General features: G+C 38.7%; 1 protein-coding gene across 1 annotated transcript; it reads right to left on the bottom strand.

The window, feature by feature from the left end:
- Positions 1 to 60,714: 60,714 nt before the first annotated feature.
- Positions 60,715 to 135,650, bottom strand: MAGED1 (MAGE family member D1). Its single transcript, XM_079727451.1, has 13 exons — positions 135,611 to 135,650; positions 66,798 to 66,871; positions 65,358 to 66,086; positions 64,026 to 64,694; positions 63,830 to 63,893; positions 63,534 to 63,613; positions 63,214 to 63,305; positions 62,908 to 62,987; positions 62,774 to 62,816; positions 62,437 to 62,499; positions 61,750 to 61,864; positions 61,130 to 61,515; positions 60,715 to 60,919 (listed from the first exon to the last, which is right to left on the bottom strand). Exons 2-12 carry the CDS (start codon positions 66,840 to 66,842, stop codon positions 61,138 to 61,140), a joined length of 2,358 nt encoding a protein of 785 aa, XP_079583577.1. The 5' UTR covers positions 66,843 to 66,871; positions 135,611 to 135,650; the 3' UTR covers positions 60,715 to 60,919; positions 61,130 to 61,137.
- Positions 135,651 to 144,179: the final 8,529 nt, after the last annotated feature.

The raw sequence follows: 144,179 nt of genomic DNA, 5'->3' as shown, positions 1-144,179 counted from the left end.
ACATACACTATCGAATGTAAAATATTTGGCTGGTGGGAAGCAGCAGCATAGCACAGGGAGATCAGCTCGGTGCTTTGCAATGACCTAGAGGAGTGGGATAGGGAGGATGGGAGGCTCAACAGGGAGGGGATATGGGGACATGTGTATGCATATGGCTGATTCACTTTGCTGTGCAACAGAAACTAACACAGTATTGTGAAGCAACTATACTCCAATAAAGATCTGTTTTTAAAAAATAAGCACTTATATAAATACTCAGAAATATGGGAGAAACTGGCCAGAATGAATATTGGGTTCACGTGATCTGGGAAATATTCAGTATTGAATTAATCTCTGGTATTAAATTTAGCCTAAGCTTGTTGATTTAATTAATACAGACATGTCTTTAGAGTCATCAACTTTAAGTATAATACTTTTATTGTACCTAGGTTTACTAGAAATCAAATGACTTTATTATTCCTGTTACAAAGATTGTCAGCAAGAAAAGAATGATACGATGAAATTTTAAGTAAGTAAAATAGAGGTAAATGACATAAGAGCTTTTAGGGAAACTCTTTAGGAATAATTATGCTTGGGGAATGTCTATCTAAAATAGTCTCTCCGGATTTTAGTAACTTGAAACTTTAGAGTTTTGCTAAATTAAGCTAAATGATGGGAATCCACTGAATATCCAGATCATTTCCAAATAGGATACTGGAACATTAATTACTGAACATAGGCTTTCTTTTACAGAGAAGATATTTAGGACTATTAATGTTTTGTGCCATACTAAGACATTATGCAGGGAAAACAAGAAGCGTGTTTTCAGTAAAAGAATGTATGAGGAATGGAAATGCATTTTGCTAAAGGGGAGAAAAAGGGTGGTTTTATAGTAGAGTTGGTAGTTTCTGAATGGAAAAGAAAGTGAGGGACAGAATAATATAGATATGGAAAGTTATGGAAGGTTTGTGGAGGAGGAAAACAGAGAAGAGTTTTATGCATGGGCAGGATTGGCTAAAATTAGGTTGAATTTAATTAAGTAAATAAATCTCATTATTAAGAGTAGGCTGATGCAAACCTGGAGTTTGTTTTTCTCTCTCTGCTGGGAAAACAGCCTCCTTAAAATATGGAGCTGCTTTTGGTAGTAGATTGTGTGATGCTCTTCACCTTTAAGTGATTTATTACAACCTTTGAGATCTTTTATTGTCACATTGATTAAGTGAATGGGTATTATTTCACAGTGACCTGATATTATTTGACCAGGTGTTTTAAAACTTTTTGATATTTTTTACAAACTTTCCAAAGATCAAATTCTGAGTGAAGTTCATTTGACCTCTAGCTAACTTTGAGGTTTTCCAAAGGGTACACGGAACACCTCAAAATATTTGTTTTCTCTCCATCTCAGAGAGAGAAATATTAAACCAGTTAGGCTTATTTGTCATGTCATTATCAATACATGGGAAGCATTTTCAAATGAGTGGTGATAAAACTTAGGTTGTATCATATGGGTAAATGTTATTAATATAGATAGTCTAGAAATTATATGGAACTCCTAAAAATCTGGTATGTCCTGGTAAATTGTTATCAGTCATAATTCTAGTAATTATCTTAAATTGTTGTATGTCACATCAGTAACAAAATTTATTTGTCAATCACATTGTAATTGACAAAGGTCTTTAACCTTGCATTTTTAAGTCTTTTGTTATTTATAGACAGTTATTGTTGTACTCTGATGCTTTTTTCAAAAAATGCTTCATCTTCAAGAAGATTCATAGAAAGGACTTTTTTTTTTTTTTTTTTTTGCGGTATGCGGGCCTCTCACTGCTGTGGCCTCTCCCGTTGCGGAGCACAGGCTCCGGACGCGCAGGCCCAGCGGCCACGGCTCACGGGTCCAGCCGCTCCGCGGCATGTGGGATCCTCCCGGACCGGGGCACGAACCCACGTCCCCTGCATCGGCAGGCGGACTCTCAACCACTGCGCCACCAGGGAAGCCCCTTAAAATTTTTGTTTTCTGAATTTTTTTTCTTGAATCTGGAGTTTCCTTCCTTTTTTTTTTTTTTTTTTTTTTTTTTTTTTTAATGTGTGGTACGCAGGCCTGTCACTGTTGTGGCCTCTCCCGTTGCGGAGCACAGGCTCCAGACGCACAGGCTCAGCGGCCATGGCTCATGGGCCTAGCCGCTCCGCGGCATGTGGGATCTTCCTGGACGTGGGCACGAACCCGCATCCCCTAGCATCGGCAAGCGGACTCTCAACCACTGCGCCACCAGGGAAGCCCAGGACTTTTTGATAAGTATAGGTTTCTGATAACTCAGATCATACAGCTGAACTGTATAAGAAATTAAAGAATTCTAATGGAAAACCTGATAGCTTTATAAAACTGTTAACAGAAGATTAAGACCAAGGATTAGCCACATAGGACTGAGCAAACTGATGAGTATGGTTATAATTTTGGGGTTTTGTCTGAAATATTATTAGATTTTAATCTGTGTTTTCCAGATATAAGGAAACCTTTCCCCTGCAGCTAATTATGACTTGTAGGAATTTGGTAAATTATACCTTTGTAAGTAAAATTGAGCATTTATTTTTTCTTTTTACCTGATCCCTCCAGAGTTTGGAAACTCTTAGGTTTCCCGTTGCTTTATCAGGTAAATAAGGAAGGCCACCTCCTAACATGTGCAAGAATCTAAAGGTGTTTTGGGGGCCACAAGAAGAGGGGAATTCACCCAAACCTAGAGATATCACAGGTGGAATCTGTGACACACCCTTGGCGTGGCCTTCCTGGGCTTGAGAGGTCTTAAAAGTTCAATCTGAGATTCCTTATGAAGGGTTCCAGCACAGACAATTTAAAAGAGCCTATGTGATCAATTAACCAGATTTATTTTGCAAACAAATTAGTCTTAATTTGGTTATATTTGGTAGAAACTAGTGTAATTTTAGACAGAAAAAGATTATGTTTCTGTGGATATAAATTCTAGTTTTGTTAATTGAGGTCTGTATTTACTGCCTAATACTTCCCAGATAGGTCCTTGTTGTTATGCTATTATTGTAAAATTTAATTAAATTATTAAAGGGACATTCTAAGTTTGTTTCTGAAGTTTATCACAGTAATCTATCTTTAGATGAAGATCAGATTCGCCATGACCTGCAACCAGGAGCTTATGCGTACTGGAAACAACATCAAATAAAGGACTTTTTACAGACACGTTGGAAGGGACCATATCAGGCCTCACCTGGATGGACTGCAACTCCTGCTTCTGACACCCTACTATGACTAAATAAGGTCAGCACTACCAGAGTGGGACAAGAAAACAACAAACATCTGAAGTAGACAGATGACCCAAGATACTGGACCAGGCTTATATACTGATTACTTTGACAATTTGCTCACATTTTTGCTTATGAACCAAATGTATTGCTTCCTTGGGCTCAAACATTTCCAAGTTTCAAAAATCAATCCAATTGCTGGGTTTGTGGCCAATTACCTATGTCCAGTACTCCCAGGTTACCTTGGTAGATTTTTCCTCTCCAAGGAGAAATCTCTTAGGAAATTTATTTTAAAAGAAAGAAACTTTAGCAGTGTGCAAGCTAATGTTACCACCAATATCACAAAGTGAGACCCCCTTACCCGGCCAATTAATGATGCCTGCTCTGAACCTATTCATAAATACTTCCTTTTCGCTAAATGTTAAATATTGGGTAGCTCTTAATGGGGCCCAATGGATTTGTGCAAGAAATTTGTGGCCTTAGCTTCCCCCAGATTGGTTAGGGAGATGCACAATTGGTTTCCCTTGGGTCCAGGGTCACGTTTTTAAATTTTTATTTTATTTTATTTTTACCCTTTAAATATTGCTGAATCCAAGGTTAACACACCAAAATCAATACCAGTCTGTAGTAGGCTTAATAAGGGCCCCCAGTTATATCAGGTCCTAATCCCTGGAATCTAATAAAGGTTGCCTTATTGGAAAAAATGATCTTTGCAGATGCAATTAAGTTAAGGATCTTGTGATGAGGGGATGATCCTGAATTATCCAGGTGGATCTTTTTTTTTAATGTTTACTTTTTATTAATTTATTTTTCCTTATTAGTCATCCATTTTATACACATCAGTGTATACATGTCAATGCCAATCTCCCAATTCATCACACCACAACCCCCACCCCCGCCACTTTCCCCTCCTTGGTGTCCACATTTTTTCTCTACTTCTGTGTCTCAATTTCTACTCTGCAAACCAGTTCATCTGTACCATTTTCTAGGTTCCACATATATGCGTTAATATACGATATTTGTTTTTCTCTTTCTGACATACTTCACTCTGTATGACAGTCTCTAGATGTATCCACGTCTCTACAAGTGACTCAATTTCTTCCTTTGTATGGCGGAGTAATATTCCATTGTATATATGTACCACATCTTCTTTATCCATGCATCTGTCGATGGGCATTTAGGTTGCTTCCATGACCTGACTATTGCAAATAGTGCTGCAGTGAACGTCAGGGTACATGTGCCTTTTTGAATTATGGTTTTCTCTGGGTATATGCCCAGTAGTGGGATTGCTGGGTCATATGGTAATTCTATTTTTAGTTCTTTAAGGAACCTCCATACTGTTCTCCATAGTGGCTGTATCAATTTACATTCCCACCAACAGTGCAAGCGGGTTCCCTTTTCTCCACACCCTCTCCAGCATTTGTTGTTTGTAGATTTTCTGATGATGCCCATTCTAACTGGTGTGAGGTGATACCTCATTGTAGTTTTGATTTGCATTTCTCTAATAATTAGTGATGTTGAGCAGCTTTTTATATGCTTCTTGGCCATCTCTATGTCTTCTTTGGGAAAATGTCTATTTAGGTCTTCTGCCCATTTTTGGAATGGGTTGCTTGTTTTTTTAATATTGAGCTGCCTGAGCTGTGTATATATTCTGGAGATTAATCCTTCTGAGGGTTACCTTTTGTCTTGTTTATGGTTTCCTTTGCTGTGCAAAAGCTTTTAAGTTTCATTATGTCCCATTTGTTTATTTTTGTTTTTATTTCCATTACTCTAGGAAGTGGATCAAAAAATATCTTGCTGTGATTTATGTCAAAGAGTGTTCTTCCTATGTTTTCCTCTAAGAGTTTTATAGTGTCTGGTCTTACATTTAGGTCTCTAATCCATTTTGAGTTTATTTTTGTGTATGGTGTTAGGGAGTGTTCTAATTTCATTCCTTTCCATGTAGCTGTCCAGTTTTCCCAGCACCACTTATTGAAGAGACTGTCTTTTCTCCATTGTATATCCTTGCCTCCTTTGTCATAGATTAGTTGACCATAGGTGTGTGGGTTTATCTCTGGGCTTTCTATCCTGTTCCATTGATCTCTATTTCTGTTTTTGTGCCAGTACCATATTGTCTTGATTACTGTAGCTTTATAGTATAGTCTGGAGTCAGGAAGCCTGATTCCTCCAGCTCCATATTTTTCCCTCACTACTGCTTTGGCTATTTGGGGACTTTTGTGTCTCCATACAAATTTAAGATTTTTTGTCCTAGTTCTGTAAAAAAAATGCCATTGGTAGATTGATAGGGATTGCATTCAATCTGTAGATTGCTTTGGGTAGTAGAGTCATTTTCACAATGTTGATTCTTCCAATCCAAGAACATGGTATATCTCTCCATCTATTTGTATCATTTTTAATTTCTTTCATCAGTGTCTTATACTTTTTTGCATACAGGTCTTTTGTCTCCTTAGGTAGGTTTATTCCTTGGTATTTTATTCTTTTTGTTGCAATGGTAAATGGGAGGGTTTCCTTAATTTCTCTCTCGGATTTTTCATCATTAGTGTATAGGAATGCAAGAGATTCCTGTGCATTAATTTTGTATCCTGCTACTTTACCAAATTCATTGATTAGCTCTAGTAGTTTTCTGGTAGCATCTTTAGGATTCTCTATGTCTAGTATCACGTCATCTGCAAACAGTGACAGTTTTACTTCTTCTTTTCCAATTTTTATCCTTTTTATTTCTTTTTCTTCTCTGATTGCCGTGTCTAGGACTTCCAAAACTATGTTGAATAATAGTGGTGAGAGTGGACATCCTGTCTTGTTCCTGATCTTAGAGGAACTGCTTTCAGTTTTTCACCATTGAGAATGATGTTTGCTGTGGGTTTGTCATATATGGCCTTTATTATGTTGAAGTAACTTCCCTCTATGCCCACTTTCTGGAGAGTTTTTAACATAAATGAGTGTTGAATTTTGTCAAAAGCTTTTTCTTCATCTATTGAGATGAACATATGGTTTTTCTTCTTCAATTTGTTAATATCGTGTATCACATTGATTGATTTGCCTATATTGAAGAATCCTTGCATCTCTGGGGTAAATCCCACTTGATCATGGTGTATGATCCTTGTAATGTATTGTTGGATTCTGTTTGCTAGTATTTTGTTAAGTAGTTTTGCATCTATATTCATCAGTGATATTGGTCTGTAATTTTCTTTCTTTGTGACATCTTTTTCTGGTTTTGGTATCAGGGTGATTGTGGCCTCATAGAATGAGTTTGGGAGTGTTCCTCCCTCTGATATATTTTGGAAGAGTTTGAGAAGGATAGGTTTTACCTCTTCTCTAAATGTTTGATAGAATTCACCTGTGAAACCATCTGGTCCTGGGCTTTTGTTTGTTGGAAGATTTTTAATCACAGTTTCAATTTCATTACTTGTGATTTGTCTGTTTATATTTTCTATTTCTTCCTGGTTCGGTCTTGGAAGGTTATACCTTTCTAAGAATTTGTCCATTTCTTCCAGGTTGTCCATTTTATTGGCATAGAGTTGCTTGTAGTAGTCTCTTAGGATGCTCTGTGTTTGTGCTGTGTCTGTTGTAACTTGTTTTTCATTTCTAATTTTATTAATTTGAGTCCTCTCCCTCTTTTTCTTGATGAGTCTGGCTAATGGTTTATCAATTTTGTTTATCTTCTCAAAGAACCAGCTTTTAGTTTTATTGATCTTTGCTACTGTTTTCTTTGTTTCTATTTCATTTATTTCTGCTCTGATCTTTAAGATTTCTTTCCTTCTGCTAACTTTGGGTTTTGTTTATTCTTCTTTCTCTACTTCCTTTAGGTGTAACGTTAGATTTTTTATTTGAGATTTTTCTTGTTTCTTGAGGTAGGCTTGTATAACTCTAAACTTCCGTCTTAGAACTGCTTTTCCTGCATCCCATAGGTTTTGAATCATCGTGTTTTCATTGTCATTTGCTTCTAGGTATTTTTTAATTTATTCTTTGATTTCTTCAGTGATCTCTTGGTTATTTAGTAACGTATTGTTTAGCTTCCCTGTGTTTGTGTTTTTTATGTTTTTTCCCCTGTAATTGATTTCTAATCTCATAGCGTGTGGTAAGAAAAGATGCTTGATATGATTTCAATTTTCTTAAGTTTACTGAGGCTTGATTTGTGACCCAAGATGTGATCTACCCTGGAGAATGTTCTGTGCACACTTGAGAAGAAAGTGTAATCTCCTGTTTTTGGATGGAATGTCCTGTAAATATCAATTAGATCTATCTTGTCTATTGTGTCATTTAGACGTGTTTCCTTATTAATTTTCTGTTTGGATGATCTGTCCATTGGTGTAAGTGAGGTATAAATTCCCCCACTCTTATTGTATTACTGTCAATTTCCCCTTTAAGATCTGTTAGCAGTTGCCTTATGTATTGAGGTACTCCTATGATGGGTGCATATATATTTATAATTGTTATATCATCTTCTTGGATTGATCCCTTGATCATTATGTAGTGTCTTTCCTTGTCTCTTGTAACATTCTTTATTTTAAAGTCTATTTTATCTGATATGAGTATTGCTACTCCAGCTTTCTTTTCATTTCTCTTTGCATGGAATATCTTTTTCCATCCCCTCACTTTTAGTCTGTATGTGTCCCTAGGTCTGAGGTGGGTCTCTTGTAGACAGCATATATATGGGTCTTGTTTTTGTGTCCATTCAGCCAGTCTATGTCTTTTGGTTGGAGCATTTAATGCATTCACGTTTAAGGTAATTATCAATATATATGTTCCTATTTCCATTTTCTTAATTGTTTTTGGATTGGTTTTGTATGCCGTTTTATTCTCTTGTGTTTCCCACTTAGAGAAGTTCCTTTATCATTTGTTGTAGAGCTGGTTTGGTGTTGCTGAATTCTCTTAGCTTTTGCTTGTCTGTAAAGCTTTTGATTTCTCCATTGAATCTGAATGAGATCCTTGCTGTGTACAGTAATCTTGGTTGTAGGTTATTCCCTTTCATCACTTTAAGTATATCATGCCACTCCCTTATGGCTTGTAGAGTTTCTGCTGACAAATCAGCTGTTAACCTTATGGGCATTCCCTTATGTTATTTGTAATTTCTCCCTTGCTGCTTTCAATAATTTTTCTTTGTTTTTATTTTTTGCCAATTTGATTACTATGTGTCTTGGCATGTTTCTCCTTGGGTTTATCCTGTATGGGACTCACTGCACTTCTTGGACTTGGGTGACTATTTCCTTTCCCATGTTAGGGAGGTTTTCGACTATAATCTCTTCAAATATTTTCTTGGGTCCTTTCTCTCTCTCTTCTCCATCTTGGGCCTCTATTATGAGAATGTTGTTGCATTTAATGTTGTCCCAGATGTCTCTTAGGCTGTCTTCATTTCTTTTCATTCTGTTTTGTGTATTCTGTTCTGCAGCAGTGAATTCCACCATTCTGCCTTCCAGGTCACTTATCTGTTCTTCTGTCTCAGTTATTCTGTGATTGATTCCTTCTAGTGTATTTTTCTTTTCAGTTATTGTATTGTTCACCTCTGTTTGTTTGTTCTTTAATTCTTCTAGCTCTTTGTTAAACATTTCTTGCATCTTCTTGATCTTTGCCTCCATTCTTTTTCTGAGGTCTTGGATCATCTTCACTATCATTATTCTGAATTCTTTTTCTGGAAGATTGCCCATCTCCATGTCATTTAGTTGTTTTTCTGGGGTTTTATCTTGTTCCTTTTTCTGGTACATCGCCCTCTGCTTTTTCATCTTGCCTATCTTTCTTTGAAAGTGGATTTTTTTCCCACAGGCTGCAGGATTGTAGTTCTTCTTGCTTCTCCTGTCTGCTCTCTCCCCAAGGTCACTTTTTAGTGATCTTGGAAACAGCCCCTGCCAAACTGCCTTTATGTGGGCACCTTGGGTTTGATCAGTTTTCCAATGCTATGATCATTTGATCTCAATATCTGTTCCTCCACTTGGAAAAAAAGATTATTACTCACATAGAGGGTTTAACAAAATTCACTCAGCAAGATTTAAATGATAGTAAGCCAGTAGCTTGCACAATTCAGAAGTCTCCATGATGTGAAAACCATTCCTACAGAATCGTATGGCTCTCAATATTTTAACAGCTTCCCAAGGGGAACTTTGCTGTAATATGTACTTAATGTTATGTCTTTATACCTAATGAGTTTTCAAGTGTAATCAATCTTATGACCAATGAGAAGAGTCAAATTATTGTTCTGAACAATCCTTTTCCCAGTTTAGGGGAAATACTAGGAAAATTATTTGGTTTAGTAGGATCTTGGCTTAAGTCTTTGCTGATGACATTGTTGGTCCTACTAGCAATTTTAATTAGTTTTTGGAACTTTTAAGGTGATAGTTTCTTGCCTTTAGTGCTGTGTGTCACCTGCTTGTACTAAGATAATTATGTCTTAATGACTTGAAACTATAGATCAGATCTATAGCTCTCTAGAAGATAATGGGCACACACAATGCACATGCAAGGGAAATTGTCCTATGTATCTTACTGGATAACCTAGAATTGACTGTCAGTTCTTGCCAAGCATTTTGCTAATATAATCCACCCCAAAAGGGAGACCTTGGGTATTAGGACCCAGCATTGAGAGTCATGATGGTCCTAGAGGATGCAAGCAACCACCCTGGCATTGGGGCATCAAGTATTTGATTTCTTAATGCTTTCTATAGAAAGATTAATAATCAAAAGTGGGAAATCATGGAATAAAATTCATATTTTATGGAAAAACAAGAAAAATTTAAACATAAAAAAATTTCTCTGCCCTTTGGCCTCTTCTCTTCCCTCTACTGTGCTTTGTATATCTGCACTGTGCATCCACCAAACCTCCCCCATCAGCAGAAATATCTGCTCAACCATAAAAAGCAACATTCTCCAAACATCAACAAGATAACTGCTTAAAAGATTACATTCCTTCTTGATCTTGTAAGAGGTCACAATTACCCACCACTTTGTACTCGCAGATCTGGATTGTGTAAACTCTCAATAATACATCATTTAATGTACAACTCTCTGTCTCAAAAATACATACACAGTTGTGCTTTGACTTCTAATGGGCGGAAGAGTTTTCAGAGCTTTTTGAGAGGCTGTTCCCAAGTTATAACCCTCAATTTGGCTCAAATAAAATTATCCATTTCTTTCTTAGAGTGACTGATTAATTTTTTCATAAACATTGCTTAGTCCTAAACCCTGCCCAGAGCAGCACTACTTAGAGGGCTACCTTTCCTTCCTGACTCAAGAACAGCATCATTCTTCCCCACATGTTCCAGAGCAAATAACCATGGAGCACTGACAATTTAGCATAGACAAGCACCAAATTGTAGCAGCTGCAGGGAAGACAGAGCCATAAAATATAAGGCATGGCCCAGGACACTTAGGGGAGAAAGCATCAGTGACTTAGAGAAGGACAGGGAGTTCTGTGTTGCTGTGGGTGCCAAGTAAGAGGGGGTGGTGACTCTCAGGAGAATGGTGAGAGAGGTGGGGCTGCTAGCGCAGTTTGGTCAAAACATAGTGTTAAAAGTCACATGCCAAGGAGTTTTAACTTTATCCTGCAGGTAATCATTGAAAGAATTTTAACAGCAGTGTATTTTTACAAACCTCATGCTAATAGCAATTGTAGGGAATGGGCAAGAATGGTGGATGCCTCATCTCTCACATAGTGAGTAGCAAAAACTGCTGCATTTGTTATTGCTAAATTCTCTCTTAAGAATCTTTTGAATATTTCAGGATGAAGTATCCACTTCCCTTTCTGAGACACTGGGATGTTATCTAGACCTTTCTATTAGCAAAATACTCACACTGGTATTCTTAATTCATTAGATAAAAATAAATCTACTAAATAGGGAACTTACATTCAAGAGCCATGAACATGTTAGTTCTCTGGTGTACATAAATATTATCAACTATGGCAATTAAACACCAAGGCAATCTTGGTGCAAAGCTGTAAGATTGTGTTATATATTTCTTAAGTTAAATGTTGGTTATAATTCAGTATGAGCCAGTATTATTTTTTTACTGGAGTATAGTTGCTTTACAATGTTGTAAAGTTTAGTTAGTTAGTTTCTACTCTACAACGAAGTGAATCAACTATATGTATACATATATCCCCTTCCTCTTGGACCTCCCTCCCACTCCTCTCCATCCCACCCATCTAGGTCATCATAGAGCACTGAGCTGAGCTCCCTGTTGCTGTACAGCAGGTTCCCACTAGCTATTTTACACATGGTAGTGCATATATGTCAATCAATTAACACAGGATAATAAGAAGTCTTTTAGCCAAGATTTTCAGTATGCAGATAAACTGAAATGTAAAAGTGCCTCCCATTCTGAAACCACTTTACTGCGTCGAGCTTAGCTTCATCATGACATGTTCCATTCCTTTTCCTGAACATGTGTTAGGGAACACTTAGTTGATGATCATTCCACTAGGGCTGAATTTGAGTGATGGCACCATGTGATATGGGTGTGATCTCAGTGGTGGATTTATTTTGGGACACAGAGGAATGCAACTTTACCAGAGCCTATGGGAACAGAGAATTGATTTTCTAGTGGTGGGGAAACTGTTGTGTAACGGCAGTTTAGGGTGGATTATAGGGACTATACAGTAGACTCCACCTGCTCATGTGAAGGCATATTTGAAACCTGATCACCAAAGAAAATTTTATCTTATGATAAAATAAGCATATGATAAAATATGACTATATTAATAGCTGGTATCGGCCTGTAAGTGTGAGATTTTTGTTCAAGGGAAATATATATGTGAAAGTGGTAGTGATGCTGCAGGACAAAATTTAAAATATATAACAGTGATAGCTGAAATGCATTTCTCATTATGTGTTATCTATTTCAAGGCAGTTGTAAAATGTGAGGTACATAAAGCAATAATTAGTTAGCTATGTGGACATAGTTACTGAAGATGAGCTGATGTGTCTAATTTTCACTGTAATTAAGACAACTGAGAAAGAGCAGAAACTAGTAAGTTGGCCTGGGATATGTTTTGCCAGTTTGAACAACTTAAATGTCAAGGTCAAACTACTGAGAGATGAAATGATGTCCAAATAAGGACAATCTGCTTATTGTGAAAACAGTTTAAGAACAAGAAATCTGGAGGCCTTGACCAGTCTTCCTATCAACAGTCCTCCCACTCAGGTTATTGGTAGGCCTGTCTTTATATTACCATCAGCCCTAGGAAGGCGGAAGGGTACTGAAGACATCCTGATATGAACCCAGAAAATGAAAGCAGGTGACAAAAAGGCCAAATAGAATAGAATCACCAAAGGCATGAATGGGTAAGAAGCAGAAGAACAGGGAGGAAATAATGACTCTGCAAATCATTGAAACAACTAAGAATTGCAGAAACTTATGTTGTCTTTTTATACATGGGGTCCACCAGCCATATCTGCAAACACCAAGTGCTGGCCTCTGGATGAGAGCATGGCAACACCTGAAGGCATGTCTATTTGAATGGGTACCTGTGACATTTCAATGTGGGTTATGATTTTTGGGTGGATGTTTTCATGATCTGCAATAGAGTGTGAGGTTTCTAGTGAGAATCTGACTACATGAGGCTAGTATTTGCCCAGGGGACACAAGAATGCCTCACTCCCACCCTACATTGCCACTGTGCCCTCTCCCAGGCCTTTACCTACAGGAGACATACACACAAGAACCTGGAATATCAGTCACTAGGCCAGTTCCCAGTGCCCTTCAATGTAGAGCCTTCTGCACAGCTAGAAAATTAAGTAAGAACTCAAACCACATGATTCTTTCATTAAATCACATTTTATAACAGACTGTAGAGTAATGTGTGACAACTTTTAAAAGTAGCAACCAATACAAAATAGCATATAATATGTCAAACACTAAGAAAATTTGGTAAAGTGCAGCATGGATGAAATGTATGAATATAATGGAGTGTTAATTGTGTCTTCTGGACATCAATGCTGGAGCTGGGCAGAAAAGACAGGGATCAAAGAGGGCAGAATTAATCAAGAAAATCAGTGGGAAAAAGGGTAACTGCCTAGAAAGGGAACATAATATGCAGATAGGTAAATGAGCATGGCCAGTTCACAGGGGAGTTAAAAAAAAGAGTCTTCTGGTCGAATTGGGTTGAAGCACTGCACTGCTTGGGCTCACAAATGAAGCAGAATCTCTTTGGCTCTAATTCTGCATCTTACCACCATCTGCTCCCTAATGTACAAGGTTGACAGAGCCCCAAATCTCCAGTGAGAAGAAAGGAGGAGAGAGTGATGTGGCAGCACCCAGTCTTTGCTAGGAGGCACTGGCTCAGCTTACCTACTGCTTAGTATCACGAGAGAGAGAAGGGCATAGACATGTCCTCCATGTATAGGTGTCCCCTCACAGTGCAGGGTGATACTGCTCACAGTGCTCCGGAATCTAGCCCATCACATCAGTATTCGCTCTAAGCGAGGAGTGAGGAAAGGGCTTGAGAGAAGGGGAGTTTCCCTGAGCTAGGGAGCAGTTGTAAGAGAAATTCTCCCCAACCCAGGGACATAGATCACTAATGCTTGGATAGAAAATAATCCGATCATAAACATATTAGTATATGCATAAAAATTGATTGTGCTGTTAAAATTTCAAATGTACCAAACCTGGAAACTGTTAAAATGTGGATCTATTTACAAAAACAAATGTGAATTCTCAAAAGTAGAGACAAAGTGGGGCACTACATAATGATAAAGTGTCAATCACCTGGAAGAAATTGTGATCTTTAATATGTGTGTATCAAACAGAGCTTCAAAATATATGAAGGAAAAACTGATACAAATGAAAAGAGAAGTAGACAAATCCAAAAATATAAAACTTCAACAGCACACTCTCAGCAATTGATAAAACTATGAGACAGAATATCTGTAAGGATATAGAAGAACTGAATAATATAATCAACAAAAATAATGTAATTGATGTATATACAGAGAACTTTCCACTTAACAGCAGCAGAAAAAACATTCTTTTCAATTACCCGTGGAATTTTCAACAAGATAGCTCATACCTTGGAGACAAACCTCAGCAACATTAAAAGAATTGACCTTATACAGAGTATGTTCACCAACCATAAAGGAATAAAATAATAATCAATAAAAGAAAAAGCAACAGAAAATGTATGCACACTTAGAAATCAAACAATATACTTCTACATAATCTGTGGATCAAAGAAGTCTCAAAGGAAATTTTTTAAATACATAGAAGTAAAAGAAAATAAAAAATGCAGCATATCAACATTGTGTGGGATACAACTAAAGTGATGATGAGAGGGAAATTTATAGCACTAAACGCTTACATTAAAAAGAGTGAAGGTCTAAAATCAGTGACCAAAGTTTCTATTTCCAGAAACTACGAAAAGAAGAACAAATTTAACACAAATAAGTGGAAGGAAGGAAATAATAAAGAAGAAAGTAGAAAACAGTAACAGTGAAAAGAGGGAAATTATACAGAAAATCAATGCAACAAGAAGTTGATTCATTGAAAATATCAATAAAATTGACAAAACTTTAGCAAAACTGACACATATAAAAGGAGAGAAGATATAAATTTCTTATATCAAGAATAAAATTAGGGATAACACTATAGATCCTGCAAGCTTTATAAGGATAAGAGGGAATGTGACAACTTAACACTTACAAAATCCACAACTTAGAAGAAATAGATCAATTCCTCAAAACTACAAGATGTCAAAATTAAACAAAGATTACAGAGATATATAACTATTAAAGAACATTATTTGTAATGTAAAAGCTCCTGAAGAAGAAAACTATAAGCCCAGAGGGCTTCACATAAGAACATAACCAAATATTTAAACAATTAATATTGATTTTATACAATCTCTTACAGAAAATGGAAGAAACAGTTCCAAACTAATTTTATGAAGCCAGTATTACTCTGGTACTAAATTCAGGCAAAAATGGTACAAAAACAGAAAACTCTACATAAATAACTTTCATGAGAGTAGATGTAAAAATTTTCCATGAAATAGTAGCAAGTCAATTTCAGAGATGTATAAAGAGAATTCTACATTATAACCAAGTAAGATTTATCTCAAGTATGCAAGGTTAGTGCAGCATTCTGAAATCAATCAACAAAACCCATCATATCAAAAGCCTAAAGAAGATAGAGTGATGTCAGGAAGAAGATTAACTAAGAAGCTCTAAGCATTCAGTCTTCCACAGAAACACTGAGTAAACCAAAATATATGAACCACAATAACTTTGAGAACTCTAGGAACCAGGTGAGAAGCAGCAGCAACCAAACAAACATCTAAATAAGGAAAAGCCACAGTTAAGATGGTAAGAAATTTCATGACATTTTGTTCACTCTTGCCCCATCTCCTCCTTAGATCAGCACAGCATGGTCAGGAAGAAACTTCCCAATTCCCAATTCCTCCCTCAGGAGGGAAGGAAAAGAAGTGTAACTTACTTGCAGTGGTCTCTGTTCAGAGATGTCGAAGAGACTAGTTTTTGTGTCCTGTGACTCAGGGCACTAATATGTATTATGACATGGTTTGGATAGTAATTTGGGAGACAGAGAGCAGTGGTGTATGCAACAGAGCTCAGGGGACCTGCAGACCCACAGGCACCAGGGAGTAGATGTTACGAGCAGAGGAATACAATAGAAAACCAAGGCTTCTGATTCTGAAAAGAAGCAGGGGTGAGACTCTTAAGGAAATCAAGCCATTTAAAAGCAGCTGTATACACTGAGAACTGGAATAAAAGTAAAACATAAGCCAAGTGAAGAAACATATCAAAAAAGGCTTATCCCAGACTTCAGACTATACTACAAAGCTACAGTAATCAAGACAGTATGATACTGGCACAAAAACAGAAATAGAGATCAACGGAAGAGGATAGAAAGCCCAGAGAGATAAGCCCACGCACATATGGTCACCTTATCTTTGATAAAGGAGGCAAGAATATACAATGGAGAAAAGACAGCATCTTCAATAAGTGCTGCTGGGAAAACTGGACAGCTACATGTAAAAGAATGAAATTAGAACACTCCCTAACACCATACAAAAAAATAAACTCAAAATGGATTAAAGACCTAAGTGTAAGGCCAGACACTATCAAACTCTTGGAGGAAAATATAGGCAGAACACTCTATGACATAAATCACAGCAAGATCCTTTTTGACCCAATTCCTAGAGAAATGGATATAAAAAAAATAAACAAATGGGACCTAATGAAACTTAAAAGCTCTTGCACAGCAAAGGAAACCATAAACAAGACCAAAATACAACCTTCAGAATGGGAGAAAATATATGCAAATGAAGCAACTGACAAAGGATTAACCTCCAAAATTTACAAGCAGCTCATGCAGCTCAATATCTAAAAAACAAACAACCCATTCCAAAAATGGGCAGAAGACCTAAATAGACATTTCTCGAAAGAAGATATACAGATTGCCAACAAACACATGAAAGAATGCTCAGCATCATTAATCATTGGAGAAATGCAAATCAAAACTAATATAAGATATCATCTCACACCAGTCAGAATGGCCATCATCAAAAAATCTACAAACAATAAATCCTGAAGAGGGTGTGGAGAAAAGGGAACCCTCATACACTGTTGGTGGGAATGTAAACTGATACAGCCACTATGGAGAACAGTATGGACATTCCTTTAAAAACTAAAAATAGAACTACCATTCGACCCAGCAATCCCACTACTGGGCATATACCTTGAGAAAACCATAATTCAAAAAGAGTCATGTACCACAATGTTCATTGCAGCACTATTTACAATAGCCAGGGCATGGAAGCAACCTAAGGTGTCCATCGACAGATGAATGGATAAAGAAGATGTGGCACATATATACAATGGAATATTACTCAGCCATACAAAGAAACGAAATTGAGTTATTTGCAGTGAGGTGGATGGACCTAGAGTCTGTGATACAGCATGAAGTAAGTCAGAAAGAGAAAAACAAATACCGTATGCTAACACATATATATGGAATCTAAAAAAAAAAGGTCATGAAGAACCTAGGGTCAAGATGGGAATAAAGACACAGTCTTACTAGAGAATGGACCTGAGGACATGGGGAGGGGGAAAGGTAAGCTGGGACAAAGTGAGACAGTGATAGTGTAGACATATATACACTACCAAATGTAAAATAGATAGCTAGTGGGAAGCAGCTGGATAGCACAGGGAGATCAGCTCAGTGCTTTGTGACCAGCTAGAAGGGTGGGATATGGAAGGTGGAAGGGAGGGAGACTCAAGAGGCAAGAGATATGGGGACATATGTATATGTATAACTGATTCACTTTGTTATAAAGCATAAACTAACACACCATTGTAAAGCAATTATACTCCAATAAGAATGTTTAAGAAACAAAAAGGCTTAAAAGAACAATGAGCCTTTAAGATGGACTGGTCAGTGAAGCTCTTCCCCTCCACAAAGCTAGTTCATAAATGTTTGGAGCAGCGGCTATTTTTTCAAATGCCAAAATCTCAACAAAATATCACAAAGCATTCAAAGAAACGGAAAAAGTTGGCCCATTCAAAGGAACAAAGTCTCTAGAAATCAACCTAAAGAAATGCAGGCCTCTGACTTACTTGACAAAAAATTTAAAACAACTGTTTAAAATATACTCAATGAGGTAAAAGAGAACTCAGACAGATAACTAAACAAAATCAGGAAAATGACAGCAACAAAATGAGAATATCTATAAGGAGGTTAAAATTATTAAGAAGTATGAAACAGAAAATTTAAAAGGAAAAGAAGAATACAATAACTGTGTTGAAAAATCCACTAGAGGGGTTCAACAGCAGATTTCATCAGGTAGGAAAAAAAATCAGTGAAGACAGGTCATTTGAAACTATTGAGTCAGAAGAGCAAAAGAAAAAAGAGTGACGAAAAGCAAATAGAGCCTAAAAAACTTATAAGAAACTATTGAATGGATCAGTATATGCTTTATGTGAATCCCAGCAGGAGAAGAGAGAGAAAAAGGAGCTGAGAGCTTTTTAAAAAAAATAATTGGTTAAAAACTTTCCAAATCTCAGGAAGGAAAGGGATATCCAAATACAAGAAGCTAAGTGAACTCTAAGTAAGATAAACGCAAAAAGACCCAACTGAGGCATATTATAATTAAACAGTCAAAATTCAAAGACAAAGAGAGAATCTTAAAAACAGCAAAAAAAAACTGACTCATCACATACAATGAAGTCTCTGTAAGATTATCAATGGAAATCTCAGCAGAAGGCTTGCAGACTAGAAGGAAGTCAGTTAATACATTCAAAGTGCTGAAAGGAAAAAACTATCAACCAAGAATACTATATACAGCAAATCCATCCTTCAAAAATGAAGGACAAATTAAGGCTTTCTCACATAAACAAAAACTGAGGGAGTTCATTACCACTAGAAATGACCTACAAGAAATGCCGAAAGGAGTCCTTTAAAGTAGAAATGAAAGGAGGCTAGGCAGTAACCTGAAGCCATACAAAAATATAAAGTGCTCCATCAAGGATATATATATATTTATATACACACACACACAAATACAAAAATGCATATATATGCAAATATAAAAATCTGTAATGCTGTAATTTTGGTTCATAACTCCAGTATTAATTCTTTTATAAGATTTAAAAGATAAAAGTATAAAAAGCAACTATATATCTATGTTAATGGGTTCCCAACATGTACAGATGTAAATTTTGACATGAAAAACATAAAGTGGGGGTGGAGCTGTAAAGGAGTAGAGTTTTTTATACCACTGAAGTTAAGTTGTTATCAGTTTAAATAGATAGTTATAACTTTAAGATGTTTATATAAGCCCTACGGTAATCACAAAGAAAATATCTGTAGAATATACACAAACGGAAATGAAGGTAATGCAAGCATGTCAGTACAAAAACAGAAACTAGTCAAGTGGTTGCCAGGGTACAAAGGAGAGGGGGAATGGGAAATGACTGCTGATGGCTTTCTTTTTGGGATGATGAAAATATTTTGGAAAAGTTAGTGGTGATGAATACATAACTTTGTGAATATACTAAAAACTACTCAAATGTACACTATAAAATGATGAAATCTATTATATGTGAGTATAACTCAGTGAAATATATCTAAATCTGCAACTATCATATGACTCAGAAATTCCACTCTTGGGCATTTATCCAAGAGAATTGGAAATTTAGTATAATGCAAAAACCTGTACATGCATGTTCATAGAACCTTTATTCATAGTAGCTAAAAACTGGACATGACTCTGATGTCCTTCAATGGGTGAATGGGTAAACAAATGGTGGTACATCCATACCATGGAATACTACTCAGCAATAAAAATGAGCTAACAATTTATAAGCAATGTCATGCATGAATCTTAAAAGCATTATGCTGAAAGAAAAAAAAGCATTATGCTAAATTTTTTAAAAGCAAATCTAAAAATCTTACTTTATGAGCATCTACAGTCACCTCAAAATTAAAAGTTTAATTTAAAAAATTCACTGATACATATTTCTTTTCATGTGTGAAATGAAAGTATAGATTAATATGTGGATAGCTAGAGAGAAAGATAACTTGACAGAAATGAATTTGACAACAATAGGCTTATAGCCTACATAGCTTACATTCTATTTAGAATCAAATGTATTAAAGTAACATTTTAAGACTATAATAAAATAAATGGAAGTGAAACAAGAAAGAGAAGAACGTTGTTTAAATATTTTTTAACTTGGGAGATATTAGATCCTGAAAGAACCCTCTAATTTTTTAAAACAATAGATTTTCAGAAACATTATGGGTTTGGAGTCATTGGATATGAATTTGTATGCGAGCATTCAAAGTTTCTCAACTTATTGTGCATAAAAATCTTGGACTTGGGCTATAGAACATTGTGCATACTTTGACAGCATTTTGCACCTTCTGGTTTGCCCCTCTGATTATTGCTATTATATATTTAGACCAGTATTGAATAGCTCCCATCTGCTTTATTTGGGGCTACAACTCAGGTGGTATAACATTTTTAATTTATTTTATTTTTAAAATCGTCATACACTGAAATTGATCTCTTCCCTTTGTCCTATGAATTTTAAAACACGCACTCATTTATGTAACCACTGCCACAGTCAGAATAGAGAGAACCGTGCCATCATTTCCAAAACTCCCTTGTGCCATTTCTTCATAGCAGAATTTCTCAATCTTGGCACTATTGATATATTGGGCTGGATACTTCTTCGTTGTGGAGAGTTTTTCTGTGCACTGTAGGATGCTTAGAAGCATCCTTGGCCTATGCCCACGAGGTGCGAGTAACAGCCACCACCTCCCCCACGCACCTGGTTGTGACAATCAAAATTGTCTGGAGTCATTGCCAAATAAATGTTCCCTTGGGAGGAGAAAAATAATCTCCTGTAGTTATGTACCACTGCCTTATAGTCACACCCTCTCCCCAGTCCTTGTCCTGACAATAATCACAATGTGTTCTACATTACATTTATCGTTTTGAGAATATCATCTAAATAGAACAATATGTTATGTAACTCTTTGAGATTGACTTCTTTGACTAAGCATGCTTTTGAGATTCATCCAAGTTATCACATCTATCCATAGTTCACTCTTTTTACTGCCGAGGTATATTCCGTTTATTGGCTGTATCCAGATTTTTTTTTTTTTTTTTTTTTTTGCGGTACACGGGCCTCTCACTGTTGTGGCCTCTCCCGTTGTGGAGCACAGGCTCCGGATGCGCAGGCTCAGCGGCCATGGCTCACGGGCCTAGCCGCTCCACGGCATGTGGGATCTTCCCAGACTGGGGCATGAACCCGTGTCCCCTGCATCGGCAGGCGGACTCCCAACCACTACGCCACCAGGGAAGCCCGGCTTTATCCAGATTTTTAATCCATTTACCTGTTGAAGGACATTTGTCTGTTTTTCAGAATTGTGAAGATTTTGAATAGAGCAGGTGGAAACATTCATATACAGGTTTATGTTTAATTATAAATTTGTTTGTCAAGGGTAAATACCCACAACAGTGATTGCTGGGTCATATAGCAAATGTATGTTTAACTTTGTAAAAATCCTCCAAACCATACCCTAAATTGTTTTTACTACTTTGCATTCCTATCAGCAATGTATGAGATTTCCACTTGCTCCACAGTCTCTCTAGCACCTGGTAGTTTCATTAACTTAAAAAAATGTTTTTAGTTTGAAATAATTATAGATTCACAGGAAGTTGAAAAAATAGTACAGGTACTGTGTACCTCTTACCCAATTTCCCCAATTACATTTTACACACCCATGGTATAATAGAATACCAGGAAATTGACACATAAAATGTGTGTACAGTTATATGCCATTTTATCACATGTATAAATTCTTGTAACAACCATGGCAGTCGAGATACAAAACTATTCCATCACCACAGAAATCTCTATCATACAGTGTATGAGAGAACCATTTTCTCCACATCCTTGACATTCAGGCAAGTAGTAGTAGTTCATCACGGTTTGAATTTTCATTTACCTAACGATGTTGTACATCTTTTCACATTCTTATTTGTCTTTGTTGAAGTGTCTGTTCAAGTCTCTTGCCCATTTTCAAATGTTCTTGTTTGTTTTAGTATCGAATTTTGAGGGTTTAAAAAATATATTCTGGGGCTTCCCTGGTGGCGCAGTGTTTGAGAGTCTGCCTGCCGATGCAGGGGACACGGGTTCGTGCCCAGGTCCAGGAAGATCCCACATGCCGCGGAGCTGCTAGGCCCGTGAGCCATGGCCGCTGAGCCTGTGCGTCCGGAGCCTGTGCTCCGCAACAGGAGAGGCCACAACAGTGAGAGGCCTGCGTACTGCAAAAAAAAAAAAAAAAAAAAAAAAAAAAAAAAAATATATATATATATATATATATATATATATATATATTCTGGATACAAGCCCTTTGTTAAATATGTGATTTGTATATTTTCTCTCAGTCTGTAGCCTGTCTTTTAATTCTCTTAACAGTGACTTTTGCAAAGCAAATATTTAAAATTTTAATGAAATTCAATTTATCAAATGATGCTTTTGCTATTATATCTAGGAACTCTTTGCCTAATTCAAGCAACAATTTATTCTATGTTCTCTCCTTTTTATAATATTACATTGATATTTAGATTTATAATCTATATTAACCTAAATATTGAATAAGGTGAGTGGTTTAATTCAAGGTTCATTTTTTTTGCACATGGATGTCTAATTGCTCCAACAACATTTGTTCAAAATACTGTCCTCTCTTATTTATTTGTTTTGCACTGTTGTTAAAATCGAATGCCGGGGCTTCCCTGGTGACACAGTGGTTGAGAGTCCGCCTGCCGATGCAGGGGACATGGGTTCGTGCCCCGGTCCAGGAGGATCCCACATGCCGCAGAGTGGCTGGGCCTGTGAGCCATGGCCACTGAGCCTGCGCGTCCGGAGCCTGTGCTCCACAACGGGAGAAGCCGCAACAGTTAGAGGCCCGCGTACCGCAAAGACAAAACAAAACAAAACAAAAATCAAATGCCCATATTTGTGTGAATCTGTTTCTCAGTTTATCAAATCTCTATTCTGTTCCATTGGTCTATATGTCTATATATTTGCCAATACCACACTGTCTTTATTACTATACTAAGTGGTTCTTGATGAGAGATAATATTGCTCCTAAGAGACATTTAGCAATAGCTGGAGATATTTTGGTTGTCACAATTGGAGGTGGTGGTGGGGTTGCTAAATGTCAGTTGGCCTAAATGTCAATGGTACTGAGATTGAGAAACACTTCATAGTCATTCTTAAAATCAGATTGTCTTATTCCTCAAACTTTATTCTTTGTTCAAAATTATTTTTGATATTCTAATGCCTTTCCATATTAATTTAGAATCTGCTTGTCTATATCTACAAAATATCCTGCTGAGATTTTTATAGGAATTGCCTTAAACCTATAGACTGACATGAGAAGAAATGCTATCTTTATCATATTGAGTCATTGTTGGCATATAACTGTTCATAGTATTCTCTTATGAGTTTTTGTACCTCTGTAGTATCAGTTATTTCTTCTCTTTCCTTTCTTATTTTGTTTATTTGGGTGCTGTCTTTTCTTCTTGGTGATCCTGGCTAGAAGTTTGTTGATTTTGTTTATCCTTTCAAAAAAATACCTCTTGGCAGTTGGGGTGGTGGTGGTGTGATGAATTGGGAGATTGGGATTGACATATATACACTAATATGTATAAAATGGATAACTAATAAGAACCTGCTGTATAAAAAATTAATTATATTAAATTAAAAAATACCCTTAAATCCATTGTAGTTGAAGAACCCCTCCTGTTCAATATAAACCTTTGGAAATGTGTTGAAATTTCTCTAATAGACAAGTTGTTTGCAATTGTTATGTATATGCATCATGGAAGAATATGTGTTTTGCATTTGTTGGATGCAAGATTTAGAGACATCCATTAGTACAAAATTTAAAACAAATGTATAAAATGTTTATTAAAAATACCTCTTGGTTTCATCAATCTTTTCTATTTTTTAAATTTCTATTGTATTTATTTTCTCTCTGAGCTTTATTATTTCCTTCCTTCTGCTGACTTTGGGGTTTGTTTGTTCTTCTTTTTCTAATTCTTTTAGGTGGTAGTTTAGGCTTTTTATTTGAGATTTTTCTTGTTTCTTGAGGAAGGCCTATATCTCTGTGAACTTCCCTCTTAGAACTGCTTTTGCTGCATCCCAGAGATTTTGGAAAGTTGTGTTTCAATTTTCATTTGTCCTGAGGTACTTTCTGATTTCATCATTGACTGTTGGTTTTTTAGTAGCGTGTATTTTAGTCTCCACATGTTTGTTCTTTTCCCATTTTTCTTTCTGTAATTGATTTCTAGTTTTATACTGTCATGGTCAGAAATAATGCTTGATATAATTTCTATCCTCTTAAATTTGTTGAGGCTTCTTTTGAGACCTAGTATGTGATCTATCTCGGAGAACATTCCATGTGCATTTGAAAAGATTATGTATTCTGCCTTTTGTTTTTAGATGTAATGTCTTATAGATATAAATTAAGTCCAAATGGTCTATTGTATCATTTAAGACCATTGTTGCCTTATGGATTTTCTGTCTGGGCGATCTGTCCATTAGTGTCAGTGGGATGTTCAATTTTCCTACTATTATTGTATTATTGTCAGTTTCTCCCTTTACGTCTGTTAGTATTTGCTTTATATATTTAGGTGCTCCTGTATTGGGTGTGTATATGTTAACAAGTGTAATATTTTCTTCTTGTATTTATCCCTTTATCATTATATAATGCCCTTCTTTGTCTTTCATTATAGCCTTTGTTTTAAAGTCTATTTTGTCTGAGTATTGCTACCTCTGCTTCCTTGTCATTTGTTTGCATAAAATATGTTTTTCCATCCACTTTTAGTCTGTGTGTCTTTCACTTGAAGTGAGTCTCTTGTAGGCAGCATATTGAAGGGTCTTGTTTTCTTATCCAATCAGCCCACTCTATGTCTTTTCTTTTTTTTTTTTTTTTTTTTGCGGTTCGCGGGCCTCTCACCGCTGTGGCCTCTCCCGTTGCGGAGCACAGGCTCCGGACGCACAGGCTCAGCAGCCATGGCTCACGGGCCCAGCCGCTCCGCGGCATGTGGGATCCTCCCGGACCAGGGCACGAACCCGTGTCCCCTGCATCGGCAAGCGGTCTCTCAACCACTGCGCCACCAGGGAAGCCCCCACTCTATGTCTTTTGATCAGAGTATTTAGTCCACTGACATTTAAAGTAGTTATTGATAGTTATGTACGTATTGCTATTTTATTACTTGTTTTCCAGTTGTTTTTGTAGTTCCTCTCTGTTCACTTCTTCATCTTTTTCTCCTCCGATCGTGGTTTAATGCTTTTCTTTTGTAGTATTCTTGAGTTTCTTTCTTTGTGGTTATTGTGTATCTATTGTAAGTTTTTGATTTGTGGTTACCATGTAGTTCACATATGTTGACCCATAATTATAGGTACTTGCTTTAAACTGATAGCATTTAAGTTCACAGTCTAAAAGATCTACACTCTTTACTCCCCTCCACCACATTTTGTGTTTTTGATGTCATATTTTACATCTTCATGCTTATACCTTTACTTTTTGTTATAGTTATATTTACTTTTGCAATTTTTTTGTCTTTTAATCTATGTTCTGGTTTAAGTGATCTTCTATTCTTACTATATATTTGCCTTTCCTACTGGGATTTTCCCTTTTCTATAGATTCTTTTCCATTTAGAGAAGATCCTGCAATATTTATTTTAGGGTAGGTTTAGTATTGCTGAATTCTTTAATTGTTGCTTGTCTGAGAAGTTCTTTATCTCTCCTTCTATTCTAACTGATCATCTTGCTAGGTAGAGTATCCTAGGTTGCAAGTTTTTCCATTTCAGGACTTTGAATATATCATGCCACTCCCTTCTGGCCTGCAAAGTTTCTGCAGAGAAATCAGCTGATAGCCTTATGGGGATTCCCTTGTATATGACTCTTTGTTCTTCTCTTGCTACCTTCAGAACCTCTCTTTATCTTCAAATTTTGCCATTCTAATTATGATATGTCTTGGTGTAGGTTTGTTTTGGTTCACATTTTTTTTTTGGAACCCTCTGTGCTTCCTGTATCTGTTTCCTTCTTTAAGTTTGGGAAGTTTTCAGCCATAATTTCTTCAAATACATTTTTTTTGTGGTACATGGGCCTCTCACTGTTGTGGCCTCTCCTGTTGCAGAGCACAGGCTCCGGACGCACAGGCTCAGTGGCCATGGCTCACAGGCCCAGCTGCTCCGTGGCATGTGGGATCTTCCCAGACTGGGGCACGAACCCGTGTCTCCTGCATCAGCAGCTGGACCCTCAACCACTGCACCACCAGGGAAGCCCTCAAGTACATTTTTGATCCCCTTCTCTCTTCTCCTTTGGAACTGTTATGATTCAAATGTTGGCACATTTTATGTTATCCCATAGATGTCATATGTTGCTTTCATTTTTTTAAATTTGTCTTTCTGTCTGCTGTTCTGATTGGGTGATTTCCATTATTCTATCTTCCAGATCACTTATGCATTCTTCTGTGTCATTTAGTTTGCCATTCATTGCTTCTAGTGTGCTTTTTATCTCAGAAATTGAATTATCTATTTTTGATTGGGTCTTCTTTATAGTTTCTAGTTGTTTGTTAAAATGACCTGTGCTCAGATCAATTCTCTTTCTTAATTCACTTAGCATTTTTATTATCAGTGTTTTCAATTTATTGTCTGGTAGACAGATTATCTCTATTTCACTTTCAAGGATTTTCTCTTGCTCTTTAAATTGAGAGTAGTTCCTCTGACATTTTATTCTACTTAACTTTCTCTGTCTCTAAGAATTTAGCTGAAAGAGTTATCTATTGTGATCTTGAAGGGTTGTTCTTAGGTGGACATGTCCCTATGTAGACTGCATATGCTCAATGCCCCTGGTGTGAGGGATGGATTTGATGTGGACACCAGTCATGTCTTTCCTCAGCATGTCCTGGCCACCATCACTTTGGTAGGGGGTGTGGCTTTTGATGGAGGACCTAGAGTATGTGCAGGGTGTGAGGCAGGATTTCCTCTCTGCTCAGTGGCCATTACCACCCTGTCAGGGGCAGGGTTTTCTCCCAAATTGCTAGAGTGGAAGCATTGAGGATCAGGCTCAAACTGGCTCTGTTTCCCTTGTGTGTTTTTGCTTCTTCCTGCACTGTGGTCTTTGCTCCAAAGGAGGGGAATTCTTACTGAGGTCCGATGGTCTGCCTGTGTAGGCATCTGTAGCTATGCTCAGACACAGCTTTCTCCCCTGTTGTGGTCATTCTAGCTGTAGTGTTAGGTTGCGGCATGGAGTGGCCTTGACTGGAGCACTTGCTTGGCTGGGGCTGGGGAATGGGCATGGTGATTTTGGGAATTCAAGTGGCAGTCAGAAGTCTGGGCTGCTTCTGTAATGCTGTCTGAGCTAGTGCCAACAATGGCCACTGATGCCTCACTTGGACCACACCTTGGTCTCCCAGGTTACCTCTGTTCCTAGATTATTTTCCCAGGTCCTGGCCACAGTAGATTCAGTTCCAAATTATGGCATGGAGTGAGTTTGGATTGGGAAATGCAGTGAGGTGGCAGCCACTAGGACACACCTCTCTCCGTCCTGTCTGGTGGCAAGCCAGCACCTACACACTCCTCATAAGTGGAGTCTATGCATCTCCAGCTTTTCTACCTGTCCCAGTGATTCTACAAACAGCCAAGAGGGCTTGTCTCCTATGCATAGGTCCCCAGGACTGGGGCACCCAGTCTGTGGCTTAACCCACTCACTCTCCAGGGTGAGTGTCCACCTGTGCAATCTCCCTTTTCTTCTTAGTCCCCTCCCAGGGGCATAGGTCCTGACTCAATGCTTTTTTTTCATCCTACCCAATTATGTGTGTATCTTTCTTATAGCCTTGGTTGTATAAGAGTTATTTTTCCAGTTTCCAGTTAGTTTCTCATAAGAATTGTTACACATATAAATGTATTTTTGATGTGTTCATGGAGGGAGGTGAGTCCCACATCCTCTTACTCTGTCATCTTAATCCCCCTCTTAGTGTCCAGTTTTTAAGTCTGCAACTCAAATCACCTAGCTCTGAGAGCCAAAAGAGCTCAGCATTTATGAGTCTCATAGGATCATAGCGAAGAAAAAAGCAGTTGTTAAATGGGCATATGAACACATCCTGCAGCTATCGCCTCCCCAAACTCAGTGCAGATGGAGCAGGAAAAAAATGCCAATCTCCTAGTTTTTCCCTGGACGAGTTATGACTGAGTCTTTTCCCAGCTGCAGCCTGAGGATGCAGCTTCTTCTCAGCCTGTATCTGAGAGCTGACTGAGATCCTCCCTGAAGCCTGGAAGAGCTGGTGAGCATATCTGCTACCTTCTCTCTCCAGCTCATTCCAACAAAAGTAAGTCACTAGCTTTTTCCTGGAAGGAGCTTGTGCACACAGCAAGCATCCCAACTTTTATAGCTTCCACCCAATGGATGAGTCTTCCTAGCTTTGATAGACAATGGGTCTTGGCACTTGTTAGTGCCACAGGATGATATTAATCATATTAAACAAAGAATCCGTTTTTAAGTGGGTGCATAAGCACTTCCTGAAGCTCTATTCCCAGGCTCAACACAGAGGGAAGAGCAAAAGCACCCATTTCCCAAGTTCTCCCTGGAAGAAGTTTGACTGCATACTTTCCCAGCTGTTGCCTGAAAGTCTGGCTTCTAATCAGCCTGCATGTGAGAGCTGACTGTGATCCTCCCAGGAGCCATAAAGAGCTGGTGGCCATGTTCCCCACTTTCTCCCACTGGCTCACTCCAACAGTACAATCAAATATCCAGCTTCTTTTTGGAAGGAAGTTTTCCATAAATCTAGCACCCTAACTGTTATGGCTGCCACCTGGGGAATGAGCTCCCAAATTACTTAGTTCTGGGAGATGATGTGGCTTGGCATTCACGAATCCCCTAGGAATACACACAAAAAAGAGGTGGTTCTATAAGAGTGCATAAGCACTCCAATGTCTATTCCCTCTGGCTCAAGACTAAGTGAGTAGGTACAAACACCTAGTTCTTGGTTTCTCCCCGACAGAGGTCAAACTTCATATCTAAGTTTCTGACATTCCCACCTGCATCCTAAAAGTTGAACTTCTAATTAGTCTGCATCAGGAAGCTGAAGGCATTACCAAGCATTTGGGACACTGAAAGGTCTTGGTAATCTTAATCTACTGGGAGCCACTAAGAACAAAGATGGCAGCTTGGACAAACAGAAAGGTTTGAAAAGCAACCAGGAGCTCTGGCTGGGCTGACTGATGAAGTTCATCACCTACATGAGGCCAGTCTGTCAAAACTAGGAGATATCTCTGTTTCACCTAATGTGCAAAAACCAACAGTCAAGTAATATAAAGAAGTGTGAGAATAATTTCCAAACAAAAGAACAAGATAAATCTCCAGAAACCAACCTTAATGAAATGGAAATAAGCGATTTACTTGACAGAGAGTTCAAAATAATGGTCATAAATATACTCACCAGGTCAGGAGAACAATGCATGAACAAAGTGAGAATTTCAACAGAGAGAAAATATTTAAAAGTACCAAACAGAAATCATAGAGTTGAAAACAGTAACTAAACTGAAATTTCAGTTGAAGGATTCAACATCAGATTAGATCAAGTGGAAGAAAGGATCAGAGAACTAAAAGGCCAGGAGAAATCTTCCAATCAGAGGAGCAAAAAGAAAAAAGAATGAAAATAGTGAAGATAGTTTAAGGGACTTATGAGACACTATCAAGTGGATCAATATATGAATTATAAGTGTCTCAGAAGAGAAGAGAGAGAGAGAAAGGGTTATGAAGCTTATTCAAACCTGGGGAAAGAAACAAAAATCCAGATGCAGGAAACCCAAATGATAACAAAAATATAAATAAAAAGAGACCTGGGCTTCCCTGGTGGCGCAGTGATTGAGAGTCCGCCTGCCGATGCAGGGGACACGGGTTTGTGCCCCAGTCCGGGAAGATCCCACATGCCACGGAGCGGCTGGGCCCGTGAGCCATGGCCGCTGAGCCTGCGTGTCCGGAGCCTGTGCTCTGCAACGGGAGAGGCCACAACAGTGAGAGGCCCACGTACAGAAAAAAAAAAAAAAAATAGAGACCCATGCTGAGACATATTGAAATTGTCCAAAGTTAAAGACACAGGTAATCTTAGAAGCAACTAAAGAAAACTGACTTGTTATATACAAGGGAACCCCCTAAAGGACATCAGTGGATTTTTCAGCAGAAACCTTGTAGGTCAAAAGGGAGTATTGAAAGAAAAAGAAATGCCAAACAAGAATACGTTACCCGGCAAAGCTGTCTTTGGAATTCAAAAAGAGATAAAAATTTTGCCAAACAAAAGATGAAATAGTTCACCATAACTAGACCAGCCTTATAAGAAAGGATAAAGGGAGTTTTTCAAGCTGAAATGAAAGGAAGTTAATTAGTGTCATGAAAATATATGAAAGTATAAACTCACTGGTAAAGGTAGATGTATAGTGAAATTCAGAATACTCTAATATTCTAATGGTGGTGCGTAAATTAGTTATAACTGTAGTATAAAAGTTATAAGACAAAAGTATTCAATACAGGTTAATAATTTCTTAATGAATATACTATATTAAAGATGTAAATGCTGACATCAAATACAGAAAATGTGGGGAGGGAGAGTAAAATGTAGAACTTTAGGGTGTGTTCAAATTTAAGATTTTTGTTTTGTTTTTCTGGGTTTTTTTAAACATCTTTATTGGAGTATAATTGCTTTAAAATGGTGTGTTAATTTCTGCTTTATAACAAAGTGAATCAGCTATACATATACATATATTCCAATATCTCGTCCCTCTTGCATTTCCCTCCAACCCTCCTTATCCCACCCCTCTATGTGGTCACAAAGCCCAGAGCTGATCTCCCTGTGCTATCCAGCTGCTTCCCACTAGCCAGCTATTTTATATTTGGTAATACATATAAGTCCATGCTACTCTCTCACTTCGTCCCAGCTTAACCTTCCCCCTCCCCGTGTCCACATCCCATTCTCTAGGCCTGGGTCTTTATTCCTATCCCTCACCTAGGTTCTTCAGAAACTTTTTTTTTTTAAGATTCCATATATATGTGTCAGAATATGGTATTTGATTTTCTGTTTCTGACTTACTTCACTCTGTATGGCAAACCCTAGGTTCATCCACCTCATTACAAATAAATCAATTTCGTTTCTTTTTATGGCTGAGTAATATTCCATCATATATATGTGCCATATCTTCTTTATCCACTCATCTGTCAATGGACACATAGTTTGCTTCCATGTCCTGGCTATCGTAAATAGAGCTGCAGTGAACATTTTGGTACACGACTCCTTTTGAATTATGGTTTTCTCAAGGTATATGCCAAGTATGGGACTGCTGTGTCATATAGTAGTTCTATTTCTAGATTTTAAGGAACCTCCATACTGTTCTCCACAGTGGCTGTATCAATTTACATTCCCACCAACAGTGCAAGAGTGTTCCCTTTTCTCCACACCCTCTCCAGCATTTACTGTTTCTAGATTTTTTGGTGATGGCCATTCTGATGGGTGTGAGATGATATCTCATATTAGTTTTGATTTGCATTTCTCTAATGATTAATGATGCTGAGCATTCTTTCATGTGTTTGTTGGAAATGTGTATATCTTCTTTGGAGAAATGTCTATTTAGGTCTTCTGCCCATTTTTGGATTGGGTTGTTTCTATTTTTGATAGTGAGCTGCATGAGTTGCTTGTATGTTTTGGAGATTAATCCTTTGCCAGTTGCTTCATGTGCAAATAGTTTCTCCCATTCTGAGGGCTGTCTTTTGGTCTTGTTTATGGTTTCCTTTGCTATGCAAAAGTTTTGAAGTTTCATTAGGTCCCATTTGTTTATTTTTGTTTTTATTTCCATTTCTCTAGGAGGTGGGTGAAAAAGGATCTTGCTCTGATTTATGTTATAGAGTGTTCTGCCTATGTTTTCCTCTAATACTTTTATAGTGTCTGGCCTTACATTTATGTCTTTAATCCATTTTGAATTTATTTTTTGTATGGTGTTAGTGAGTGTTCTAATTTCATTCTTTTCCATATAGCTGTCCAGTTTTCCCAGCACCAAGTACTGAAGAGACCGTCTTTTCTCCATTGTATATTCTTGCCTCCTTTATCATACATAAGGTGACCATATGTGCGTGGGCTTATCTCTGGGCTTTGTATCCTGTTCCTTTGATCTATATTTCTGTTTTTGTGCCAGTACCATACTGTCTTGATTACTGTAGCTTTGTCGTATAGTCTGAAGTCCAGGAGCCTGATTCCTCCAGCTCCATTTCTCGTTCTCAAGATTGCTTTGGCTATTCAGAGACTTTTGTGTTTCCATACAAATTGTGAAATTTTTTGTTCTAGTTCTGTGAAAAATGTCATTGGTAGCTTTATAGGGATTGCATTGCATCCATAGATTGCTTTGGGTAGTATAGTCATTTTCACAATGTTGATTATTCCAATCCATGAGCATGGTAAGTCTCTCAATCTGTTTGTTTCATCTTTAATTTCTTTCATCAGTGTCTTATACTTTTCTGCATACAGGTATTTGGTCTCCTTAGGTAGGTTTATTCCTAGGTTTTTTATTCTTTTTGTTGAAATGGTAAATGGGAGTGTTTCCTTAACATCTGTTTCAGATTTTTAATCATTGGGCTATAGCAATGCAAGAGGTTTCTGTGCATTAATTTTGTATCCTGCAATTTTACCAAACTCATTGATTAGCTCTAGCAGTTTTCTGGTAGCATCTTTAGGATTCTCTGTGTATAGTATCATGACATACTCAAACAGTGACAGCTTTACTCCTTCTTTTCCGATTTGGATTACATTTATTTCTTTTTTTCTCTGATTGCTGCAGCTAATACTTCCAAGAGTATGTTGAATAATAGTGGTGAGAGTGCGCAATCTTGTCTTGTTCCTGATCTTAGTGGAAACGGTTTCAGTTTTTCACTGTTGAGAATGATGTGGTCTCTGGGTTTGTCATATATGGCCTTTATTATGTTGAGGTAAGTTCCCTGTATCCCTACTTCCTGGAGGTTTTTTTTTTTTTTTTTTTTTAATAAATCCGTGTTGAATATTGTCCAAAGCTTTTTCTGTATCTTTTGAGAAGATCATATGGTTTTTATCCTTCAATTTGTTAATATGGTGTATCATATTGATTGATTTGCGCTTATTGAAGATTCCTTGCATTCCTGGGATAAACCCCACGTGATCATGGTGCATAATCCTTTTAATGTGCTATTGGATTCTGTTTGCTAGTATTTTGTTGAGGATTTTTGCATCTATGTTCATCAGTGATATTGGTCTGTAATTTTCTTTCTTTGTGACATCTTTTTCTGGTTGTGGCATCAGGATGATGGAGGCCTTATAAAATGTGTTTGGGAGTGTTCCTCCCTCTGCTAGGTTTTGGAAGAGATTAAGAAGGATAGGTGTTAGCTCTTTTCTAAATGATTGAAAGAATTCACCTGTGAAGCCATCTGGTCCTGGGCTTTTGTTTGTTGGAAGATTTTAAATCACAGTCTCAATTTCAGTGCTTGTGATTGGTCTGTGTATTTTTTTTATTTCTTCCTGGTTCAGTCTCGGAAGGTTGTGCTTTTCTAAGAATTTGTCCATTTCTTACAGGTTGTCCATTTTCTGACATATAGCTGCTTGTAGTAAACTCTCGTGATCCTTTGTACTTCTGCAGTGTCAGTTGTTACATCTCCCTTTTCATTTCTACTACTATTGATTTGTGTCTCCTCCCTTTTTTTCCTGATGAGGCTGGTTAATGTTTTATCAATTTTGTTTATCTTCTTGAAGAATCACCTTTTAGTGTTACTGATCTTTGTTTCCTTCATTTTTTTTCATTTATTTCTGATCTGGTCTTTATGATTTCTTGCTTTCTCCTAACTTTGGTGTTTTTTTCTTCTTCTGTCTGTAATTGCTGTACGTGTAAGTTTCAGTTGTTTGTTTGAGATGTTTCTTGTGTCTTGAGGTAGGATTGTATTACAATAAACTTCCCTCTTAGAAGTGCTTCTGCTGCATCCCAAAGGTTTTGGGTCGTCGTATTTTCATTGTCTTTTATTTCTAGGTATTTTTTGATTTCTTCAGTGATCTCTTGGTTATTTTTTAAACATCTTTATTGGACTATAATTGCTTTACAGTGGTGTGTTAGTTTCTGCTTTATAATAAAGTGAATCAGTTATACATATACATATGTTCCCATATCTCTTCCCTCTTGTGTCTCCTTGCTTCCCACTCTTCCTATCCCACCCCTCTAGGTGGTCACAAACCACCAAGCTGATCTCCCGGTGGTATGTGGCTGTTTCGCACTAGCTATCTATGTTAGGTTTGGTAGTGTATATATGCCCATGCCACTATCACACTTTGTCACACCTTACCCTTCCCCCTCCTCATATCCTCAAGTCCATTCTCTAGTAGGTCTGTGTCTTTGTTCCCGTCTTACCCCTAGGTTCTTCATGACCTTTTTTTTTCTTAGATTCCATATATATGTGTTAGCATACAGTATTTGTTTTTCTCTTTCTGACTTACTTCACTCTGTATGACAGACTCTATGTCCATCCACCTCACTACAAATATCTCAATTTTGTTTCTTTTTTATGGCTGAGTAATACTCCATTGTATATATGTGCCACATCTTCTTTATCCATTCATACAATGATGGACAGTTAGGTTGCTTCCATGTCCTGGCTATTGTAAATAGAGCTGCAATGAACATTTTGGTAAATGACTCTTTTTGAATTATGGTTTTCCGAGAGTATATGCCCAGTAGTGGAATTGCTGGGTTGTATGCTAGTTCTATTTTTAGTTTTATAAGGAACCGCCATACTGTTCTCCATAGTGGCTGTATCAATTTACATTCCCCAAAACAGTGCAAGAGTGTCCCCTTTTCTCTACACCCTCTCCAGTATTTATTGTTTCTAGATTTTTTTACATCTTTATTGGAGTATAATTGTTTCAAAATGATGTGCTAGTTTCTGCTTTATAACAAAGTGAATCAGTTATACGTATACATATGTTCCCATATCTCTTCCCTCTTGCATCTCCCTCCCTCCCACCCTCCCTAATGGCCATTCTGACCGGTGTGAAATGATATCTCATTGTAGTTTTGATTTGCATTTCTCTAATGATTAATGATTTTGAGCATTCTTTCACATGTTTCTTGGCAATCTGTATATCTTCTTGGAGAAATGTCTATTTAGGTCATCTGTCCATTTTCAGATTAGGTTGTTTGTTTTTTTGTTATTGAGCTGCATGAGCTGCTTGTAAATCTTGGAGATTAATTCTTTGTGAGTTGCTTCATTTGCAAATATTTTCTCCCATTCTGAGGGTTGTCTTTTGGTCTTGTTTATGGTTTCCTTTGCTGTGCAAAAGCTTTTAAGTTTCATTAGGTCCCATTTGTTTATTTTTGTTTTTATTTCCATTTCTCTAGGAATTGTATCAAAAAGGATCTTGCTGTGATTTATGTCATAGAGTGTTCTGCCTATGTTTTCCTCTAAGAGTTTGATAGTTTCTTGCCTTACATTTCGGTCTTTAATCCATTTTAGCTTTATTTTTGTGTATGGTGTTAGGGAGTGTTCTAATTTCATACTTTTACATGTACCTGTCCAGTTTATGCAGCACCACATATTGAAGAGGCTGTCTTTTCTCTACTGTATATTCTTGATTCCTTTATCAAAGATAAGGTGATCAGGGCTTCCCTGGTGGTGCAGTGGTTGAGAGTCCGCCTGCCGATTCAGGGGACAAGGGTTTGTGCCCCGGTACAGGAGGATCCCTCATGCCACGGAGCAGCTGGGCCCATGAGCAATGGCCACTGAGCCTGCACATCCAGAGCCTGTGCTCCACAACGGGAGAGGCCACAACAGTGAGAGGCCCGTGTACTGCAAAAAAAAAAAAAAAAAAAAAAGATAAGGTGACCATATGTGCATGGGATTATCTCTGGGCTTTCCATCCTGTTACATTGATCTATATTTCTGTTTTTGTGCCAGTACCATACTGTCTTGATTACTGTAGCTTTGTAATATAGTCTGAAGTCAGGGAGCCTGATTCCTCCAGCTCCATTTTTCATTCTCAAGATTGCTTTGGCTATTCGGGGTCTTTTGTGTTTCCATACAAATTGTGAAATTTTTTGTTCTAGTTCTGTGAAATATGCCATTGGTAGTTTGATAGGGATTGCATTGAATCTGTAGATTGCTTTGGATAGCAGAGTCATTTTAACAATGTTGATTCTTCCAATCCAAGAACATAGTATATCTCTCCATCTATTTGTATCATCTTTAATTTGTTTCATCAGTGTCTTATACTTTTCTGCATACAGGTCGTTTGTCTCCTTAGATAGGTTTATTCCTAGATATTTTATTCTTTTTGTTGCAATGGTAAATGGGAGTATTTTCTTAATTTCACTTTCAGATTTTTCACCATAAATGTATAGGAATGCCAGAGATTTCTGTGCATTAATTTTGTATTCTGTTACTTTACCAAGTTCATGGATTAGCTCTAGTAGTTTTCTGGTAGCATCTTTAGGATTCTCTATGTAGAGTTTCATGTCATCTGAAAACAGTGACAATTTTACTTCTTCTTTTCTGATTGGGATTCATTTTATTTGTTTTTCTTCTCTGACTGCTGTGGCTGAAACTTCGAAAACTATGTTGAATAATATTGGTGAGATTGGGAACCTTTTCTTACTCCTGATCTTAGTGGAAATGGTTTCAATTTTTCACCATTGAGGACGATGTTGGCTGTGGGTTTGTCATATATGGCCTTTATTATGTTGAGGAAAGCTCCCTCTGTGCCTATTTTCTGGAGGGTTTTTATCATAAATGTGTGTTGAATTTTGTCAAAAGCTTTCTCTGCATCTATTGAGGTGATCATATGGTTTTTCTTCTTCAATTTGTTAATATGGTGTATCACGTTGATTGATTTGTTTATATTGACGAATCCTTGCATTCCTGGAATAAACCCTTCTTGATCATGGTGTATGATCCTTTTAATGTGCTGTTGGATTCTATGTGCTAGTATTTTGTTGAGGATTTTTGCATCTATGTTCATCAGTGATATTGGCCTGTAGATTTGTTTCTTTGTGACATCTTTGCCTGATTTTGGTGTCAGGGTGATGGTGGCCTCGTAGAATGAGTTTGGGAGCATTCCTCCTTCTGCTATATTTTGGAAGAGTTTGAGGAGGATAGGTGTTATCTCTTCTGTAAATGTTTGATAGAATTCGGCTGTGAAGCCACCTGGCCCTGGGCTTTTGTTTGTTTGAAGATTTTTAATCACAGTTTCAATTTTAGTGCTTTTGATTGGTCTATTCATATTTTCTATTTCTTCCTGATTCAGTCTCGGCAGGTTGTGCCTTTCTAAGAATTTGTCCATTTCTTCCATGTTGTCCATTTTATTGGCATAGTAGTGTTGCTTGTAGTAATCTCTCATGATCCTTTGAATTTCTGCAGTGTCAGTTGTTACTTCCTTTTCATTTCTAATTCTATTGATTTGATTCTTCTCTCTTTTTTTCTTGATGAGTCTGGCTAATGATTCATCATTTTTATTTATCTTCTCAAAGAACCAGCTTTTAGTTTTATTGATATTTGCTCTCATTTCTTTCATTTCTTTTTCATGTATTTCTGATCTGATCTTTATGATGTCTTTCCTTCTGATAACTTTGGGGTTTTTTGTTCTTCTTCCTCTAATTGCTTTAGGTGCAAGTTTAGGTTGTTTATTTGAGATGTTTCCTGTTTCTTAAGGTAGGATTGTATTGCTATAAACTTCCCTCTTAGAACTGCTTTTGCTGCATCCCATAGGTTTTGGGTCATTGTGTCTCCATTGTCATTTGTTTCTAAGTATTTTTTGATTTCCTCTTTCATTTCTTCAGTGACCACTTGGTTATTAAGTAGTGTATAGTTTAGCCTACATGTGTTTTTATATTTTACAGATATTTTCTTGTAGTTGATATCTAGTCTCATAGCATTGTATTTGGAAAAGATACCTGATATGATTTCAAATTTTTAAACATACCAAGGCTTGATTTGTGACCCAAGATGTGATATATCCTGGAGAATATCCATGAGCACTTGAGAAGAATGCATATTCTGTTGTTTTTGGATGGAATGTCCTATAAATATCAATTAAATCCATCTTGTTTAATGTATCTCTTAAATGCTGAATTCTCTTAGCTTTTGCTTGGCATCCAAGGTTTTAACTTCTCTGTCGAACCTGAATGAGATCCTTGCTGTGTAGAGTAATCTTGGTTGTAGCTTTTTCCCTTTCATCACTTTAAATATGTCCTGCTACTCCCTTCTGGCTTGCAGAGTTTCTGCTGAAAGATGAGCTGTTAAGCTTATGGGGATTCCCTTGTATGTTATTTTCTGTTTTTCTGTTTTTTAAAAAATATTTTTTGTTTTTTAAAAATTTTTGATAGTTTGATTAGTATGTGTCTTGGCTTGTTTCTCCTTGGATTTATCCTGCATGGGACTCTCTGTACTTCCTGGAGTTGATAGACTATTTCCTTTCACATGTGAGGGAAGTTTTCAACTATAACCTCTTCAAATATTTTCTCAGACCCTTTGTTTTTCTCTTCTTTTCCTGGTACCCCTATAATCCGAATGTTGGTGTGTTTAATATTGCTCCAGATGTCTCTGAGACTGTCCTCAATTATTTTCATTCTTTTTTCTTTATTCTTCCCTGTGGTAGTTATTTCCACTGTTTTATCTTCCATGTCACTTACCCGTTCTTCTGCCTCAGTTATTCTGCTATTGATTACTTTGAGAGAATTTTTAATTTCAGTTATTGTGTTGTTCATCATTGCTTCTTTGCGTTTTAGTTCTTCTAGGTCCTGGTTAAACATTTCTTGTATTTTCTCCATTCTATTTTGAAGATTTTGTATCATCTTTACTATCATTGCTCTGAATTCTTTTTCAGGTAGACTGCCTACTTCCTCTTCATTTGTTTGGTCTGGTGGGTTTTTACCTTGCTCCTTCATCTGCTGTGTGTTTCTCTGTCTTCTCATTTTGCTTAACTTACTGTGTTAACTTAGTATGACTTTAGACAACCTCTCTGCTAATGGGTGGGATTGTGTTCATATCTTGCTCATTGTTTGGCATGGGGCATCCAGTATTTGAGCTTGCTGGCCGTTGGGTGTAGCTGGGTTCTAGTGTTGAGATGGAGCTCTCTGGGAGAGCTCTCGCTAATTGATATTATGTGTGGCTGGGACATCTCTGGTGGGCCAATGTCCTGGACTCGGCTCTCCCACCTCCGAGTCTCAGGCCTGGCACCAGGCTGGAGCACCAAGACCCTGCCAGCCACCATTCTCAGAAGAAAAGACAGAAAGTAAAGGCAAAACTGTAACAATAAAATTTTAAAATTTTTAGAAAAGAAGAGAGTAACCAAACAAATAAACAAATCCACCAATGATAACAAGCACTAAAAACTAAACTAGAAAAATATAAAACTCAGAAACAAATCCGTTGCAGAAAGCAAACCCCAAGTCTACAGTTGCTCCCAAAGTCCACTGCTTCAATTTTTGAAACGTTCATTGTCTATTCAAGTATTCCCAGATGCAGGTTTTTTCACGTTGATTTCGGGGATTTTATCCACTGTTCCTGAGTCTGCATGGAGAAATATCCCTTTATCATCTTTGTTCACCCAGCTCCTGGGGTTCAGCTTCAATTTTGGCCCTGCCTGTGTATGTAGGTCCCCTTCAGGCATCTGTTCCACACCCAGACAGGAAGGGGTTAAGGCAGCATCTAATTAGGGCTTTCTTGCTCACTCAGGCTGTTCAGAGGGAGGGGTACAGTAGTCATAATTCAGATGCGGGGCAAGCCTGCGGTGATACAGGCCAGAGTGACATTGCCACAGCCTGAGGTGTGCCGTGTATTCTCCCAGGGAAATTGTCCCTGGATCTCGGGACCTGGGCAGCGGTGTGCTACACAGGCTCCTGGAGGGGGTGTGGGTAGTGACCTGTGCTTGCACACAGGGTTATTGGTGGCATTGGCAGCAGCATTAGCGTTTCATGCCTGTTTCTGTGATCTGAGCTCATAGCTGCAGCTCACGCCTGTCTCTGAAACTCACTTAGGCGGTGCTTTGTCTTCTGTGGGCACAAGTGGAAGGAATCCCTTTTCTTTGTGCACCCCAGAATAATGGTCTCTTGCCTCTACAGCAGGTCCAGACATTTTTTCGGACACCCTCCCAGCTAGTTGTGGCACACTGGCCCCCTTCAGGCTGTCTTCACACAGTGAACCCCAGTAGTCTCCCTGGGATCTGACTTCCAAAGCGTGAGCCTCAGCACCCATTGCCCACCCACCATGGTGGGTGAGCAGACAAGTGTCTCAGGTTGGTGAGTGCTGGTTGACCCTGATCCTCTGTGCAGGAATCTCTCAGCTTTGCCCTCTGCACCCCTGTTGCTGAGTCCCAGTGAGACTACTGTCGTTGGCTGTGTGATGACAGCCTGAAGGGGGCTAGTGTGCCACAACTACCTGGGAGGGAGTCCCAAGATCCAGGGACAACTTCCCTGGGGGAATACATGGCACACCTCAGGCTGTGGCAACGTCATGCCGGCCTCTGTCACCGCAGGCTTGCCCCACATTTCAATTATGACCACTGTACCCCTCCCTCTCCACAGCCTGATTGAGCAAGAGAATCCTAATTAGATGCTGCTTTAAACCCTTCCTGTCTGGGTGGGGAACAGATACCTGAAGGGGACCTACATGCAGAGGCAGGGCCAAAATCAAAGCTGAACCCCAGGAGCCGGGCGAACAAAGAAGAGAAAGATATATTTCTCTGTGAAGCCTCAGGAGCAGTGGATTAAATCTCCACAATCAACTTGATGAACCCTGCATCTGTGGAATAACTGAATAGACAAGGAATGTTTCAAAAATTGAAGCAGTGGACTTCAGGGGCAACTGTAGACTTGGGGCTTGCTTTCTGAGATGGATTTGTTTCTGAGTTTTACATTTATCTTAGTTTAGTTTTTAGTGCTTGTTATCATTGGTGGATTTGTTTATTGGTTTGGTTGCTCTCTTTTTAAAAAATTTTATTATTACTATTTTGCCATTTCTTTCTTCCTTTTCTTCTGAGACTGGTGGCTGGCAGGGTCTTGGTGCTCCAGCCAGGTGTCAGCCCTGAACCTTGGAAGTGGGAGAGCTGAGTCCAGGACATTGTACCACCAGAGACCTCCCCGCCACACATAATATCAATCGGTGACAGCTCTCCCAGAGATCTCCATCTCAACACTAAGACCCAGCTCCACCCAGCGGCCAACAAGTTCCAATGCTATAAACCCCATACCAAAAAACTAGCAAGATATGAACACAATCCCACCCATTAGTAGAGAGGCTGCCTAAGGTCATACTAAGTTCACAGACACCCCAAAACGCCACTGGACACGGCCTTGCCCACCAGAAAGACAAGATCCAGCCCCACCTACCAGAACACAGGCACCAGTCTCCTCCACCAGGAAGCCTACACAACCCACTGAACCAACCTAAGCCACTGGGTGCAGATGCCTAAAACAACGGGAACTACAAACCTTCAGCCTGTGAAAAGGAGGCCCCAAACACAGTAAGTTAAGCAAAATGAGAAGATAGAGAAACACACAGAGATGAAGGAGCAAGGTAAAAACCCACCAGGCCAAACAAATGAAGAGGAAATTGGAAGTCTACCTGAAAATAATTCAGAGTAATGGTAGTAAAGATGATCCAAAATCTTCGAAATAGAATGGAGAAAATACAAGAATCGATTAACCAGGACCTAGAAGAACTAAAGCGCAAACAAACGGTGATGAACAACACCATAAATAAAGTTAAAAATTCTCTAGAAGGAATCAATAGCAGAATAACTGAGGCAGAAGAACGGATAAGTTACATGTAAGAAAAATAGTGGAAATAACCACCTCAGAGCAGAATAAAGAAAAAAGAATGAAAAGAATTGAGGACAGTCTCTGAGATATCTGGGACCATATTAAACACCCCAACATTCGAATTATATATGTCCCAGAAGAAGAAGAGAAAAAGAAAGGGTCTGAGAAAATATTTGAAGAGGTTATAGTCGAAAACTTCCCTAACTTGGGAAAGGAAATAGTCTACCAAGTCCAGAAAGTGCAGAGAGTCTAATAGAACATAAATCCAAGGAGAAACACGCCAAGATACATATCAATCAAACTATCAAAAATTAAATACAAAGAAAAAATATTAAAAGCAGCAAGGGAAAAACAACAAATAATATACAAGGGAATCCCCATAAGGTTAACAGCTGATCTGTCAGCAGAAACTCTGCAAGCCAGAAGGGAGTGACAGGACATATTTAAAGTGATGAAAGGGAAAAAGGTACAACCAAGATTACTCTACCCAGGAAGGATCTCATTCAGATTCAACAGAGATATTAAAACCTTGGAAGACAAGCAAAAGCTAAGAGAATTCAGCATTTAAGAGATACATTAAACAAGATGGATTTAATTGATATTTATAGGACATTCCATCCAAAATCAACAGAATACACTTTCTTCTCAAGTGCTCATGGTACATTCTCCAGGATATATCACATCTTGGGTCACAAATCAAGCCTTGGTATATTTAAGAAAACTGAAATCATATCAAGTATCTTTTCCGACCCCAGCACTATGAGACTAGATGTCAATTACAGGAAGAAATCTGTAAAAAATACAAACACATTGAGGCTAAGCAATACATTACTTGCTAATCAAGAGATCACTGAAGAAATCAAAGAGGAAATCAAAAAATACCTAGAAACAAATGACAATGAAACCACGACAACCCAAAACCTATGGGATGCAGCAAAAGCAATTCTAAGAGGGAAGTATATAACAATAGAATCCTACATCGAGAAACAAGAAACATCTGAAATAAACAACCTAACGTTACATGTAAAACAATAAGAGAAAGAAGAACAAAAAACCCCCAAATTTAGGAGAAGACAAGAAATCATAAATATCATATCAGAAGTAAATGAAAAAGAAATGAAGGAAACAAGAGCAAAGGTCAATAAAACTAAAAGGTGACTCTTTGAGACTATAAACCAAATTGATAAACCATTAGCCAGACTTATCAAGAAAAAAAGGGACAAGACTCAAATCAATAGGATTAGAAATGAAAAAGGAGAAGTAACAACTGATACTTCAGAAATATAAAGGATCATGAGAGATTACTACAAGCAAGTACATGCCAATAAAATGGGCAGCCTGGAAGAAATGGACAAATTCTTAGAAAAGCAAAACCATCTGAGACTGAACCAGAAAGAAATAGAAAAAAAAATTCCCATCACAAACAGTGAAATTGAGACTGTGATTAACAATTTTCCAACAAACAAAAGCCCAGGACCAGATGGTTTCACAGGCGAATTCTATCAAGCATTTAAAGAAGAGCTAACAGGGGCTTCTCTGGTGGTGCAGTGGTTGAGAGTCTGTCTGCCAATGCAGGGGACACGGGTTCGTGCCCTGGTCCGGGAAGATCCCACATGCCATGGAGCGGCTGAGCCCGTGAACCATGGCCACTGAGGCTGCGCGTCCGGAGCCTGTGCTCCGCAACGAGAGAGGCCACAGCAGTGAAAGGCCCGTGTACAGCAAAAAAAAATAAATAAATAAAAAGAAGAGCTAACACCTATCCTTCTCAAACTCTTGCCAATTATAGCACAGGGAGGAACACTCCCAAACTCATTCTACAAGGCCACTATCAGCCTGATACCAAAACCAGACAAAGATATCACAAAGAGAGAAAGCTACAGGTCAATATCACTGATGAACATAGATGCAAAAATCCTCAGCAAAATACTAGCAAACAGAATCCAACAACACATTGAAAGGATCATGTGCCATGATCAAGTGTCGTTTATCCCAGGAATGCAAGGATTCTTCAATATATGCAAATCAATCAATGTGATACACCATATTAACCAATTGAAGGATAAAAAACATATGATCTTCTCAATAGATGTAGAAAAAGTTTTCAACAAAATTCAATACCTATTTATGAAAAAAACCCTCCAGAAAGTAGGTGAAAAGGGAACTTACCTCAACATAATAAAGGCCATATATGACAAACCCACAGCCAACATCGTTCTCTATGGTGAAAAATTGAAACCATTTACACTGAGATCAGGAACAAAACAAGGTTTCCCACACTCACCACTATTATTCAACATAGTTTTGGAAGTTTTAGCCACAGCAATCAGAGAAGAAAAAGACATAAAATGAATCCAAATTGGAAAAGAAGGACTAAAATTGTCACTATTTGCAGATGACATGATAACTATACATAGAGAATCCTAAAGATGTTACCAGAAAACAACTAAAGCTAATCAGTAAGTTTGGTAAAGTTGCAGGATACAACTTTAATGCATACAAATCTCTTGCATTCATATATACTATTAATGAAAAATCTGAAAGTGAAATTAAGAAAACACTCCCATTTATCATTGCAGCAAAAAGAATAGAATACCTAGGAATAAATCTACCAAAGGAGACAAAAGACCTGTATGCAGAAAACTATAAGACACTGATGAAAGAAATTAAAGATGATACAAACAGATAGAGAGATATACCATGTTCTTGGATTTGAAGAATCAGCATTGTGAAAATGACTATAATATCTAAAGCAATTGACAGATTCAATGCAATACCTATCAAACTACCAATGGCATTTTCACAGAACTAGAACAAAATATTTCACAATTTGTTTGGAAACACAAAAGACCCAGAATAGCCAAAGCGATCTTGAGAAAGAAAAATGGAGCTGGAGGAATCAGGCTCCCTGACATCAGACTATACTACAAAGCTAAAGTAATCAAGACAGAGTGGCATTGGCACAAAAACAGAAATATAGATAAATGCAACAGGATAGAAAGCCCAGAGATAAACCCATACACATATGGTCACCTTATCTTTGATAAAGGAGGCAAGAATATACAATGGAGAAGAGACAACCTCTTCAGTAAGTGGTGCTGGAAAATTTGGATAACTACCTGTAAAGGAATGAAATTAGAATAATTCCTAACACCATACACAAAAATAAACTCGAAATGGATTAAAGCACTAAATGAAAGGTTAGACACTATAAAACTCTTAGAGGAAAACATAGTCACAACACTCTATGACATAAATCACAGCAAGATCCCTTTTGACTCACCTCCTAGAGAAATGGAAATAAATACAAAAATAAACAAATGGGACCTAATGAAACTTAAAAGTTTTTACACAGCAAAGGAATCCATAAACAAGATGAAAATACCACCCTCAGAATGGCGGAAAATATTTGCACATGAAGCAACTGACAAAGGATTAATCTCCAAAATATAGAAGCAGCTCATGCAGCTCAAAATCAGGAAAAGATCCCAATCCAAAAATGGGCAGAAGACCTAAATAACATTTCTCCAATGAAGATATACAGATTGCCAACACACACACAAAAGGATGCTCAACATCTCTGATCATTAGAGAAATACAAATCAAATCAACAGTAAGGTATCACCTCACACTGGTCAGAATGGCCATCGTCAAAATATCTACAAATAGTAACTGCTGGAGAGAGTGTGGAGAAAAGGGAACCCTCTTGCACTGTTGGTGGGAATGTAAATTGATACAGCCACTATGGAGAACATTATGGATGTTCCTTAAAAATCTAAAAATAGAACTACCATATGACCCAGAAATCCCATTACTGGGCATATACCCTGAGAAAACCATAGTTCAAAAAGAGACATGTACCACAATGTTCATTGCAGCAGTATTTACAGTAGCCAGGACTTGGAATCAACCTAAGTGTCCATCGACAGATAAATGGATAAAGAAGATCTGGCACATATATACAATGGAAGATTACTCAGCCATAAAAACCAAAATTGAGTTATTTGTAGTGAGGTGGATGGACCTAGAGTCTGTCATACAGAGTGAAGTACTTTAGAAAGAGAAAAACAAATACCATATGCTAACACATATATGGAATCTTAAAAAAAAATTGTTCTGATGAACCTATGGGCAGGATAGGAATAAAGTTACAGACGTAGAAAATGGACTTGAGGACACAGGGAGGGGTAAGTGTAAGCTGGGACAAAGAGAGAGAGTAGTATTCACATATATACACTACCAAATATAAAACTGATAGCTTGTGGGAAGCAGCTGCATAGCACAGGGAGATCATCTCAGTGCTTTAGACCACCTAGAAGGGTGGCATAGGAAGGGTGGGAGGGAGGTGCAAGAGGGAGTGGATATGGGGATATATGTGTACATATAGCTGATTCAATTTGTTATACAGCAGAAACAACATTGTAAAGCAATTATACTCCAATAAAGATGTTTTAAAAAAAAAAGATGAAGAGGTACTTCCCTGGTGGTCCAGTGGGTAGGACTATGCACTCCCTATGCTGCGGGCCTGGGTTCGATCCCTCTTCAGGGAACTAGATACTGCATGCATGCTGCAACTGAGAGTTCACATGCTGCAACTAAAGTTCCTGCATGTCGCAATGGATATCCTGTGTGCCACAACTATGACCCAGCAGAGCCTAAGTGAATAGATAAATAAATAAATAAATATTTTTTTTAAACTTAAGATGAATGAAATCATATCATGTATTTTTTCAGACCACAGTTGTATGACACTAAATAACAGGAGGAAAACAAAAAAATTTAAAAATATGTAGAGATTAAACAACTTGTTTATGAACAACCAATAGATCAAAGAAGAAATTAAAAGCAAATAAAAAATAAGTTTTAAAAAATACAATAATGGAAGCACAGCATTCCAAAATTTATGGGATGCAGCAAAAGCAGTTCTAAGAGGGACTTAGGAAAAAAGAAAATTTGAAATAAACAACCTAACTTTACACCTCAGTGAAATAGAAAAAGAACAAACTAAGCCCAAAGTTATCAGAAGGAAGAAGATAACAAAGATCAGAACACAAATAAATGAAAAAGAGACCAAAAAGCACAATATAAAAGATGAATGAAACTGAGTGGGTTTTTTTTTTCACACCTCCTGTTCTTTTCCAGCAATACACAAGTTAACACTGATTTACCATCATCTTTAGTTGTGTTCATGATGAGTCTCATTGTAGTCCAGGACACAGAGACCTCCAACACTGCCCAGGTGTGGGGGAGATGGGTGCAGGCTATCTAGATTCAGGGGAGTCTTGGTTTCCATACCTGAATCTTTGCCCAGCTCTGTCTTTAGGGTCTCAGAAAGGCTACTGATGATCATGCGATCCTCATTGCACTGGCTCTCACTCTTATTATGAAATAACTCTTGAGCCTTCATGCCCAGGAAGCTTTCTGAACTGGGACCAAGAGTTGGTTCTTTTTGAAAACATAAACAAAATTAACAATCTTTTAATTATACTAAGAAAAAAAGAGAGAACACTTTTATGCCATAATATTAGATATTCTAAAAGAAATGGATAAATTTATGGAAACATACAACCTACCAAGTCTGCATCATGAAGAAATAAAAAAGCTGAACAGGCTAATGACTAAGAAGATTGAATCAGTAATTAAAAAAAAAAAAACTCCCAACAAAGAAAAGCCCACGATCAGATGACTTCACAGGTGAATTCTACCAAACATTCAATGAAGAATTAATACCAATCCTTCTCAAGCTCTTCCAAAAAATTTGAAGAGAAGGAAACACTCCCAAACTCACTTTATGAGGCCAGAATTACCCTAATAGTAAAGCCAGATAAAGACATACAAGAAAAGCAAACCATAGGCCAATATCCCTGATGAATATATTTATAAGAATTCCCAACAAAATACTAGCAAACCAAATTTAACAGCAGATTCAAAGGATCATACACCACGATCAAGTGGGATTTATCCCTGTGATGCAAGGATGGGTCTAAATATGCAAATCAAGAAATGTAACATACATTAATAAATGAAATACAAAAATCATATCATAATCTCAATGTATGCAGAAGAAGCATTTAACAAGATTCAGCATCCTTTCATAATAAAAACTTTCAACAACTTGGCTGTAGTAGGAATGTACCTTAACATAATAAAGGCCATATATGACAAATTCACAGCTAACATCATAATGGTGAAACTATGAAAGCTTTTCTGTTAAGGTCAGAAAATAAGAAAATGTTGCGCACTCTCACCACTCCCATTAAACATAGTACTGGAAGTTCTAGTAGTAATTAGGCAAGAAAAAAGAAAAAAAGGCACACAAATCAGAATGGAAGAATAAAATTGTCTCCATTTGCAGATGACATGATAGAAAACCCTAAAGACTCCACAAGAAATCTGTTAGAACTGATAAACAAACTCACTAAATTTGCAGGATACAAAGTCAACATACAAAAATCACTTATGTTTCTACTCACTAACAACAAATTATCTGAAAAGATGAAGAAAATAATCCCATTTACAATACCATAAAAATAATAAAATATTTAGGAATAAATGTAACCAAAGAGGTGAAAGATGTGTACACTGAATACTATGAAACATTGATGAAAGACATTGAGGAAGACACAAACAAGTGGAAAGATATTCCATGTTCATGTATGGGAAGAATTTATATTGTTAAAATATCCATACTACCCAAAACCATCTATAGATTCAGTGAAATCCATATCAATACTCCAATGGTATTTTTCACAGATGTAGAAAAAATAACCCTAAAACTTGTATGGAACCACAAAAGACCTCGAATAGTCAAAGCAACCCCTGAGATAGAAGAACAAAGCAGAGGCATCACACTTCCTAAATTCAAATTTTATTACAAAATTTATAGTAATCAGAACCATATAGTACTGGCATAAAAACAGACACATAGCCCAAAGGAATAGAATCAAGAGCCCAGAAATAAACCCATGCATATATGGTCAACTAATATTTGATAAGAGAGCCAAGAATATTCAATGGGGAAAGGATAGTCTCTTCAGCAAATGGTGTTGGGAAAACTGTATATTCACAGGCAAAAGAATGAAATCAGACCTCTATCTTACACCACTCACAAAAAGTTTACTCAAAGTGGATAAAGACTTAAACATAGGACTCAAAACTGTAAAATTACTAAAAGAAAACATAGATAAAAACCTCCTTGAAATTGGTCTTAGCAATGATTTTTTTGGATATGACAACAAAAGCACAAGTAAGAAAAGCAAAAGTAAACAAGTGGCATTGCATGAAACAAAAAAAGCTTCTGCACAGAAAAAGAAGAAATCCATACAATAAAAAGGTACACTACAGACTGGGAGAAAATACTTACAAACCATCTATCTGATAAGAGGTTAATATCCAAATGTATGAAGAATGCATACAACTGAATAGCGAAAAAATAAACAATCCTATTAAAAAATGGGCAAAGGACTTGAACAGACATTTCCCCAAAGACATACAAATGGCCCACAGGCACATGAAAAGATGCTCGACTTCACTAATTATCAAGGAAATACAAATCAAAACTACAATGTGCTATCACCTCACACCTGTTTGAATGGCTATTATAAAAAAGACAAGCAACAACAAGTGTTGGAGAGACTGTGAAGAAAAGGGAACTTTTACGCACTCTTGGTGGGAAAGTAAACTGGTACAGCCACTATGGAAAACAGTATGAACATTCCTCAAGAAACTAAAAATAGAACTAACATATGATTCAGCAATCCCACTTCTAGGTATATATCTGAAGAAAATGCAATCAACTATCTCAAAGAGATCAGCACCCCCATGTTCATTACAGCATTATTCACAATAGCCAATTATATATGATGGAATATTATTGTCATAAAAAGAAGGTAATCTTGCCATTTGTGACAATATAGATGGACCTTAAGGGCATTATGCTAAGTGAAATAAGTCAGAGAAAGACAAATACTACATGATTTCACTTATATGTAGAGTATAATAATAACAAACAAACAAAAGACCTGAACTTGTAGTAACAAAGAGTAGAGTGGTGGTTACCAGAGGCTGGGTCATGGGGAGTTATCATTTAATGGTACAGAGTTTCAGTTTTGCAAGATGAAGAATTCTGGAGATGGATGATGGTGGTGGTTGCACAATATTGATGTACTTAATACCACTGAACTGTACACTTTATAATGCTTAAGATAGTAAGTTTTATGTTATGTGTATTTTGCCATAATAAAAAAAATTGAACTAAAATATTTAAAACACAAATTGAGTTTTACTATGATGAGTGATTTCATGCTGAAATTTGGAAATTTGGTGTATTTTGTGATGGGACTCGATATCTTACTTAAATTTTATGTTTTAGCAAGCATCTTCTGACACTGCTCCAGCTGTTGAAAGTTGGCATTGCCTCATTCCTGTTAGGTAGGAGTTGAAGTGCAGGTTCTCCACTTGGCCTCTGTTGATACCCAGAGTGCAAAAGGGACTCCTTATTACCACTGTGCAGGGTCAGGCGTTCAGGCTCCTCTTTAGGCTTCTGCTGATATCACCCTGGCTGGTAGAGGCAGAAGTGTTTTGTTACTGCACCCCATATGGTTTCTACTGACACAGTGGTATGGTGGCCTTGTTAAGGATAAGGGGTAGTGATAGTCCTGGCTCTCTACAGACCTTCTCTGACACCATCCCAGTGGGGATGGAGAAGTGCTTCATTATTTCTGGGTAGATGTAGAAGTCCAGGCTCCTCACATTGCCTTCACTGACACTTCCAGAGATGATGGTAGACTTCTTACCCTAGAGGTGGTGAAATTTCTGACTCTCTACTTAGGTATTCTCTGACATCACCACAATCAGAAGGGGGAAGGACTACTCATTACTGCTGCACATGGTTTTGACATCTGAGGTGAGGAGTGGAACTACTTGCCACCCAGACAGGACAAAAGTTCTGGATCCCCATTTACCTTTCTCTGACACCATCCTGGCAAGGTCAGAGTCTGGAGTGCTTGTCTACACCCATGCGAGGGTAGAAATCTAGGCTCTCCATTTGACCTTCACTGGGGGTGAGGGTGTTGGAGTGCACTGCAGTTTTTTCATGACGTTTTGCAGTTACTGTCTAAAGGTTTTATTTCTGGAAGGAATTTTTTTAAGTACGTCTACTCCATATTTCTGGAAGCAAAAGTCCCCCAAAGTGACTTTTGAAAAGGGCATTGTATGCCTTAGGACTAACAACAAAACCAACTTAAATATTGAACTCTAAGTAATAGTTTTATTGTCGTTTTTGTTGTTGATTTGATTTTTCTTTAAGGAGTATGGGTTAAAAATTCTGAAACTAAATTTTGTGTAGACTAGCATTGAACAAATAAATAAATTAGTGGATAATGAGAGCCAGGTTTCTCACTGTTGGAGAAGGGGATTACAATTATTGAAAGGGAGAAAGTTGAAATGAATCCTGTGTTGGACTGGAAGTGGGGTAACAGTATGAACTCATTGTTTTTAAAATGGATGTAAAATATCAATAGATTAAAATGTGGATGCACACACACACACACACACACACACACACACACACACACTTCCCCTAGATCTGTCTTCTGAGATGGCCTGTAGCAATGATACCTCAATACCAGTGAGCACACTTAGCACACAGGTCTTGGTTTATAAACACCATTTCCCACTGAAGAAAAAAAAGCAAGAGCTCCATGGTGAAATGTATGATGGCTGAGGCAGGAAACATACAAAATGAGTCTGTATTATCTTGCTGTGCCAAATGTAAGAAATGCTCAATAAATTATGGGGATGCATCAAATGAACTGAAGAGTCAACTAGAAGGGATTCCTACTGATCAAATCTGTAAGTAGTTGCATATCTAAATAAATCATCTTAGTAAAGGATTATACTGTATTGAATAGAATAATAATCAGAGTCAACACTGATATACATACACACACATACATACATACATACATACATATATACATTCTTACATGAGAAGAGAAAGAAATATCTTTATAGCAGAGAATTCAATAGTAGAAATCCAACTTTTAAAAAGTAGAAAAAGTGATGAAAATAGAAAGTCATCTCTGGACAATAAGCATGGTAATAACTGAATGAGGCAAGAATCATCAATGATACTAAAATTAATGGGTGAAAAAATTGGCATCATGTGTGTGGATGACTAATACCCCAGAAGAGAGTCTAAGCTGCCCAGGCTGGTCTTTGGGGATTTTCTTTAATCTGGCCCCAGCTTACACTTGTTCCTCTGTTTCCCTTTGGACTGGGACCCCCCCCAATCCAGTCTGTCTATGTCATTCACTTGCACCTCTGCATAACAAACCAAATTACTAAAATCAACTACTTCTGCGTGTGAACCTTTTTGTACTTCAGTGCTCTGGCAGAGATATAGAAAGTTGGGGCCAGACCCCGGATTTAGAGGCCACCCCAGTCCTTCCATGTTCTCATTCTACTACTATCAGTCTCACTTCCACCATGACATCAACTACCCATGCAGGGAACCTCCTCCAGGAGTCTGCTGGGCACACATTATTTCAAAGATATATGGGCTCTTAGGTGTTGTCCTGGAAATGCACATATTACTTCTATCCATTGGCTAGAAATAGTCAGATGATCCCAACAAAATTGCAAAGGTGCCTGGGAAAAGTAAGCACTAAGTGGTTTTGGTGGGGATTTTTGTTTGTTGGTTTGTTTGTTTTTTGCTTTGTTGCCAAATACTGAATTTTCCTCATATACTTTCTTTTTTTAAATTAATTTTTTATTGGAGTATAGCTGATTTACAATGCTGTGTTAGTTTCTGCTGTACAGCAAAGTGAATCAGCCATACATATACATATATCCACTCTCTTCTAGACTCCATTCCCATATAGGTCATTACAGAACACCGAATAGAGTTCCCTGTGCTATGCAGTAGGTTTTAATTAGTTATCTTTTATATATAGTAGCGTCTATATGTCAATATCCCCTCCCCGTTTCCCCCTTGGTAACCATAAGTTTGTTTTCTACATGTGTGACTCAATTTCCATTCTGTAAATAAGTTCATTTGTACCATTTTTTTTAGATTCCATATATAAAGGATATCATATGATACTTGTCTTTCTCTGTCTGACTTACTTCACTCAGTATGACCATCTCTAGGTCCATCCATGTTGCTGTAAATGGCATTATTTCATTCTTTTCATGGCTGAGTAATATTCCATGGTATATATGTACCACATCTTCTTCATCCATTCCTCCATCAATGGACATTTAGGTTGTTTCCATGTCCTGGGTATTGTAAATAGGGTTGCAATGAACATAGGGGTGCATGTATCCTTCCGAATTATGGTTTCCTTTGGGTATATGCCCAGGAGTGGGATTGCTGAATCATATGGTAGCTCTATTTTTACTTTTTAAGGAATCTCCATACTGTTCTGCATAGTGGCTGTACCAATTTACATTCCCACCAACTGTATAGGAGTGTTCCCTTTTCTCCACACCCTCTCCAGCATTTCTTGTTTGTAGAATTTTTTAAATGATGGCCATTCTAACTGGTGTGAGGTGATACCTCATTGTAGTTTTGATTTGAATTTCTCTAATAATTAGTGATGCCGAACATCTTTTCATGTGCCTCTTGGCCATCTGTATGTCTTCTTTGGAGAAATGTCTATTTAGACCTTCTGCCCAATTTTTTAAATTGGGTTGTTTGTTTTTTTGATATTGAGCTGCATAAGCTGTTTGTATATTTTGGAGATTAATCCCTGTCGATTGCTTCATTCTCAAATATTTTCTCCCATTTTGTGGGTTTTCTTTTCATTTTGCTGATGGTTTCCTTTGCTGTGCAAAAGCTTTTAAGTTTCATTAGGTCCCATTTGTTTATTTTTGTTTTTATTTTCATTACTCTCAGAGGTGGATCAAAAAAGATCAGGCAGAGAGTGTCCTGCCTATGTTTTCCTCTAAGAGTTTTATAGTATCTGGTCTTACACTTAGATCTTTAATCCATTTTGAGTTTACTTTTGTGTATAGTGTTAGAGAATGTTCTAATTTCATTCTTTTACATGTAGCTGTCCAGTTTTCCCAGCACCTCTTATTGAAGAGAGTGTCTTTTCTCCATGTATATTCTTTCCTCCTTTGTCATAGATTAGGTGACCATAGGTGTGTGGGTTTATTTGGGCTTTCTATTGTGTTCCATTGATCTATATTTCTGTTTTTGTGCCAGTACCATACTGTCCTGATTACTGTAGCTTTGTAGTATAGTCTGAAGTCAGGGAGCCTGATTCCTCTGGCTCCATTTTTCTTTCTCAAGATTGCCTTGGCTGCAGAAATAGAGACACAGATGTAGCCAGCAAACGTATGGACACCAAGGGGGAAAAGAGTGGAGGGAGGGGGTGTGGTGGAATGAACTGGGAAGTTGGGATTGACATATATACACTACTATGTATAAAATAGATAACTAATAAGAACCTGCTGTATAAAAAATAAAATTAAATTTAAAAATAAACCAAAAAATCGATTGCCTTGGCTATTCCAGGTCTTTTGTGTTTCCATACAAATTGTAAAAGTTTTTGTTCTAATTCTGTGAAAAATGTTATTGCTAATTTGATAGGTATTGCATTGAATCTGTAGATTACTTTGGGTTGTAGAGTCATTTTGACAATATTGATTCTTTCAATGCAAGAACATGGTCTATCTCTCCATCTGTTTGAGACATCTTTGATTTCTTTCATCAGTGTCTTGTGGTTTTCTGAGTACAGGTCTTTTGCTTCCTTAGGTAGGTTTATTCCTAGGTATTTTATTCTTTTTGATGCGATGGTAAATGGGATTGTTTCCTTGATTTCTCTTTCTGATCTTTCATTGTTAGCATATAGGAATGCAAGAGATTTCTGTGTATTAATTTTGTATCTTAAAACTTTACCAAATTCATTGATTAGCTCTAGTGGTTTTCTGGTAGCATCTTTAGGATTCTCTATGTATAGTGTCATGTCATCTGCAAACAGTGACAGTTTTACTTCTCCAATTTGGATTCCTTTTATTTCTTTTTCTTCTCTGATTGCCATGGCTAGGACTTCCAAAACTATGTTGAATAAAAGTGGCAAGAGTGGACATCCTTGTCTTGTTCCTGATCTTAGAGGAAAGGCTTTCAGTTTTTCACCATTGAAAGTGATGTTTGCTGTGGGTTTGTTTTATATGGGCTTTCTCATATACTTTCATAGATAAGTAAGATAAAACACAGAGAGGAGAAAATACTTGCCCCAAGTGACACCACTGGGGGAGGCAGAATTAGAAGCTAGGGCTCTCTGATGGCAAAGTCCAAGTTCTTTCTACAACATCCTGCTGTCTCAACCCTCCTAGAGCTCACAGTATCCCAGCCCTTTTCCATGCACTCACATGTTCCATCACTTAAGATTTTTATTGTAAGCAATGGTATGCTGGTAAATGGTTAACAACCGGTTCTCAAAACAAAACAAAAATATCCCTGATTGGTAGTCTTTGCCACTTTTCATAGAGTACATAATCTCACCATGGTCAACTTCAAGTTACCAGTTTCACTGAATGTAAAGGCAGGATGAAGTGCACAGAGGGGCAAGCTGGCCCCAGCACATCACTGCTTATAAGCAATAGGAAGTCTTTATTGCCAAAGTAAATAAGTAGGCTTTATTAGAAAGATATCAGAGACTCACAGAACTGGAGGGAGACTGGAGAAATGAACTTAAGAACTGGATAGGGAGCACAAAGACAGAAATAGTCTGATCAGAATGCTGCCCTGGGGATAAAAATCCCATAAACCATTTTTTTTTTACTCTTGTGTCAATCATTTAAGTTTCAAAGTCCAAGGAAAGGACATGTGATTGAGAAGAGTAGGTTGCATGCCTGTCCCTTGACAATACCAGGACAGGGAGAGGAAGAATCTGGCTTATAACATTTCAGTGGGAGAAGGCACACATCTGAACATGTCATCCCACAAAGACTATGTATCAGTTTTCTATTAATGAAAAACAAATGACCACAATTTGAGTGGAAAACAACATCCATTTATTATCTCATAGTAATTGTAGGTCAGAAGTCCAGGCATGGCTTGCCTGGGTTCTCTGTTCAGGCAAGCCCGAAATCAAGGTGTCAGCAGGGCTACATTCCTTTCTGGAACCTGTGGGGAAGAATCCACTTCTGTGTACATTCAGATTATTGGCAGAACTCCTGTCTTTGAGCTGTAGGTCTGAGGTCCTCGTTTCTTTGCTGGCTATCAGCTGAAGGCCTCACTTAATTCATAGAGGCCACCCATTTTCTTTGCCATATAGCCCCTCAATCTTCAAATCCAGGAATGGATAATTTCCATGTATTAAATCTCTCTCAGTCTTTAAATATCTCTTAACAGGAAGAGTGCAGGCCCCACTAAGACCTCACCTGATTAGGTCCAGCCCACCCAGGATGATCACCCTGTTTTAAGGTCAACTGATTTTGGACCTTATTACATGTGGAAAATCCCTTCACAGCAGTGTCTAGATTAGTGTTTTATTGAATAATGGTGAGAAGGTGTATGTACACCAGGGGTGGGGATCTTGTGAGTCATCCTAGAATTATTTCTACCACGAAAATGGGGGAACTCTATTATCTTAAAAGGAAATTGAGTGCCATTAAGAGAATGAATGTATACCAACAAGACAGATATTCTCTACAGTCCATTTCTCCAACATCTACACATACTTTTTGCCATCTTATACTTTGGAAAATGGCAACATGTAACTATTCTTCATACAAGAAGAAATGTATTCACTCATCCCCAAAGGGAGCCAAACTTGAAGTGTTATCAGTCATAGAATCCATGTGCAAGTTCAGGGTCTTCAGATGGCATCCATTCTTCCTCTAGTTCAATACATACTGCATCAACATTCTGTAATAAGATGGATAAATAAAAAATAAAACTACCACCAACTCACCATGTATAAAATAGTAAAAAAAGAGAGTAATAGTAAAAAGAAAGTAATACAAAGGGGCACACTAAAAAAAATATATATATATATGCATATTTTTGCAAAGAATCAAATATGGTAACTACTGCAGCCTTCATTTCTAAAACTGGTTATAACGTCAAAGTTGATATAAACTTTCTTTCTTCATTCTTCCTGTTATGTTTCTTTTCATCCAGTCAGCATGGGTTGACTGGGTTGGATGGGTTATCTAGAAGAATGATTCAAACATTTATTTATGTGCAGTCTGAGAGATTGGTAGCATTGCCTGTATGGGATTGCTGTAGCTGTCTGATCATTTTAACCATGTTGGGACATGATAAGGCACACTAGAAGATCTTCTGGTCTCCAGACACACTCCTTTCTGCGCCCATTATGTAGCAGCAACCCTACTTCCCCTTGAAGATTGAAATCAGTCATCTTAGCACTTGACAGCACCATTTGTCACTAACTTTATCCGGTAATTGGGGTGACCATCTGCCTCAGCTAATTGGCTTTATACAGAGGGAAAGCAAACTTCTCATCTCTTTATGACTGAAGGTAGCTATACAGCTTGGAGCCAGGTGCCTACTAAAAATTCTAAACCAGTAGAGTCCAAAGTTGCAGGGACCAGAAACATTTTGTGAATAGGCCTTTAGGAGCAAGTCTAAATTCCATTCTTCAGTTCTTAGACCTAGGAATTCTGGTTGTTGACTAGATGACATTATATATTGTATATAGCGGCTAGTTCAAGACACATAGCATATATTGTAGGACAGCACCTCTAACACACAAGGTGTTGTCTCTCAACTTGTGGCATAACTGTCTTCAATAGAGTCATTATTCCACTGTATAAGGACAACTTTTTTTTTATGAGTAATGGAGTGCATGATAAAACAATGAATTCCATAGGTATAAGCCAATCACCACACTTTTTTGGTTTTAAAATGTCCCTTGATCAGAAGCAAGTCTGCATAAAATTTCATAACTATGGATAAAACATTCTGTAAGATCACAGATGGTGGTTCTGACAGAAGTACTTCAGGCAGCGAAGGCAAATCCATGTCTAGAATACTCACTTATTCCAGATAAATTTTAAAGCCAACTAACTCCTCCATGATATAATGGCTCCAAATTAATTAACTTACCCCCAGGTAACTGGCTGGTCCCCTTGAGATTGATATGTAACAGGAATTCAGTACAGTGTTGACAAGTTGGGCATTCAGCAGTGGGGGTGATCACATCAGCCTTTGTAAAGTGAAACCATATTGCTGAGGTCATGTATAGCCTCTGTTCATGCCACCATGACCACTTTCTACAGGTGCCCATTAAGGAAGCACAGGAGTGGCTGAGAAAAGAGGTTTACTGACCTCCACTGAATGGGTCATATTGCCCACCTGATTACTGAAAGCATATCGATGTGAGCGGTCACATCTAACACTAATAGTCTCATGCTCCTGACTGGTTCCAAGAAGTCCATATACCACTTCCCTAGATCTGTTTTGTGTCCATTTTCCCAAATGTCCTCATTCAACATCTCTGCTAATTAGGATGCACCATTATCCCCGGACTTAGATCTGGATGCAATATCCTATATATTCATATTATATATATACATACATATATATATATATATATATATATATATATATATATATATATATGTTTCCAAAGGGTGCAATGGCAAGGAGTGTGTGTAGGTGTTGGATAAGTGAACTTCAGTAAATATTAGTTAAAATAAAAATAATTTTTTAACTTTTTATTCTGATAAGACTTACAAAAAAGTTGCAAGGATAGTAAAAAGAATTCCCATATACACTTAACCTAGATTCTCCAATGTAAATATTTTACTATATTTGTATTATTCTCCTTGTCTCTCGCACTCTATACACACATACATGTGGAGACAAATTTTAAAATATTTTGAGAGTAAGTTACAAACACATTCTCTTACAGAAAACAGTACAATAATCAAAATCAGACCACTAACATTGATACTAACAGACCACTAACTGACCTTATTCAGATTTTGCCAACTGTCCAAATTGCACCAGAATTTCATGAGCAGTGAAGGGAAAGAATCAAATCTCTTCTGGGGTATGAACAGGGCAGATGGTGTACTGAAACCTGGATTAGGGATCAATCCACAGGGATGGAGCTAAGGGGGCTTCTATAGGCTTTGGGCCTCCTCTGCCAGCTCCAGGCCCCAATGATACCACCTTCCTCTTTCTTCAGGCTCCCTAGAACTCCCTTGTGACCTTCCACACCTCTGATGTTGCCATAACTGCATAGTTCTGGAAATAAACTTTACCTGGGACTGGTCGCCACAAGGCAGAGGCCCCAGGACTCTTCCACCACTTTAGCACCTAACACAGCTGGGAGGATCCACAGAGCTCCATTGTTATTATTAGGTTTCTGTCTCACAGACAAGAGCTGGGGAGGGGTGAAAAAATCATCTCTTGTCATCTCTCATTCCCATTGATAACTGGGCAAGGGAGGCTCAGAGAAGTCTGAGACTATTAGGGGCAGAGCTGGGGGGATGCCCCGTTCCTGTCTCTTAGGCCTAGTGTCTTCCCCTGACATCACACAAGTGGTCTAAATTCCTCTCCCTAAAGGGCAGTCACAGTCTGCACACAGCGTGGAGCTGGGGGTGTGGGTGGTGATGGGTGGAGGAGGGAATGACACCTCAGGGAAGACCTGTGCTTACCCGGGTGGCTTATGGATGAATGGGTTGTTCTTTTCTGAGGCTGCAAAGTGGAGTCCATCTACCTGAACGTGGAGGCTGTAAACACACATCGGGAGAAGCCTGAGGTAGGTGAAGGACTCTGTGGCCTAAGCTGGCATGTGGTGAAAGCACCCTCCCCTGCAGAAAGGCAGCCCCAGTCCCACAGAGCTTGGGTGTTTCTACCAACAGGTAGAATAACCAGCACCCAGAAATGCAGGAACCGCACCGTAGAAACGCACAGCTAGAGCAACCCTGCCTAAAAGGCCTCTGGCTGAGGTTCCCCCAGGCTTGCCTGAGAAGAGGGTCAGGATCCAGGCTTGGCTGAAAGAGGGGAGCCTGGCAGTGAGGACAAGAGGCAGGGAGGGGCGGGGGCTCCACACTGCTGGCTGCTTCCTGCTAATACTGGGTTCTCTCCTCTCAGAGTGTGGACGTCAGCCGGGAACCTGAGGAAGCCCCGGACACCGTCCCTGCCCACTACTGAGCCCTTCCCAGGAGGCTAAATTGCCTTTGTTCCTGCTTTCTTCTACCCCAGGAGCTCCTGCGTCTGCCCTTGCCCATATGCTTAGGTAACACTAAGCCTCTGAGGAAGTTATGGCCTCTAAGTTGATCCTCAGCGAGAGAGCTCTGCTTCCAGCAAGACCTCAGCAGCTCAAGCCATCCCCGTTCACAGTCACAGCCAAAAGACTGTCTGGCTCTGCATGGTGCTTTGTCTTACTTTCTCAATTCTTGTTCCCTGAGCAACAAAGGTTCCTCTTTCTCCCTGCAGGAGGGGGAGAAGTGGCCATTGTGAGGCCTCCTTCACTATGCATAAGACCTTGTCTCTGCGATGAGGCCCTGCTCCTGTGGGGGTGGGGATTGTGAAGGCTTTTTAGAAGCAGATTCTTGGGCAGCATTTCCAGAGGTAAGGGGTGCCAGTGGGACCGCCCCTTTATGAGCAATGTGACTAGGGGTATGAGATCTTCCTCCTCACACAGGAAACTCTGGCACCCGGCTCATCATGTTCTCTGCCCCTATTCCTGCCCCCATCCTGGGGTCATTTCACTTTCCACATGGATAATACAACCAACACCCTGGAGTCCCCAGAACATTATCTCCAGGAACAGTTATCTTTCCTCACCTTCAACTACCCACTCTCCGAACTTTATTATTATTACCTGGAGTTCTACCTCCTCCGTCTTCTTAAATGCAACTGTCTGACCACCTACACCCTCTCTCATTATTTCATCTTTCAATGTCACTTCAAAACAACTAGCAGCATATCTATCACATATGAGTCACTTCAGTGATATTTAATACCACACTTTTTTTTAGACCTCATTAACATTCGTGTTCATCAATCCCTCCTTTGTTTCCCTATCCATTAGTCAGAAAGCTGATCCGCCCTTCGGGCTAGAACTGAGGCCCCATCTCTCCCATATAAACATGTTGATCCCTCCCTAAACACAGAAAAAACAGGGAGCACATCTAATTCACTTTGCAGTTTCAACGTTTATTTCTGATACCAAAACTTGACAGCACACAAGGGGGGAAGAAAGCAATAGACAAGGAACAGCAAATAAATTTATCTTGCATGCCACTTTCAGTCAACAGGATGTGGCTCTCTAGATAGCTGTGTTTAGAAGGATTCTGAGGCTTCAGCCTCACTCAGGGGAAAGACTATTGCAACTGATTAGCAATATCTGTGAACATAAAAAAGAAAAAAAAATGTAAAAATCAATGCTATATACCAAATAGTAAGGAACATAAATAACAAATACTGCTTCCCCATACTTCCCTCTGCTCCCCACCACGTGTTTCCTAGGACTCCCAGCTAGAGCACATAAATACATTCCCATGGATTCTGTATCTCCCAGTGACCCTAAGTGCCCAATCCAAAGTGATATACCTACCCAACATCTCACTCAACCCAGAAGAAACCGATGGCACCAAAGTTGGCAGCAAAGTTGGCACTGGCTGTACCACCAGGGCCAATAATGGGGCCGGCGAAGGTCTGAGGAAATCTGGAGCGAGCATTCTGGTGGTATCTGGCCCAGAAGGTAAATGGGATTCTGGACCAGGGATCTCCAAAATCTCCTTCCTCGTCCCAGGTCAGCAGCTCAAACTCAATGTCATCCCAGCTCCAGGGCCCAGAAACGGCCTCATCTCCAATCCCCATGCGGGTTCTTGCCTCAGCCCGGGCCTCGGCCTCAGCTGCAGCAGCATCCAGAGCATCCAAGGCCTCATCTGCGGCCTCCATGAACTGCGCAGTCCAGTCACGAGGGTCTCTCTTCTGAACCTGAGATAAGGAGTAGAAAATAAAACCCATAATAGTATTAGTTAATATTTATGAAGCACCTACTATATATTTAGCACCCTACTTTGTGCTATTGTTTATGTAGTAACAACAAATACCACCAATAATGTGGTACCTACCGTGTGCGATACCTAAAATCTCTTTCCTGTTCTGGACTTTTCCCAGCCAGTCATACTTCATCCCTTAACCTATCGAGTCTTGCAGTTCCTCTATTACCTCTGCAATGAATCGCAGCACTTTCATCTTGCTAGTCTCATGGTAGGAACGGAGGCCCCAGAGGAACTCATACTCAGGAGGGTTGCTGTTGGGCACTCGTCTGTAATCTAGGTACCTTAGAAAGAGGAGAAAGGCCTTTGTTTCTACCCAGGCAGAATAATAGTCCATCAGTGCATAATAATCTGACCTTCTCACTTCCCAGATTTCAGGTAGCAACTCCCCCCAGTCTCATTCCTAAACACAGATTTACCCTCTAATAATCAGGCCTTTGGATTCCTGTGCCAGTGCTTCTACACAAAGCAGTCACCTAGGCCTGGAGGGTGGCTTGAGTAGGGTCATAGAAAGGACAACACTTAATTTCATCTCCTCTGTCACAGCTCTAGCTCTAAATTCTTATAATCTTGTCATTGAACCACAGATAGGCCCATTGCAAAGCCTCAGCTAAGCCCAGCCTTTGGAATATCTACTGTGGGCGTGGTGGACAGGCTCCACTTGCAAGATCACTATACTGCAGGAAAATCCAACCACAAGGAGCATACTCAATAAATACTCCTGCGTACATATGTGTGTGTATATGCATAGGTAAGGTATAGTTAGTATAAGAAATGAGCATGGAAAGGGCTTTCTGAGGCTGACCAGCACACAGAATTCATGAAGACCAGACAAAGCTGCTTAGGCATCACTTACTTTTGCTTTACAAACTCGTACGTGAGAAGTTTCCTCAGATCTCCAAGGAGGGGATGTCTTACCCTGATAGTAAGAAAAAAAAAAAGGGGGGGGATCCATAATCAGACACTATGACATTGCCCCAAGGAAAGAAAAGAGTTTTCCAGCACAGAGGTCAGAGACAAGAGAAGAGGCAGAGAGGTCAGGACTATTTCCCCATCTACCCAGGTCACATCCTTGGGCTCTGTACCTCCCCAAACCAATTCCCTTAGACCACCAGGCTGATGCAATCCTGGGACCATCCTCTGTTGCCAAAGGATGATATAAACAGGCAAGAGATGAGAGAGCCCAATCATACCCAGGACGCAGTCCCATCTTGCGTAGTGCCTCCCAGAGGACAGCTGCAATGGGAGGCAAAGGGAGACAAGGGACGGAAAATGAGCATGGAAAACAGGCGGTAGCCAACCCCCAGCTGCTGGCCCAGCCACTCACCTTCACTGGCACGGTTGCCATTCATGAAGATGACACCCAAAATCACTAAGAGGAGACCCAGCTTGGGTGTGTCTTTGGTCCTAAAGAAGTACAAAAAGAATATATTTTCAGCAGTCATTTGCATGAGACACCCCAGGCAGCTTACCCATCTAGCTTCCCCAGTATTCCTCAGCTAGAGGATAATTCTACCCCAGGTCTGCCCATGACCTGCTATGTGACCCTGAATCCTGGACCCTGGCCTACTCGAAACTCCAGGAAAAAAGCATCACTGAGAAAGGCAATGTTCCACCTCCTTTCCCATCTTACGTTCCCAGTATGCCAGCCAGGGACTCAGGGGTACTGATGAGAATATACAGGTGTTCTTCCTTGTCAATTTCCTTCAGCTGAATTCCAAATTTCTACAGGGACAAGAAAACAGACTATGAAATTACAAAATCTAGCATAAGCTACCCCCACTCAGTACTACCCACACTCAGCCACTCCTTCGCCTCCCTGTGAGATTTGCCCTAAACTCCCAGTAGGAATCCCATGAATCTTTTAAATCAAGACTTTCCCATGATATCTCTCAAAAACAAAACCCAAGAAACCTTTCCCCATCATTCTGTTCCTCAGGGCTGCCTTCTCACCTTCTCCAGGACAAAGCATGCGCGTTCAATGATTTCTGGATACACATCAGTGTATTCACGGATGATATCCCTCAGCATTTCTGTAAGAGAGAGGAGGGAGCACCTGAGCTGAGCAGGGGCCACAGAGCTGCGACCTCTTTGCCAGCCCTGCCCGGGGGAGCACAGTCAGTGAAAAAGGAAGACCCGACCATGGAAGGAGGGGATTGAAGAGGAGGGGACAGTTAAGCAAAGAGATGTCCACAGAGCACGGGGTGCGGGGAAGAGCAGAGCTCCGGGAGAGGGCACTGGATACCTACCTGAGCGCTTGATGGGCACCTTTGTGTAATCTTTAAGCATCAGGTACTTGACCAACTTATTCGCCTGGGAGGGAAAAAGGCAATCATTAAAGTTATAAGATATTTACAGAACACTTGGTTGAATTACGGATGGAAAGACAACAATGAAAAGAGCAAGGGGTGGGGGGAGAAGTGACTGGGGAGTTACAGTTCTTACTCTTTCCTGAAGAAGGGCCACATCTCGGGGCTGTGAGGCACCCAGGTTCTGTGAGGCACGCGAGTTGGGAGAGGGGCGCAGGTTTGGTGAGGGGCGCAGGTTCTGCCAGTCAGGTGGGACTGGCCAATCGGTGGGGATCCAGTCAGGTGGGAGCGGCCAGTCAGTGGGAAGCGGCCAATCGGGTGGCAGTGGCCAATCGGGGGGTAGTGGCCAGTCGGGAGGGCCTTGCCAATCTGGAGGACCCTGCCAGCCTGGTGGGGTCTGCCATCCAGGTGGAGTCTGCCATCCAGGTGGATTCTGCCAGGCCAATGGGTTCGGCCAGACAACTGGACCAGGCCAGACAATGGGGTTCGGCCAGATCACAGGGTTCTGCCAGATCACTGGGTTTGGCCAGATCACTGGGTTCTGCCAAGCAACTGGGTTTTGCCAGGCTGGTGGGGTCTGCCTAGCTGGGGGGCTCTGACGTGCTGGTGGGGTCTGCCTGGCTGGCTGGTTTTGCCAGCCTGATGGGTTCTGCCAAGCCAATGGAGTCTGCCAGAGCACATTGGGGGGTGCTCCAGGTGGGCTCTGAGTGGTAACTGGAACCGGTGCAGACCTCCAGGTCCCTGGAGCCAGTGGGGCCCGCCTCTGATCCCCACTGCTGCTCTCTTCCACATTCAAGTTATTAATCTGCATCATCAGAGAAAAGGAAGGTCAGGGTCACCAACTGTTTCTATGTCCTCACCATATTTATTCCAGGAAGGCCCCCTAAAACCCTCACCTGTAGTGACAGCCTGACCCACTAGCCAATGGTCACCCTGAGTCCTGGGCTTCTCTTTCACTGTCTTCCAGGCAGGAGTTTCATCTCTGAACCAGGCCAGGAGCAACCCAAGGGTGGGGCCTGAGGCTTCTCCTCTTCCCATGTCCACCACTGGCTCTGCTTGTACCACCCTGGACAAATCACTCAAGTCACTTCACCTCTCTGGGACTTAGTTTCCTTCTCGTAAAACTGAAACTATGATCCCTAGCTGGTATGAGGTACCCTGAAGATTTAGTGAGTGAGATAACCTGTGTGAATGTGCCTAGGCCAAGACCTAACACATGGTGGCTACTTTCAAAATGTAAAGTGAATTACATACAGGCTGTATATATTATGTGTCCACGTCTCGTCTCCCCATTAGTCTGTGGACACTCAGAGAACAGGAATTAACACTTTCACCTTTATCATCCCCTACAACCTAGTCAAATACAGACAGTTATATATATTCAGTTTTGTTTTGTTCAGAACAAATGAACAACATCAGAGAAGAAAAGAGAGCGCCCAAAGCAAAGTGGAACTAGCAGGGATCTCACCTTGCGGGTCCTCTTGCCCCGAATTATAGTCCTGGACTCCAGATTCTGAGCCTGGGAACCATCTGCTGATGTCTGTGCAGCTGCACCATCAGATTCACAGATACCTGGGCATGGGTCAGCCTCTATGTCAGCCTGGGAAGTGGCTATCTTGGCTTGGTTAACATTCTGGGTCTGGGTATCAGCTACTAGGGCCTTAGTGGTGTCATTCCAAGCCTTGAAGGCTGTTTTGGGCTGAGTGCTGACCATCTCACTGGCACTGAGAGACTGAGAGAAATTGTAGGTGGCATTTGGGCCCACCGTAGTAGTGGTATTCTGGGCCTTAAAGGCCATCTCCGACTTGTTGGCAGTTAACTCACTGGTGGTTGCTGCCTGGGAAAAATCATAGGCAGCATTTGGGCCCTTTGGGGGGGCATTCTGGGACTTAAAGGCTGCTGTAGGCGGCGTGTTGGGAGTCTCCTTGGCATTAAGAGCCTGAGAGAAATCATAGGCAGCATTTGGGCCTTTCGTGGTGGCATTCTGGGCCTTAAAAGCTGTCTTAGGCTTAGTGGCAGCTGCTAAAGCCTGCATATCAGCCATCTCACTGGCTGTTGGGGACTGTGAACTCTGAGGACTAGCATTCGGCGCGCTGGCAGCTGCTGTGGCCTGGTTGGTAGGCGGAGCCTCTGAGATCTGGATGGCCTCCATCAGGGTCTGCATAAGCAAGGTGCTGTCTTCCACGGAGGCCTCAGCCTGCAAATACAGGGGAAAAAAATTAAATCTCTGGGTCTGCGAAGTGGGGTTGGGAGGATAGGGGAGAGAACACGCAGGGGAGGTTCAGGCGAGCGGTTGGTGCAAAAAAGAGGAAGGCTGAGAAAGAGATCTAGCGGCCTGTGTGGGTTAAGGGATAACAAAACTTGTGGTAGGGGCTGAGTGGGGCAGGGGCTAAACAAGGGGTGGGGCCAAATGAGGAGAGGGGGCAAAGTGGAAGGGGGATGCTGATCTAGGAGTGAGGTTAGAACAGGGCAATGCAGAGTGAGGTAGGAGCTCAGGAGGAGGAGGCGGAGCAAGAGTGCCGCCTTGAGGAGTTGAGGAGAATAAGGGGGTCGCAGGGGGTGGGGAATGCTGGAGAAAGGGAGGGTGGAGGCGGGAGGTTGGGGGAGGGGGCGGCAGAGAGCTCTACAAGCCTCAGGACTACGGAAAAAAAAGGTTCCTTACCCAACCAGGATTCTCTGGGCAGACTGCCCTGACTACTAACAGGGTCTCCCCTTTCTCTGAGCAGGGACTGATGGCTGAAAAGGGACGACCCCCCCCAACCCCGCGCCCTTAAACCATGGGAATTTGAAAAATGACGGAATCTAGGCACCAAGAAGGCAAAATCGGATCCAGGCGTCTGGACAGCCAAAGGGGCCCGGGGGGAACTGTCGGCTAGGGAAATGGTGGGGAGGGGAGTGGAGATCTCACCTGGAAGCCGAGGAGGCCCGCACCACAGTCCATTTTCTGAGACATGGTTCTTGTCCCTCTGGCAAGAGCAGAGCCTGGGGGGTGTGGAGGAGGAGCTGGGCGTTATACTACAGAGGGCAAATGCGAAGGAACAAATTTGGGGAGATGGTGGTGTTTGAGGTTTGATTGTGGGGGCGGATGAGGTGCTGAATGTGAGGGGAATGGGCCAGATCGGAGTGCGAAAAGTGAATGGGTGTCTGGATGGAGGTTCTGAATCCCGAGAAGCTACGACGGGGAGAAGCTTCAAATCGGGGTTCAGATAAGAGTTCTGAATCCAGGCAGACTGCGTTGGGATTCGCATTTGGGAATTGAATGGAGTTTTCGAATCACGAGGAATCGTATAACAGTACAGATCGAGGTCGAGAAATCTGTAGAGATTCTGAACGATGGGAGGGGTTCAGAGAGCGAACAGAGATTCTGAATAAGGGAGGATCAGGTGAGGGGTGTGTGAATCGGGGTTCGGGGAGTGGAAGAGGGATCAGAATCCGGGGTAAAGGGATCGGGATGAAGAATGGGGCGCCCGCACCAGGGGGCAAGATGCCCTGTCTGGGGGCTAATTCTCACCTTGCCTCAGGCCCCAACCCCAACCCCCTCGTTGCCTCCCTTCTTCACGACTCAGAGGATCGGGATTGCAGTGTTCTGCTCTCAGCAGCCGCACCCTCTCCTTGTCCAGGAGAAAATGCCAGCGCGGCAGCTAGGACGACCCCGCCTCTTCGCCTAATATACCACCCACCGCCTCACATGGTTGTACGCATGCGCAAGAACTGACCGACCAAATAAGAGTCCCGCCCGCTTCCCCAACAAAAGCTTCGCCCTGAAGACTATGCTGCGCATGTGCAGCGGGAAGCAGTCCCGCCCCTCTGCCAACACACCACCCCACCACCAACCAGGTGGACAGTTTACAGCGGTCCCTCCCCTTCCTCTATATCCCCTCCCCCAAACAGATGCGCTGTGCCTCTAGATCCCACCCCTTGTCCCACACACCGGCCCCCTACCTTTTCCGCAATGCGTCTCTGTCCCTCTCAAGGCCCCTCCTGTCAGGTGGGCATGCAACTCCACCCTCTAGTCTAGCAGCACTTAGGTCACTACTAAGGAGGTCTCTGTGTGGGGTCTCTAATTGCAACAAGTGCTAGGCTCCTGTTAAAAATAAGCTCATCCACTTAGGGGGCCTAGGAAAAGGAATGGCCAGAGAGGATACATTAATGGAGGTAGAAAAAGGTCTGTGCCTGCCACGTGACTCTACATGATCTTCCCCCTCCCCACCCAACAGCTTCCAGACTCATAAACATTAGCTTCTTTCCTGCCCTTTTGCAGCTCCAGCTATTTATTTTGTGTGTGGAGGCGGGGAGGAGGGGAGGGAAGGGCACAACGTGTACTTCACAGCACGATCTACCGCTGGAGCTTGTTTTCCTCTCACAGCAGCCTTGGGAGGTGGATATCAGCATCTCCATTGTACAGATAAAGACGCTGAGCTACAGATATTACATGAACTAGACAAGGACACTGAGCCCAGTAAACAGAAAATGCAAAATGTGGGCCTTGGTCTTCCAGACCCTAAAAACCCCTGTTGCACCATCGCTGGCCCCGGGGACTGAGGCACCCTCCCTTCTTCAGTTTGAGCAACAGATCCGCCCCACCTCCCCTGCTCTGTTAACACCTGTCCCAAGCAAGCAAGTGTTCTGTTCTCTGAGACCTAAGCTCACGCTCTGCATCCCGGAGGGCACAGGTGGACGTCCCCCGCGCCCACCCCACTCCCCGCCTGCTCTACGTGGGTTCATCCTGGCGTGCAAATTGCTCCTTGGGGTCCACTCCCTGCTCCGTCAGGCCTCTTTGCTATGAGTGGCACAAACGCTGTCCCTGAGGCCTTCCTGGTGCCTGCTGGAGCAGCCAGGACAATCAGGCACCTGTATGTCTAAGCCATGGCAAGCCTTGATTAAGAGTAAACGTTTGCCCTGCTTCCTTCCAGGGCTGGGCCTCAATTCGTGGGATGGAGTGCTGGACCAGTGTGTCACTAGCTGCATGAGCCCACTCAGGCCACTGGAATTCTCTGAGCCCAGCTTCTCAACGGGAAGCACAAGTAGCACTTACTGGGGTCCTACCCAACAACAAACATGCTGCACTTCCAGAATGACTGGAGAGGCTCAAAAAGGCAGAAAATGATATACAGATGTGAAGTGACTCAAATTGAACTGATAACTCTCCAAAAATCCAGGGTAGATCTTTGTACACTTCACATTTGTTCTTGCATCAGCTCCTGCCAGGAGCCAACATATGAAAGGAAGCTAATGCTGGGAAGAACTGCAGCATTTGGTCCCCAAGGGCCAACATCAATTCTGCCTGGCTGGATGACTTTCCTCATCTGTTGCATAGCAACCTCCCCTGTCAAGCTGCCTGTTTTTCCTCAGCACTTCCTCTGTAAAGTGTCTGCAGTGGGACGTGATCAGACTCAGGAAAGGTCTGAAACACCATGTTATATGCTTTCTGCTCCCAAATCTGTATCTCCAGTTCTTGACTTGGCTTATGAGTTCTAGATCTATAATCCAACAGCCTACCTCACTTCTGCAATTGTCTCGGTATTTTTACAGTTAACAGGTCCCATATATCCTCCTCCTCAGCACACTGTGTTTCTCCTTTAGTCATGCCCTTCTCTCTCTTTTAGAGAGACGGATTTTTGTTTGTTTTATTCATTGCTGTATCCCTAGCACCTAAAATGATGCCTGGCATATTTTATATGCTCAAAAAATATCTGTTTAATGAATGAATGAATCCCACCATCCATCCTACTGCTAACGCAAGAAACTTGAGAGGCACTCTTTTTCCTTTCCTGTGATGAATTCACTTACTTTTACTCATTACACAAATAATGCATATTCATCATTAAAAATTCAAACATTACCTAAATATTTTAGAAATTAAGTAGCCATCACTCCAAATCTCACCACCTTGAGATAACTGCTATTAAGATTTTGATGCTACCTTTTCATACAACACTTTATGCATATATATTCTTACATAAATGGGATTACATTATATATGCCATACTTTAAATTGCATTCTTTTACTTACTGCCTCCCACTTTCTTTCACCTCTATACCCTCATCTGAGACATGTTTTTTTTTTTTTTTTTTTTTTTTTTTTTTGCGGTACGCGGGCCTCTCACTGTTGTGGCCTCTCCCGTTGCGGAGCACTGGCTCCGGACGCACAGGCTCAGCGGCCATGGCTCACGGGCCTAGCCGCTCTGTGGCATGTGGGATCTTCCCGGACCGGGGCACGAACCCGTGTCCCCTGCATCGGCAGGCGGACTCTCAACCACTGTGCCACCAGGGAAGCCCTGAGATATGCATTTTTAACAGCCATTTTTATATCCTTTCATGTTCAAACATGTTCCATGCTTTTTGTTTTACAAAAATTAAGATCATATTATATACACTTTAATGCATCTGATTTATCTTAGTTAATGCTAATCTACCTTTGATTCATTCTTTTACATTGCTGCATAATATTCCATAATAGGGATGGACCACAATGTATTCAACCATTTCCTCACTGATGGTAATTCACTTTGGTTTCAGGTGTTTTGGTGGAGGGAGGGAGCACATACCAACAACATTGCAATAAAATACTTGTACATATAACCTTATATTTTAATGCTCAATATTTATTCCTATGACATCAGATGCCCAGGAGTAAGACTGATATACTCTCCGTTTGGTGTCGTAAGACTTCTCCATTTTTTTCCCAATCTGATGTGTATTTTATTGGTATCTCCTTGTGGTTTTAATTTACATTTCTGATAAGTAAGCAGTGGACCACATATCCATATAAGAATGGACCTACTGGATTTCTTTTGGAAAGTACTTATGCAAGTCTTTTACCTATTTTTCTTGTGTTGTCTTTGTCTTAATTATTTTGGGGACTTCTTTGTACAGTCCTACAGATGCTTATTGAAATCCCTTAGAGCTAGATGTATTGCAAATGTTTTTTTCACATTTTAGTAAGTGTGTATACTCTATACTATGTAACAGTTCCAACTGCAAGAATATATCTGCCACAAAGGCCAGATATATTCACTTTTGCACATTCCCTTAGCAGCTAAGAGAATGTGATCTAGGATTTACCAGTGTGGTGGGGTCCTGAAGACTACCATCAGGTTCAGTGATTCACTAGAAGCACTCACAGAACTCAGGATAGGTGCTACATTCATGGCTATGGTTTATTACAATGAAAGGATACCGATTTAAATCCACAAAGCTAAAAGCTGCATAAGTCAAAGTCCAGGAGAGAACAGGGATGAGCTTCCAGTTGTCCTCTCTCAGTGGAGTTGTATGGCAGTGCTTAATTCTCCCAGCAAGATGTGTGATAACCAGGGAAGCTCACCTGAGCCTTGGCGCCTGGGATTTTACTGGAGGTCAGTCACGTAGGCATGGAACACCTGGGTGGCTAACCTTAGTTTACTCAGTCTTCAGCCTGTGCAGAGGTCAAACTAATGCCGCAAGGCTCAAGGTCCCACTATAAATCATACTCTTAACATAAACCATCTGTTGGCCCAAAGCCCCGGGTGAACAAAGAGACTCTAATCAGGCATGATATTCCAAAGGCTTAGAGGTTATCTCCCAGGGGTTTGTCAAGAGCTGGACCTTTCTTTGGAATGTGCAGACATTTTTCGGAATGCACAGGGTTTGAACACCCCAGACCTGCCGAGTCAAGTCTTCTACTGCACAGTCATAATTCCAAACTAACACTTGATCTGAAAGGAGTGATTCAACGATTCAATGATGGAATTCAATGCCATATCTGTGACGGTGGGAGCAGGAACCCCAAGAAAATCCAGTTTCTAGGCGCAGCATTGGTAGCAGGGCCAAGGGCAGCATCCAGTATACGGTATTCAGTGGTGACAGTAATAGTATCCAACCATGCCAATATTTATGGCATGATTTTTGAAATACAGCTGCGCCAGCTGCTCTTAGCAAATTATTTTATTAATTCTACCACTTTAACATACTTAAGAATATTTTAAAATTTTTAATTACTTATGGATACACTGAAAATTACAAAGATAGTACAGAGAGGTCTTATGTACCCTTTAGCTGCTTCCCACAGTGAGCACATCTATATATATATAATACAATACCAAAACCAGGAAATTGACATTGGAATCACATGTGTGTATAGTTCTATGTCACTTTATCACATGTGGAGGTTTCCACAGTAATCACCTCCACAACCAAGATGCAGAACTATTCTGTCACCACAAAGATTTCCCTGTACTCCCCCTTTATAGTCACACTTACCTCCATTACTGCCACTATCCCTAACCCTTGGAAGCCATTAATATGTTCTCCATCTCTGTAATCTTAACATTTCAAGAAGGTTATAAAATTGGAATCATACAGTATGTCACATTTTGAGTGACTTTTTTCACTCAGCATAATGCCTGTGAGATACATCTAAGTTGTGTGTTTTTCTCCTTTTTATTGCTGAGTACTATTCAATGGTATAGATGTGCCACAGTTGGTTTAACCATTCACCCACTGAAGTACATCTGTGTGGTTTCCAGTTTGGGCTATTAGAATAAAGCTGCTATAAACATTTTTGTACAGTTTTTTTCTGTGAACGTAAGTTCTCATTGCTCTGGGATAAATGCCCAAGAGGGCAATTGCTGGATTGTGTAATAAGAGTATGTTAGGTTTATAAGAAACTTGCCAAACTTTCCCAGAGTGATTGTATCATTTTACATTCCCACCAACAATATGTGAGTGGATCTATTTTCTCCAAATCCTTGGCAGCATGTGTTGCACATTTTTAGGAATTCTGATAAATGTGAAATAATAACTCATTGTGGTTATAATTTACATTTCCCTAATGGCTAACGATGTTGAACATTTTTAACATGTGCCTATTTGCCATCAATATATCCTCTTTGGAGAAATGTTTCTTCATGTGTTTTGTCCATTTTTCAATTGATTGTTTTCTTTCTTTTTTTCAAAGTGTTGAACCTTGAGAATTTATATATTTTATGTATGAGTCCTTTGTCAGATATATGGTTCGCAAACTGGTTTCTCCCAGTTTGTAGCTTGTGTTTTCATCCTCTTAACAGACACATGGCAAATTTTTTAGAAGTCCAATTTATTGATTTTTTTCCTTTCAAAGACTGTGGTTTTTGTGTCATTTCTAAGAACTCTTCAACAAGCCCTAAGGATCTGAAGGTTTTATCCTATATTATATTCTAAAAGTCTTACGGTTTTAACTTTTTTTTTTTTTTTTTTTGCGGTATGCAGGCCTCTCACTGTTGTGGCCTCTCCCATTGTGGAGTACAGGCTCCAGACGTGCAGGCTCAGCGGCCATGGCTCACGGGCCCAGCTGCTCTGCGGCATGTGGGATCTTCCCGGACCGGGGTACGAACCCGTGTCCCCTGCATCTGCAGGTGGACTCTCAACCACTGCGCCACCAGAGAAGCCCAGGTTTTAACTTTTATATGGGAGTCTATCACCCATTTGGATTTAAATTTTGAATGAGATGTGAGGTCTAGGTCGAGTTTTATTTGGGGGGATGGGAGAGGCAGAGCTACAGAAATCCATCTGATCATTCCACCACAATTAGTTTAAAAGATAATCCTTCCATTGAGTTATCTTTGCACCTTTGTCAAAAATCAGTTGGCCATACTTGCATGAGGCTATTTCTGAGTTCTCTATTCTGTTCCATTGGTCTATGTGTCTACTCATCCATCAATACTGCAACAGTCTTGATTACTGTAGTTATACAATAGTCTTGAAGTTGGATAGAATTTTATTCTTCTTTTTCAGAATTATTTTATCTATTATTCTAGTTCTTCTGTTTTTCCATACATTTTGGAATAATTCATATCCACAAAGCGTCTTACTGTAATTTTGATAGCAACTGCATTCAACCTGTATATCAATTTAGGGAGAATTAACATCTTTCCTATGTTGATTGTTCTAATCCATGAATACAGTATGTCTCTCCTTTTATTTTGATCTTCTTTGACTTTTTCATCAGAGTTTTGTGTATTCTGCTGTTGTTGGGTGGAATGTTCTATAAATATCAATTAGATTCTGTTGGTTGATGATGTTGAGTCTATCTGATTATGCTTTTTTCCAAATTTGGGAAGTTTTCAGCCGCTTTTTCGGCCCTTCCTCCTTCTCTCCTTCTGTGACTATGATGACACACCTATGTTAGATCTTTTGCAATAGTCCAACAAATACCTGAAGGCTCTATTTATTTTTTTCAGTCTATTTTTCTCTGCCAGATATAATTTCTATCACTTCACCTTCAAGTTCACTAATTCATTCTTCTGTCATCTTATTCTGCTGTTGAGTTCATCTATTGATTAAGTTAATTTATTGGATTTTTCAGTTCCTAAATTTTTTTAATGCTTCTTTATATCTTCTATTCTTTTGGAGATTTTCTATTTCTTTGCTGAGACTTTCTATTCTTTCATGTGCCCTATGAACAACTGCTCATTGAAACATTTTTATCAAGGCTGTTTAAAAACACTTGTAGATGATTCTAATATCTGTCATCTTCGTGTTGGTGTGTGATGACTGTCTTTTCTCATTCCAGTTGTGATTATCATAGTTCTTGATATGAAAATTGATTTTCAATTGCATCCAGGATATTTTGCATCTTATAAGGATCTGAATCTTACTTAAATCTTCTGGCTTACCACATGTGGGTGGAAGTCCACATTCCTACTCAGCCTCCACTGATACCTGGGAGAGAGGGGCTTCTTGTTACTGAGGGCTAAGTGAGAGTTCCAGCTCCATATTAAGCTTTTACTGATACCACCCTGACTGGGAGAGACCAAGTGCCTAATTACATAGCCAGGGAACTCACCACCACATCATTGCTTGGGATCCAAGTTCCCTAGAGAGCATGCCATCTTATGTCCTACTTTCAGGGTCATCTCACGTTTGGTTTATATATAATGCTCAGGGACAAATAGGGAAGAGTACATCTATACCATTTACCTCTTCCTGCTGGAAGCAGAAGTCCCCAATTCTAATTGGGGACTTTTAAAAAAATTATAACTATTGAGATTTCTAATGTAAAATCATACTATAAGAAAAAAATAATTTGATCACTTAATTAACAATATATATTACAGTCATTTTGATGTCTTATATGATTTGCTGAAATAACAAAAACAATATTGGGCAATAATCTGAAAAAGTAACATCCCTTTCTTTCTCTTGAAATGATTTTACCATTTCACCATTTAGAATGTTTGTTGCTTTTTTATAAGTAGTGTTCAAACAACATATTTAGTAGTTTATTTCTCTTCCTATTTTACTTAGTTACTCATGTTTCTTTCTGCCTTGTTCCCAAATCTAATCCATCACCTATTCTTGTTGATTCTACCATTTTAAGTACACCTTGATTCCATTCTATTCTCTCACTTTTCATCATCCTGTTGCTAGAAGGACGCATGAAGAGAGGGAGAAATGGAGAGAGAAAAGTTGAAAAGAGAGGGGATGAAGAGAAAGAGAAGGGAGGAAGGAAAGAAGAAAAAAGAAAACGGTAATAAAAGAAAGAATGAGTGACAATAGCAGTTGCAAGTAAATGGAATTATTAAGATAAGGAGAAATAACAGAATGGAGAAGGAATGGATACTAAGTTGAAATAGACAAAGCAGGAGGAAAGAGTATGAGGAAGTAGAATGCATAAGGGAAAAGAGATGTAGGATGGAAGAGTGTGAAAGGGAAGTGGAAGGAGATAGAGAGATTAAGGGGTAAATGAAAAAGAAAGGAAAATAAACAAGGGGAAGGAAGAAAAAGAGGAAAGAGGGTGTAGAGAAAATAACTAGGGAGGAAAGAGAAGTGTCTGAAGTAAGAGGGGCAGGGTGGAGGGGGAAGAGGAAGGGGGATGGGGGAGAGGGAGAAGGAGGAATGATGTGGAATCACACCTCACTATTGGCAGACTTCAGTCTGCAGACAGAAGAATGCTTAATGTTAGAACTTCTTTTTTTTTATCCTCAAATACCTAGTTCCCTTTATATTTGGTACCCATCAAAGTGCCAGAGGTCATTTCTCACAGGACGTCACTCTTGCCTGGAGGTAAGACCACTGTGGTTTTCAACCAGTAAGTGCCACGTGCCCCACGTTTTGAATAGATAAATTTGTGTGTGATACTCAGCATTTATCACATACTTTCTGCTGCTCGTTATTCATCAGGTATGGATATTATCTGACAAATTTAGGTATGCAGGAAATATAAGTTTTCTTTTTCTCTGCAACTCAACTTGAATTCTGTCAAGTTCCCAATCTATTGAGTGGTTGAAACTCAACTCCAGCGGTGTGAAATTCTCCTCACCCCATTCTTTGGGATTGTAAGTTATGGTATCTTAGTGTCAAAACATCAGGATGGGTGATATATGTTGAGTATCACATGTCCATGCCAGCATGACATAGTGTCATATCTGGTTTACCAATGTTTGTCCAAGCAGGTAGCTGTTGAGTTGAGCCTCATTCTTTACCACAAAGCCCCTTTTGGGGTCTGACTCTCTCTGAGGATGTCATATCCTGCTCATATACATGGGAAATATTCTGCTACTCCTATCATATGCTGAGGCTTGTTCATCTCTGTGAGGCTGTCTTTGATTAACATATTCTTCTTATACTCCCATGATATCCTGAGCTGAGAGAAACTATGTGAGGAAGCCCAAAGCTCAGAAAGCATATAGATACCACAGAACCATTTTTATTTTGTAGTCTTTTCCTTGTCCTCTTCCTGGCCTTACCCAAGAAGTGAGGCACAAGGCCATATTGCTAGAGGATCTTACAAACCTATCTTGGGTTTCTTCCCATCCCTGGAACACAGGGTCTAGGTTTCTCCTTTTCTCAGTAACCCACAATATCTACTGACTTCTTACTTCTTCTTTGCTTTTCTTCCCAAAAGAATGAATATGAGGCTAGAGATACAGTCTTGAAAAGAAGTGCTAACAAGAACAAAAAGCTAAACAAACTAAAAGTCAATGACTTTTCTTGGACTCGAAAGAGAAACAAGGTTTCAGAGCAAACCACCATCCTGAAATATTGAGGGACAGGCAAATCAAGAGTCACAGACAAGATCTGCTTACCTAAGGCAGAAGCCACTAGAGCCATAAACTTGTAGGAACTCTTAAATGAAAATTTTGACAAACTGCTAGAGGCTGAATATGGACTAGAATGAGAGTGAGAAACTCCTGGGAGTGGTAGTCTTGTTGAGAAAGCACACTTTCATGGGCTTTATTTCCAGGAATCTCACCAGGTTCTCACAGTAAAGATCTGAGAAAGACACCTTGGCAGCCCCAGCAGGAGGAGGGTAAGAGTCTTTGTGACTATCCTTGTGAAATATGCCCAGAGCCTTATCCATAACAATGTCCTGCTTTCCAGGAGGAAGGACTACCAGAGCACTGTCCCAGAGCCATGAAGGTAGGACATTATTTTTCTCACTCCAGCCCCCCTCTAGCTTTCTTGTCTTACCTAAGGTGTGTGTGTGGCAGAGGGGGAGTTGTGTGGGTGGAGATGTGGGGACTATACAAGAAGAAGTACTTGTAAGGGTCACAGGCCCACTAAAACACTGAAATTTAATTGGAATATTACAAAACACTCCCTTTCCCCCACACCATACCACCATACCAACAGGGCTCCACTACATTATAGTGGATTATAGCTGAATGAGCTGCAAAACAGAGACTTTCTAAGGAAGCCCAAAGTCAAGAGAGGAGACAAAATCAAGGATGCTAGAGGAATATGAAGCCTCTGCCACCTGCTGCTAAAGTAAATTTTAAACAAAGCCCAACTCCTAGCAAGATTAACATAAATCTTCACAATAGAGGCCTCTCTCTCTCTCAGTTCCTATTACCTGTCCAGCTTTCAACAAAAAATTACAAGGCACACCAAAAGGCAGGAAGAAAAAGTCTGAAGAGACCAAGCAAGCATCAGACTCAAATATGACAGAGCTATTGGAATTATTAGGGAATTTAACATACTATAATTAATATGTTAAAGACTCTAATGAAAAAAGCAAACAACATGCAAGAACAGATGGGTAATGTAAGCAGAGAGATGGAAATCCTAAGAAAGAATCAAAAGGAAATGCTAGAAATAAAAAATCTCATGACAGAAATAAAGACTGCATTTGATGGGCTCATTAGTAGACTGGACTCAGCTGAGGAAAGAGTTTGTGAACTTGAAGACAGGGCAAGAGATACTTGCCAAACTGATATAAATAGAAAGAAGAATGAAGAAACAGAACAGAACATTCCAGAATTGTGAGACAATTTCAAAGGATACAACTATGTCATAACTGGAACACTAGAAGGAGAAAAAAGAGAGAATGGAACAGAAGAATATTGCAAATAATAATGGCTAAGACTTTTCCAAAATTAATGAAGACAACAAATCACAGGTCCAAGAAACTCAGAGAACACCAAGCAGGTAAATACTAAAAAATTTACACTGAGGAACATCATATTGTAACTGCAGAAAACCAAAAACAAAGAAAAATATTGGAACAAGACGGAGGAAAAAAAACTCTAAGTATACTTTTATCAGAACAAGGATAAGAATTACAGAAGACTTATCAGAAACCATGCATGCAAGAAGAGGAGGGGAGTGAAATATTTAAAATGTTAAAAGAATAAAATCCAGTGACCTAGATCTCTATGTCTAGCAAAAGTATCATTTAAAATATGGAATTAAAAAAAAAGTCATGAAGAACCTAGGGGTAAAACGGGAATAAAGACACAGACCTACTTGAGAATGGACTTGAGGATATGGGGAAGGGGAAGGGTAAGCTGTGACAAAGCGAAAGAGAGGCATGGACATATACACACTACCAAACGTAAGGTAGATAGATAGTGGGAAGCAGCCACAGAGCACAGGGAGATCAGCTCGGTGCTTTGTGACCGCCTGGAGGGGTGGGATGGGGAGGGTGGGAGGGAGGGAGACGCATGAGGGAAGGGATGTGGGAACAGATGTATATGTATGACTGATTCACTTTGTTATAAAGCAGAAACTAATAAAAAAAAAGTGAAGGAGATATAAAGACTTTCTCAGACAAACAAAGACTTAAGGAATTCATCACCAGTAGATCTGCCCTGCAAGAAGTGTCAAAAGATTTTTCAGGCACAAGGAAAATGATATAGGGCAGAAGTGTAGAACTACATAAAGACAGGAAAAGCATCAGAGAGGGAATAAATGAAGCTTTCCTTCAAAGAGGAAATCAAAACTACAATTATAGATATTCTTGGATGCTTTAATCAAAGGAAATTTATGCAATACATTTTTCCATTATTAAACTACATGCAATTCACAATAGAAATATTTCAACCATAAACATATAGCAAGGATAAAATAAAAGGATGAATTAAGTTATGACACATAATTAATAAACAAAAGAAGATATATTAATATTAGACATAGTACTTTAAGGCAAAACATTCTAGATTAAAAGTTCACTGCATAATGTAAACAGAATAATATACAAATCATAATTTAATAGATGTGCAAGAAGGAATAATAAAACCAAAATCATATCATGCTATTATAACGCCCTTTTCTAAGTGAATGATAGACTAAATCATACAAAATATGATTCTTAAAACTCTTACAAAGATACTGTTCATTGAGGCCCAAACATAAAACATTATGCTGCCTCAAAATGAGCATTATGGAATTCTTAAATCCTTCTTCCATGTTTTCTGGAATGGAGGTAACTTGTTTTCAACTGTTTCATTTACATATGTATAAGAATGTAGAAAGAAATTTTAAAGTACTGTATGCTTAAGAGGTGCTATGTATTGTGGTAAGTGCTGGGGAAATAATGATGAGCAAAAACACACATATTACCTGCTTTCAAGGACTAATGGATCTCAGTCTAATGTAAACAAACTGAGCCCAGTCACACACACACAATTTTAAGAAACCTTACTGAGTTTTTCATGCCAATTTGTATCACGGGACCAGCCAAACTGACATCTTGAGGTTACATCAAATGATTTTTTTATAAACTTAAGTAGGTTACACCTTCCTTCATACTCCACATTTCCCTTCCAGTTAATTCCTCCCTCCCACCACCTAGCAATTAATATTCCATTAATAAGCAGAAGGTTACCAGAAGAGACAAGAGGAAGAAGCCTGCAAGTAGAACTTCCACACAGTTTGAGGATGTTTGATATTTTATCAGATGATCTTGCCATAAGGGCTCTTGGTATCTTGCGACACACAGGCCCTCTATCATTTGCATTGGCAAATCCAGAGGTATATCTGAATGTTCTCATATACCTGGGATATGATTTAGCTCCATATGTGTCTTTTAATGTTCAGCATCAATATAAAACTTCTAAACCGCCTAATTTGAGAATCACAAAGCTTTAATGCCAACTATAACAGGGAGCTGGGCTTAGACAAGTCATCACATACTTCAGCTTTACGGCATTTCCTGATTCATTTTATGAAACAAGGATAATCTGAAAAGCACTGGGATACCATACCAACTCCAACATTGTACACACACACGCACATGCACAATGGTAAATGATATATTCCACCTGAGACTGTTTTTTAGTACATGATGTTACATCACAATTATTTTGACATAACATTTCCATGACATTAAAAAGCCTTTGCAAACTTCCTTTATAATAACTATGCAATATCCAATGATATGAATTTACCTATGACTAATTAACAAAAGTATTATTTCTATTTATTTTTGTTTATTAAATTATCATTGTGGTGATTTTTTTTCCCCACAAACTTCGGTGCATATGTCAAATTATTTTCTCATGGTATATTATTAGAAATGGAATTACTAGGTCAAAGGTATATGAACTATTTTAAGGTTGCTATTCAATAATACCAAAACACTTTCCAGAAAGATTTTGATCAATACTAGTAATGTAGAAGAGGTCACATGTACCTCTGATAGTGTTGAGTGTTTGCTTGAAAAATATTTTCCAGTTTGATAGACAAAATGATATTTAATTGATTTAAATTGCATTTCTTTCATGAGTAATGAAGTGGAACACACTTTCAGTGTTTATTAGACATTTGTACTTCTGCTGTGAGAGTTCTTTAAATATTAAGATTATTAACCTTATATCTAGCTCATTTGCTGCAATTTATTTTTTAGTTTGTGGCTTGCCTCTTAATTTTGTTTATGAATTCTTGATCTAGGAAAAAATGTAAACCATACTTTCTTTTCCATTGTCATTTCCTCTATATTTTTAATGCTACAGATGTCCTTCCCAATCCAAAAGCCAAATAAGTATTCATTTTTCTGGAAATTAATTTGGAAATGTGTATTTAGGGCCTAAAAATACTTTCTCAGTAACTTACCTTTCAAGACTATGCTCTAAGTGGGAAATGATAAAAATCTGAATTATTTTGATGATTTTCATGACAGAAGCATGAAGTATAAAGTAAGAAAATACAATACAAATTCAGCAGGATATTCATTGGGACTTTTACAGTTGCCTCAGAATTTTGGTTAAAGCCACATAGCTTAAAAAAAAAAAAAAGATGCCAAGTATCCCCATATTCTAAAGAGAGCCACCAAGGAGTCCTGAACACAATCCAATAGGGATTAGGCAGGGGTGGCAGACTACTCATGCTACTGATACTTATTCCATTCCTTCTCAGCCCAAATGTACTTAGAGACTAGAAAGAATTAGAGAACAATTTACAGTGTTGTGAGTCCTTGGCTTGGGAAAGAGTGTCTTTCCCTTGAGGAAGGGAAGGGCATGCAACTCCCTTGCCAAAGCCATGTGAAGAGGGATCCAAAGAACCACTTATAGAGATTGGGGGAATCTGCATGAGATAAGAAGAGAGGGGAGTATTTTATCACATTTTGGATAGTCAACAGTTTCCCTCCAGATTGGAATTTCTGATGATTACTAAGGTTTGACTTGCTCCTAAAGACCTCTCTACGTTGAGTGCATTCCTATGGCTTCTCTTCACCATGTATTCAACTACACTTAATAACTTTTTTTTATATTGAAGTATAGTTGATTTACAATATTATATTAGTTTAAGGTATACAATATAGTGGTTCAATATTTTTATGGATTATATTCATTTAAAGTTATTATAAAATAATAGCTATATTTCCCTGTGCTGTAGAATATATCCTTGTGGTTTATTTATTTTATACATGGTAGTTCATACCTCTTAATCCCCTACCCCTCCCTCCTTCCCTCTCCCCACTGGTAACCACTAGCTTGTTCTCTGTATCTGGGAGTCTGTTTCTGTTTTGTTATATTCGTTTGTTTTATTTTTTAGATTCCACATATAAGTGATAACATACAGTATTTGTCTTTCTCTGTCTGACATTTCAATAAGCGTAATACCTTCTAGGTCCATCCATGTTGTTGCAAATGGCAGACTTTCATTTGTTTTTATGGTTAATATTCCATTGTATTTATATAGCACATCTTTATGCATTCATCTGTTGATGGACACTTAGGTTGCTTCCTTATCTTGACTATTGTAAATAATGCTGCTATGAACACTGGGGTGCATGTATCTTTTTGAATTAGTATTTTTTGTTTTTTTTCGAATATATACCCAGGAGTAGAATTGCTGGATCACATGGTAGTTCTATTTTTAGTTTTTTGAGGAGCCTACATACTATTTTCCATAGTGGCTGCACCAATTTACATTCCCACCAACAGTGTAGAGGGTTCCTTCTCCTCCACATCCTTGCCAACGTTCGTTATTTGTGTTCTTTCTGATGATAGCCATTCTGTCAGGTGTAAGGTGATACCTCGCTATGGTTTTGATTTGCATTTCTCTGATGATTAGCGATGTTGAGTAACTTGAACTCTGGCTGAAGGATCATCCATGATCACTACATACATGGGCTTATCTTTGCTGATGAATTTTCTGATGTTAACAAGATCTGAAGCCTGGTTAAAGGCTCTTCAATACTCTTTGCACGTGTTTTCTCACCATCATGACCTTCTTGGTGACTTATGATCTCTGAAGTTGGACTGAAGCTATGATCATGTGACCCACATTGTGGGCTGTCTGTCCTATGTATAGATTCATCCTAATGTAGGACAGTGTCTAAGATTAGAGCACAGTTACTCTAATACTTACTATAGTCTTGGAAGCTCCCTGGCTGGGAGCCAATTCTGTGAGTATCTATCCTAAGGCTTAAACATCTATCCTTTGAAGGGAGGTTAATCTGTCTCTTTAACCTGTCTTTACACTCAGAAGTTTCTTAAACTCAGTCATGAAGAGTTATCCTTGGAATATGTGGTCACATTCCCCGTGATCCAAAATCTTCCTCAAATCCTTGATTTTGAATACATTTCTTGTTTTTTTTCAGGCTCTTTCTCCTCATCTGATAGCACACATTTTTAAAGTACAGCTATCACTTATATCTGATACTTGGCAGTAGTGAGGAAACCAACCAGCTCAAAGGAGAGGAGAGGAAGAGTAAAGAAGAAGAGAAAAAGGAAATGGAAATGAAAATGGAAAGAAAAGAAAGGAAATTATTCTTAAACAAGTCTCCACCATATAGCTTCCTAAGAGGCAAGCTGGAGACTCAATTTACCCTCCAACCTGACAAAAATACTAAAAAGAGGGAGGACAAAAAATGTGAAATAATTGTTTTCAAGACACTGGACATCCAGGAATGAAAACCAGTGATCCCTGAGACATGAGGGAAAATGAGGTGAACCTTTACAACTTGGGGGAGTTTCCAGTTTGTGGTGCAATGAGGGAGAATGCAGTCAAAGTCCAGAGGATTCACTCAGTTTAGGTGACAGAGATGAGACCAGGAAGACCAAGGTGGCTGGAGTTCAGAGAACAGAATACCAAAAAGGAGAGCGCTGCACTTAGGGAGAACTCCAGAGACCTTTGAAGGATTGCCATAAAATATTCAGGAGAGTACTGATTAGTGAATGCATATAAAGAAATTATCCAAGGCTTGGAAAAGAACCACCTGAAAGTGTTAGAGGGAACAAGTGTCAGAAGCTCAGACAGGTCTGGGGATCATGCCTGTTCCCACCATCCAGAGCAGAAAAACTCAATTCCTGAGGCATGGGGTATTCAGATGGGCTTGCCTCAGTAGGCTGGGATAATTTAGCAGAACGATGCTGTGGTCCTGCCTAATAAATCTTAAAAGGAAGGCCTGAAAAAGATTTAACTGCTTCCGAGTAACTGCTTCTCATAATAAAGCTCAAGAAGATGTATAATAATACAATAATAGCACCAAAAGGTAAACCTTTATACCAAAATTTTACCAAAAAGTAAAGTTCATAATGCCTGGCATGCAATTAAAAAAAAAACTCAGGCATATGAAGAAACAGAAAAATGGGACCCATCGTGAGGAGGAAAAAAATAGTCAATCAATCCAAACTGACCCAGAACTTACACAGATGCTATATTTAGCAGACAAGCACATTAAAAAAGTTATTATAACTATGTTCCATATGTCCAAAAGGCTAGAAAAAAGAATGGTCATGTTAAGTAGAGAAATGAGATATATTTAATAAGGTGCAAATCACAGGCTTAGTGATAAAAAGCAGAATAATTGAAATAAAAAATACACCGGATGGAATTAACTAGGAAAGATTAGTGAACTTGAAGACATAACAATAGCAAATATTCTAAATTAAATAAAAATAAAAATTTAAAAACAAACAGCACAGAAATGCCCTTGTTTACGCTGTTTCCTCTTTTGGGAATACCTTCCCCCCATCCCAACCATCCATCCATCCTTCATCCAGTTAACTCTGAATCTGCCTTCAAGTCTCAGCTCAATCATCACTTCCTACGTCTTTCACCTCCCTGAGTAGATCAAATCCTCTTTAAACGTACTCACAAAACCCCGTACTTCCCCTCCACAGCAGTGTCAACTTCACAAAAATTTGGTCTGTGATTAATGTCTGTCTTCTTCACAAGACAGTAAGTTCCATGAGGGCAGAGAAAACATGTTTATTTTTGCCTACTATGATATCCCCAGCAACTCAAACTGTGCCAATCATATAGTGTTCCTGTACCCTGAATACTGTGTCTCTCACCTCTGGGATTTTAATCTATTAATTATATACCCTCTCTCCCATATCTTCAACCTCTTTCTCTACTGGCTGTATCCTACCCAACATCCCTTTTTCTTACTAAATAAACCTTGATTTTTATTATGGGTGATAATGTTCCCAATTGTAGACATATTTCCCAGACACCCTTGCAGACAGTGGTGGTCATGTGTCACAGTTCTGTCCACTGGATGTAGATGGAAATTGTTGGGTAGGATTTGGGGGAAAGCTCTGTATAAAGGAGATGAATTCTACTGACAAGGTATTTTGCCCTCTCCTCTTCCTCATTTTCCTACCTGGAACATGTAAATGATGACAAGAGTTGCAGCAGCCATCCTGCAACCATGATGGGAGCCACATGCTAAGGATCATGGAATAACAACAAAAAAATATGTGGTACCTGAGACACTGATGAAATCATGGAAGTCCTGGGCTTTATACCATTGGATTTGTTTTAGTAAGATAAAGATATCCCCTAGTCATTTTAAGCAACTTACTTTTCAGATCTCTGTTACTCATATCCAAATGCAATTCCAAATGCCTGTCACAAAACGTGAAATCTCTCTCTCTCTCTGACAAACACACGCACAGAATCTTTAATATACTATCTCATTCACACATGATTCCCTCTATGACTTATATGATAATGACTATGATTTATGATCTCCACACACTGTCCCAATTCTCCAAACTATCACACTAACCCACACACTGTCTTTATTACTCCCACTTCTGCACATACATTATCCTATCCTGTACTATCATACACACGTGTCCATACAGTACCATGACACCCACTGTCAAATACAAGTACCTCTAATCAACCTCTATTATCACACACACCATCTCCATCACTCAGTCACATCTACCATTACTCAATCCCTACACTATCACACAGTGCCTATCCATACCCACTATCATACATACAGTCCACATCCCCACTATAAAACCTCCATCATCCTCCAAAATTCCTTTCCCACATGCTCATGCCATCTCCATATCATACACTCACAATCAATAACCACATCACCTCCATTCTCACACATTCTTTTGCCACTCCTCACTGACACTCAGAAACTGCATTTACCCATCACACACTTTATTCAACAACTCCACTCAGACACTCATGATTTCCATGCTCTAAGTTATCATAAGTATTACCATTCCCCATTGTCATGCATGCTCACTGTACCTATCTGCCCCCACTAATTGATATACTTCTTATTGCCCCCAGCATCACACAAACATACAAACACATGAACCCTATCACTTCCACCACGTACCTATCTTCTACCATCACACTACATTTTCCCCATTCTACCCACTGTCTATGTCCTCCTATTATTGCTTGAAATGCCCCATCCACATTTTCAAACACACAAGCATCCCAGTGTCTCATTAACATCGTGTCCTTTCTCACTATTTTCTCTCCCTCCCTACTCTTTCACACAACCATACATATGCACAATTCTCATCTTCCACAGTATGACATGCACTGCATCCCTATCATTATCACATACTTTCTGATCTTGTCCTGTCACTATCATTCACATTGCCCCCGACTTCATTTTCAGTGATTTCATACCATCCTCCACTATTATTCACACCATCCCCATTGCCACCATGATCACACATACCTTGCTCACATCACCCCCCACTATCCCACTGTCACTCAATACTCTCCCCATCTCTGCATCAAATACACAGCTCAGATCATCCACAGTTTTACACATGGTGCCCATCCCCTGCAGTCTTTCTCATTTTCTCTTTTTTCCCTTCCCTTCTCTTCTCTCCTGCCCCCATACCATATACTTTCTCAATATGTGGGCATTACATGAATGCAGATATAGTAGGGAAATTTCTTACTTGAAGTTTCATTTCAGAGCTTTAGTAAGCAGAGGAACAGACCATGCTCAAAAGTTACAATATTTTGTGTTCCCACTTTAGCTAGTTGTAAATGGATTCCTTTTGGTACATTTGCCTTTAAGAAACGTTTCTTCATGTTTTGTTACTGCATTTAGATGAAGTTTTTAAATATTCCATTGATATGACTTTAATATGAAACTATGCAGTTATTTGCACTATACTTACGTCTTCCTAAAATATCCCAGCAGTTTTTTTGTGAAGCTAAAAGCAAAATTGTGATATTTTTGGTACTGAAGAGGATAGACAGGTTCAAGCAAATGGCAATACTGAAGATATCACTGAGCTATGTTAGATGGAACGCTTAATCTTTACTTCTCATGTTTCCATGTGGAAGAACTTCAACTAGACTAACACTCCTGCTTTTCTGTCCATGGGAAAAGAGATGAGTTATATGACTAGTATGTTTAGGAGAAATATCTGAGTAGGCTTGGCTTGGGACCTTGCTCTCTGCTTCCCTTTCAGGAATCTGTGTGCCTATAGTGAACATGCACTCTGACTGGCTCCCTGCCATACAATAAGGGGCCTACTTTGGCCTGGAGTCTCGTGGTTTTGCAGTTGTCTCGGTAAATCTGCCTAATTCTGGGATCCACACTAATTGGAACTCCACACTAAAACAATCTTCTCCAACCAGCTTTATTAGTAATGAAGATGATGTTTTGATCTCCATCTATCTGATTCCTACATTTATATTTCAATTGGTTTTGAACCTAGGCAGGGAAGACAAGTGTTATTTATTGATCCCTTACAATTCCCACACGATGTAGACCACGAAATCATGTAAATTCTCTTTACTGGCTTTATCTGTCTTTAACACAAACAAGTTTCTAGGTGGAGTTTGTTTTTGATTAGCACTTAAGATTGCTTAGAACTCTTTCATGGGATAGGGTGGCAAAGCTTTATGTGAAATACTAGAAAAGGAGTTAGATATTCATCCAGATGTACGGAAGCCTTACTAGAGAAAGACAAGATTATACATCGGTGAACCATTTCTGAAGGGGTAAAAAACCCTTTTAATAAAAAACTAGAATTTAGTCTGATAGGATGTTCTTGTTAACAAGTTTTCTGGAAATTTATACTCTAACAGTCATTTTGGCTATTTCTTTTTTTTTTCTTTTTGCTAGCTAGCTTTGTGCTAGCTTTTGAGCCCTTGCATACAAACTTAAATACTGTGCTTGTCTGCTTATTAGTGAAATAACACCATTTCAGAGTACAATTTGTGTCCAAGGTAACTAGGCCCAAATATTGGAATTTTCAGTTTTTACCCTAGGACAATTTGTGTTGTACAGAAATGCCAACTGTTCTCTGGAAATAAAGCAGTGTGAGAACTGGACTTCACATGTGACCTCTTTTGCATAGGAACACTTTTCACACTTGCACATAGTTGGGTGTTCTAGTGGTACTGACCCAAATACAACAAGGTCAATACTGCTAATCCATTAGCAGTACTATTTACAATTACCAAGATATGGAAGCAACCTAAGTGTTCATCAACAGACGAATGGATAAAGAAGATGTGACATATATATTCAATGAAACACTGCTCAGCCATAAAAAAAGAATGAAATTTTGCCATTTGCAGCAACATGGATGGACTTGGAGGGTATTATGCTAAGTGAAATAAGTTAGACAGAGAAAGACCAATACTCTATGATATCACTTATACGTGGAATCTGAAAGATAAAACAAACTTGTGAATACAGCAAAAAAGAAACAGACTCACAGATATAGAAAACAAATTAGTGGTTACCGGTGGGGAGAGGGAAAGGGGGAGGGGCGAGACAGAGGTAGGCATTTAAGAGGCAGAAACTACTAGGTATAAAGTGAATAAGCTACAAGGATACACTGTACAACACAGGGAATATAGCCAATATTTTATAATAACTATAAATAGAATCTAACCTTTAAAAATTGTGAATTAGCATATTGTACATCTGAAACATATATTGTACAGCAACTCTACCTCAATTAAAAAAAAAAACCACAATGAGATATCACCTCACACCTGTCAGAATGGCTATCATCAAAAAGTCTACAGATAACAAATGTTGGCAACGATGTGGAGAAAAGAGAACCCTTGTACACTGTTGGTGGGGATGTAAATTGCCACTGTGGAAAACAGTATGGAAGCTCTTCAAAAAACTAAAAATGGAACTACCATATGATCCCTCTGAATTCCGGACAAGATTGATTCATTGACTAATTCATTTTTCCACTCACCTATCCATTCATTACTTTATGGTGCTATATGTTAATCTAATCAATACATTTACTAAGGACCTGTTATGTGTCTGGCACTGCTCTAAGGCCCTTGAGATATATCAGTGAACAAAACAGACAAAAATCCCTGCCTACATGAAGCTTACATTATAAAACATACTTAGGCATACCCTGATCAAACTCCTGAACTCAAAGAATAAAGAAAACACCTTACAAGCTTACAGATAGAAAGAAAAAATTATCTACAATAGAAAAATTAAAGCCAGACAGGCAAAGAACTTTACACGAAACTTCATGATCTCAATCCCTAATTTTCCCAGAAACGGCTTTACTAAATTCTCAGGAACGCTGAAGTCAGTCTTTGACTCAGAACCTATGTTTTCCTAGGACACATTATCTAACAGGGGCAATACTACCCTTTTCTCATGCAACTAGATGTGTGCTGTTCAATTTTTTTAAATTAACAATATATTGTTTAGGGACATACATATAAGGTGATAAAACTATAAGAAAACCAAGGGGATTGTTAATACAAAAGTCAGGGAGAAGTGTTATCTCTAGATGGAGGTAGACAGGAGGGGTGATTGGAGAAGGGCACATGGTGGGGGGGCACTAAGGTATGGCTAATGTTCTATTTCTTGTCCTGGTTGGTGGGTTTACTGGCATTATTTTATTTTATTATTATTATTATTTTTTTTTTGCAGTATGCGGGCCTCTCACTGTTGTGGCCTCTCCCGTTGCGGAGCACAGGCTCCCGACGCGCAGGCTCAGTGGCCATGGCTCACGGGCCTAGCCACTCCGTGGCATGTGGGATCTTCCCAGACCGGGGCATGAACCTGTGTCCCCTGCATCGGCAGGCGGACTCTCAACCACTGTGCCACCAGGGAAGCCCTCATATTATTATTATTATTATTTTTTGCGGTACACGGGCCTCTCCCGTTGCGGAGCACAGGCTCCGGACGCGCAGGCTCAGCGGCCATGGCTCACGGGCCCAGCCGCTCCACGGCATGTGGGATCTTCCCGGACCGGGGCACGAACCCATGTCCCCTGCATCGGCAGGCGGACTCTCAACCACTGCGCCACCAGGGAAGCCCCCTCATATTATTTTAAATGTAAATAATAATTCATTCATTCAACAAATAATAAGTGCCCATCATGTATCAGGCATTATTCTAGGCATCGTGGACACAGAAATAAATTAGATAAAAATCTCTGTCCTTACGAAGCTTGCAATAAAATTCTCCAGAGCTTAAGCACAAGAACATACACACTGAAAGAGTCTACCAAGTGTCCAGTACAATAGATACACAAATATCCACACATCACCATGAAATTTCAGAATATCAGTGACAAAGTAGAAATTCTAAAAGCTTCCAGGAGTTGGGGGTAGAAATAGTCCAGACTGGAACAGGACAGAAAGCTCTAGAAAGGAGATTTCCAGAAAATAAAATTTCTGGATAACCTAACTTACTTGAGCATGTTGCAAAAACCCAAACAAAGAAAAACAAAAACAACAGACATACAGATTAGATGGAAAAGATAGTAATATATAAAAAATGCAGGTGAAAAGCAATTATTAAATCTAGAATTGATAAAAATGTGTACAAGAAAAATGTAATCACAATTCACTACTGGTCTCTTTAGTGAACAATGCACACACAATAATGTAAACGTTATCATTAAAAATGTATGCTATAACTATATTAAAAGGATGGAGAAGGGAAGTAGGAGAGGAAAAGTGAAAGTTTAATCTTCATCTACCACAACAGGAAGTCAACAGCTAATACCTGAAATAAGTAACTCAAGAAATAATAGTATAGCCGTATTGTTTAGAATTACTGAGATAAAAACCAAAATAAATAGCTAACACATTTCAAAGTTGGTTACTTCAGGCACTTGAGCCTGGTGAGTGTGGGGAGGTGAAGCTAAATACTGCTATTTTTTGTTTTGACTATATATTTTTAAGCCATATATAGGCCTTATTATAATATAGAATATATTTTATCTAAATATTATACTTACTATAATAAAAATACAAAATAGAATATACTTTCATTATAAATGGAGCTAGTTAATTATAAAGGAAAGGGATATGATGAGAACTGGGATTTACTGAAATTAATATGGCCAACAGAATAGATCAAGAGGTGAGGAGCATATAAATGTAGAAAGTGAAGGGCCCCCAATGTTTGCCTTTTATTCTTTTGCAACTTAGGGAAGTGGGTGTTCCAAATTGTTCTTAAATTGTAGCAATAGTCAAAGGGGAGTTTTACACTTGAGAAGTGACCACCAGAGGACCTGGTAGCCCCAGTCTCACAGGTAGAGTGGAATTGGAAATTATGGGTCCAAGATAGTCAGAGACAGGGGAGACTGAAGACAGGAGAGGCGAAATTTATTCTGGGAAAGAAACTCAGACTGCCACAAGAGGGCACAACAAGAGTGTAGTATTTCCCCTGGTTCCCCTCCTACCTTTCCTGCTCCCCATTCTCAGCTTTTTTGCCCCCATCCCCACTCCCAAATGCCTGTATTTCTGAGATTCTGCCCCGCCCCCACCTTTTCTCACTCCACACACTCTCCTGGGGCAAGCTCATTCATACCTTAATTAAGACCACCACCTCTACGCTTGATGACCTCCAAATCTATCTGTAACCCTACTTGCTTCACAGCAGAATAAATCCCTGACTGCCTACTGGATACTTCCTCTTGGACATTCCAAAGGTGCTTCAGACTTTGACTGTTCAAAATTGAACTCATCATTTTTTCCCCTCAAACCTGTTCTTCATTCTGAGTTCTCCAGCTCATGGAATGGCTTTTACATTTCAACCACCCAAGGCAGAAAGAAAAATGAAGAACATCCTAGATTCCTTCCTCTCATCGGCCTCCCTATATCCTCCAGTCAGCCACTGAGTTCTTAATTTTTCATACATGTATTCTAATTTCATTCCCACTGCCTTAACTCAGGCTTCAACATCTCTCCTCTTTTGTAACAGCCTCTGAACTCGTCTCCCTGTACCCAGTTCTGTCTTCTCCAGTCTATCCATCAAAATCTCATCCACTAGACAACTGATGAGGACATACTGTATAGCACAGGGAACTCTACTTAATGCACTGTGGTGACCTAAATGGGAAAGAAATCCAAAAAAGAGGGGATATATGTATGTGTGTGGCTGATTCATTTTGCTGTACAGTAGAAATGGACACAACATTGTAAAGCAACTATACTCCAATAAAAATTAATTAAAAAAAACTCATCCACTGGATATTTCTAAAATGCAAATCTGATCCTGTTAATCCCTTGACTAAAATCCCAATATCTCCCCACTGTTCTTAGTATAGCATTCAAGGCTCTCAATGATCTGGCCACTATCTTCTTCTCATTAAATACCCTCTCACTTTCTATGTTCTAAGTATACTAACTATCTTGAACATACCATAAATATACTGAAAACATAGAATTATTTCATATAATGTGTCTTTGCTCATACCACCACTGCTTGGAATGACTCTCTTCTATTTCTCAGCCCCCACAGTTAAAACTGACAAAATCTACACACCTTTCAGGACTTAGGCATTAATTTCTTTCTGGAACCCTCTCCCACCCAACAGAATTAACTATGTCCTCCTCTGTGTCTCTAATGTATTCTATATAGACTTTTATCAAGCATCTGTGATATTTTGCTGTGTAGATTTGTTTATGTGTCTCTTCTATTAATATCAGCTTCTCTAGGACTAGGAACATACCTTTTTCATCTCTCTATTCAAAATATATACCACAGTGCCTGGTATAAAGAAGATGCTTAACAAATGTTTCTGAATAAATAAAAGAATCATCATAAGGATGTAATATATGAGGCCAGCCTGATGCCAATCTCCTATCTATGGCAGACATCAGTAATCTACTATAGAATTGTCCCCTTGCACCTCAGAATCATTGTCAAGCCAGCATATTATGAAAACCGATTTCAATCAATTGGAATTGGCACAAGATATAAATTTTATTTCTTATCCTGGAATGTAGGCTGTCACAATGGAGTGCCTCAGTAATTACTGGAGTTGATCTAAGAGAATTAACATGGGAGAATTAACATAACTAATGGCAGAGTATCTCCTAAACACTCTTTGCAACAGTATGTTGTAGCAAAAATTGGCATCAGGAGGTAAATTCTGTCTGTATACATCCAGCACTACCCATTGAAGAGACATCTTGTCATCAGAAGAGACAAAACCCCATATATTGGTATTCTGATTTATACTTCAATTTCGTCTCAATTGATTAGAAAATATTCCTCCCTAAGGATCAGAAATCTGATAACAAGCAAAGTACTGCACCTGAGCTACCAGGCATATCACACTTGGAGAAACAATGGATCAACTTATCTTCATTCCTTCTGCATCCAGAACCCCTGGGAAAGTACAGAAGAGAAAAACTCCTTTCTCAAATGGAACAACAATCTATTGGAGCACTGTTTCCAAATCTTAAGACCATAACACATATACAAAATGATAACATATGTACAGACATGGGGCTATACTGGACAAGACTGTTCATTGCCAGAAGTAACTGGCCTGGAAGCTCCAGGCAAATTGGGCTGCCTGTACAGTGTATTAGTTTCCTATTGTCACTACAAATTACCACAAACTTAGTGGCTTAAAGCAACATAAGTTTATTCTTTTACAGTTCTAGAAGTCGAAAGTCTAAAATGGGTTCACAAGGTCGCATTCCTTCTGGAAGCTCTAAGGGAGAATCCATTTCCTTGCTTTTTCTAGCTTCTAGAGAATCTACATTTTTTGGCTCATGGTCCCTTTCTTCATCATCAAAGTCATCAGCTTAGCATCTTCTTTCCTCTCTGACCCCTGCTTCTGCCCACATATCTTCTCTCTATAACTCTGACCCTCTTGCCTATCTCTTATAAAGAGCCTTGTGATTATACTGGGCGCACCCTAATCATCTAGGACAACCTCCATATCTCAAAATCCTTAAGCTTTTACCATTTCAATTAACATATCAGGTTCATATTCAGGTTCTGGGAATTAAGACAGACATCTTTGGAGGTCCACTATTTAGCCTACCATTTGCAGATTGTGCAAGCTGTGCATCACATGATTCTGCAGGGTATCATTCATACTGTGTACATCATAGATATTTGCATTTATTATGACAATTTTCTGGCAGGTAGTAATAAAATGTTTTGAGGAAGAGATACCATATTCCAGTTCACACAAAGGTACCATATGACTTAGCAGAAGCTCATGGTCTAAAGTGATTAATATCTCAACACAGCTGTAAAACACTGGGGTCGGGGAGCTCTGTATTATAGAGGGTTGAGGCCCTGGCAGCACTAAAAAATTATAGCAAACATTCATTAAGTGTGTACTATGTGCCAGGCACTACACTAGACACTTTATAACCCTTAAAATCCCTTGAATCTTTACAACTTGTTGTGGTATTAATATTCTGACCTAAAAAATGAGCAACATGAGACTCAGAGAGATTTATTAAATATAACCAAGGTCACACAGCTAGAAGGTGGTTAAGCTGGTAAATAAACCCAGGTATAGCTGATTCTAGAACACAAATACTTTTCTGCTGTACCATGCTGCCTCTTGTTTTTTATATATACTTTTGGCTGTGCCACACGGCATGTGGGATCTTATTTCCCCAACCAGAGATTGAACCCATGCCCCCTGCAGTGGAAGCGCAGAGTCTTAACCACTGGACCAACAGGGAAATCCCCATGCTGCCTTCTTAAAGTGAGAGGATATAAAAATCAATGTATTAGAGTTCTTATACCTTGAGCTTCTGGAAGGCACACTGATCTGTGAATGCTAAGGCACTGAATATTCCTATGGCAATTTCAAGCAGTAGTTCCTCTGAATACTGGGTGATAGACAAGCAACCTATGTCTATACCCATACCGGGAGGAAAATCATTCCATATACTCTAGTTTCTCCACTTCTTATCGGCTAGATTTTCTCAGTTTATTTTGGCTTTTCTGGTTATAATTCCTAAAATGATCTGGAACCTTTCCTGAAGCTTCCAGCACACTCATCTGTCTGGCCTCCATTCCTACTCAGTCTTTTTTTAGAACTGGACAATTCTCCCTTATTTTGTGATGATGAAACTGACCTAGCCAATTTCAGAGCCTACACGATGAGAAGTGGTTATGGTGAACATCTGAGAAGAGAATCCAGTTATTAATGAAATCTTTCAAGTTTGGAGGTGATCCCTATTCAAAGCAATAAACTCTTTATAACCTTTACTCCATTTCCTGGAGCTCAATGTGGAGTTTCTGGGAGTATTTACCAGATTCCAAAACTGACTGAAGGCTACCAAAACTCACTGCACTGAAGAGTGAATTGTGATTTCTGGAATGAATCACTTAATGATGAATAAAGGCTAACAAATCTCTGAAGATTTACACATTGCCAGTATAAACCCAGAATAATTAAACTGTCTAGGATTCAAACCCTGGCTCTTCCAGTGATAGCTGTGTGACGACCTTGGGAAAATTCTTCCATCTCCTTTTCTTGGTTTCCTCACATGTAAAACAAAGATGAGAGTTCCTATATTATACGATTGTTCCAAGAATTAAATGATTAAACAAACTATGTAAAGTTCTTATAGTAGTAGTATACATGGTAGGTGTATAATTATATGCAATAAATGGAAAATATTTTAATTAACTTTTATTATTAATCTTTTTTTCATTTTTACCAAGATCTGATTTTTCTCACAAAGACCTTTCCACAGCATTACATTAATCAGATTCCTGTACTGTCTGATGCTGAGCAAGATTACACTTCAAATTGAAGGCCTTTCTACATTCACTGCACTATGAACTCACTGATACCAAATAAGGCTAAATCCTAAGGAAAGCATACTCATATTTTTTTTTTTTTTTTTTTTTTTTTGTGGTACGCGGGCCTCTCTCACTGTTGTGGCCTCTCCCATTGCGGAGCAGAGGCTCCGGACGCGCAGGCCCAGTGGCCATGGCTCACGGGCCTAGCCGCTCCGCGGCATGTGGGATCTTCCCAGACCGGGGCACGAACCCACGTCCCCTGCATCAGCAGGCGGACTCTCAACCACTGCTCCACCAGGGAAGTCCACTCATATTTTTTACATACATTGAGGGTCTTGTCTTTATGAATCACTTAATGATAGATAAGACTTAACCTCTAATTGAAGGTTTCTCTCCACTATGAATTTGCAGATGATAAACAAGGATCTCCTTCCATCTCTACTATGAATTTTCTGATATTCTGTAAGGACTGATATCACCAAAACCCCTTTCCCACATTCATTACATGCATAAGCTTTCTTTGCACCATGAATTCTTTTTTGCCTTAATAATATCTGAGCTAGATTTGAAAAGCCTTCCACACAGGCGTTGCAACCATAGAGGTTTTTCTTCCCTTGGAACTCTCTCATGTTTCAAAAGAAAATGTCTGAGCTTGTCCTGAAGTCTTTCCCAGTTAATACCCTCATAGGGTTTCTCTTCACTATGCATTTTCATATGGTGAAAAAACCTTGATTATTCACTGCAATTTCTTTCACATTGGGAAAGTTTCCCCACCCTATGAAACTTCTGGTGTTGAAAGAGAACCGAGTTCTTCCTGAAGGCCTTCCCACATTTTTACAGCCATATTAATTAATAAGTTCTCAGGTGTGAATCCTCAGATGTCAAATTAAGATCGGCCTCATGACTAAAAATTCCTTTATATTCATTACCTTCACAGGATTTCCCTCTACTAGAGTACTCTGAGGCATCAACCTTGAACACTAACAAAAGACTTTTAGACACTAATCATACATGTAGGGCTTCTGTGCATCAAAAATTTCCCAGTGTCTCACACATTCTAAAAACTGTGCAGAGTCATAGTCCTATGAACCATATCTCTATGCTGTTTCTCCTAGGGGCTTTCCTCATATAACAGACATGTAGCTCAGACTTTTCTCAGCCAATGCACTCTCAGCCTTTCTCTTCAGTAGGATTATTTTTATAAGTGGCAGTATTGTGCCCACAATAGACTTCCCTGGAGAAAGGAATATGTTAGATTCTTCCCTGCCAAGCTTTCTTGCAGCCTATGTCTTCTCCACAGAAGAGACTCTGACCAATTGGTCTTGGATTCTGGATCCATAATATTCTTCGGAATTTGGCTTTTCTGAGATTTCCCTCATTGAAATAGATCCTACTCTTAGCCATAAGCTTATCATCTAAAATGATAGATCCTCAAACATAAATGGGCAAAAAACATAAGTAAATCAGTCACAAAAAAGGAAATATAAAAAATAAATACATGAAATATTTTACCTTATCAGTCATCAATAACTGTAAACTGAAAGAACCATGTGGGATTAACTGTTCCTCTCTCACTCTCACCAAGCAGTTTATATGAGTGCATGTTTGACTGCTGTCCTTGCTGGTATGAATGTAAACTGGTAAAAATTTCTAGAAAACAACTTTCCAGTGTGTAATTATGAGCCAGAGAATAGTTGTACCTTTTGAGCCAGTAATTACTCTTTAAACAATCTACTGAATAAAATGGTCAGATATGCAAATAAAGACTCATGTACAAAACGATTCATTGAAGCATTTATATAAGTGAAAAAATGGAAACACACAAAATATCCAAAAACATGGAAATGGTTAAATAAATTGCAGTATACTTTTATGATGGGATATTACGCAGCCAACAAAAATGTTGCCCCAAATTGTTACTGACAAGGGAGATTCTCAAGTGAGATAATTTTTAAAGAAAGCAGGTTTTAGAGGAGAAAGCATGGGTTGAATTGTGTCCCTTTAAAATTCACATGTTGAAGTCCTAACCTCCAGTACCTCAGAATGTGACTGTCTCTGGATATAGGACCTTTAAAGAGGTAATTTAGTTAAGATGAGATCATTAGGGTAGGCCTTTATCCAATATGACTGGTGTCCTTATAAGAAGAAGTTAGAATACAGAGACACATAGAGGGAAGACCATATGAAGACACAGGGAGGAAAAGATAGCCATCTACGAGCCAAGGAGAGAGGACTGAGAAGAAACCAACCCAGTCAACACCTTGATCTTAGACTTCTAGGCCTCAGAATTCTGAGGAAATAAATTTCTGCCATTTAAGATACCCAGCCTGTGGTACTTTGTTATGGCAGTCCTAGCAAACTAATACAGCAGGATACAAAATTGTATATACTGAAAGGAAATATATCAATTAGTTAATAGGATTTATATCTGGCTAATGAAATGGACAATTTTTATTTCCTTCCTTATAAAGTTTTGTTGTTCTCCAAAATCCTCACGATGAGCATGTGTCTACCTTTATAATACAAAGTATGTAAAAAAAAAGATAAAGAGATCCATAAGCAAACACAGAATAGACAGAAAAAAGACATATAACTTTTACTTGATGAAATGAAGCTGCCAAAATGAGGTAGAAAGAAAATTAGTCAGAAAACTAAGGTCTAGGGACTTCATGGCTTTGTCTCATTTTTAGGTGGCCTCCCAACTCAGGGAGAGAGGGACTTGGAGAAACAAAGTGATGTGAGGATGACTAGTTTGTTTGGAGGCTAATGGCAGAGACAACGGAAGAGATTCAACTGAGTGGAAATGGGAAGATGACCTGAACAAAGGAGGTGTTGAATGTGTAGAACTAAGAGAGAAAAGCAAGGATTTGGAAGAAGGAAGACAGCAAAAGATTCATTTCCAGGGCACTGCAGAAGGAGAAGCAATAGAGAAGGGAGAAGTAACTGGGCATGCTAACAAAAAGGTAACCAAAAAGGAAATAGGAAAAGAAAGATTCTCTTTTGCCTGATTTTATGGCACCCACCAGATGGAGAGTTTGAGAGGGGTAGAGGGGTTTAGAATATGTCACCCCAAAATATGCCATGTTGGCATATTGATTATTTTGAATTAAAGGTACTTGAGAACCAGCTGGTGCAAGAACAATACTCTGACCCTCCTTTGTCCCCCTGAAAGCAGGAGAAAACTTTCTCAAGAGAAAGATATCCTCCCTGAACCAGAAGGGTAGAAGGCATCCTTATCACCAGAGACAGGGAATTTAGGGCCCAAGAAGGCTGCACAAACAAACCTTGTTAATTCTTTACTATTTACTATTTTTAGGCCAAACCCCTTTGCCTTGTCGATTCTTCATAAATACATTGTTTGTTTTAATCTACAAGGTATAACAGCTCCCTGCTCTGATCACTTGAGTCTCACATTTTTGTGGGACTCCTGTACATACAAAATTAAATTTGTTTTTCTCCTGTTAATCTGTCTTATGTCAGTTTAATTATTAGACCAGTCAAGGGACCTATAAAGGAAGAAGGGAAAGTTTTCCCACCCCTACAGTTGCAACAATAAAGACAACAACTACTACAACGGTTTAGTAAGCATATACCAAGCACAAACACTCACTGAAATACTATATTTCACATGGAAACATTCAGAGATAGGTATTATTATTACAAATGTATAGATGAAGAAACTGATGGTCAGAGAGGGAAACTGAGTTACTCAATATTTTAGAATTAGTAAGTAGGGGAACTGACAGCCAATTCAAGTATGCCTGGCTCTTAAGCTCCTGTGTTTTCCACCATGCCAAGGGGCCTTGTGGGCATTCACCAACCAAAATTCCAAAACTATCCTAACATTATCTAATAAAGCTGTAAGTTCACAAGTCCCTCCCTACCTCATTTTCCTTCCTTTGCTCACCTAAGAGGATTTTCTTTCTGGGTTCTTTTGTCCTTAGCTCTTTCCAAATTCAGCTGGGAATTTATTTTGGTCTTTTGATGTGGAAAATCCTGCAGTTGAAAAGGGAATAAAAGTTTGTGGTTAGAGGTGGGGTACTGCATGTCCTTAAATTCAGTTCTGAAGGGTACGGGGGGGGTGATGGAAGGGGGTTTCTCACTTATTACATGTTTTAGAACCAGGCAAAGGTCTTGTGAAAGAGGCATAGAAATGCTTGTGTTCCCAAGAGCCACGGAGAGGGCGCTGACCTTGAGGGATGAAAACCTGATAAGAAAAACACAAGTCATTTACTCTTCATGGATTTGTTCCATAATCCAGGAACAGAGAACATTGGAATCCAAAGGTTACAGTGCACTGAACTGGTTAAGCACATAGGCTTCAGGGTTGAACAGAGCAAGGCTAAAATCACAATGTTACTTCTTACTTGTTATTGGACCTTGGGCAAATATCCTTACTTTTCTGAGCACTGGATGTGTGCAAAGGGAGTGTTGCCTGCTGTTCCAGTAAACAACAAATGTTGCCAGCCATCAAGTCAGCAGCCACTGCAGCTGCCCCCACCCCTCCCGCATGGTGCGCCCTGAAAGGAATTCACGATGGAGAAAAACAGGAAGCATTCTGTGCTGGGGATACTGGCCCTACACAGTTATAAGATGCATATCTAAGGAATAATTTGAGCCCGGACTCTTGCATCTTCCCATACATAGAAAAGTACTAAAATCGTTGACTTGAGATGTCTATTTTTGTGATTAGCAGTAATATTTTGATGTTCGACTACATTTTTTTCCAGCAAAGAACTCCTATATACCGTCTCCTCCCTCAGTAAGGTCCCCGAATCAAACTTAACTCCCTACTTTTAGGTTGTACATATTTCCTCAGCCAACAGATATTTCCTCTATGAAATAAAGAAGATAAAAACCCAAAAGGTAATGAGACGTTCTGAGCCTAAACCTAATCTCAAAAGAAAATGAAAGAGTTCTAGGAAAATTTGCTAGTTCTGCCCCCCAGCTTGTTTGGACAAACCCTCATGATAAAACAACTAAAAAATATCTTGGTGAAAAAGAAGTAACAACTACTTGAAAACAACAAAAAGACAGGGCAATAAAAATATGGAAATATCAGAGCAACACCATGGGAAAAGGGGAACCTAGAGAAGTAAATATAAGCAGAGAGGCAATCCCCCCAAAATTTAACTTTCTATATTTCAGTTGTCTTGAAAGGCAAAGGAAACAGATAAAGCCCAGAACTACACAGAGTAGGAAAACTATCAGGAGACCCTCCCTACAATAAGCTGGGACCCCAAAGACTACCATCTCGGGGTAGGATGAATGGGAAGCAGGTCATTTTGTAGCTCAGGTTGAACGACAGGACTTGCCCTGGGATCCTTGAACCTTGAATTAGACAAAGAAGCAAGTCAGCAGGATCAGCTGATAACAGAAAAGACTTCAAACACTGGGATTAGCAAACACAAACCATAAAATCAGTATTTTACCATGGATAAAGAAATAAGTAACAAACTTAAAGATATTTCCAAGCAACAGGAAACTGTAACAAGTGGTATATCATAATTAAACCTAATCAACTTAAAAAAATACAATACCCCAAATGAAAAACTCAAGGTATAGCTTTAATCAGGAGATTAGGAAAATAATTTGTGAAAATTTAAGACAAGTCAGAGGAAATTAATGAGACAAAAGATGGAAAGTACAGAAGAGTGTAAGAGACTCAAACTGCTCTCACTCACTGAAGCAAGTGTCAGGACTTTGTAAAAGTGATCACACTGAATCTTAACAACCACTTTACGAGGCACAAAATATATAATTTCACTGATAATACAGAAAATCCTTTTCAGCCCTTTCTCCATTTCTACAAGCAAAATTGGGCTCCAGACCTGCTTTTTCTTTAAAAATAGCTAGTGAAATTCCAGAGCCTAACTTTACAAATGCAAATGTTCACAATCAACAAAAGGAAACTCAAAAGGAGATGTGGGCTCTGTACTCTCTCCCTACAGCCTTGGAGGGGTGGAAACCATTTTGCTTCACAATTATTTCAAATAATCTAAATTTGAAAGATGTTAAATTGAGAATTTTAATGAGAATGTCAATCTTGTTCTCTTTTACAATATGGAGACTTATGAATATTCATAACTGCTACCAACTAATTCTATTCTGTTAATACATATCTTTCCTTAGAAGTATTATTTAAAGAAAGGCATTTTATAAGACTCTTGCAACTTTAGAAATTGATGCTTTTTTCTATGAAAATAACCCACAAAAGAAATGTGTAATTCTAATTAAGTATCTTATTTGGTAATTCATTAACCTGGTGTGGTAGACAGAATAATGGCTTTCCCAAGATGTCCACATCCTGATCCTGTGAGTATGTCACCTTACATGGCAAATGGGACTTTGCATGTGTGATTAAGGATCTTGAGATGGAGAGATTATCCTGAGTTATACTGGTGGGCTCAATGTAATTACAAGAGTCTATAAGAAGGAAGCGGGAGGATGAGAGTCAAGAAGGAGATATGATCATGAAAGTAGAAGGTCAGAGTCAGAGAGTTGAAGACGATATACTGGTAGATCTGAAGATAGGGAAAAGGACCGTGAACCAAGGGAACGCTGGCAGCCTTTAAGAAGCCGGAAAAAGCAAGGAAACCGATTTCCCCCTAGAGCCTCTGGAGGGAGCTTGGCCCTGCCAACACCTTGATTTTAGGACTGCTGACTTCCAGAACTACAAGATAATAAACGTGTGTTTATTATCTATGTTTGCCACAATTTATTACAGCAGCAATAGGAAACTAATACATCTGGTGATAAAGCTGAAATTGCCATCTCTGTATTTAAAAACAGATTAATACTTCTAAGACCATTCTGACAAATTAGGAAAAGATCATTAGCACTTTCCTCTCTACCCATAAGCATGGATAAACAAATATAAATCCATGATTCTGCTGGATTTACTATATAACAAATACTTTGAGAGGATATATTTCTTTTAAATGAACAGTGTCATGATTTCTATTTCACCAGTGAGAAAAATGAAACCCCGAAGGTCAGTACACTATAAGCTAGGATTTAAATCCCTGTCTACTGGCTACAAAGTTCAGTATTATTTCACTACATCTTGCTGCCTCTCAAACTGCTTGGGGTGATGAAGACAGGGTAGAACATCTAAATGTATTCCTCAAACAACTCACAGCTGCACAAAAGACTCCATGTCTGTGAGATACTCTACCTTTTTTGCTTTAACTCGATGCTCTCACAGTAAGCAACATGCTGTTTTCTTAGTTTGACTTCCCAAGTACCCCAAATGACATACCCTAGAGAGAGGACCTGAGTGTTCTCGCCACAAGAAAATATTAGTGTGAGACGCGTGTGCTTTTCTCTCTGAATCTATCTTAGTATCAGTAAATTAATTTGTATTTGTTTATCACCAAGTTTCATTTTAGCATTTCACAAATGCTAAAGACCAAATCCTGGACAGTAGTCAATTAACTGAAATACTACCACCTTGTAGGCTCTTTAATTAAGTACTGTTAAAATTTCCAAATAAAGGTAACTTCCTTTCTTTGATGACTTCTAAAGTATTTACGCGTCAAACACAGCTCATTAGAGCATGAGGCCTCAGAGATGCTCAAGTGAAATTGTTTCAGAAAAGAATTCTACTTTATTTTATACACAATGATATCAACTTACAGAGGTATAAGGACTGAAAGGGAAAAATAATTACAGTTATTCACAAAATACATTAACAAACCAAAACCACTTTGTGATAATTCACTGAGCTGTACAGGTATAATTCATGTACTTTTAAGTATGATTTACATAAATGTTATATAAAAACTCAATAAAATCTACAAACAAACAATTGGATCTAGAGAAAGAGGTTAGTAAGGTGAATGGATCTAAAAACTATACACCAGAAACAAGCATTCCCATATACCAGTCACAATGTATTACAAAATGTAATTTAAAAATATTAGTGAGAGCAACAAAAACTATCAGTACACAGAAATATACCTAACAAAATATGCATGGGTCCCTTGCAGAGAAAATTATAATAAACTTTTTTCAAAGACGTTAAAAATATCTAGATAAAAGGAGAGATAAACTACATTCATTGTTGTAAAGATGCCATTTCTGTATCTATAATCTATAACTAAAATGCAGTTCTAATCAAAATGTCAGTTTCTTAGAGACCATATTAAGCTTATCTCAAAATTCATATGGAAAAGTAAAAGGCAAAGAATATACTTTTGAGGAAGAGTTAAGGAAGGGGTCTTTCCCTACCAAATATTAAGATGCATTACAAAACTATAGTAATTAACAGTGTAATACTAGTATAGAAATAGACAAATAGACCAGTGGAAGAGAACAGAAAGCCTAGAAACAGATATATACATACATTACAACTTGGTATATTATAGAGACAGCACTATAAATCTGTGGAGAAAGAACAGACAACTCAGTAAATAGTCCTTGAACCACCAATTAATCATTCAGAAAAAAAATTAAGATCTCTACATCATACAGTACCTAAAAATAAATTCCAAGTGAATCATAAACCTAATTGTGAAAAGAAAATTATAAAAATTTTACAGGAAGAGACCGTAAAACACCTTTATGAAATCAAGGTGAGAAAGAATTCCCTAAACAAGATGCAAAAAAACATGTCATAAAGGGAAACTGATAATTTCATGGGGAAATGGAAGTAGCTGATCTTCCATGAAGGCTAAGGTGATCAATATTATAGCATAAACTGAACCATTTATGAAACTATTTCTATTTGCCCCCTTTCCCTAGATCTTCTAGACCAGAGTGGCCTCTCAACTGCTCATTTTTTCAGGTACTTCCCAAGCTCAAGGCTAGATGACATACCCAGGTAGCTACCGTACATGGTCTAAATGACCACCTGCTCTCTGGTCCCCACACTCAGAGGATTCTCAGCCACTGCCAGATTAACTGCTACTTCTATGGAAAATTAAGTTCTTACCATGGTGCCTTCCAGGAGGCCTTCTCTGAGCCCCGGTGTTAGAGATACCCTCCTCCATATTTCTACTGAAAGCACCACACCCTGGTCTCTCTGTCATAATACTCCCTGTTGTAATGTCTGTGTCTATCTCACCCACCAGACTCAGTAGAAAATATATCTAATTCAACAACATGTCCTCATTATGCAGCAAAGAGTCTATATCACTAAATTTTTTACTTATTTTCTTGATTGATTAATTAATTAATGGTCTAGCTAACTTTTCTAAGGCTTGAAATCAATCTATCTTCCCCACGGGTATCCTAGCACTTCTGACATTCTCAGACTGTGTATGTTTTCCTCTCTCACCTTCTATAACTTCCTTCTTTCTTCACTCATATTTCGTGTCTACTAGGGCCCTGGGAAAATATTTTTCTGATAACCAAGAAAATAGAGGGAATGAAAAGTAGCAAGCCACGTTCATTGCCTCTTGAAGCTATCAGTTCACTATTCTCCTTCCCACCTAGAGTCTTTCCCTTGTGACCTCCAGGATCCCCCTCCTTGAAAAATAAGCTTACCACACCCTTCAGTGATGTATAGAACACCTCCTTCACCTTCTAGCCATAAATGAAATAGTTCTCTCCTGAGCCTGCTGGTTCTCCCACATCCCTGGTCCCAAAATTCCCAACTGGTAAACCACACACACTGGTATGTGAAACCTCTGCATAACATGCTACTCAAGCAGTATCTGTCAGATGGACATCCTCAGGTGGCTTGCCCTGTGATATAGAGCAGAGCCCAGCGTGTTGTAAAAGATAACTGAGTCCTATACTAACTGTATTGTAGGACTACACTGTAGTGCTCAACTGGTAGTAAAGAAGGATGATGTTTTCTAGAATAACTCTGCCTTGTGAGTATGTATGGAAATGCAGCCAAGAGCATTAAACAGATTGACACAAATAGAAGCCAAAGGATGAAAGGACATCAAGTGGAGAACCACAATAAATATGCCACTGTTTTCAATATCTTGAAAATTCAAATTCTCAACATGCATAGAGAAAGCAAAAATAATAACAACAGTAAAAAGTAAAGAAACAGTGAACTAAAATACGAAATAAGCATCTCCTAATTTTAAATATGCTCTAATATTAGTGAAGTAAATCAGGTCCAAGAAGTATATTAAATACTAATTTTAATTAAGGTTTGGAATTATTTATTATTCCATTACTAGTTTTAAAATTAAAAAACAATAATACATATGTATAATATTTCACACCTTCATATAAAACATTTTGTCAATTTTCTAAAGTTGATAAACTCATGCAATTTTTGATCACTAGAAGTGTATTTCTACAAAATTCAGGTAATTAAAGGTGTGCCATAAACAAACAAACATAAGATGAGACTCTAGGAGGCAATCCAAATGCTTACCCAGCCATCTTCACTTCTAACTGGCCACAGAAATAAACCAACCAAGGTTCTCAATCTTTGAGATTTTGGGAAAGAAACAAACAAGCCAGGGCCCTCTCTAAGGAAAAGACTCCCTAAGGGGCAGACTGTGGAAAAGAAAGGAACAAGCCAGCTCCCTTCTTGGAGACGGCTAAAGATGGTTGTTCAAGGATCCTCCAAAGACACAGGGTCATCTAAGCCACTACCACAGTCTTCATATTCTGCTATCCATAGATGCTAATTATCTCTGATCACTTCCTGGTTCTGGTTCTTGACCCTTGAGTTTGAGGAAGAGTTAACTGAGTCAGAGCCCACCCACAGAACCCTTGGCTAATTGCTAAGATCAATTGTTTGGACCATCCAAGAAAGAGGAGCATTGTAGGATGCTAACCCAGCTGTCTTCATTCTCAAATGGCCTCAAAGGCTGAGCAACCACACTCAATTCTAGGGCCCAATTCTTGGGCCTAGAAATTATGGAAAAGATAAGACCAAACCAAGGTTCTCCTACTGAAGCAGCTAAGGGCAACCGTTCCAGGAGAAATGTGAAATAGTAACCAAGACCCCCATATCCACAGCAAATCACAAGTCCTGGCTATCCCTGATCATCTCTGAGCCATAGTTTTCTGGCCTCAAGACTGGGGGAGAAAAGAACCAAGGTATGTATCCTCATATACTTTTAGTGGGAGTTAAAATTGATGCAATCCTTTTGAAAATCAATTTTCCATTATCTAGTAAAGCTAAAAATATGCATAAACTAATACCAGATAATCCCTCTCCCAGATATATATCTTAGAGAAACTCAAGCACATGTGGAACAGGAGACATACATAAGAACAGCAGTACCGTTCACAATACCCAAAAACTGAAAGCAATCCAAATGTCCATAAACAGTAGAATGTATAGACAGATATGTGTGTGCACATGTATCTGTATACACAGGCAAAGAAATGATTACCATAAAAGGCAAGTCAGGATAAATGGTTACCTCTGGGAGAGAAACAGGGATAAGACGAGGCTTCTGGATAACTTGCAATGTTCTATATTTGGTCCTGGAAGGTTCTTTTATGGGTGTTTACTTTATAATTATTCATTTTAGTGTACATTTACATTCTGTGAAACTTTTGGTGTTTTTGTTATATTGCACAATTCGAAAAACATTTAAAAAAAAAAGAAGAAAAGAAAGAATTTGGGCCTCCCTATGGAACTCCCTTAAAGCATCCCCTAAGTGCATGTGTTCTCAACCTTTCTGAGATAAGGAATGACATAAAAAGCACCCACCCCGCTGTAAAAGCTATGGGGACTGGTTATCCACATTAATTTACAATAGGATTTTTGGAAAGGGAAGCCTGGGCAGGCCAGGGTCCTACCAGCAGTGTCATTTCCCTTAAAGTTGCTAAGGGCAGTTGTTCAAGTCCCTCCAGGTACAGGAATCAGTGAATAGAATGCTTTCTTAGCTCCCCTTACATTCAAGATTTTACCACCAGTCCTTTCTTGGCCCTGGTTATTGGCAAAAATAAAATAAGGTTTGTGAAGTAACGACAAAGTTGAAACAAAGCCAGGACTATCCAAGGGATCTGCTGCAAAGCTGGTTAAGAGCAACTACTCACGCTGGCCATTGCTGCTTCCATTCCCTAACTCTTCCTCCCTTCTGTAAAAATCCCCACTCCTTTGTCATGCCATGTGCCTCTTAGCTACACTCACCCCTTCTTCCACAAAAGAGCATCTTTCTCACCTTCCTCTCTACTCTTACACCCTAAACCTTTCCTACTATCTTTGATGATCCCATGGCTAACTTGTCCATCACCCCAGCTTCACAGTTCCTTGACCTCCTCTACTCCAACTCACCCACCCACTTCTCATCATCCAGAACTACTTTCCCTCTGAAATCTTAAGCTCCTATATCCTACTCTGACCATGATTTCTTGTCTGACATTCCACCTCTATCTAACATCCACTCTTTGAGCTTTGAAATCTCCACACAGCTTCACTGACACCCACCCACATATTCACACAGCTTCTCCTTCTCTGGTTCTACAGAATCCTCTTGAGAACACACTTTTTCCTGATGAGACTAAATCCCATGGTCTATAACCTGAACTAATCTCATCGGTAACCTCAATAATCTACTTAGCCCCTCAAACTTCCCACCACCCAAAATCATCATCACACATTCAGAAGTCTAAAATCAAACCCAATGTTCGCCTTCCTTGCTCCCACTTTTTGGCAGCCAAACACACCTGGAAAAAAGGACAAGACTAAAACCATTTTATTTCCAGCTCAGAGAGGTGCTCATTACTGCCCTTCAATCTTCTCTCATTCCCCAAAGAAGGGTGCAACCTTCTTCCTCTTTCCTCTGGCTCCTGGTTATTCCCTCTCACACTCAAGAATGCCCTTACTGCCTTATTCAGAGAGAATATATTGGGGCAAGAAAGAAACTCCCTCAATCTCCTGCCTTTCCAAAACCTCACAAACAAGGCTTTCTGACCCTCTTTAACTCCGATATCAGAAGCGATGCCCTTTCTCTTGTTCATGGCCAGTCCTTCCACGTGTTCTCTATACCACATCTTTTCCTCATTTGCTTCTCCAGTTGCCCCATTTCTCTCCTGTATTTTCAATAACCTCTGTTTTTATTAGCTCCTCCTCTGCAGAACATATAAACATGCTCAGATCTCTCATCCTAAAAATATACATATACCATTTGTTATCTATTCTACTTTTCACAGACAAGAGTCTTGACACAGTAGTCTACATTCACTTCATCAACACTTTTGCCAATTACACTACTGGCTTGCTGTATTTTAGCCTTCATCAATGCACTGATCCATACACGCTCACTGCCCTGGTTTCCCCTAAATCCTTAACCTAACAGAACCCTCTCAAATCCACATGTTATATATACATGTAGATAAATTTCACATTTTATATTTTTAAAAGTTTAAGATAGTAGTTTTAAAAAAGAAGTGCAATACATGTTCATTAGTGTACAACACTGTTTGGCACAGAGAAACACATAAAAAGAGATAAGCATCTTCAATCATTATTCCACCCTCCCAGAGACAACTTTTAAAGCTACATTCTAACCTCTGGGAGAAGCTGAAAAAAAAATCACCTCACTCCCCCTCATACTCTTAAATCCCAGAAAGGAGAGGAGGAAGAGGAATTCTCAGATTACTCAAGGATACACAACTGGGCCTCGGTGTCAACTGGTGGAGCTTTGAAGAGGAAGAGCACAATAGGCAAAGGTTTTGGTGTAGCCTGTTAAAGAAAAAATTATTCTGACACGTATTAAAATGGTAAGAAAGACTTTATTGAGGACTATTGTGATAGGTGTCAAGACTATTGCTATAGGGGAGAGAGACTGGACTCAACTCTGAGTACAGTAAAGGCAGCTGGGGATCTATAGCCAAGAAGCTATAGAAAATTACTAAAAGGAAACGTCAAGACCAAGGTGATTGTTGCTAAACTAACTTGGGATTCTCGCTGAAGGCAGACCAGAGTGTTGAAATATCAAGCAAGGGTTGGGGGATCCTGGCTAAATTGAATTAGCAGGATCCTTTCTAAAACTGGGCTAAGCAGGCCAAAGACAATGCCCAAGGATGACGTTTAGTTGAAAAGAGGGCTCAAAGGAACATGACTAAAGTTTGGTCAAGGAGACAGTCTTTGTTAGCCCTTTCCCACTCTTCAGCTTTCCTTGGGGGATGTTTCTCCACTGAAATATTCTCTATTTTAGACCTGTGTCAATGAGACGGCCCCTGGATATACATGAGCAAACAGAATTACAGACACACAACACTACATCCATGTGTATGGACAGATCTATTCTGTATATATTATATATTATTCTATACATGTGTGTGGTGTGTGGGAAAGTTATGTGTATGTATATATGTATATACATTATATATTATGTGTTTTATATATAACCTGTTGTATACAACTGTATATATAACATATATAACCTATTGTGTGTGTATATATAACCTATGGTATGTATATTATAACCTATTGTAACACACACACACAATTCTCCCACATATCACACACACATCTAAAGTGAACTGTAACATGACATTATCTCTCTCCTGGCAGTTACACCTCTCTCCTCACCATTCTCATACTGCCCCACTCCCATCCACCACTCAATGCATCATCAGTACATCACAGGGGTGATTATATATCTCATCTGCTTAAGACAACTGCATTACTTCTCCCTCATACCCTTCAGAGTGAAATCCCAGTTCTCGGACCTGACCTCTGGGGCTCTCAATGTCCTGGCCCCCATCCATGTCTCCAGTTTTGTCTCTCCTCCCCTACATAAAATTTATGTTCCACTTATAACTAACTACATACATACCTCTCCTTGAATACATCAAGATGCCACTGCCTTTTCCAGCTTCTTCTGACTGGAACACCCTTCATGGCTCTTCCACCTTCATACTTCTTCTACTCATCCAATATCAACCATTATCTCCCCATTCCAAAGCATTTTCAGGTGCCCAATCTGTGCTCCCACAGACTGTCAATCCCACTTGCCTATGTCCACCATAGTACTGATCACAGTCTTTAGACATTGCCTGCTTATTTACTCATATCCCCACAATAATGAATCTTCACCAAGGACCGGAAACCAGTCAGGTTTAACTTCACATCTCCTGCACTGAACATAAGACCATACACCTGGTTGTAAGTGTTCCATACATTTTTGCTGAATGAATGAGTACATAAACAAATAAAAGTCATGCTCAGCAAACTTTCATTGCAATGCTGATGGAGTCATTCAAATGTGTTCAAAATAGTGAGGAAAATGGCATAGCAAAAGATCAGGCAGCAGGACTAAAAAAAAAAAATCCCCTGAGAATCCACATCTTGTTTTCTAAGTACCAATTCCTACTGAAAGAATACACAATTCCTTGTAAAATAACTGATTCCAGGGCTGGAGTAGGGAGTATACATGATGAGCTGAAAATATATCAGAGAGCAGTGAAGTCAAGATCTAATGAAATCATGTGAAAATGATACAGGAACCAAACAAAAAGGACTCCTAATTTCTAGAAAGGCACAATTTCTACAACCAAGATTACCCAGCAAGGATCTCATTCAGATTTGACGGATAAATTAAAACCTTTACAGACAAACAAAAGCTAACAGAATTCAGCACCACCAAACCAGCTTTACAACAAACGCTAAAGGAACTTCCCTAGGTGTGAAACACAAGAGAAGAAAAAAGACCTGTAAAATCAAACCCAAAACAATTAAGAAAATGGTAATAAGAATATACATATTGATAATTACCTTAAATGTAAATGGATTAAATGCTCCAACCAAAAGACACAGACGGGCTGAATGGATATAAAAACAAGACCCGTATGTATGCTGTCTAGAAGAGACCCACCTCAGACCTAGGGACACATACAGAGTGAAACTAAGGGGAGGGAAAAAGATATTTCATGCAAATGGAAATCAAAAGAAAGCTGAAGTAGCAATACTCATATCAGACAAAATAGATTTTAAAATGAAGATTGTTACAAGAGACAAGGAAGGACACTACATAATGGTCACAGGATCAATCCAAAAAGAATATATAAAAATTGTAAATATTTACGCACCCAACATAGGAGGACCTCAATACATAAGGCAAATGCTAACAACCATAAAAGGGGAAATCAACAGTAACACATCAATAGTGGGAGACTTTAACACCCCACTTACACCAATGGACAGATCATCCAGACAGAAAATTAATAAGGAGGCCTCCCATGGGGACCCGGCCTGAGGAGCAGGGGCAGGAGCTTTGAGACTAGGGTGGCGTGAAAGGTTGCATCCTTTGCTCTCCAACAATCATTGGAGTACTGTTTTCAATATGTCCACACAGGGATTCAAAATAACAAAAATACTTTTGAAAAATACTGTCATAGGATGACAGAGTGGTTTATAAATTATAGCATACAGGGACTCTGGGCTGAAGGGCCGTGCGAGGCCTCTGCACGAGGCACCTTGTGAGCAAGTGAAACTCGACCCGGCTACAGATTTGTTCGGCCAGGTTAGGCACCCTGGTTTCTGCAGCCAAGCATCTTTCCCAGTGGTCTGTCTGTGCTTTCTTCTGGATACAAGCCGTGTGGATAAAAGGCTCTTGGTGCTCCAGCCAGGAGTCAGTGCTGTGCCTCTGAGGTGGGAGAGCCAACTTCAGGACACTGGGCCACAAGAGACCTCTCAGCTCCACGTAATATCAAATGGCGAAAATCTCCCAGAGATCTCCATCTCAACACCAAGACGCAGCTTCACTCAACGACCAGCAAGCTACAGTGCTGGACACCCTTTGCCAAACAACTAGCAAGACAGGAACACAACCCCACCCATTAGCACAGAGGATGCCTAAAATCATAATAAGGCCACAGACACTCCAGAACACACCACCAGACAAGGACCTCCCCACCCATTAGCACAGAGGATGCCTAAAATCATAATAAGGCCACAGACACTCCAGAACACACCACCAGACAAGGACCTCCCCACCAGAAAGACAAGATCCAGCCTCATCCACCAGAACACAGGCACTAGTCCCCTCCACCAGGAAGCCTACACAACCCACTGAACCAACTTTAGCCACTGGGGACAGACACTAAAAACAATGGGAACTACGAACCTGCAGCCTGCAAAAAGGAGACCCCAAACACAGTAAGATAAGCAAAATGAGAAGACAGAAAAACACACAGCAGATGAAGGAGCAAGGTAAAAACCCACCAGACCTAACAAATGAAGAGGAAGTAGGCAGTCTACCTGAAAAAGAATTCAGAATAATGATAGTAAAGATGATCCAAAATCTTGGAAATAGAATAGAGAAAATACAAGAAACATTTAACAAGGACCTATAAGAACTAAAGAGGAAACAAGCAACGATGAACAACACAATAAATTAAATGAAAAATACTCTAGACGGGATCAATAGCAGAATAACTGAGGCAGAAGAACGGATAAGGGACCTGGAAGATAAAATAGTGGAAATAACTACTGCAGAGCAGAATAAGGAATAAAGAATGAAAAGAACTGAAGACAGCCTCAGAGACCTCTGGGACAACATTAAATGCAACAACATTCGAATTACAGGGGTTCCAGAAGAAGAAGAGAAAAAGAAAGGGACTGAGAAAATATTTGAAGAGATTATAGTTGAAAACTTCCCTAAAATGGGAAAAGAAATACTTAAGTCCAGGAAGCACAGAGTGTCCCATACAGGATAAATCCAAGGAGAAACACGACAAGACACATATTAACCAAACTATCAAAAATTAAATACAAAGAAAACATATTAAAAGCAGCAAGGGAAAAACAACAAATAACACAAAAGGGGAATCCCCATAAGGTTAACAGCTGATCTTTCAGCAGAAACTCTGCAGGCCAGAAGGGAGTGGCAGGACATATTTAAAGTGATGAAAGGGAAAAACTTACAACCAAGATAACTAGACCCAGCAAGGATCTCATTCAGGTTTGACGGAGAAATTTAAAACTTTACAGGCAAGCAAAAATTAAGAGAAATAAGCACCACCAAACCAGATTTAAAACAAATGCTAAAGGAACTTCTCTAGGCAGGAAACAATACAGAAAGAAAAGACCTACAATAACAAATGCAAAACAAGTAAGAAAATGGTAAGAGAAACATACATATTGATGATTTCCTTAAATGTAAATGGATTAAATGCTCCCATCAAAAGACACAGACTGGCTGAAAGGATAAAAAACAAGACCCATATATATGCTGTCTACAAGAGACCCACTTCAGAACTAGGGACACATACAGACTGAAAGTGAGGGGATGGAACAAGATATTCCGTGCAAATGGAAATCAAAAGAAAGCTGGAGTAGCAATTCTCATATCAGACAAAACAGACTTTAAAATAAAGACTATTACAAGAGACAAAGAAGTACACTACATAAAGATCAAGGGATCGATCCAAGAAGAAGATATAACAATTGTAAATATTTCTGCACCCAACGTAGGAGGACCTCAAAACATAAGGCAAATACTAACAGCCATAAAAGGGGAAATCGACAGTAACACAATCATAGTAGGGGACTTTAACACCCCACTTTCACCAATGGACAGATCATCCAAAATGAAAATAAATAAGGAAACACAAGCTTTAAATCATACACTAAACAAGCTGGACTTAACTGATATTTATAGGACATTCCAACCAAAAACAACAGAATACACATTTTTCTCAAGTGCTCATGGAACATTCTCTAGGATAGATCATATCTTGGGTCACAAATGAAGCCTTGGTAAATTTAAGAAAACTGAATTTGTATCAAGTATCTTTTCCGACCACAACGCTATGAGACTAGATATCAATTACAAGAAAAGATCTGTAAAAATTAGAAACACAAGGAGGCTAAACAATACACTACTTTGTAAGGAAGTGATCACTGAGGAAACCAAAGGGGAAATCAAACAATACCTAGAAACAAATGACAATGGAGACACGACGAACCGAAACCTATGGGATGCAGCAAAAGCAGTTCTAAGAGGGAACTTTATAGCAATACAATCCTACCTTAAGAAACCGGAAACATTTCAAATAAACAACCTAACCTTGCACCTAAAGCAATTACAGAAAGAAGAACAAAAAACCCCCAAAGTTAGCAGAAGGAAAGAAATCATAAAGATCAGATCAGAAATAAATGAAAAAGAAATGAAAGAAACAACAGCATAGATCAATAAAACTAAAGGCTGGTTCTTTGAGAAAATAAACAAAATTGATAAACCATTAGCCAGACTCATCAAGAGAAAAAGGGAGAAGACTCAAATTAACAGAATTAGAAATGAAAAAGGAGAAGTAACAACTGACACTGCAGAAATACAAAGGATCATGAGAGATTACTACAAGCAACTCTATGCCAATAAAATGGACAACCTGGAAGAAATGGACAAATTCTTAGGAATGCACAACCAGCGGAGACTGAACCAGGAAGAAATAGAAAATATGAAGAGACAAATCACAAGCAACTGAAATTGAAACTGTGATTTAAAAACTTCCAACAAACAAAAGCCCAGGACCAGATGGCTTCACAGGCGAATTCTATGAAATATTTAGAGAAGAGCTAACACCTATCCTTCTCAAACTCTTCCAAAATGTAGCAGAGGGAGGAACACTGCCAAACTCATTCTATGAGGACACCATCACCCTGATACCAAAACCAGCCAAAGATGTCACAAAGAAAGAAAACTGCAGGCCAATATCACTGATGAACATAGATGCAAAAATCCTCAACAAAATACTAGCAAACAGAATCCAACAGCACATTAAAAGAATCATACACCAGGACCAAGTGGGGTTTATTCCAGGAATGCAAGGATTGTTCAATACACGGAAATCAATCAACATGATACCCTATATTAACAAATAAAAGCCATATGATCATCTCAATAGATGCAATGAAAGCTTCTGACAAATTTCAACACCCATTTATGATAAAAACCCTGCAGAAAGTAGGCATAGAATGAACTTTCCTCAACATAATAAAGGCCATATATGAGAAACCCACAGCCAACATTGTCCTCAATGGTGAAAAACTGAAACAATTTCCACTAAGATCAGGAACAAGACAAGATTGCCCACTCTCACCACTATTATTCAACATAGTTTTGGAAGAATTAGCCACAGCAATCAGAGAAGAAAAAGAAAGAAAAGGAACCCAAGTCAGAAAAGAAGAAGTAAAGCTGTCACTGTTTGCAGATGACATGATACTATACGTAGAGAATGCTAAAGATGCTACCAGAAAACTACTAGAGCTAATCAATGAATTTGGTAAATTAGCAGGATACAAAATTAATGCACAGAAATCTCTGGCATTCCTATGCACTAATGATGAAAAATCTGAAAGTGAAATTTAGAAAACACTCCCATTTACCACTGCAACAAAAAGAATAAAATATCTAGGAATAAACCTACCTAAGGAGACAAAAGACCTGTATGCAGAAAATTATAAGACACTGATGAAAGAAATTAAAGATGATACAAATAGATGGAGAGATATACCACATTCTTGGACTGGAAGAATCAACATTGTGAAAATGACTCTACGACCCAAAGCAATTTACAGATTTAATGCAATCCCTATCAAACTACCACTCGCATTTTTCACAGAACTAGAACAAAAAATTTCACAATTTGTATGGAAACACCAAAGACCCTGAATAGCCAAGGCAATCTTGAGAACAAAAAATGGAGCTGGAGGATTCAGGCTCCCTGACTTCTGACCATACTACAAAGCTACTGTAATCAAGACAGTATGGTACTGGCACAAAAACAGAAATATAGATCAATGAATCTGGATAGAAAGCCCAGAGATAAACCCACACACATATGGTCACCTTATCTTTGATAAAGGAGGCAAGAATATACAGTGGAGAAAAGACAGCCTCTTCAATAAGAGGTGCTGGGAAAACTGGACAAGTACATGTAAAAGTATGAGATTAGAACACTCCCTAACACCATACAGAAAAATAAGCTCAAAATGAATTAAAGACCTAAATGCAAGGCCAGAAACTGTCAAACTCTTAGAGAAAAACATAGGCAGAACACTCTGACATAAATCACAGCAAGATCTTTTTTGACCCACCTCCTAGAGAAATGGAAATAAAAACAAAAATAAACAAATGGGACCTAATGAAACTTAAAATCTTTTGCACATCAAAGGAAACTATAAAGAAGACAAAAAGACAACCCTCAGAATGGGAGAAAAAATTTGCAAACGAAGCAACTGACAAAGGATTAATCTCCAAAATATACAAGCAGCTCATGCAGTTCAATATCAAAAAAACAAACAACCCAATCCAAAAATGGGCAGAATACCTAAATAGACATTTCTCTGAAGAAGATATGCAGATTGCCCACACATGAAAGGATGCTCAACATCAATAATCATTAGAGAAATATAAATCAAAACTACAATGAGGTATCACCTCACACCACTCAGAATGGCCATCATCAAAAATCTACAGAAAATAAATGCTGGAGAGGGTGTGGAAAAAGGGAACCGTCTTGCACCTTTTGTGGGAATGTAAATTGATACAGTCACTATGGAGAACAGTATGGAGGTTCCTTAAAAAACTAAAAATAGAACTACCATTCGACCCAGCAATCCCACTACTGGGCATATACGGTGAGAGAACCATAATTCAAAAAGAGACATGTACCACAATGTTCATTGCAGCTCTATTTACAATAGCCGGGACAGGGAAGCAACCTATGTGTCCACTGACAGATGAATGCATAAGGAAGATGTGGCACATATATACAATGGAATATTACTCAGCCACAGAAGAAACGAATTTGAGTTATTTGTAATGAGGTGGATGGAGCTAGAGAGTGTCATACAGACTGAAGTAAGTCAGAAAGAGAAAGACATATATCGTATGCTAACACATATATGTGGAATCTAAAAAAAAAATGGTCCTCATATACCTAGGCGCAGGACAGGATAAACGACACAGATGTAGAGAATGGACTTGAGCACAAAGGGAGGGTGAAGGGTAAGCTGGGAGGAAGTGAGAGAGTGGCATGGACTTACATACGCTACGAAATGTAAAATAGACAGCTAGCGGGAAGCAGCCAAATAGCACAGGGAGATTGGCTTGGTGCTTTGTGACCACCTAGAGGCGTGGCATAGGGAGGGTGGGAGGGAGACCCAAGAGTTAGGAGATATGGGGATATATGCATACATATAACTGATTCACTTTCTTATAAAGCAGAAACTAATACACCATTGTAAAGCAATTATACTCCAATAAAGATGTTAAAAAATTCCATACGCTAACACATATATATGGAATCTAAAAAAAAAAAAAAAGGTTCTGAAGAACCTAGCGGCAAGACAGGAATAAAGATGCACATGTAGAGAGTGGACTTGAGGACACGGGGAGGGGAAGGGTAAGCTGGGACGAAGTGAGACAGTGGCATGGACATATATACACTACCAAATGTAAAATAGAGAGCTAGCTGGAAGCAGCCGCATGGCACAGGGAGATCAGCTCGGTGCTTTGTGACCACCTAGAGGGGTGGGATATGGCAGGTGGGAGGAAGAAGCAAGAGGGAGGAGATATGGGGATATATGTATATGTATAGCTGATTCACTTTGTTATAAAGCAGAAAGTAACAGACCATTGTAAAGCAATTATACTCTAATAAAGTTGTTAAAAAAACATAACTGAGAAAATGACTATCCTACTCATAGTAATCTACAGATTCAATGCAATCCCTTTCAAATTCCTAACGGCATTTTTCAAAGAACTATGTATGGAAACACAAAAGACGCCGAATAGCCAAAGTAATTTTGCGAAAGAAAAACAGAGCCGGAGGAATCAGGATCACTGACTTCAGACTATACTACAAAGCTACAGTAATGAAGACAGTATGGTATTGACACAAAAAAAGAAATATAAACGAACGGAACAGGATAGAAATCGCAGAGATAAACCCACACACCTATGGTCACCTAATCTATGACAAAGGAGGTAGGAATACACAATGGAGAAAAGACAGCATCTTTAACAAGTGGTGCTGGGAAAACTGTACAGCTACATGTAAAACAATGAAATTAGAAAACTCCCTAACATCTTACACAGAAGCAAACTCAGAATGGATTAAAGACCTGAATGTAAGGTCAGACACTGTAAAACTCTTTAGCGGAAAACATGGGCAAACACTGCTTGATGTAAAATGCAACAAAATTTTTTTGACCCACCACCTAGAGTAATGATAATAAAAACAAAAATAAACAAATGGGACTTAATTAAACTTAAAAGCTTTTGTACAGCAAGGGAAACCATAAATAGGACAAAAGGACAACCCTCAGAATGGGAGAAAATATTTGCAAACAAAGCAACTTACAAAGGATTAATCTCCAAAATACACAAACAGCTCATGCAGCTAAATACCAAAAAAAAAACACAACCAAATCAAAAAATGGGCAGAAGACGTAAATAGACATTTCTGCAAAGAAGACATACAGATAGTCAACAAACACATGAAACGGTGCTCAACATCACGAAGTATTAGAGAAATGCAAATCAAAACTACACTTAGGTATCATCTCACACCAGTCAGAATGGCCATCATCAAAAAATATCTACAAACAATAAATGCTGAAGAGGGTGTGGAGAAAAGGGAACCTTGCACTGTTGGTGGGAATGTAAATTGATACAGCCACTATGGAGAACAGTCTGGAGGTTCCTTAAAAAACTAAAAAATAGAACTAACATATGACCCAGCAATCCCACTACTGGGCATATACCCAGAGAAAAGCCATAACTCAATAAATACATGCACCCCAATGTTCACTGCAGCACTATTTACAATAGCCAGGACATGGAAGCAACCGAAATGTCCATGAACAAAGGAGTGGATAAAGAAGATGTGGTATGTATATACAATGGAATATTACTGAGCCATAAAAAGGAGTAAATTGGGTCACTTATAGAGATATGGATGGACCTAGAGATTGTCATACAGAGTCAAGTCAGTCTGAAGGAGAAAAACAAATATCGTATATTAGTGCATTTATGGGGAATCGAGAAAGATGGTATAGATGATCTTATTTGCAAAGGAGAAATAGAGACACAGATGTAGAAAACAAATGTATTGACACCAAGGGGGGTGTGAGATGAACTGGGAGATTGGGATTGACATATATACAACTATTGATACTATGTATAAAATAGGTAACTAATGAGAACCTAATGTATAGCTCAGGGAACTCTACTCAGTGCTCTGTGGTGACCTAAATGGGAAGGAAATCCAAAAGAGAGGGGATATATGCATACATATAGCTGATTCACTTCGCTGTACAGTAGAAGCTAACACAACATTGTAAAGCAACTATACTACAATAAAAATTAAGTTAAGCGGGCTTCCCTGGTGGCGCAGTGGTTGAGAATCTGCCTGCTAATGCAGGGGACACGGGTTCGAGCCCTGGTCTGGGAAGATGCCACATGCCACCGAGCAACTGGGCCAGTGAGCCACAGCTACTGAGCCTGCACGTCTGGAGCCTGTGCTCTGCAACAAGAGAGGCCGCAACAGTGAGAGGCCCGCGCACCGCGATGAAGAGTGGCCCCCGCTCTCCACAACTAGAGAAAGCTCTCGCACAGAAATGAAGACCCAACACAGCCAAATAAATAAATAAATAAATGCATCAAAAAATTAAGTTAAGAAAATAAATAGGACATCCCTGGTGGCGCAGTTGTTAAGAATCCACCCCATAATGCAGGAGACACGGGTTTGATCCCTGGTCCAGGAAGATCCCACATGCTGCAGAGCAACTGAGGCTGTGCACCATGACTAATGAGCCTGCTCTCTAGAGCCCGTGAGCCACAACTGCTGAGCCCACATGCCACAACTACTGATACCTGCGTGCCTAGAGCCCATGCTCTGCAACAAGAGAAGCCAGTGCAATAAGAAGCCCATGCCCCAAAACGAAGAGTAGCCCCCGACTCGCCGCAACTAGAGAAAGCACAAGCACAGCAACGAAGACCCAACACAGCCAAATAAATAAAATAAATAAAAATATAATTAAAAAAATAAAAATAAAAAATTTTTTAAGTAAATAAAATAAAATGGCACAATTTGAGCATCAAAAAAATCATAATGCTACAAATAATCAGTACTGGAGAGAGAGAACCCTCCTATACAGTTGGTGGGAATGTAAATTGGTGCAGCCACTATGGAAAATAGTACAGAGATTCCTTAAAACACTAAAAATAGAACTATCCTATGATCCAGCAATCCCACTCCTGGGCATGTATCTGGAAAAGACGAAAACTCTAATTCAAAGAGATATATGCACGCCAATGCTTATATCAGCACTACTTACAATAGCCAAGACATGGAAGCAACCCAAGTGCCCATCAACAGACTACTGGCTTAAGAGGTATGGTATTTCTATACATCAGACTTAAAAAATGAAATACTGCCACCGGAACATGGATGGACCTAAAGTATATCACACTAAGTGAAGTAAGTCAGGCAGAGAAAGACAAATATCATATGATCACTTATAGGTGGAATCTAAAAAATAATACAAATGAATCTATTTACAAAACAGAAACAGGGCTTCCCTGGTGAGAAGAATCCACCTGCCAATGCAGGGGACACGGGTTAGAGCCCTGGTCCGGGAAGATCCCACATGCCGCGGAACAACTAAGCCTGTGCACCACAACAACTGAGCCTGTGCTCTAGAGCCCACAAGCCACAACTAATGAAGCCTGCGTGCCTAGAGTCCATGCTCCCCAACAAGAGAAGCCACCGCAATGAGAAACCTGTGCACCGCAATGAAGAGCAGCCCCCACTCACCCAACTAAAGCCTGAACTCAGCAACAAAGATCCAACGCAGCCAAAAATAAATAAAAATAAAAATAAATAAATTTAAAAAAACAGAAACAGACTCACAGACATAGAAAACAAACTTATAATTACCACAGGGGAAAGGGGGGGGAGGAGGGATAAATTAGGAGTATGGGATTAATAGATACACACTACTATATATAAAATAGATAAGTAACAAGGATTTACTGTACAGCACAGAGAACTATATTCAATATCTTGTAATAACCTATAATGGAAAATAATCTGAATAAAAATATAACTGAATCACTTTGCTGTACATGAAACTAAAACAATATTGTAAACCAACCACAGTAAAAAACATTTTTTAATCACAATGGATACATGTTAACTACATAAAAATCCATGAATTCCTAATGATATTAAACAATGAAGGTCTCTAGGAAACCAAATCTCTGAAAATTAATAAATGATAAAAAAGTATTTATCTTTTTGTTTTTTAACGTTAACCCATTTTTTAACTGAAGTATAGTTAACTTACAATATTGTGTTAGTTTCAAGTGTATGGCAAAGCGATTCATTTAACACACATATGTGGAAGTGTATATATATATATAATATACATAATTTTTCAGATTCTTTTCCATTATAGGTTTTTATAAGATATTGAGTATGGTTCCCTGTGCTATACAGTAGGTCCTTGTTGTTTACCTATTTTATATATAGTAGTATGCATACATTAATCCCAAACTCCTAATTTATCTCTCCCTCCCCCCAACCCTGCTATCCCCTTTGGTAACCATAAGTTAGTTTTCTATGTCTGTGAGTCTATTTCTGTTTGTAAATCTTGACTTTCTTTTCATGAAACATATTTCAGGATGAAAAAGATACCTGGTAAGGAAAAGGTCTCCTTTATAAAATAATCCCAGCTAACAAATGCAGAATGAGTGCTAGAATTAGACCACTACTTTCCAACCACTACTGAAATAATGAATTAGACAATTATCTTCAATGGCTGGACAATTATCTTCAACAGGAGAAAGGGTGGTAGGAAATGCTACAATGGAGGTATCAGGCTGAGATCACCTGCAAACACAAATCAATCCCAGCATCAGTTAAAAAGATAAAATGACACATGATGAAATGCAAAAGAAAGTGTGTAACACTGCCTGAAATGATTCTTTCCCTTAAAAAATAATTAAACTGAATCTACTCAAGCCTCTAGCTCTAAATGCCAGTGAACAGGAAACATGGGGAGGGGAAAACACAGTAAAAACCACCTCAAAGAAGCAATCATCTAAATCCATTTGTCAATCAGACAAATGATTTTGTTTCTCCAATAAATCAATGGTCTTTAAAATTGGGGGTGGGGAGGGGTATATAGAGGATTTACAGGAAAGGAGACTCAAGAGAAAAATATCCAGTAGCAATAAGTGGCCTTGGGACATATATTTAACAAAGCTACTGTAAATAGACATTTTTAAGACAATCATGGAAATTTGAATACGGACTGAGCATTAGATAATATAAAGAATTATTATTAATCTTATTAGGTAAATATAATGGCCTAGTGGTTCCTTATATAACGTACCTATGAGTTAGGGATACAGAATGAGTTATTTATCTGTGCAATGACAGCATGGCTGGGATTGCTTTAATATGTCCCAGTGAAAAAGTGGGTGAGGAGAAAAGATGAAGCAAAATTGGCAAAATGGTATTACTTGTTGAAGCTTAGGAATAGAGTCATGCACGGTTTTTGGGTGTGTATGTGTGTTTTACTAGTTTCCACTTTAAATCTATCTGAAAATTTCAATAAAAAAAAAACACAAGCCAATGTGAAAGACTTCCAACTGGCTCCTTCCAAACTCGACAGTTGGAGCAATAGAAGAAATAATGACTGCAATGAATTGAAAGTACTAAATATATAACAAGTTCAATAAAATACAGAAAATGATGACAATAAAATCTTAAGAAATATAAAAACACGTTAGGACACTGCATCGTCACCCCTGACCTCTCCCACACTCTCCGTCTGCCAGCAATGGAGGGTGTGGGCCCCACGCTCCAGCGCCATCCATTTTCAGGGCTAGTTGATTCAGCAGCCGTGTGGCTGACAAGGTCTTGGTGCTCTGGCCTGGTGTCAGGCCTAAGCCTCTGAGGTGGGAGAGCCGAGTTCAGGACATTGGACCACCAAAAACCTCCCGGCTCCATGTAATATGAATCAGCAAGAGCTCTCCTGGAGATCTGTCTCAAAGCTAAGACCCAGCTCCATCCAACAGCCAGCAAACACCAGTGCTGGACGCCCCATGCCAAACAACTAGCAAGACAGGAACACAACCCCAACCATTAGCAGAGAGGGTGCCTAAAATCATACTAAGTTCACAGACACCCTAAAACACACCACCAGACGCAACCCTGCCCACCAAAAAGACAAGATCCAGCTGCCACCACGAGAACAAAGGCACTAGTCCCTTCCAACAGGAAGCCTACACAAGCCACTGAACCAACCTCACCCACTGCGAGCAGACACCAAAAACAACAGGAACTACGAACATGCAGCCTGTGAAAAGGAGACCCCAAACACAGTAAGTTAAGTAAAATGAGGAGACAGAGAAACACACAGCACATGAAAGAGCAAGGTAAAAACCCACCAGACCAAACAAATGAAGAGGAAATAGGCATTCTACCTGAAAAAGAATTCAAGTAATGAGAGTAAAAATAATCCAAAATCTTGGAAATAGAATGGAGAAAATACAAGAAACGTTTAACAAGGACCTAGGAGAACTGAAGAGTAAACAGACAATGATGAACAACACAATAAATGAAATTAAAAATTCTCTAGAAGGAATCAATAGCAGAATAACTGAGGCAGAAGAATGGACAAGTGACCTGGAAGATAAAATAGTGGAAATAACAATGGCAGAGCAGAATATAGAAAAAAGAATGAAAAGAACTGAGGACAGTCTCAGAGACTTCTGGGACAACATTAAACGCACCAACATTTGAATTATAGGGATCCAAGAAGAAGAAGAGAAAACGAAAGGGACTGAGAAAATATTTGAAGAGATTATAGTTGAAAACTTCCCTAATATGGGAAAGGAAAAAGGCAATCAAGTCCAGGAAGCCCGAAGAGTCCCACACAGGATAAATTCAGGAGAAACATGCCAAAACACATATTAATCAAACTATCAAAAATTAAATACTAAGAAAAAATATTCAAAGCAGCAAGGGAAAAGCAACAAATAACATACAAGTTAACCCCCATAAAGTTAACAGCTGATCTTACAGCAGAAATTCTGTAAGCCAGAAGGGACTGGCAGGACATATTTAAAGTGATGATAGGGGAAAAACTACAACCAAGATTACTCTCCCCAGCAAGGATCTCATTTAGATTCAACGGATAAATTAAAACCTTTACAGACAGGCAAAGGTTAAGAGATTTCAGCACCACCAAACCAGCTTTACAACAAATGCTAAAGGAACTTCTCTAGGCAGGAAACACAAAAGAAAAATACATACAAAAACAAACCCAAAACAATGAAGGAAAAGGTAACAGGAACACACATATCAATAATTACCTTAAATGTAAATGGATTAAATGCTCCTGTCAAAAGACAAAGACTGGCTGAGCTGATACAAAAACAAGACCCGTATATATGCTATCTACAAGCGACCCACTTCACACCTAGGGACACATACAGACTGAAACTAGGGGTAGGGAAAAAGATATTCCATACAAATGGAAATCAAATAAAAGCTGGAGGAGCAATTCTTATATCAGACAAAATAGACTTTAAAATAAAGATAACTACAAGAGACAAACGAGGACACTACATAATGATCAAGGGATCAATCCAAAATGATATAACAGTTGTAAATATTTATGTACCCAACATAGGAGCACCTCAATACATAAGGCAAATGCTAAAAACCATAAAAGGGGAAATCGACAGTAACACAATAATAGTAGGGGATTTAACACCCCACTTTCACCAATGGACAGATAATCCAAAATGAAAATAAATAAGGAAACACAAGCTTTAAATGACACATGAAACAAGATGGATTTAATTGATATTTATAGGACATTCAATCCAAAAACAACAGAATATACATTCTTCTCAAGTACTCATGGAACATTCTCCAGGACAGATCATATATTGGGTCACAAATCAAGCCTTGGTAAATTTAAGAAAATTGAAATCGTATCAAGTATCTTTCCTGACCACAATGCTATGAGACTTGATACCAATTACAGGAAAGAATCTGTAAAAATTACAAACACATGGAGGCTAAACAAGACACTACTAAATAACCAAAAGATCACTTAAGACATCAAAGAGGAAATCAAAAAATACCTAGAAACAAATGACAATGAAAACGCAAAGACCCAAAACCCATGGGACGCAGCAAAAGCAGTTCTAAGAGGGAAGTTTATACCAATACAATCCTACCTCAAGAAACAAGAAATATCTGAAATAAACAACCTAAACTTACACCTAAAGCAATTAGAAAAAGAAGGACAAAAAAAACAAACCCCAAAGTTAGCAGAAAGAAAGAAATCATAAAGATCAGATCAGACATAAATGAAAAACAAATGAAGGAAATCATAGCAAAGATCAATAAAAGTAAAAGCTGGTTCTTTAAGAAGATAAACAAAATTGATAAACCATTGGCCAGACTCATCAAGAAAAAAAGGCAGAAGACTCAAATCAATAGAATTAGAAATGAAAATGGAGAAGTAACACTGACACTGAAGAAATACAAAGGATCATGAGAGATTACTACAAGCAACTATATGCCAATAAAATGGACAACCTGGAAGAAATGGACAAATTCTTAGAAAAGCACAACTTTCTGAGACTGAACCAGGAAGAAGTAGAAAATATAAACAGACCAATCACAAGCACTGAAATTGAGACTGTGATTAAAAATCTTCCAACAAACAAAAGCCCAGGACCAGAGGGCTTCACAGGCGAATTTTATCAAACAGTTAGAGAAGAGCTTACACCTATAATTCATCCAAAACATAGCAGAGGGAGTAACACTCCCAAACCAAACAAAGATGTCACAAAAAATGAAAACTACAGGCCAATATCACTAATGAACATAGATGCAAAAATCCTCAACAAAATACTAGCAAAAGAATCCAACAGCACATTAAAAGAATCAGACACCATAATCAAGTGGGGTTTATCCCAGGAATGCAAGGATTCTTAAATATACACAAATCAATCAATGTGATACACCATACATACCAACTGAAGGATAAAAACCATATGATCATCTCAATAGATGAAGAAAAAGCTTTTGAGAAAATTCAACACCCATTTATTATAAAAAGCCTTCAGAAAGTAGGCATAAAGGGAACGTACCTCAACATAATAAAGGCCATATAATACAAACCCACAGCCAATATCGTTCTCAATGGTGAAAAACTGAAACCATTTCCTCTAAGATCAGAAACAAGACAAGGTTGTCCACACTCACCACTATTATCCAGCATAGATTTGGAAGTTTTAGCCACAGCAATCATAGAAGAAAAAGAAATAAAAGGAATCCAAATCAGAAAACAAGTAGTAAAGCTGTCACTGTTTGCAGATGACATGATACTATACATAGAGAATCCTAAAGATGCTACCAGAAAACTGCTAAAGCTAATCAATGAATTTGGTAAAGCAGCAGGTTACAAAACTAATGCACAGAAACTCTTGCATTTCTATACACTAATGATGAAAAATCTGAAAGAGAAATTAAGGAAACACTCCCATTTACCACTGCAACAAAAAGAATAAAATATCTAGCAATAAACCTACCTAAGGAGACAAAAGACATGCAGAAAACTATAAGACACTGGTGAAACAAATTAAAGACGATACAGACAGATGGAGAGATATACCATGTTTCTGGATTGGAAGAATCAACATTGTGAAACCGATTATACTACCCAAAGCAATCTATAGAATCAATGAAATCCCTATCAAACTACCAATGGCATTTTTCACAGAACTAGAACAAAAAATTTCACAATTTGTATGGAAACACAAAAGACCTCGAATAGACAAAGCAAGCTTGAGAAAGAAAAACAGAGCTGGAGAAGTCGGCTCCCTGACTTCAGAGTATACTACAAAGATACAGTAATCAAGACAGTATGGTACTGGCACAAAAACAGAAATATAGATCAATGGAACAGGATAGAAAGCCCACACATAAACCCACACACATATGGTCACCTCATTTTTGATAAAGGAGGCAAGAATATACCATGGAGAGAAGACACCCTCTTCAGTAAGTGGTGCTGGGAAAACTGGACAGCTACATGTGAAAGAATGGAATTAGAATACTCCCTAGCACCATATACAAAAATAAACTCAAAATGGATTAAAGACCTAAATGTAAGGCCAGACACTATAAAACTCTTAGAGGAAAACACAGGCAGAACACTCTATGACATAAATCACAGCAAGATCCTTTCTGACCCACCTCCTAGAGAAATGGAAATAAAAACAAAAATAAACAAATACGACCTAATGAAACTTAAAAGCTTTTGCACAGCAAAGGAAACCATAAACAAGAAGAAAAGACAATCCTCAGAATGGGAGCAAATATTTGCAAACGAAGCAACTGACAAAAGATTAATCTCCAAAATATACAAGCAGCTCATGCAGCTCAATATCAAAAAAACAAACAAGCCAATCCAAAAATGGGTGGAAAACCTAAATAGACATTTCTCCAAAGAAGATATACAGATTGCCAACAAACACATGAAAGGATGCTCAACATTACTAATCATTAGAGAAATGCAAATCAAAACTCCAGTGAGGTATCACCTCACACCAGTCAGAATGGCCATCATCAAAAAACCTACAAACAATAAATGCTGGAGAGGGTGTGGAGAAAAGGGAGCCCTCTTGCAGTGTTGGTGGGAATGTAAATTGATACAGCCACTATGGAGAACAGTATGGATGTTCCTTAAGAAACTAAAACTAGAACTACCATATGACCCAATCCCACTACTGGGCATGTACCCTGAGAAAACCATAATTCAAAAAGAGTCATGTACCACAACGTTCATTGCAGGTCTATTTACAATAGCCAGGACATGGAAGCAACCTAAGTGTCCATCATTGGATGAATGGATAAAGAAGATGTGGCACATATATACAATGGAATATTACTCAGCCATAAAAAGAAACGATATTGAGTTATTTGTAGTGAGGTGGATGGACGTAGCATCTGTCATACAGAGTGAAGTAAGTCAGAAAGAAAAAACAAATACCGTATGCTAATACATGTATATGGAATCTAAAAAAAAATGGTTCTCATGAACCTAGGGGCAGGACAGGAATAAAGACGCAGAAGTACAGAATAGACCTGATGACACGGGGAGGGGGAAGGGTAAGCTGGGACGAAGTGAGAGAGCAGCACTGACATATATACACTACCAAATGTAAAACAGATAGATAGTGGGAAGCAGCTGCATAGCACAGGGAGATCAGCTTGCAGTTTTGTGACAGCCTAGAGGGGTGGGATAGGGAAGGTGGGAGGGAGATGCAAGCGGGAACAGATATGTTGATATATGTATACATATAGCTGATTCACTTTGTTATACAGCAGAAACGCACCAACATTGTAAAGCAATTATACTCCAATAAAGATGTTAAAAAACACACACACACATTATGTTGGCTGATGGTTTTAAATACCAAGTATAAAATAGTTGTGGGGAAAAAATTAATTTGAAAATGGAGTAGGTAGGTATTAGATATTAGGGAATTATTGTTAATTTTTCTTAGTGAGATAATGGCAATTAAATTATTTACAAAATGTTCCTATTATTAGGAGATGAACCCTGAGATATTTATGGGGAAAGTGCCATATGTGCTCTTCAAACTGATCTATTAAAGTGGTATCTCAATCATAATGCCAAGAAGGATTTTTGTGAAAATTGACAAGCTGATTCTACAATGTATATTGGAATTCAAAAGGCCAAGAATAGGGCTTCCCTGGTGGCGCAGCGGTGGAGAGTCTGCCTGCCGATGCAGGGGACACGGGTTCGTGCCCCGGTCCGGGAAGATCCCACATGCTGCGAAGCGGCTAGGCCCGTGAGCCTTGGCCGCTGAGCCTGCGCGTCCGGAGCCTGTGCTCTGCAACGGGAGAGGCCACAACAGTGAGAGGCCCACATACCGAAAAAAAAAAAAAAAAAAGGCCAAGAACAACCAAAGCATTATTGAAGAAAAAGAGCTAAACTGTAGGACATACTGACCATAAATAAGATACATTATATGGTTACATTAATTATGACAGTGGTACTCATACAAGAATAGAGAAACCAAAATGAACAGAATCCAGAAACAAACCCTCATATATAACCTAACCATTTGATTTATGAAAAAGATGATGACACTATAGGAGGGAAAGGATGATCTTTTCAATAAGTGGTATTGGATTGACTGTATGTCTGTTTCAACAACAACAACAAAACAGTGGGCCTTTACCCATATCCATAACTCATACTGGCAACATACAATAAAATGAATATCAAATGAATTGGAAATATAAATGAGATTAAACAATAACCCCACAACTAAACAATAACCCCATCTTCATGACCTTGGGAAAGGCAAAGATTTCTTAACCAGGACAAACAAGCACTACTCATGAAGGGGAAAATTTATAAATTGAACAATATTAAAATTGAGATACAGGCATATCTTGTTTTAGTGCACTTCACAGATATTGCATTTTTTTACAAATTAAAGGTTTGTGGCAACCCTGTGTTGTCAGATGACGGTTAACTTTTTTTAGTAATAAAGTATCTTTTAATTAAGGTATGTACATTGTTTTTTAGACAATGCTATTGCACACTTACTATACTACAGCATAGTGTAAAATTAACTTTTATATGTACTTGGGAACCAAAAATTTCATATGACTTGCCTTATTGTGATATTCACTTTATTGCAATGGTCTAGAACCAAACCAAGGTGTGCCTGTATTCAGTTCATCAAAAGAAACAATAAATGCTGGAGAGGGTGTGGAGAAAAGGGAACACTCTTGCACTGCTGGTGGGAATGTGAATTGGTACAGCCACTATGGAGAACAGTATGGAGGTTCCTTAAAAAACTAAAAATAGAACTACCATATAATCCAGCAATCCCACTACTAGGCATATACCCTGAGAAAACCATAATTCAAAAAGAGACATGTACCAAAATGTTCACTGCAGCTCTATTCACAATAGCCCAGAGCTGGAAACAACCTAAGTGTCCATCATCGGATGAATGGATAAAGAAGATGTGGCACATATATACAATGGAATATTACTCAGCCATAAAAAGAAACGAAACTGAGCTATTTGTAATGAGGTGGATAGACCTAGAGTCTGTCATACAGAGTGAAGTAAGTCAGAAAGAGAAAGACAAATACCGTATGCTAACACATATATATGGAATTAAAAAAAAAATGTCATGAAGAACCTAGGGGTAAAACGGGAATAAAGACACAGACCTACTTGAGAATGGACTTGAGGATATGGGGAGGGGGAAGGGTAAGCTGTGACAAAACGAAAGAGAGGCATGGACATATATACACTACCAAACTTAAGGGAGACAGATAGTGGGAAGCAGCCGCAGAGCACAGGGAGATCAGCTCGGTGCTTTGTGACTGCCTGGAGGGGTGGGATGGGGAGGGTGGGAGGGAGGGAGATGCATGAGGGAAGGGATGTGTGAACAGATGTATATGTATGACTGATTCACTTTGTTATAAAGCAGAAACTAATAAAAAAAAAGACACCATTAAGAGACTGAAAATGCAAGCAACTGAGATTTGCAAATAAATAGATCTAACAAGTAGTCACATCCTTAATTTAGAAAGATCTCCTACAAATCAATAAGAAAAGGATAGTCAAAGAGAAAAGTGGTCAAAAGACTTGAACAGGCACCTCAAAAAAAAGATACCCAGGCCAACAAACATGAAAAGGCAAACATTTATCACCAGAGATATGCAAATTAAAACCACAACGAGGTACCATTAATAACCACTAGAATGGCTACTTTTTTTTTTCTTAGAAAGACAACACAATGACAAGTGTTGGCAATATTCTAGAGCAAATGGAACTCTTAAAATTTTCTATTAGGAGTTTTTTAGTACAACCAATTTGGAAAACCAATTGGCAGTATCTACTAAACCTCATCTTATCCATAACCTGTGATTCATCAATTCTACTCTTAGGTGTATGCTCAACAGAAAGCTGTGCATATTATCACCAAAAGACATGTCCTAGAATGTTTACAGTACTATTTGCAGGCCAAAGGTGTAAAAAACCAAAATGCCCATCAATTGTGGTATATTCACACAATGGAATACACAGCAATAAGAATGAAGGAATTACTACTACGTCCAATAACTTGGATCAATCTCAAAAACAAAATCTTAAGCCAAAGAAGTCAAACACCAAAAAATACATACTATACTATTATATTTTTATAGAGTCCAAAAACAGGCAAAATTATTATACAGTGATAGAAGCCAAGATGTGATTAATTTGGAGTTTAGTTTGTGACTGGTAGGGAATACATTCAAGGGATTTCAAATACTGATCATTTTCTATTTTTTTAAAATGAAGTATAGTTGACTTACAATATTATATTAGTTTCAGGTGTACAGCACAGTGATACTATTTTTATAGATTATACTGCATTAAAAATTATTACAAGATTATGGCTATAATTCCCTGTGCTATACAACATATCCTCCTTGCTTATCTATTTTATACATAGTAGTTTGTATCTGTTAATCCCATACCTGTACTTTGCCCCTCTCCCTTCTGTTAACCACTAGTTTGTTTTCTATATCTCTGAGTCTGTTTCTGTTTGGCTATATACATTCATTTGTATTATTTTTTAGATTCCACATATAAGTGATACCATAATGTATTCATCTTTTTGTCTCACTTATTTCACTAAGCATAATATTCTCCAGGTCCATACACATTGCTGCAAATGGCAGAATTTCATTCTTTTTTATGGCTGGGTAATATTCCATTGTATATATACACCACATCTTTATCCATTCACCTGTTGATGGATACTTGAGTTGCTTCCATATCCTGGCTATTGTAATTAGTGGTGCTATGGACACTGGGGTGCATGCATCTTTTCGAACTAGTGTTTTCATTTTTTCTGGATATATACCCAAGAGTGGAATTGATAGATCATATGGTAGGTTACACAGGGGTGAAAATGCTTTGAGCTGTACACTTATATGTGCACCTTTCTGCATGTATTTAAGTTTACTTAAAAATAATGCCTGCAAATCTCAAATGGTTCAGCCAAAATAGATCAAAAAATAGATAAAACATTATACTTCAATTTTTAAAAATTGGATGGATGAATAGATAGTGAGCAAGTCAGTGAATAAGTGAGCTAATATGGCAAAAGTTAACAACTGTTGAATCTAGGTTCAGGGTATAAAAGTATTCATTGTACTCTTCTTTCAACTTATGCTTGTTTAAATATTTTATTAAAACATATTCAAGTAAAAAAAGTAATCACACCTCTCAGTTCTTAATATTTATAACTAGGAAGTAAATCAAGCACCTGATATAATCTGACTTGTGAAAGGAAACTTACAAAATGAAATTTTTATACCCAGACTATTTCTAATAAAATAAAGTATTCTGTGTATTTTCTATTTCTCATTAATGAAAAGAGACAGAGAAAGAGAGGACCAGGCCAGGACTGAGTGTCTGACAGACTTTAACTCCATTAACTCCACTACCAAGTTACTATCCACCTGAGTCCTGGTTTTATTAGTTAGCAAATTACTAACTTGGTTTTATTAGTTAGCAAGTTACTATCCACCTCAGTCTTGGTTTTATCATCAGGAAAATGACAATGATGATACTGACTTTAGAGAGTGGTTTTGAACATTAACTAGGGAGCCACTAAATTCATTTCAATTGACCATACAAAACATTTATGGGCAACGTATTATGAACACGCAGTGATAAGAGCAGTGAGAGAGGAAAGTAAGTATGCTGTAGGACAGCACACAATGCACCACAAATAAACAGACTGAGGAAGAGGTGAGGATAGAGACAGAGATACGGCTTCCTAGAGGGGCTGGTAACTGACAATTCACTTAAATGGTAGCAAGAAGCTAGCCAAGCAGAAGAGAATATGGGGAATTTACATGGACAGATTAGATCATCTGAGTATGCAGAGTGGTTCAATAATGCTATGCAGTAGAGTGACCACAAGCAGAAGGGAGCAGAGGGAATGTTGGAAGCAGAGTGACCAACAAATGCAGAGACACTGTCATAGATATACCCTATTTTTCCACTAATAACTGTATAGTTTGTGCTCTCTCTTCCTTTAGGTTTCTGCTCAAATGTCACGATACCAGGGAGGCCTTCCTGACCATCCTATCTAACATAGTACAGCCTCCCCATCACAACCTATTATATATTTATTATATATTCACTTATTGTCTCTCGAGTAGTTTAAAGGACTTGTTCTTGTTTTTACTTTCCACTGTTGTATACTCAGTGCTTAAAACACTGTCTGGCATATAAAAGCTATTCAATAAAAAAACTCTTGAATGAATGGATGGATGGATGCACACGCAGTGGGTTAAAGCCAGTGTGATATTTAAATGCTGTGTAATTATGATTTGAATAGAGAATAAATAGACATCAGCAATACCCTTTGAAAAAGTTCCTAAGTGTTTTGGTGTCATGAAACCTCAGTCTCCTCATTAAAGAACTGAAAATTATACCTGGCCTAGAAAAAAGAATCATCTCTTATTTTGGCAAGTCTAACACATTAGCTACAGGAGGAAGAGGGAATAAGTTGCTTGTTCAAGGAGATCTCTGGTTACATTCCTCTTTAGAGCCTGAAAGATCCTTGACACTCATTATAAATTTAATGATCATTTCCTCTCCCTTGGGTAAAGAATTGAAATAATAAATTGTGATAATTAATGAATATTCTCGCAAGACAAATTACACATGATAAATGGAGCAGAAAAATACATTTCACATTGCAACAAATGTAAAAAAAAGACAAAGTTCATATTGCACCAAATAGATAATACATGTGAAGCTCCTAGAAAAAAATCTTTGCCTCAAAATTCTGCCAACTTGCTCTTCAGTGTTGCTACTGGACACCAGAAAAAGATTTACATAATAAACCGAACTCATATGAAACGATAAATTTGTGATTGGATGTCATATCTGTCAACCATTTCTGCTCTGTGAGAAATTCTAAAGGGGATGGGAAAGCTTCCACCCTCTAAAGCTGACACCAAATTATAGGCAAAATCCACTATGTTTGCCACTCTAAAAACTTGGGGATTCAATTGTATACCAAAATGTTTTTTTAATGTCATGAGTGGAGAGCTGAAACCAGTGCAATACCTGATATGTGACTTCGTTTTGGGTAAAAAATAAATAAATAAAAGGACATAATTTGAACAAGTTCCTACGTCTCTGAGAGCTCTAAAATTTCTGCTCCTTTTCTTATTTTTAAAAAGAACAAAAAACAGCCTCGCCCTTGAAATTGAAGTCATATCTGATTTCAGAAAGTATATAATTCACCGGCCTCTGCAGGAGTGGGACCGAAGAGATCAGAAGTCTTCAGGGGGAGTAAAATACTGGGGTCGAAAGTAAAAAGAAGGAAGAATGTAGGTTTAGCGTGGGGGAAGGATGTAGCAAAAGTTCTGAGGCTAAGAGGGGGGCGGGGTGGAAGGTGGGAGTAAGAGGTAGGAAAGAAATCGGTGGTAGAGGGAATGACCCAAACTCAGAAAGATTGTTTAGAGGATTCGGGATAAAGAGGGGAAGTGAAGAATAATCAGGGATAAAAGGACCACGAGAGTCAGAAGGGGGAGGGGATGACGGCCAGCCATCTCCCGAGGCGAAGGAGAGAGGAGAGAGTGAGCGATCGGAACCACAAGCGTCAGAAACATCCTTCAATGTACCCTGGGGATGAATTCTTTCCACCTCGTGTTGAAGCAAGGAGGAAACCGTCCCTGAGGTGTCTGCGGACTCACTTGTGAAAATTACCAGTCCCTTTCTTTACACTCACCTTGATGAAGAACGCCGCGACACGACGATGGCGTGACCGGAAGTGCTATTTTCTTTTGTTTGGAGGAAGCTTTAGCCCGGGCCGCCACACCATCCCCCCGCCTTCACTCCAGACAACTTCCTGTGCCTCTCTAGCAAGCTCTTGAAATACTGTATCTCGGTGGCTCTCTCACCAGATGGGAACCCGGATAGTGACGTAAAATGTCTGGAAGAGGGAATCGGTAACTTTTTACAAATCCTAGCCCTAGTCATCCCAGGAACTGCAGCATCTCCGCCAAACTCTACGTGTCCAATTTGTTACCTCGCCTTCCTGATTCTGACTTTCAAATACCTCCCTTACCTTTAGTCCCTTAACTCTCGGATGTCTACAGTTACGTATTTACGATACTGATTTACTGCTTCCTGGCATTAAAAAAATAATAATAATAAATTCATGTTTATTAGTGGCATACTTCGATTTCAAGATTTTTAAAACTTCTTAATCTGAATCATTTTTGTCTTGGAATGGTATCCAGAGAGTTACGTGCCATACTCAAATTTCCAAATAAATAAAAGTGAACCCATTTAGAAAGCGTTCTTGTATACTTGTATACTCCCTCCGAAAATGAAGACAATGTTAATTTGACAAAAAGTTTCAATAATAAGAATAATCCTTACTCTGGTTAAAAGTTCAATATTGAGTTAACTATTGTCATTACCTCCAGAAAGCTCTTCTGGGCCCAAAATCTGTACCCCAGGCCTCCTCTTTTGTGGTTATTTTCAATAAATCCACGAGTGTACCAAACATTATTCTATACCCAGAGGCATCGCACTAGAAGCCCACAGCCTAGGGGCTAAAGGCGAGATTTAAACACATAAGAGTATAGCATAAAATAGGTGATTATAAATGTTTGTGGAATGAGTAAATGACCAAAATGTCAAGGCAATGACGGGGGCTGGCACAAGGTCCTTACTTTTGCTAGTATTTGTATAGTTCATTTCAACATTTGACTCATATTTTGTCATTCAGCCAACAGATTTTGAACAACCACTCAGTGTAAGGTTCTGCTCCTGATGTTGTCCATATAAAGAAGAATAAGACATAGTCCTGGATTTCAAGACCCTCCAACCAGTGGGGGAAATGAACACATAAACAACTAGCAGCACTATAACGTGACAATAATAATTGGTAAAGAGAAGACAGTGTTGCAACTATGGCTATCCAATTGACTGGTGAATACTAAAAACCTAAAATAGACCTTATCTCCTAGAAGGTGCTCAATAAAGACTGGTTTCATGTTGAATAAATGATTGAATGGATGAATGAAAAGGAAGAATGACAGTGGATTTGAAGTGTGGTGTGAAAGAAGCAGTGATGAGGGATGAAGCCTGCATGTAAGAAGAGGCCAGACAAAGAAGGAGCTTGCATTCCATGTTACGGAGTTGGAGCTTATTATGAAGAAAACAGAAAGCCAAAAATGAATTTTAAGCAAGAAAGCATCTAGTCAAGATGGTTTTCTGGGGACTCTAGTCTGCTATCTTCTCCATCTGCTGGCTTTCCACATAAAGTCTCTATCTCTTGCCTCAACAACAACAACAACAAAAAGCATGTAGTAATGTTTCAAACCAAAATATAGAAAATGGGTTGTACCAGTGCAACCTGGAGGCAGAGAGTTTGGTTTAGAGGCTATTGTGGTAATTGATGACCAAATACAGAAAATGAGGGGTTTACGCTATTAAGAATTAATTGTATTTGGAACTGGCTGGAAAAAAGAGTCAGTGGATTATCAGAAATCCAGAGGCAGTTAAACCTGAGCATTTTCCTTGATGCCCTCCACAATCAAAATTTTGATTATTTCATGCAACAAATATTTATTGAGCTGTTTAATATGCACCAGGCCCTGAGGATAGAACCATGACCAAAATGGACAAAAATTTCTGCCCTCACAGAACTTACATTCTTGTTTCACGGATAATAAAATATTTAAGAAAACACATGCTAAGTGGTGACAAGCGCTACATAGAAATAAACCAGGTAAATGGGATAGCAATGTACTATGGGGGTTACACTATGTGGGGGACAGGAAGAGGGTTGCCATTATAGAAGAGCTCACTGAACATTTATAAACTTTATCCACTTCTCTCAGTAACCAGGGTCACTATCTTAGTTCAGACCTTCTATATTACTCCCCAAATGCCAACGATGGTATACAAAAGCCTTGGTTGTCTAACTCTGTCTCTTTCTCTCATCCCATCTCTCATCACTCAACCTCTCCCACCCTAAATCCAAGTCTTACACAACTGTTTATAATTTGGAAAGTGCACCAAGATCTCAAATCTCTGTGCATTCACACTCTGCTAACTCATATTCATCTTTCAAAGGTCAGTTCACATTTTATCTCTCATGAAACCTTGCTGATGTTTCTTTTCACTCCTTAACCAAAACCAGACAACTGCTCCCCTTCTCTGCCATGTTTATCATTCTTAGCACTTTCTTTCATTCGTTCAACAAACATTTGTTGGTCAACTTCTGTGTAATTGTCACTGTTCAAGGCAGTAGAGATACATGCATAAATAAAAGAGTGAAAAAAATCCCTGCACTTTTGTAACTTACATCTTAGTTAGGAAGACAAGCAATAAACAAAATAACATAAATATGGACCTTATAAAACAGTAGTTCTCAACTCTGGGTGCCCATTAGAATCACTAGGAGAGCTTTCATCTTTCTTCTTTTTTTAAATACCAATGCCTGATCCCCATCCAGCCAAAATTAATCTAAAGCTTAGGAGTGAGGTCAGGCATTTACATATATTTTTAAACCTCCTTTAAAGCTCCTTTCTGATGAACAGAGAAGATTGAAAATTACTGCACTAGAGCAAATAAAATGATAAAAATGTATGTCAATCTAAAAAAACATGGTGTGTATAAAAACATAATAATCATACTGATTGCTGGGGTTGAAAAAATGGTGATTCAAAGATTCTGAACAAAAATATCATACAACTCAGGAGGAGATGGACATCAGAATTCATTTGTTTGGGAGAGAGGTTAATATATTTTTAAAGTTCAGACGTTGTTAATTTAAATAATTCTAAGAAATATTCAAAAGTTACCGCTAAAATAACAGATTCACAGTGAGAGTAAAAAGTAGAATAAGGAAAAATGCATACGTTTAAACCTGTAGAGGGATTAAATGGAATAGGATAAAATTTTCAATAAATTTTTAAAAAGGAAACACATGCCTATATGAACAGAAAGACATGGACTGATGGACAGGGTAGGTGATGAGAGGCAGAGGAGGATTGCATAGCCCAAGGAAATTTATTAGTAATTATCTTGGTTGAGAGATGGTTCAGATCCCCAAACCCCCAAAAGTCCCTATGATATCCTGTTTTAGTCACACAGTCTTCCCTATCCCTAATGTTCTCTTTCAATCTAGTTTCTTCTTTTCTAAAATGTCACATAAGTGGAAACATAGAATATGTAACCTTTTGAGCCAGGCTTCTTTTACCTAGGATAACACCTTTGAGATTCATCCAACTTGATGCATATATCAACCATTCATTAGTCTTTATTTATGAAGTGTATTTCATCATATGGATGTGTTGCAAATTGTTTATCAATTCACCAGTTGAAAAACATTTGGGTGGTTTCCACTTTTGAAGATGATGAATTAAGCAGCTATAGCATTCATATGCAGTCTTCTGTGTGAACATCAATTTTAATTTCTCAAAAGAAATGCCTAGAAATAGGACTGCTCATAAGTGGTTATGATGTGTAGATGTTTAACTTTATAAGAAACTGCCAAAATGTTTTCCAAAGTGACTATACCATTTTGTGTTCCCACCATCAATGTGTGAGAATTATAGTTGCTCTACATCCTTGCCAGCACTTGGTATTCTTTACACTATTTTTATGTTAGCCTTCTAATAGATATGTAGTAGAATCTCTTTGTGATTTTAGTATGCACACACTTTGTTAAAAGGACAATTATTTCTCCATTGAATCTGTACCTTTGTTAAAAAAATCAATTCACTATATTTGTATTGGTCTATTTCTGAATGCTCAATTCTTTTCCACTGATCTCTATGTTATCCCTTCACCAATACCATGCTATCCCGATAACTGTAGTTTTAAAGTAAATCTTAATCTCAAGTAGTGTGATTCCTTCAAATATATACTTCTTTTTCAAAGTTAGCTTGGTGATTCTAATTCTTTTGACTTTCCCTATAAATTAAGGAATCAGGTTTCCTATAACTACCAAAAATCCTGTTGTGATTTGATTGAAATTGTGTTAAATCTATAGATTAACTTGAGATAATTGTCGTCTTTTTTTAACATCTTTATTGGAGTATAATTGCTTTACAATGGTGTGTTAGTTTCTGATTTATAACAAAGTGAATCAGTTATACATATACATATGTTCCCATATCTCTTCCCTCTTGCATCTCCCTCCCTCCCACCCTCCCTTTCCCACCCCTCTAGGTGGTCACAAAGCACCGAGCTGATCTCCCTGTGCTATGCGGCTACTTCCCACTAGCTATCTATTTTACGTTTGGTAGTGTATATACGTCCATGCCACTCTCTCACTTTGTCACAGCTTACCCTTCCCCCTCCCCATATCCTCAAGTCCATTCTCTAGTAGGTCTGTGTCTTTATTCCCATCTTACCCCTAGGTTCTTCATGACCTTTTTTTTTTCTTAAATTCCATATATATGTGTTAGCATACCGTATTTGTTTTTCTCTTTCTGACTTACTTCACTCTGTATGACACACTCTAGGTCCATCCACCTCACTACAAATAACTCAATTTCGTTTCTTTTTATGGCTGAGTAATATTCCATTGTATATATGTGCCACATCTTCTTTATCCATTCATCTGTTGATGGACACTTAGGTTGTTTCCATGTCCTGGCTATTGTAAATAGAGCTGCAATGAACATTTTGGTACATGACTCTTTTTGAATTATGATTTTCTCAGGGTATATGCCCAGTAGTGGGATTGCTGGGTCGTATGGTAGTTCTATTTGTAGTTTTTTAAGGAACCTCCATACTGTTCTCCATAGTGCCTGTATCAATTTACATAGGGAGGGAGAATTGAGAAGAAGACTGATGGACTCCTTGCATTGAGAACATGGGGCTGAGTGTCCAGAGAGACCTAGGTGGCTAGAACTTTCAGGAGAGAGTACTAAAGAAAAGAAACTGCACAGAGGTCAAACTTCAGATATCTACTGAGGTTCCTTTTCAGCATTCAGTTGATGACTGATCAGAACATGCATGTGAGGAAAGTACCCAAGGCCAGATATAGAATCACCCCAAAGGATTAGAACTAACAGTATATGCTGGGAAGGCAGATCCAGAAATAATGCCTGTTCCCACCAGCCACACTAAAACACCTCAAAATTCATGGAGCATGAGGTAGAGTACACAGAAGGGTAGCTTCAGTAGCAGGGAATCATTAGGCCTAGAATGAGCACTACTCCAGTACTGTAATAAAACAAAAGCATGACCCAATAGTATCAAACCATTTCCAGGTACCTTAATTATTTCCCAGAACTATGTCAAGAATATTTATAGGAATAGAGACATATTTAGCATTGAACAAGGTAAAAATCTATGATATCTAGGTAGTATTCAATTAAAAATTACAAAGAATGCAGAAAGCATAAAAATATAAACAAAAATTATTGAGGAGAAAATTCAATTGGAACTGATTCAAAGCTGAGATGTTAGAATTAGCAGACATAGACATTTAAATAGACATTATAACTGTATTCCAAATGTTCAAAAAGTTAAGTAGAGATGTGGAATATATGAATAAGACCCAAATAGACATTCTTGAGATGAAAAATAAAATTTTTATGATGAAAAATGTGATGGATAGAATTAATGGCTGATTAGACGTTGCATAAGAAAAGATTAATGTACTTGATGGCATAAACTATCTGAAATGAAACAGGAGAAAAATGAGTTATAAAAAATGAACAGAGTATCAGTGGCCTATGGACCGGCAACTAATGAAAGGATAATTGGAGTCTGAAAGAGAGGAGAAGGGAAGGAGACAGAAAATAAATTGAAGAAATAATGGCTGAAAATGTATAAATTTGATATAAACTCACAGAACCAAGAAGATAAATGAATTCCAAGCACAAGAAAAATGAAGAAAACTACACCTATTACATTATGATCAAAGAGTTTAAAACCAGTGAAAAAGATAAAATCTTAAAAGCACCCAGAGATAAAAGGCTTGTTATGTACAGAGGAAGAAAGAAAATGATGACATCAGATTCCTCCTGGGAAACGATGCAAGTAAGAAGACAGTGGAGAAAAATCTTTAAAATACTGAAAGGAAATAAAATGGTAAGGTAAAATTCTGTATCTGGCAAGAATATCTTTAAAAAATAAAGGCAAAAAAAGACATTTTTCAGACATATAAAAGCTGAAATAATTTATTACTGGCAGACTTGTACTACAAGAAATACTAAAAGTGCTTCATGAAAAAGAAAAATGATACCAGATGGAGATTTGTACCTACAGAAAGGAATAAAGAGGGCCAGAAATAGTGTGATGTTGTTATTAATAATAAGAAATATATATTTGGTCTTCATCTGCTGTTCTTGGCACATAGCTCCTAAAATTCTTGCAGTTTCCTGCATAAGAGCCATAAGGGCATTTTTGTTATAATATTTGGTCTTTTGTCCTCAGTTCCTGAAATAGTTTTAAGGCATAAAGGTGAAATGGGTGTCTTGTTATTTATTCATAACAAGCCCCTTACAACCACGTCTGAGATTATGTTAATGAGGTGATTTTTGGAAAGCCACTAAGGATGGGGGCTGGTTGCCAGGGGAAAACAACCTTGATTAGAGGGTTGGAACTTTCAGCTTACCCCCTAAACACACACATACACACACACACACACAACCTCCAGCAAAAGGAGAGGGGCTGAAGATTGAGTTCAATCACCAACAGCCAAATATTTAATTCATCATGCCTATGTAATAAAGCCTCCATGAAAACCCAAATGGATGTGTTCAGAGAGCTTCCAGGTTGCTGAACATCCTGAGATGCAAGAAGAGTGGGGTGTGCCCAGAGAGAGCATGGAAACTCTGCCCCTTCCCACATACCTTGCCCTATGCAACTCTTTCACCTGACTATTCCTTTTATAATAAACCAGTAATTTAGTAAATAAATGTTTTCCTGTGTTCTGTGAGCTGCTGTAGCAAATTAATTGAATCTGAGGAGGGGGTCATGGAAACCTCTGATTTATAGTCAGCAGGTCAGAAGCACAGGTAACAACTTGGACTTGCGATTGACATCTGAAGTGAGGGGGCCGGTTTTGTGGGACTGAATCCTTAACCTTTGGTATCTGACGCTATCTCCAGGTAGATAGTGTCAGAATTAAGTTGTAGGACACCCAGCTGGTGCAGAATTGTGTGGTGTGGGGAAACTCCCTGCCACCCTGACTCATCTGATGTCATAAGTGAAGTAGTGTTAGAGTATTGAAAATGGAGGAGACACACAGTAATGTGTTTTTCCTCTGGAAATGGTACCAAAAAGGATAACTATATGAAAATATTTTTCTTATTATTTAAAACTTTTTAAAAGAAAATTGATTGTTTAAACAAAAATAATAATAATGTATTGTAAGTTTTATAACATATGTAAAAGTAAAATGTATACAGCAATAGAATAAAGACCAAGAGGGGAGAATGAGCAGGCTATTTTAAGGATCTTATATTGTACCCAAAGTGGTATAATATTACTTGTAGGTAGGCTACAATAAGTTAGATATACGTCATAAATGCAAGACTGACCATTAAAATAACAAAACAAAAAGTTATAGTATAAACTGACAAAGGGGATAAAATGGAGTCAGAAAAATACTTGACTAATGGAAAAGAAGGCAGAGAAAGAGGAAGAAAGAAACAGAGAACAGATGGGACAAATAGAAAACAAATAGAAAAATACTAAACTCAAACTAAACCCTATCAATAATGACAAAATGTGACTGGTCTGAACACCCTAATTTAAAGTTATAGTTTGGCAGATTGGATAAAAATACAAGTCACAGCTGTGTGCTGCCTATAAGAAATATATGTTAGTTTCAAAGGCAAAAATATAATACAAGATTTGATAAAGGTATACCATGTTAACTCTAGTGGAGAGAAACCTGGAGGTGCTAAATTTATGAGACAAAGTACATTTTAGGGTAAAGGATATTATCACAGAAAAGGAAGGATATTTAATAATGATAAATTAGTCAATTAAATAAGAGGACATAACAATCATAAATGGTTATGTACCTAATAATATCGTGTCAAAATATATGGAGCAAAACCTGATAGAACTGTGTTAGGAAAAAAAAAAACCAGTCCTCTTCCTGTGTTTTTCCTTTACTCTCACACTACTATAACACTCTGACACCAGATGTGTGGGTGGGTTTCCCACACCAAGCAATTATGTGACGCCAGCTGGGTGTCCTATAATTTAACTCAATTCAATTCAAATCTGACACTACCTGGAGATAGCATCAGATCCCACAGGTTTAAGGATTCAGTCCCACAAGACTGCTCCCCTCACTTCAGATGCCA

Source organism: Hyperoodon ampullatus (genome assembly GCF_949752795.1).
Source record: "Hyperoodon ampullatus genome assembly, chromosome: X".
Lineage (NCBI taxonomy): Eukaryota > Metazoa > Chordata > Mammalia > Artiodactyla > Ziphiidae > Hyperoodon > Hyperoodon ampullatus.
This window is presented reverse-complemented; position numbering and strand designations above follow the sequence as displayed.

Bases quoted from the DNA above. Each gene is read 5' to 3' on its own strand.
- MAGED1 (XM_079727451.1), bottom strand. From the start codon at position 66,842: ATGTCTCAGAAAATGGACTGTGGTGCGGGCCTCCTCGGCTTCCAG. The intron at 66,087-66,797 runs GTGAGATCTCCA...CTGTATTTGCAG, and splicing joins CGGGCCTCCTCGGCTTCCAG to GCTGAGGCCTCCGTGGAAGA. The intron at 61,516-61,749 runs GTAATAGAGGAA...TCCTTATCTCAG, and splicing joins TGCTGCGATTCATTGCAGAG to GTTCAGAAGAGAGACCCTCG.